Source organism: Balaenoptera acutorostrata, chromosome 3, assembly GCF_949987535.1.
Source record: "Balaenoptera acutorostrata chromosome 3, mBalAcu1.1, whole genome shotgun sequence".
Classification (NCBI taxonomy): domain Eukaryota; kingdom Metazoa; phylum Chordata; class Mammalia; order Artiodactyla; family Balaenopteridae; genus Balaenoptera; species Balaenoptera acutorostrata.
In genome coordinates this window covers 162,695,498-162,839,676 of record NC_080066.1, presented here as the reverse complement: position 1 = coordinate 162,839,676, position 144,179 = coordinate 162,695,498, and positions in this window count along the sequence as shown.

The window sequence follows — 144,179 nt, the reverse complement described above, 5'->3', positions numbered from 1 at the left end:
AAAAACCCAAATGTGGTTCAACAGGTGAATGGTTAAACTGTGGTATGTCCACACTATGGGATACTTCTTAGTAATAAAGAGGAAGAGTCTACTGATACACGCAACAATTTGGGTCCATCTTCAGGGAATTATGTTGAGTGAAAAGCACCACTGTCCAAACGTTACATACTGTATGATTCCATTTATAAAACATCCTTTAAAATAACAAAACTTAGAAATGGAGGACAGATTAGTGGTTGCCAGAGGTAAGGGACAAAGTTGGTCAAGGAGAGGTGGGTGTGTCATAAAAGGGCAACAACGGGGGATCCCTGAGGTAATGGAACTCTTCTGAATCTTGACTGTTGAGGTGGTCACATGAGTCTACACAAGTGATAAATTGTAAACAACTATACACACACACACACACACACACACACACACACCTAGAAGTAAAACTGTTGAAATTTGAATAACATTGGTAGATTATAGTGACATCAGTATCCTGCCTGTGATATTACTAGTCCTGCAAAATCTTACCATAGGGGAAAATGGTAAAATGGAAAAAGAATCTCCTTGCCTTGTCTTTTATAACTGGTGTATACCTACACATGGGAGATGAAAGATGGGAGAGATTATTGTGACCGCCTTTGGAAACAATCTACCACCAAAAGTTTATTTCTTATTCATGCTAAGTCCAAAATTGCCGTGGGCAGTCATGACTGGCAGAGACTCTCCTCCAATGGTGATTTAAGCTTCTTCCTTCTGAAGACTCCATCACTTTTAACACACGGCTTCAAAATGAGTTAACACAACTGAACTGTAAGTATCATATATATGTATGATAGGGCTTGGGACTTTTTCATGGGTCAGGCCTGGAACTGTCCAAATGTGGTTTCCATTTTTCTATTATTTTGAGAAATTGTCATGCTCAATACTTAATTACAAGAGAGAAGAAGTAATGTAATCTTACTGTGCCAAAGAAGCTGCAGATTTCAGAAGCTGTAGTGATCAGTGAAGAGTGCCCCACACAGCAGTTTTGGACACAGAGCATGGAGAAGTTTGGGCCTGGGTCATTCTGTATCTAGTTTTCCCTAGAAATAGCTCAAATTTTCAGGCACAAGGTGCACCTAGGCAACCCTGAATGCCAGGCAGGTGTCCCAAGTTATTGGTACTACATTCAAGAGCTACACATCACATAAAGAAGTCCACTGTAAAATCACCTCCATTCTATTTAAACAAGACAGAAAACCTAGAAATAAAAATTAGCAAATTTTAATGTATTATTGAATTAGAGTATTTTATTTTATTTGTTTTTAATATTTATTTATTCATTTATTTGGTTGCACCAGGTCTTAGTTGTGGCAAGCGGGCTCCTTAGTTGCAGCTCCTGGGCTCCTTAGTTGTGCATGTGAACTCTTAGTTGTGGCATGCATGTGGGATCTAGTTCCCTGACCAGGGATTGAACTGAGGCCCGCTGTATTGGGAGTGTGGAGTCTTATCCACAGCACCACCAGGGGAGTGCCGTATTAGAGTATTTTAAAAAGGCTGTTAACTTTCTAATAAGAAACACGAATTAGATTTTATCAAGAAAGGGAAGTAGTTAACTGGAATTTTACAAACTCATAAAAATTACCTCCTAACATTTGCCTGAATCTAAAACAAGAGAAATATTTTATTTATAAGACCTATAGTCAGGACTTCCCTGGTGGCACAGTGGTTAAAAATCTGCCTGCCAATGTGGGGGACACGGGTTCAAGCCCGGGTCCCGGAAGATCCCACAGGTCTTGGAGCAGCTAAGCCCTTGTGCCACAATTACTGAGCCCACATGACACAACTACTGAAGCCTGCGGACCTAGAGCCCGTGCTCCGCAACAAGAGAAGCCACCGCAGTGAGAAGCCCGCGCACCACAATGAAGAGTAGCCCCCATTCACCGCAACTAGAGAAAGCCCGTGCACAGCAACAAAGACCCAGTGCAGCCAATAAAATAAAATAAAATAAAAAAGACCTATAGTCAAGCTTGTATTCCCATTTTGGGCCATAATAACCTAATACCTGTATTTCCTGTGTTCAAATAAAATTACATGAATGAGTCCTTTAATAATCCTTTTTTATTGCTATAAACAGATATGAGGTATTTACATAATTTGAAACTAAAATACATCTTAACCAAAATGCTATTAGTTGAACTGTGGTAATTGTATGAAGTTTTAATAGTTGCTATTCATGTAGAACATCTTGGTTTCTCTACAACTTGTACTTATTATAAATCAAGGAGCCAGGAAATATTTCAAAACAGAGACTCTTAATTAAACATTTAAGCCAACAGCTCAGGAAAAAAATCGTATATATCTTTTTAAATGTTTGACAACTTGCTTTAAAAAATAAAACTCAGATATAAAGAGAAAATTCCACTTAGGGAAATAAATTGGTAACACTGAATTTTAGCTTTTATTTCAGGGACTGTTTTCTTTCTAACTTATATTGCCACAATGAGATATACACAAAGCAAAAATAGGTAGACACCTATGTGAAAACGAAACAGCCAACGCTTTGTTAATGCCCACATTTCAATATGTACTTCACAGCATTGAATTTTGGTTCTATCCAGTAAATGCATTTCTCCTTCCAAACCTATCCCATTTCACATATGTCTCCAGATATCATTATCAAGACTATCCCAAAAGATAAGGTAAGTGGTCACATATTTAATATAATTTGAGATCTTATATTGAAAGGCAGCATATCTCAAAATAAATCTTCCATCAGCCTTGCAGAGTCTGTGAAATTGCATTATTTTGAGTCTATCCTTTACTTACAGTATTCATGTTTCAAAAATCACTGTTAAAATGCAATTAATACTGGAGGCCATTTTAGATAATAATATTACTATATCTCTTTAGGTTGGTATCTACAATTTACAGAATTAGGATTGGCCAAAATCTTTGGAAAGGCTTTAAAGATTATATTTGGGCATAAAAATACATAAAGAAAAACAGAAGTATGAGGTGCATTTGAAAGAATCTGAACTTCAGTTAAGACCTTTATACAGTTTTCTTAGCCCTTAGAGATCAAATATGTGAGGATAATTAAAGAATTTGAATATGACATTAGTATATTTGATTTAATGTATGCATGCAACTTTGTACCTTACAAATAGAGCATTGCAGCACTGTATTAGTCAGCTAATATTGGGTTGATGCCTAACAACCGGTTCAAAATCTCAGTGAGCTATAAAAATAAACATGTATTTCTTATGTGTCTTCAGATCACTTGGAACTGTTGTGCTAATCTCAGCTGTGCTCATTTCATGCATGTGTGGCTTGGTTGTGAGTCAACACATTTAGGATGAGCTTGTAATCTTGAGTCAGGTCTGCTTCACATGCCACTTAGCCTCTTTGGACCCACAGGCTAGTCAACATACATTTTCATGTATGAAATAGTAGCAGTGCAAGTAGCACGTGGAAACACATAAATGCTTCTTAAGGCTTAATGTGGCCACCAGCTCACTATTTCCACCTGTATTCCATTGACCAAATAAGACAAGGCTGAGCCTAAATTCAAGAGGAAGGGTACATATACTTTACACACTTCGAGCCACAGCAAGTCCCTGGACCAAACTCAAAATCAATAGAGTATGGAAGCAAATTCTTCAATGGGAGCGTGTGTTGGAAGTAGGAGAAGAAGTAAATACTTTTTAACATTAGTGTACTATAAGAACCTTTTTAAGCATCCATGGAATGTTCACCAAAATTAATCATGAACTTTGCAACAACATGAACCTCAACAGACACCTCAGAGAAAAAACTTTCTAGGTCACCTTTTATGACCATGAAGCAATATGACTGGATATGATTCACAGAAATATGTACCAGAAAAAGTAAGTTCTACAGGACTCCATAACTGATACACTGTGGTAAAGAGAGGTAAAGGGACAATCTCAGAGGATCACTGTGTTTCCAGCAAGCTGCTGGGTGGTCAAAGCATGTGGTTTGTTCACACTGAGAAAGCCCTTCACTTAGAGTTAAACTCTATCTGTTAACTATATAGAAAAAATTTAACTCAGTTGCCTAAAAATGCGATGGGCTCCTGGGAAGATTGTGTTTTACCTGTCACAGGAGGGGCTCTGCAATGTTTGTCTAAATGGTAAGAGGCGGGGCTATGATAAAGTGTCATTCATCCACAGCAAACTAAAATAAATATAGTGGCGTTTCCATAAAGTTAAATTTGTTCAATTTCAAGAACGGCCTCTTATCATGAGATTCAATTCTTCCTGTATTTAATTGTTAAAATGCCTCCCTCCATTTTAATGAAATGTTTGTGAACCCAGTGAGCAGTATTTTTTTGAACCTTGTCAAATGTTATAAAATTTTACTTGTCCTAAAATCCAAAAGTCTGAAAGCATTCATATAGCTTTTACACTTTTTATTTTGAGCTCTCAGGAAAGAAAAGAATTGGCTGGTTTTACTCAGTATTAGATCTTTGGTATCAGCAGCCTGTACTTAGGTACCCAGTGATTATTTTGAATAAAAGAAAGGACAGAACACCATGATGGCAGAGACTGGCTAGAAGCTCACCAAATCTGTTTTCCCTTCTCCTAGGGAATAGCTGTTTCTGCCTCTTCCAGCCTGCTCACAATTAGGTATAGCCACAGATCGTGCCAGCCCCAGGATGGGAGGGAGTGATTTTTGCCACACCCAGAGCTGGCCCTTTCTGTTCCCTCATGCAAAAACCTCCATAGTGTTTTCTTCTTGCATCTGTTGGCCAGATCTGGTCAATTTATTTTTACACTTTTATTTCTTAGTTATGAATGTGGGCCGAGCCATGTGAGTGAGTCATTGAATATCCATGTTCCAGAGAGCACTAAGACTAAGGCATTGGCTGTCGTAGTAATTAAGAAACCCTCTGGTTGCAAGAAAAAGGACACAAAATTTCATGCAGGCTGAGGGAGACTTACTGAGGATATAACCAGTGTCTCTTAGAACTGGAGCCATGGCAGGAGGAAAAAGACATGACCATTATCTCTCTCTCTCTCTCTCTGGTCTCTGCTCTGAATAGAAGACTAATGTGAAATTCTTCTGAAAGAAAAGAATCTCATGTTACTTAAAAAATTATGGTGCAGTCATTTTTTTTTTGCCTAGTAATTGAGGCAAAAGATATTGATTTGTCTTCTGTTAGCGTATTATGGTGATAGTAAAAAGAATTTTTAAAGTATTTTTAATGAACTACTACAGGCATACGTCTACATAACTGAAAGTTCTAAGTAGAAATAATGGTCTCAAGATTTCTTGTTTCCAGCAGAAGGGTTTAGACTCAATAAATTGTCCATTCCACTGAGACCTTAGTGAACAGATACACAATGTTCCCTCAGTAACTTCTCTCCGAGATCACGTAATAAATCACAAGTTCAAGTATAAAGATTACTATTAAATTCCATAGTACCATGAATTTTATATTATGTTACATTTCTGTTTCTCTCTCTCTCTCTTTCCTTTTCCTCTGGACCTGGAAAATCATCCTTCCTTTTTAAAGCCTATCAAAGTCATCTCAAAGGAAGCATTCAGGAAAACTCACAACTGTTAAAATACTGAATATCATTTACCAAAGAATATTTTTCTTCCCCTGATGCTCCTTTCATAAGATGATTGGTTGGTTATAATAATACAGGAATTCATTATATTATATCCATTCTTCCCTCAATTAATTTACCAACTTGATTTCCATTATTTTCAGGTTGAATGATTTTTTTTTCATTTTCAGCAGATTCTAAATTCTCTCATCGCTGTACATCAAACAGAATTTAGTTTTGAATGCAGCATAAGCTGCTTAGAGGAAATTTCTGAAAGATTTTATATACCAATATTCTGAAATAAAGGATGCACAAATTTCTTGTCTAGCAAATGAGCACTTAATAGAGCTGAAAAGAATAGCCTGATAGACTGGGTACTTTTGGATAATGGCTTTGTGATGCCAAAAATTAAAACTATGGCATGGGCCATGATTGAAATACATGGGCTACATTCAACATTATTCTAGTTATATCAGAGACCTAAGAGTAACAATAACAATAAAAGCTATCACTTATTGAGGGTCTGCTATTTCTGAGTCATCTTTTACTATCTCTAAGTACTATCTCTTTCCACAAGGCATGTACTATAGTTCCTGATTTATCTGATTTATAGATGAAGCTATGGGAGAACAAGTAACTTCTTCAAGGTCATAGAGACAGTAAATTTTTAGGCCAGGATTCAAACTCAATTTCTGGTCTTTTTCCCATCGTACCCTGGAGAATATCTGACAAAATCATGCAATGATAAAATGGCCAAAGTGCTTAGTTGAAGCAGTGCTGGTGTTTATTTGACTGTACATAGTCTTCTTTCATAGAACCATGTGCAAAGTATATTTTTCTTTTAAAAAGCTTCAATTACCATATATTATGGGTTTAAGTCAAACTGACATATAAGGTGACCTGCATTTTTCTGTGTAAATATTTAGGTTTGAATTTCATGTATAGGTTTACTCATCCAGCTGCTTCTCTAAGCATTTGCAGCCCTGGGGCTGAGATCATTAGACCCCCAGCTCTCTCCCAGTGAGTTACTTCTTAGCGGCTAACGGGAGCCCAAGAGGTGGGTAGAGGTCTAGGTTAAAGCCTAAACCTGCTTTAACTTGGTTTCTAACTACCATAGAATGTTAGACTTGGAGAGACGTTGGAGATCACTTTACTGAATTCCCTTATTCTGGAGAAAACATTCAGGACTAAAAGGCAACGTGCTCTGTTCGAGACCACATCATAAGTTAGTAGCAAAGCTTGGGTCATTCGACTCCTAGTGAAATGCATTTTCCATTCTCCGTTAAGATATGTGCTATCTGGATACTGAGAAAAAGGCCTATTATTTTTATGGAAATTGCTTCATTTTCCACATGCGTGTCATGAGAGTCATGTGAGCCAGAAAAGACGGATACTGCAACTACGTGTATGATAAGAAGTTTGATCTGAATATGTGTGTTTTATTTATTGTTTTTATCACAATTCTTGGCATTTTTTAAATAAATGAATCATGAATGTCTTTGCTGATGGTATTTTAGTGGCCAATTCTTGGGAAATTTTAAGATAGCTTCACTCAGAAACTTATGCAAGAGTTGGATTCTTACAGGATGTTCCACTTTGTGTTGTGGCAATGAGGTAGGTGATTTTAATGCAGGGATTGGCAGATTGAACCCTGGGCATGTTAGTATAAACCTTTAGTAACACCGCATTCTGTGAGGTCTGAATGAGCTCAATTTGCTGAACTGATAAAATGAACCAAAACCTTAACTCCATATTGTTTGTTTTTTCCAGATTATTAGAATTATGTTAACATTAATATATTGCTTTTTTTCTTAATTTTTTCCCAAAGACACATACACACACATACACACACACACACATTCACATGTAGCTTATAAGGCTTGATTACAAAATATGTTAGGTCAAGCAGTTGCAAAGGTATTCTCTGGAGTGATGAAATATATTTGCATATTATGTTCTGTGCTTTTCTCCACATTCAAATCCCTCCTCTGTCAAATCTCATATTCCTAAAAAGGAAGAAAGCTTATTTCACCTTTACCTTCTATCCATTAGTAAAACAACTATCATGATGATAATTTTTTTTACACCACTATAAAGTAACATAAAACCTAAAAATCTCACAGAAAGGAAGGAGAAAGGGAGAAATTGATGCCATATTTTAAATAGACTTCGGTAGAATTCCCTGACATTGCTGATCATTTTTCTCTTCTTGTGAGAGGCGAGGGGGGAACTATTGAACGGACGCACTGCAGCCGGCAATGGCCTCTCACAAAACTGTTAGTCGGTGTCAGCAAATGAAACTGACAAACGCATCTGGATGAAAGATTGAGTAATTATTTTTCCGTGTTAATGGCCCTTTATTTGTGGTTTTTATGCCTATGTTTGTTAACAGTAATTGCCTCTCCTCTACTGTTTATTTTTAATGAGTCCCTTAAAAATGGAGCACTAACTACTGTAGAATTTATTTTCACTTTGTTTACTGTAGAAAGAACAGTGGACCAAACAGGACTCCATTTCCTTCAAGGGACAGCTAGCTAACACTGTGCATCAGGGAATGTAAGAAAATGAAAAAAAAAGAAACCTTCGGAAGTATATGCATGGAATTTTGAAAATGAAAAAGCAGTCAGCGCACTGCACTATTTGTGAGTTGGATCTGCACTAATCCATGGAGATTCAGTCTAATATAATTATTTTTTTCTCTGTGTCATAATTATAATCTTGGTTTTAGAGTGCCCATCGAAGAATATAAAATAGATTGTTTACAATACAAAAACAGATCACATTTCTCAATATAGTACCACGTTCAGGATCTTCCTCCCTTCACTACATTGTATTAAACTCGGCTTCTCAGTTATCTTTGAATCATCAGTACTTAGTACATACTTTGTAGGTAATAAATACTCTACGTTGAATAAATAACTGTAGCTACAATTAGCTTCTAGACCGAGCAAGTAAAATGATCGCAGTTCCCAAATCAGGAAAGCATATTTGAGAGAACATGTTTGAAATATAAGCAATTAAATTGATACTGGATATTTTTATAATTTTGAAAACGTTCATTTGTTTATTCGCACATTTGTGTATCAGTTTCCTAGGGCTGTCGTAACAAATTTCCACAAACCGGTTGGTTTAAAACAATAGGAATTTATTCTCTCAAAGTTCTGGAGGCCAGAAATCTGAAGGCAAAGTGTTATCAGGGTCATGTTTGCTCTGAAGTCTCCAGGGAAGAATCCCTCTTGCCTCTTCCTCGTTTTCGGTGGTTGCCAGCCATCCTTGGCATTGCTGGACTTGAAGCTACAATTTCTGTTTCTGTGTTCACATGGCCATCTTTCCTCTGTATGTGTCCTGTTTTTTATTTTTAAGGACACCGGTCTTTAGATTAGGACCCACCTTAACCCTGTATGACATCATCTTACCTATATCTGCAAAGACCCTATTTCCAAATAAGGGCACATTTTCCCACCTTTATTGAGGTACATTTGGCAAATGAAATTGTAATATATTTAAAGTGTAAACATGATGATTTAATATATGTATACATTGTGAATGATTCTCATAATTAAGTTTATTAACACATCCATCACCTCACATATTTACTATCACCTTATCTTTAAATTTTTTTTCTCTTAGCAAATTTCAGTTATACAATACAGTGTTATCAACTACAGCCATCTTCTTATACATGTGATCCTCTGACCTTATTCATCTTTTAACTGAAAATTTGTACCCTTTTACCAAACTCTCCCACTTTTCCCCATCTTTCAGCCCCTGGCAACCACCATTCTACTCTGTTTCTATAAGATATATATATATATATATATATATATATATATATATATATATATATATATATATGTTTTAGAGTTCACATATAAGTGATACTCTACAGTTGTCTTTCTCTATCTTATTTCGTTTAACATAATGCCCTCCAGTTTCATTTATGGTGTTACAGATGGAAGGGATTCCTTCTTTTTAAAGGCTGAATAATATTCTGTTGTATGTATCAATATATACCACATCTTTATTCATTCATCCTTTGATATTTTTTCATAACATGACTATTGTGAATAATGCTGCAGTGAACATGGGAATACAGAGATCTCTTTGACATAATGGTTTCATTTCCTTTGTATATATACCCAGAAGTGGGATTGCTAGATCATATGGAAGTTCTACTTTTAATTTCTCTAGAGGCCTCCATACTGTTTTCCACAGTGGCTGTACCAATTTACATTCACAACAGTGTAAAAATATTCTCTTTTCTCCACAACCTCATCAGCATTTGTTTTCTTTTCAATAATGGGCATCCTAACAAGTAAGAGGTGATATCTCACTGTGGTTTTGATTTGCATTTTCCTGATAATTAGTGACGTTGAGCATCTTTTCGTGTACCTGTATCTTTCTTGAATGTGTCTATTGAGGTCCTTTGCCCATTTTGAACTGGGTTTTTTGGTTTTCTTCCTATTGAGTTGTATGAGTTCTTTTTATATTTTGGATATTAACCCCTTATCAGATATGCAGTTTGCAAATATTTTCTCCCAGTCCATACGTTGGTTGCTTTTCCATTTTATTGATGGTTTCCTTTGCTGTGCAGAAGCTTTTTAGTCTGATGTAGTCTAATTTGATTATTCTTGCTTTTGTTGCCTTTTGCTTTTGGTATCAAATCCAAAAAAAGTTCTGAAGACCAACGTTAAGGAGCTATGTTTTCTTCTAGGAGTTTTATAGTTTTAGGTCATATGTTCAAGTCTTTAATCTACTTTGAGTTGATTTTTATGTATGGTATGAGATCTTCCAGTCTATTTACAATAGCATCAAAAAGAATAATAGACTTAGAAAGAAATTTAACCAAGGAGTTTAAAGATCTGTACACTGAAAAGTATAAAACATTGATGAAAGAAATTGATAAAGGCACAAATAAGACCACATTCTTTGGTTCCCAGAAAACATGAATTTTTGAGGTACACTATTACACTCAGTACACCCTGGTTGAATTTGCATCCTGGCCACATCAGTTACTGGTTGTGAGACCCTGGGCAAGATACTTTATAAATCTCCGTTGCGTTGTATATAAAAGTATGACTATGATATTACTACCTACCTCACGGAGCTGTAGCAAGGACTACCTGAACTTATTTATGTAAAGCCTTTAGCACAACATCTGATATATTGGATGAGCTCTAATAAACAGCATCTCTGAAATGAATACAGTAGACAGTGTAATAGGATTTTTATGATAATGTCCTTCAGTGTAGAACACTGACAAAATGCTAAAGCAAAATTCCTACACATGGTTTTATGAAACACCAAGAAATGCAGTTATGCAAATCTCTAGAAAGATCTAAGGGTACAATGGATTATGTTGAGTAGTTGTTCATAGACTTTCCCTTTGGCTAACACACTGTTCTAATAGAAACATCCCCAAAGCCTTGTTATATACATTGTAAAAAATAACCACAACAACTAAAAAAGAGAGAGTAATTGATACGGTGTTTAGGGTGGGGAGAAAATGCAGTGAGTACTGACTCACGCTATTCCAAATGGCACAGTTTGAACAGAATGAAGTCAAGAGGACGGATGACATCTCCATTGAGAAGTGCTTTATGGATACTGCTTCTTGCAATCAGATTGGTGATAAGAATTGAGAAGTAGAGAATTGAAGGCTAAGAGCAGGTACATTTACCTAGTGGACATGACAGCAAAGAATGCCTTTAAGTTCCTTAAAAACAAAGCAACAGCAATAACAGCAGCAGTGATAATACCAATCTTGTGAGGGATCTCTTTGTGCAATGTCGTAAACATGTTCCATGCATCATTTCACTTAATCCTTACAACTCTCTGAAGGACATACTATCAATTTCCCCATTTTTCCTGAAGATAAAAGTGAAGCACAGAGAAATGAAATTAATGGATGGAGTGCTACTTAGTGAACAGTAGAAAAACACATTGAAATTAAGCGTTCTGACACTATTGCTCACAGTTTGTAACCTATGTGATTCTTAATTACATTAGAAACATAGCAATATTTTTGTACTTTCTGGATTGTAGGGACACCAAGTCATTCCCTCTATTAGTGAGTGGCATAACTTTAAGGATGAGATTTCCCAGCCAGAAAAGAGTATGAGGGCCCTAGATAACTAGATAAGCTTAAATTTATTCTGTCAACATCATTTATCAAATATTTATTTTTGTGCCTTATTTGGAAATAAGGATTTTGCAGGTATAGTTATGATGTTATACTGGGTTAAGGTGGGTCATAATACAATGACCAGTGGTCCTTACAAAAAGAAAACAGAGACATGGACATATACAGAGGGAAGATAGCCATGTGGAAACAGAGGCAAAATTTGTGTGATACAGCTTCAAGCCTAGCAATGCCAAGGATGGCCACCAGAAGCTAGGAAGAAGCAAAACCAAGACATGCTGCTAATTTTGGAAGTAGGGGCCCAGAAAGCAGGGCTTTTCTGAGCCTTGTCTTTCAAAATGGTCACGTGGTTTAGGAGACCACCATGTCTCCTAGCCCCACCCATGACTGAAAACAAATGGACACCCTTCATTTAGAGGCTCTCTAAATCATTATGCAAATAACATAAATTCATTAAAATTAAAATTTTATATAGAAATTAGAATGTGAGCTGGTTATCACATTTGTTTTTTTCTGAATATGTGAATTAAAGATTTGATTGAATATCTACTCTTACAGGCTGGGTTCAAAATCAAAAAATGATTTATTTTTCCTGTAGAAATTATGTTCCTTTCTCACCTCACTCCCCTTCATAAAATAGCGATTAGAAAAATCCAAGATCAAATTAAAGGCCAGTGTTCAAAGAGTTAATAGGTTTGACTCAGAGTATATCGTGAATCAAAAATAATCTTTTAACTGGTGCAAATGACTCATCAAGAAGAAAAATGTAGTTTAATAAATGTGTCTCCCTATTTAAGTTAAAATATTTGAGCCAAAATTAGCAGCACTTCTTGTTCTTTTTCTACATCTTAGCATGGAATAAACCACAGGTGAGATAAGTTTCCTTTGTCTGATTTAATTGCTCTTGGGGAAATAGACCAGAGTAAAGCTACCCAACCCTAACGGGCAAGAGTGTAGAGATAGGAGTGAAAGAACCATAAAAGCTGGGAATTAACATTGATTCAGTAAACCACTTGCAGTCTCAAGGATACTTTGAGATATATTTTTACCCTTGCAACTTCCCTTTAGGAATAAACCAAGCAACTAAAAATGGATACCCACCCATCATACTCTTAGTACAAATAAGTTCATTAACATCATCTTTGTTGCCAGCAACTTTTTCTTAGAAAACTATTCCTAGATTATGAGGATATTATTCTCTGAAACCAAGGGAGGGAAGGGGAATTTGTGCTAGTTCGTTTGTTTTGCTTTCTTCACATCTAATAAATGGGGTTATGTGTGTGTGCATGTGCATGAGTGTGTGTGTATGCACACTTAATTGCTTTAATGATTTGAAAGGAAAAGGAGTATTAGAAGAGGTTATCTGAAAATTCAGTTAGCCCAGAAAAAAATTGTCTAACCACTTGAACAGGAGAAGAGAATGAGGAAAACCTTCAACTAGAAAATATTCACTGAGTGCTTTCCAAGGGCCAGACCCTATATGATTATGTAGATACACAAGGCTGAAGAAGACATAGTTCCTGTCTTCAAGGAACTCAGGAAAAGGAAATGTAGGCAGAAGCAAAACATTTAAGATTAGTATGCATGATCTTAAGTAGTTAGGGTAAGAAGTAACATGGATCTGGGAAGACGAGATGTGGGAAAAATAGATTGGAGACAATTTGTAGAGTGACTTGATTGTGAGACCTAGAAGTTAATGTGTTCTCTCTCTCTCAATCCCTCTTTTATCTATAGTCAAAGAAGAAACAAGTTAAAAAAGCTATATTACAAGATTTTTTTTTTTTTACTTTTCATCTGTATATTTTTCATCTGTGTTCATGTTTCCCAAAATTTGTATGTTGAAGACCTAACCCTTATTATGATGGTACTTTGAGGTGGAGCCTCTGGGAAGTGATTAGGTCATGAGAGTGGAGCCTTTAGGAATGAGATTAATGCCCTTATAAAAAAGGCTCGTGGGCTTCCCTGGTGGTGCAGTGGTTGAGAATCTGCCTGCCAATGCAGGGGACACGGGTTCGAGCCTTGGTTTGGGAAGATCCCACATGCCGGGGAGCAACTGGGCCCGTGAGCCACAACTGCTGAGCCTGCGCGTCTGGAGCCTGTGCTCCGCAACAAAAGAGGCCGCGATAGTGCGAGGCCCGCGCACTGCGATGAAGGGTGACCCCCGCTTGCCACAACTGGAGAAAGCCCTCGCACAGAAATGAAGACCCAACACAGCTAAAATAAATAAATAAATAAATTTATTAAAAAAAAAAAAAAACAGACTCGCGAGAGCTTTCTTGGTCCTTCCTCCATGTGAGGTTACAAGGAAAATACGACCTTTAGGAAGTGGGTTCTCACATGACACCAAATCTGCCAGCACCACAGTCTTGACTTCCCAGCCTCCATCACTATGAGAAATAAACACTTGTTGCTTATAAGCCACACAGTTGACAATACTCTTGTTACAGAAGCCCGAAGGGACAAAGACAATCTGAAAAATTGCATAGAGGAAAGGAACTTTATAAATATTCTGAAACAGATAATTTCATTACTCTTACACATTGATACAGACTTTTTTTAATGGAAAGGGTTCATCTTCAATTGTGGTTTTCATTTTCTGATCTTTAGAAGTGCTTCAAGGCTTGCTGTCTTCTACTCTTTTTAACTTTATTTTAGGGTTTGAGTGAGAAAATTCTGAACTGTTATAATGAGAAATTTGGCCTATGCAGACATGCTCTGTGAGGGTGCTGGGTCTCTGCGGCTTGCATATGTTTCACTGGTGGTGGGTGAGTCAACAGAGTGGGACTGAAGGCTGTGATGTGGTCCCCAAACTAGGGTATACATGGGCAGTGGCTCTTTCCTTAGCAACCAGCCAGCTCTGGGAGTTTTCTTTCCACAGTGCGATTTCAATGTGTAAAAACACCACACAAAGCCTACCCAACAGTCACAACCCTGCAAATCTAGATTTTCCCATGCCTCTTGTAATTTTCAGATTAAGTCCCACGTTGACCTACACTGGCCAGCAGGGGACACACTCCTTGGAGACAGAGACTGGGCATGGGTACCAGGCAAATTAGGAGGATTTGTGTTTGGATGTTTGGTTATTTGCATCATTTTCCTTCTATTTCTTAACATTGTAAAATAACAATACCTACTACATTTTTACTGCGGCTGTGGTCATAAATGAAGATTTGCTGGGCATTTTTATTCCTAAGCAAAAAGGCAAAGTAGGTAGGGCAGCTTAGATCAGTGTTTCTCAAAGTACTCAAGGAGAATAACTGAGTTTTTTTTTGTTTTATTGTGCTTTTTTTTCTTTTAAATTTCTAACACATCAAAGACCATAAATTTGTAAAATCCAATAAATTTACTAGAAAATGAAATAAAAGACATGCAAAATATAAGCCCCTGATTTTTATTATTAGATTTAGCAGACATATTTTTTTTCTGTCAAGCTGCTACAACAGGTTTCTAAATGTTTGCAATTTCCATGCTCTTCACATTTTGTAGAAAGGTTCTGGTCAGTGGACCACACTTGGAGTAGCACGGGCTTAGAGGATTCTGAAAGCAATCAGAAAATCTCACAGCAAATGATACAGTTAAAAACAAAAAATCTATCTATAACACTTTGCTTAGGACTGCTATTGTTTCTCTGCATTAACCCAAGTTGCTTTCTGATTTATCTCAAAGTAGAGAAATAGTCCTTTAAGCACTAAAGTGGTAGCTGTTGGTGGAATTCAGAACTGAAAAGCTATTTGTACTTGTGTGTGTGTGTGTGTGTGTGTGTGTGTGTGTGTGTGTGTATGTGCATGAGCACTCAGGAGTGTACTGAACATAGCCCATAATCTGCAGGAAAATTGGGATCTTCAAGACATTTTCAAAAGTAGCATCAAAAGGAAATATATACTCTGAAATGTTGGCAATTACATCTAGTTGTTTTCAAATTCATCTCTGTAAATGTACAAATATAAAATGGAAGTCATCTTGGGGAGTTCTACTGAGTGATATTACTTCATCTTTAGAGTTCTTTATTTTCTCTTCTGCCTTGTTCAGCAGCCAGCCTTTCCCTCCATAAATCCTTTCCTCTGCCTCTTTCAAGTTCATATTTCTTCTTATTGAATGATGACAAAGAGATTGATCGTCATTTCAATCTCCATTTTTCCCTCCTTTCAAAACAATAAACTCTTGTTGTTGTTGTTGTTGTTTTCTGAACAAATGACTACCCAGAATAACAACTCTACCCCCAAATGTCACTTGCAGTCAAGTGCAATCTTGAGACTAACTGTAGACAGTGGGATGTGAGCAGAAGTGTTGGAGCCAGGTTCTGGGAAGTATACTTAAAAGACCACTGGCAATCACACTTTGCTCTACTTTCTTCATTGTCTCTACTTGATTTCTGGTGGGAATGAGGAGCTCCATCCATCTTGGGTTATACTATGGTTCTGGAAGTAGGCATTACACTTGGTATAGTTAGATAGCACAAGGGTCTCTAACATCCCGAAATACCATCCCATCTCCATACCATTTTTGACAGATTTTCCCTGAAATTCTTGACCTTGGAAGAAAGCCAACTCCTGTCTTGTTTAATCAGCTATTACTTAGAATCAAGCCTTATCCTTACTGATAGGAGTGCTAACAATGGAAACATATTACATTTCCCTGCATTCCACTGTGGTAGCCATTCATGTAGTTATTTAAATTTTAGTTAACTTAAATGAATAAAATTTAAAATACAGTTCCTCAATCACCCTAACCACATTTTATGAGCTCAGTAGCCACACATAGCTAGCGGCTATTCTACTGGACAGAGCAGAAATGGTGGAAATTTCCCTCTTCACAGAAATTTCTTTTGGACAGTGCAGATTTAGAGGGCAAGACCTAGCTTAATCTTCTTTGCAACCAGATAGATATTTACTAAAAGTTTTTTATTTTTATATCTTTAAAATTACCTATGTATTGAGTCACTGAGATAAATAAATATGTGAGAATAATAAAAAATATGTAGTAAATTTGGAGATAATTAAGTGTTTGAAAACAATCACAAGAAACACAAGACTGTTCTGGGGAGAGATGGGGGTAAATTTCAGGGGTTCTTCCAGGGTCTGGAATAAATCATTCTGAGCTCTTCCACTCCACCCTACCACCACACAGTTTTCACCCTGAGAATTTCAGATGAAAGTGGACATCAAATGTGCCCAAAGGGAAAAGAAAGAAGGGAAATGGAGTTGAGACACAGAAGTTAAACTATATATCTTGATCAGCTTTTGGTTAGTAAAATAAGGTTGCAAACTGTATTTCAGCTGTCTTTGGGATAGTGGGAGACATAAGAACCGATTTTATTTATAGTATTCTCATTTCCTTTCTCTTTTATTTTTCTCTTTTCGTTTTATTTGAAGTCACGTGCCTTATTTTCTACATAGTGCTTGGAGCACCTGGGTATTACAGCATGCTAAGACCTCCAAAAGTTTGACTATGATGAATTTTCCCTATGCAAGAGTGTGAGAAAGACATTTTCACAAAGAGGAAATGTAGTATAATAACAGAAAGTTTAGAAACTCTTTGTTAAAAGTCATCAGCTGGCAACACTTTGTTTTTGGTTTTCCCCCATAAAAAATGTCCAGGTTACTGCTCCTTTATTCATATTGAATAGACTTTCTGTTTTTTAATTTGCAAGTATATTCCTTCCCATAAGGCCTGAGTTGAAAAAAAATGTTTTAAAAATCATTACGGTACATTTTATTATATAATGTGATTATGAAAATTGAAGACTTGTTTTTGCAGTGAACTAAAATATTTCCTACTCTTTTCTCCTAATTGCAAGGGTAATCACACAAACTTCATTCATATGGAAATGTATTGGAAACTCATTAAAGTGTTATTGGACATACAGTGGAATTCAATATAAAAATCCCTTATCAAGGCATGTATTTGTGATTTAAGAGTTCAAAATATTTATTTTGCTTCAAGTCCTTTCTCTAAGCAAGGAATAGTGCTTTAAATTAGTGTCCATGCTATTTGCTGTTATATCTCAACACTAGGTCACAATTAACCATGGTTCTCACCCTAGAAAGGTATTAATGATGCGATGTGATGAAAAGTACGCAGGATTAGACAGACTTGAGTTTAACTCCTGGCTCCTTTTAGTTGTGGAACATGGTTAAGTTTATTAACGTTCCTGTGCCTCCATAAAACGAAGCCTGGACTGTTTATCTCCTAGTGGTATTGTGAACGTGAAATGAGGAATCTTACAGACTATATTTGTCCATAAGTGTGCTTGGACTGCCATAACAAAATGCCATGGACTAGGTGGCTTAAACAACAGAAATTAGTTTTTTCACAATTCTGGAGGCTGGAAGTCTGAGTTCAGAGTGCCAGCAGAGTCAGGTTCTAGTGAGAGCTTTCTTCCTGGCTTTCAGACAACTGTTTCACACCATGTGTTCACATGGACTTTCCTTGAGCTGTGTGTGCAAAGAAAGAGTGAACAGCCTCTCTGGTATCTCTCCTTATTAGGGTGCTAATCCCATTGGACAAAGCCCCACCTTCACAACCTCATCTAATCCTTATCACCTCCCAAAACCCTATCTCCAAATACCATCACATTGGGATATTGGGGTGTTAGAGCTTGAACATATGAATTTGGGGGAAATATAAGTCTTTAGTTTATGATAACCTGGCATACAGGAGTCAACTGGTAAGTGCTCAAACACTAGGAGAAAAGTGAATCATCCTGCAGAGATGGGTAAGACCTAAAAAGGGAAAACAATCATGATTGCAAACATGTGTTTGAGGATTTCCCTTTTGGTGTGAACTAGCCCATGTAGCCCAGAATTTTCTGGAAGGCCTTTTCAGGAATAGGAGCCCCAGAAGGTGCTTGGAAAGGAAAAAAGAATGTTCCATTCTCAACAACACTCCAGAAATTTTGCCTGAAGTAAGAAAACCTTAAAATACTATTTAAACCCAAATATCCTGAATTCATTTGTCTGCGTGATGCTTTCACAACATAGTCTATCTAATAAAAGTTTTATGAAACACAATTTGGGAAACACTTCTATTTACCAGAATCTTATAAATGAGGTTTTTATCATTTATTTAACAGATTTGGCACTTAGAATTAAAGAAGAGGTAATTTGCTAATTCAATATACACTTCTACCCATAATTGACCCTAAGGCAGGACTTGGTGAGACTAAAGAACAAAAGTTTGGCAAGACTCCCTCATGTATATATATGAATATGTATTTATACATATGCACATGTACATATCTTAAAATATGTATATATATAAACACATATGTATACACACATATTTATGTACTCTTAATTTATTACACTAGCCTGCTTATTCAAAAATAATTCAAGTGAACTCAAAGTTTGTTTAAAATGATTTATCTTCTGCACAATATACCCACTGCAAACAATAGCTAACACATTCTAAGAACTTGCTAAGTGCTCTACATATATGCTTTAATGTAATCCTCAAAGCAATCATAAGAGGAAGGCACATCTGTTAGTTCCCTTTAACAGATTTGGAAATGGGTGCTTCAGAGACGGTGAATAGCTTAAGCAAGGTTGAGTATCTTGGAACTGATGGGTGCAGACACACCCTGAGGTGAGTCTTGCCTTTGTACCATCCTTGAGTGTGAGCAAAACCCATGACTTACTTCTTACCAATAGAATCATATAACGTGGCAATGATGAAGGGGGTTCACTGATTTAATTCAGGTCTTTAATAAATTAATTTTTTTAAGTTAATTCAAAAGGGAGATTACCTTGAGTGAGCCCAGCCTAATTAAGTGAAAGACTTTAAAAAAAGAACCTCCTTTCAGCAAGTGGTTTGCTTGCTGACCTTGAAGAAGCAAGTCACCATGAATTCCAAAGTCACAAAGAATTGAACTCAGCCAACAACCTGAAGAAGCTTGGAGGAGGACCCTGAGCTTCAGATGACAACACAGCCCAGTCAAACCCTTGATAGCAGCCTCATGAGACTGTGAGCAAAGGACCCAGCCCTGCAGAGCCTGTTCTCCTAGCAGAAGGAGCCAGGTAATAAATATGTGGTGTTTTCCATCATGAAGTTTGTGGTGGTAAGTGATTGCATAGCCACAGATTCTAATACGGTGATAAACATGGGTTTTGAACTCAGGCAATCATCTCACTTCTGAGCTTGCAATTCTACTTCTATGATATTCAGCCTCTTATAGGATGAAGCTTGGTGTCACATACTATAGATATGCAGCTATTTACTTTGTGGGCTAGAAGTTTATGGGGTCAAGGATGACAATAAGGTGAATTACAAACATAATATCTTATGTGCGTGTTTTTTGGTTTTATTTTGCTTTTTGTTTTTCCTTATTTAGTGGTTAGTGATACCTAGGGAAACTGATGTATAAGAACAGATATAGCTTGGAAACAACAACGTTAATTTTTTGGTACCAGTTCTGTTCTTACTTGTATGACCTAGGGAGATTTCCAGTTGCCCTCTGCCTCAGTTTTCTTTGTGACATTGAGTTATTTTCTTCAGTTTCCAACTTGAAGCTAAACCTATTGATTGTACCACACAATGATGACTACAAAAAAGACTTCTCTCAAATGACAAGCATTTACAAAATATTAGCTTACATGTCTAAAGCCCATTTCAAAACTCATTTAATGAGTGTCTACTCAGTGCCAGGTGCTATTTATCTTCACAAACTCCTTAAATATTGATTCCTCTTCTCTCTTTTAACGAGCTGGAACTAAAGCTAAGGAGCTGCACAACTTGCCTCTGTGACCATAAGACAAAAATTCAAAAGTCCTGATTTACTGGGCTGTTAGATAAAATCTGGCTTCTTCTAGATTTTTGAATCCATATTCATGGGCTACACATCTTCAATATGCTAAGGAACAAAGAAAAATGTCAGATGATTTAAATCACATGTTTTTGTATTCTATCAGATGATGCATTGTCTAACCCAATTATCAGAAAAACATGGCAGTGGGTCTTTGTGTTTATTCTTGACTCTCATTTAAGGCGCTGTGTATTTGAAAGTAACATAGTTTTAAATTTATCTCTTCAACCCCACCCCTTATAAATGTACCACAGCATCCACCAAGAATTTAGGAACATTAATTCTCTCTTGTCAGACTTTCTCTCTAAACACACATTGCAAAGAACTGTTAATTTCATTTTCTTTCTGTTTAGTTTCATTTCTTCCTTTTTGGGATTTCTGTTTAAAAGTGCTTTTAGCAGTCTTCAGTCGCATATGGTGCATATGCTTATGGAATAGGCAAGCCAGCTTGAGTAAAACAAGAATAAAAATAAACCACACAGAACTAAACTCCAAACTTTTTGGGAGGTCTTCAGTGGTGCTGCTTTTTTTGTGCATGTCAGTTATTCCTGTTTGGAACAAGGAATGGACTCTTTCAAACACCCAAATATGGTAAGAAAGAAAACATTGTTCTCCAGATCAAAGAGTCAAACTAGACCTATGAGTTCTGAAAGTTTCCTCACCTTATGAGATTTTCTATCTCTTAACAAAGATCTTCAGAGAAACATGAGAATTACCGGATGTGCTTTGCTCAAGGGTGAACCTGACAATTTCTTTTTGACATTATATTATAAAAAGACAGACACTAAACATAACAGGCCACAGAGAAAAGAGTAAAGCTCCCAAACCCAAATATTTAAATGTTAGCTACTTAAGAAGCTATGGAAATAAAATGGAATTTTCTGGTGAAATCCCTGTGGCATTGTCTTCCTGCTGAATGTTTTCAAAACACACTGAGCCATCTTTATCCTTAGGGATCACTTTTCTCTAGTTGCTTTATATGTTTACAGTTGTTCAACTACTCATTGTATTGTCTATTGTAAGAGAAAATTCATATCATCCCTATGGGTTTGGATCCAGGAGATTTACCAGACTGGTCCAAGATGAGGGTGCAAGATGTGTGAGTGTCTGGATGATATTTCAGGCTGTGTAGGGAGAAGAGAGAAAAAGCATGAAAGAAAAGGGGAGAGAATTTGTGCTCCACTGTTCTAAACTTGCCAACACAGCTTTTGAAATATGACATCTCTGCCCTTTGCTGCTTGAATAAGAATCAATCAGGAAATCAGTCAAAGAATATTGGGTATGCACAGCTGGGAGGAAACACACAGTGACTGGAGCTGGTTCTCTGGAGTTTGTAATCATAATGGTGTGATAAGACAAGAATTTACATAAGTCAGAAGTCACCTATATGAGAGAAGTCACCAAGTTTACCATTACTTTCCAATTAATTGTGAATATGATGGAGGCTTCACAGAGGAGATGGGACATCACCTGTCAGTGAAGGGATTTGTGATTTTAAGAGTGTGAGAGAGTGGGAAGGCCATGTGGGAACTGAGAACTGTGTAAATAAAAGGGGAAAATATACACATGCAGGATATGGCAGGAAGACAACTTTCAATTGAATTCTGGTTTAACTAGGACAGGGTTAGCAGGATACCTTATGGATTAAAAGTGGTAAAGTAAATGAGAGAAGCAAGCTGGGAGAATACTTTCCAAAATAGGCATTCACTTCTTAAAAAATTTTTGCTGGGCTTCCCTGGTGGTGCAGTGGTTAAGAATCTGCCTGCCAATGCAGGGGACACGGGTTCAAGCCCTGGTCCGGGAAGATCCCACATGCTGTAGAGCAACTAAGCCCGTGCGCCACAACTACAGATCCTGTGCTCTAGAGCCTGTGAGCCACAACTACTGAGCCCACGTGCCACAACTACTGAAGCCCACGTGCCTAGAGCCTGTGCTCTGCAACAAGAGAAGGCATCGCAATAAGAAGCCCGCGCACCACAACGAAGAGTAGCCTCCGCTCTCTGCAACTAGAGAAAGCCCACACACAGCAACGAAGACCCAACGCAACCAAAAAAATAAATAAATAAAATAAATATTAAAAAAAAAATTTGCTTATCAAACACACAAAAATAACAATCCCTTCCATTTTGTATTTTCTCTCCTCCCTTTCCTCTCTGTAATACAGGCACAGAATAGGAATATTTCTCCTGTAAGAAGAGCAACAGGGTAGGTGTGTGAACAAACCTCCATTGGTGCTTGACCTCCCATCAAGGGGCCATGGGAAGCATAGAGAGAGGGACCTGCTTGGGTTCCTGCTCTGTCTGTGAGGGGCAGATGCTACTCGGCTCTGGCACCTGTGCCCTGTGAGGAAAAGAAGCCATAAGGGCCAGAGCTTGGTGTTTTCCAGAGGGGCTCATATCTGAGTTTTATTGTAAAAGCTTTCAATATCTTTATTGTTTGTTCAATCCTTTTTTTAGACACTGGGCAAGCCAAGCAATGCATATCTCTAAGCAAGAATGCCCTGGTCAACAACCAGAATGCAATTTCTAACATTGAAGAAAAGGGTGCCATAGGACTGTGAAGATAAGAACTTATAGGAAATGAGTGAAATTAATCTTCAGGTTTCCGTGTGTGGTTCCAGATCCAGGCTCTTGCACAGAGCCTGGATTTGATTCATTCAGTAAATGCTAAATCCATTCTATTTGCATAGCATGTTCTCCAAAGCACTTTCAATTAGAACTGATTTTGTATTTGAGTGAAAGAAGAATGTATTCCAGCAAGCTGACGTTTCCTTCTGTGAAGAGCTGCCTTTCCAAGGGGTTGACAAACACCCATCTTGGCCCTTCAGCATTTTTCTATGTGCTGAATAGGTTCCAGGAGCATATATCACTTTTATTGCAGTGTGCAATATGTTTGATAATAAACTTTTAAGCTCTGTTTATTGGACTACACATACAAAACCATTACTTTCTTGGCTAACACCAATACCTTATCTAATGGGAAAGATAAAGAGTGGTTTCAGTAAGAAATTTTAAAGACATTTGATACTTGGAAGGAAAGTGTAATCAAATCACCTAGTATTTATTTTCTCCTGTATGCCTGGCATTATAATATTGATTGATACTGCCTTCTATCCATCTCATACATATGCATGTTGTCTCTTTGTGTGTGTGGTGAGCTCTAAATAATTGTTTCTTTAGCGTTAGAGAAACAGATTTTACTGCCTGAGCAGAAAATATCTGATAATTGCAGGAGATTTCAGAAGGACAGAAAGAGGAGAAAAAAAAATTGATGCTGCAATATTTGAAGCTGACTGATGATTACTAGATAATTTATGAGCAGTTGGCCTCATTTAAATACAGATCTGACAAATGGGGAGTATATTTTAATGTCAAATGAGAGGTAAAATGTATATAATAATTATTTTCCTATATATATATTTTCATACATCTTTATTGGAGTATGATTGTTTTACAATGTTGTGTTAGTTTCTGCTGTACAACAAAGTGAATCAGCTATATGTATACATATGTCCCCATATCCCCTCCTTCTTGAGCCTCCCTCCCAGCCTCCCCGTCCCACCCCTCTACATTGTCACAAAGTACTGAGCTGATCTCCCTGTGCTTTGCAGCAGCTTCCCACTAGCTATCTATTTTACATCTGGTGGTGTGTATATGTCAATGCTAGTCTCTCAGTACGTCCCAGCCTCCCCTTCCTCTCCTGTGTCCTCAAGCCCGTTCTCTACATCTGCGTCTTTATTCCTGCCCTGCCAGTAGGTCCATCAGTACCATTTTTATTGATTCCATATGTATGTGTTAGCATACGGTATTTGTTTTTCTCTTTTTGACTTACTTCACTCTGTATGACAGACCTCACTACACCTCACTACAAATAACTCAATTTCATTCCTTTTTATGGCTAAGTAAATACATTGTTTATATTTTTTACCTTTACTACATTATTTGAGATATAAAATAGCACTGTGAAATCTGGTAGGTAAGTGGTGTGTGTATGCTTGTGTGTGTGGGTGGGTGGGTGTGTGTATAGAAAGAGAAGTTCAGGAATTATTACCTTTGTCTTGCAAATGTAATCATTAAGCTGAATTTGAGTGATGTACCCATAGTTTCATAACTAGTTGGTAGCAGAACAGATCCTCCTGGCTGCCTAGCCACAGTGATTTATATCACAGTAATAAATATATTGCCTCTCCAGTGTTCATTATATGTATCTCCCATTGTGTATTTGCCAGTGATTTGAGTGGAATTATCCCATTCTCTTGCTGATCTAAAATAATCTGTAGAAATAGATGCCTGTGTCAAAGTGATTGGTTCAAGATGGACACAGAGAACCAAGTTAAGCCTACGGTTTTTGTTTTGAGATTGTGGGGAGAAACAAGTTCTCTTTCGTTCACAAAATATAAATGAGAAAATGAGAGAGCATCTGGCCCTGGCAGCTGCTTGCAAACATCTTGAAGCCACACGTGTAGTTAGTCTTGAGAGGAAGCTGACCCCCTACAGGCTGAGAAGAGATTGACACTAAGAACAACAGGCTAAGTATATGTTCAAGCTACTGGATCTAGCCTTGAATGACTTTTTTTTTTTTTTTTTTTAATATACTCTATAGGTTAAAAAAGTAAATTCCTTCTGTAACTTAAACCAATTTGGTGGTGGTTTCTATTATTCATAATTGAAAGAACCCAAAATGATACACAAAACTGTGTCTACAGAAACCAAACTACACACTCTTTGTCTAGAGAAAAGCTTCAGACTGAGTAAGGGTTATTTACGAGCATCTTGGGTAACATTTCTCAGGCTTTTCCCAAATATTTTTGAAACTTTGATGCAGAGAAAAATAGCATGTACATATGGAACTTCTGGGGGACTCTAGGCTAAGGAAATGGGTTTGGGTCCCTGTAGCCGATTGTGTGCTACATGGAATTGAAGAGGAAGACATTTTCCTTTCTGTTTCTCATAGCCCAGCACTGCTCTAGCTCCAGCGAGCAGGAGCTTTGTGAGCAATGAGAGGCAACACCCTTGGGGCACAGACACTGGCTTGCTATGGGGGCACCATCCACCAGTAGAAAGTTGAGGCTCTTGCAAGTGACTCTGAAAGCATTGCCATCAGCCCAGGGAGGTGGGGGGCTGGCAGCTGAACAGAAAGTATGTTAAAGCTATGGCATGACCTAATATGCATAGCAGACATATTGGTTTGTAAACATTTTGTGTGTGTGTGTGTGAGTCCTTTGTTAGGGGTTGCCCAGAACTGGGAAGGACTGAGATTTTCCTTTACTTACAAGCTAACAAGTTAGTATGTTGCACTTCTATGAATTGTTGAAGAAGACAAGAAACTCCTGCCTCAAAGACAAAGAAATGTTATCACTTAGAGCACGACAATGAACATGAGCAACAGATAACCTTGACTCCAAGTCCCATAGGGGTGATGCAGAGGGGCCCAAATGGATGCCACACACACAATGGGTTTGCATCACACTTGAGAAATCCTGAGCTTAGGAAACTCAAGTCTTTTATATAGGGCAGTAAATAAATCTGCTCTCTGCTCTGGAGGGAGATACTATCTCTACCTTGTAAGGCTGTTCACTGTCCAAACATCCTTGAACATGTAGTTCAAAGCAAAATGGAAGTCAGTGTCTCTTCTCAAAAGATATGCAGAATTTCAAGACACCCGTGGAGCTTTGTCTCCCAACAGAATTTCACAGTATTGCCTGGGATTCTCATATCAAAAAATGAATGTTGAACTATTAGAGTTTTCATATTAGAAAAACGAGTATGAACTCAAAGTATAAAATAAATATCCATGAGTGCATATGGATGTAAATAAATTATTGAATGAATTAGTATGTATGGGAGAAGGTGCTCTGCCCTCAATGAGGTGGAACAGAATTCTGTATTCCTTAAGGGTGAAATGAACACTAACTTTCTTCCAAAGTGTACCGTATGGAATGGGGATGTAGAAGAACAAATTTACAGTGAAGAAATGTGATAAACACTACCTCAGCCAGGTGATAAAGGCTAACATCAACACTCATATTGTATTGATAGCAAGTACTCTTAACATAATATGATGAAAATGACACTCTACCTCCAAGGTCTTCCCCCCAACAACTCATGACCCAACTCTTATCATGAGAAAAACAACAGAAAAATTCCAATAGAGGGGCGTCCTACAAAGCATCTAGCCAGTAGATGCTTTCAAAACTCTCAAAGTCATCAAAAACAAGGAAAGTCTAAAAAATTGCTCAAGCCAAGAGGAATATAAATAGACATGACAACTAAATGCAATGTGATATCCTTAATGGGATCTTGGAACAGGAAAAGAAAATTAAGTTAAAATTAAGGAAATCTAAATAAATTATGGACTTCAGTTGATAATAATATACTGTATCAATATGATTTCATTAATTGTAATGAATGTATCATAATAATGGAAGCTGTTAATAAGGGAAACTGGATGTGAGGTATATATGTGTCTACTAACTTCTCAATCTAAAACTGTTATAAAAAAATAAATTTTATTAAAAATATACTGTGCATTCCTATGTCTCAGCAATTCTATTCCTGGGTATAGAAATAATAGAAACACATACATATATGTACTTAATATATGTAAGACAATGTTTATAACATTACTATTCTTAATAGTTCCAAACTAGACATAACTCATCTTTTCATTTTATAATGAATACCTATTCTTGATGCAACAATAGGAAATAAAGTACAACTACACTAACAATGTACAGAGACTTCACAAACCGGGCAAAAGAAACTATTTGTAAAAAAGAATGCATACAATATGATTCTATTTATATAAAATCAAGATAAGTACAAGTAACCTATAGTGTTATAAGGCAGGAGAGTAGACGTACTTGGGAGTAAGTACTGGGAGGGGGTATGGAATCTCTTGGGCCTGGAAGGGCTGATCATATTCTTTCTTGATCTGGGTGTTGGTTCCAAGAGTGTCCAGCTTATGAAAATTCATCAGGTTATACTCTCATGATTTGTGCACTTTTTTATATGAATGTGCTCCTTCAATGAATTTTCTTCTTAAAAAAAAACTAAATGCCCATCGACAGATGAATGGATGAAGGAGATGTGGTACATATATACAATGGAATATGACTCAACCATAAAAAGGTACAAAATTGGGTCATTTGTAGAGACATGGATGGACCTAGAGTCTGTCATACAGAGTGAAGTGAGTCATAGAGAGACAACAAATGCCGTATATTAACACATATATGTGGAATCTAGAAAAATGGTACAGATGAACTGGTTTGCAAGGCAGAAATAGAGACACATATGTAGAGAACTAATGTATGTACACGAAGGGGGGAAAGCGGGGGCGGGTGGTGGTGGTGGTGGTGGGATGATTTGGGAGGTTGGGATTGACATATATACACTAATATGTATACAATAGATAACTAATAAGAACCTGCTATATAAAAAATAAAATTAAATTAAATTAAAAAAAAATGTTTGCCTCACACTCACATGTTGTTAAAAATGATTACATCACATACATACTCTGGAATGGGAAGCTTTTATGATGATTGATTAAGTTTTCCAAAGACATGTGTCAGACTAAAATTGCACAGATCAAGAAAGAAAAATGAGAAAAGTCAACCTTAGGAATATTATGGGGAATGTCTTATCTTTTAAATTGAAATCCTAAGTTTAGCTTTAATTCCCTGAAATAAGGGATAGGGTATGACAGCAAATAGAGTAAGAGAAAGGGAAGTGACAAATGATTATACTTACTGGTACAGGGTTGAAAAGGCTTAGGGAGAATGACTGAAGGTATTGCCTTGCTCTCCCAAGGGGATAATGGGATCACAGGAGCACCTCCTCTCATAAATGTCAGAAAGTCCTCTTGTAGCAACAACCAAATGTTGTGTCAGCATCAATCAATCAATCTATGTGTCCTCTTTAGCATACTGGTAATAAATTAACAAGTATCACGATAATATAAAATTTATTGTTAATGGTGCTTATTTGGAGAGTTGATATTAAAAAAATCAACTCTCAAGCCAGATCGCCTGAGTTCAAATCCTGGTTCCACCACTTATTAGCTGTGTGGCCTTGGGCATATCTCAAGAGTCTTTAGTGTAACATCTCTGTGCCTCATTTTTCCCTCTGAAGGATTAGAATGCTATTAATAATATCTTTATAATAGAGTAGTTATGAGGATTAAATGTAAGCTCTCTTTATGTATTAGCTATGATCATATATGAAACCCTGCAAAGTAATTCACTAACTCATAGAACAAACACACCAGGAAGTCATGTTTTACCACCATTTTATAACAGAGGAAACTGAGGCTTGGAGTCTTTAAATGCCTTGTCACACAGCTTGCAACTGGGTGAAATGGCATTTCATCTTCAAATGTGTGCTCTCCCTCCTCCCCAGCAACTTCCCAGGTCCCCACCGCTCCTCAAAAAATGCTTTAAACAATTAAGACAGTTTCTTTCATTAAAAATAAGATTCAGTCTTTTATAGTTTACATCTCTCTGTAACCACTTAGGTCACTCTTTTGAAAACACATTTCCCATTATTTTAAGGAGGTTCTATATGTTAGCTCATCTACTCCCTCATTCAGGTGAATTAAATCTACGTTTCTCATCCTCTCCCTTTTGTGTTGATAAAAACTAATGCTCATTATCTACAATAGAAAAGGTTTCTTGTTATGTGTAAAGCAGTTATTAATCTTATAGGAGATAACAACTAAATCTAAAAATTTACCATATTCAATAACTAATTGAGGGGCCTTGGGCCTTGCAGTCTTATTCTCCATGAATGATCTCTGACTTCTCTATATCTCGTTTTAAAATTCTTCAAAATAATTAGTCACCTTATTATATTTACCTATGGCAAATCTTGAAAGTTCATCATTTATCTATTTATAAAACACTTTCTGACCTTTGGGTGAATTAGTTTTGACAATACGGTGAGTCTTTTCCAATTCGAACATACCTTTGAAACTTTAAGAAGTAGGCTGAAATTTAGATTTTGTTTTCACTTGTTAGTTTTGACAAAAATACCTGTGCCTTTCATTCAAGGAAGAAATAGAAGTTGAAGCTGCAAAATGCTATGATCAAGACCAATTCCTAGATTTCCAGAAGTTCAGATTTTTGACTCAAGAGTTTTACAGAAAATGTATCTGTGTACATGAGTTTGCACTGTTATACTTTTATAATAATCACTGAAAGTTTGGTCATTTTTTATTATTTTGCACTTATGTAAGTAAAGCCTATAAATTGATATTAATATCAGAATCTTTGTTTGGTTAATGTACTTCAAAGGTGTACTTACTGCTATCATTACCTTCATGGTACAATATGGAACTAATCTTACCTGGGGACTCCTTGTTTCCAAGTGTTTAAACTACTATTGTTATGTACATAAAAAACCTGGAATATTTGTAATAAATCCTGAATGTCTCCAGTCAGAAAGGGTGCTTGGTAATGTTACATAAGAAATAGTTCAGGACCCAGACTATCAAAATCACAGGCTCTCAGCTGAAACCCATGAAGTGCTCTCCTTAATAGCACTGGAGAATCAGAAGTAGATCCAATCTTCCGAAAACTGCAAAACAGCTTAGAGTCAGCTCTGACCTTGACTAGGTTAAGGTTATCTGCCCCCATTCCTCCTGATGTACAAGGAATAAAATGTACTCTGTCTGGAGAAAGATGGTACCATCTGAAATTCTACAATTTTTCCACATGTGATGTCTGGCATGCAATCGAAGATTATGAGGTATACCATGAAATAAGATCAAGAGAAAAAGAAAATAAACAGATAATCCAGTTACTGGAGTTATCAGACATGGACTTTAAAATAACTGTTATTAATATATTTAAGACAATGATGACATAATGGATTTTTATTTTGGGAAAACTGAAATCAGTGAAAAATAATCTAATGGAATTTTTAAACCTAAAAGGCACAGTAATTAAAGTTCAAAATTTAACAGTTGGGTTGAACCATAATCTGCAGAGGTGTTTAGACAGTTGGAAGATGAGCTGGCTGAAAATGTATTACAAGGCATGAAAAGCAAAAATGGTAAGAAATATATAAAAGGGTATAAGAGATATGTAGGATTGGTGAAAAAGTGTAATGGATTTGTATTTGCCATTCCAGAAGTGGAGGGGACAAAAAAAGGGGCAAAAACAATAATTGAAAAGAAACAGACAAGACTTTCCCAAACTAAAGAAAAATATTAACTTATAAATCCAAAGAGCATTTCAAAGCTCAAGCAGGTTAAGTATGAAAGTGATTATGTCTAAACTCCCTAAAGAATATTGCTGATTTCCAGTGTCAAAGAGAATATTACAAGCAGTTGAGGGCAGGGAGTGGGAGAGAGGGAGCAGAGATGCATTGCTTCAAATCAGCAGCAATATGACATCTGACATTTAAATAGAAACAATGAAATCCAGAAGACAGTTGAATTATTATTATCATCATTATTATTAATCTTTAAGATAATAAAATAACTTTAAAGTGGTGACAAAATAAAGACATGTTTAGACATACAAAAAGTGAATGAATTTGTCACCTGTAGACCCACACTAAAGCAGATACTAAAATATTTATTTTTTCAGGAAGAAGGAAAATAATCTCAGAAAAAAAGAAATGTAGGAAAGAATAAAAAATAAAGATAAGGGTAAATATGGGGTCATATATAAACGAATAGACTATATAATATAACAACAGCAGCAGCAATAATAACACTGATCATAATTACAACAATAATTATTAGGTGGTGAAGGAGGATGTCTTATGAGCTATAATAATTTTAAAAAGGCAAGATAATTGATAAATGTCCTAAGTCATAAAAGAAGGAAAGAAAACTTTCACTGTTTACAAATTGCATCATTGTTTATGAGGAAAATTCAAAATAATCTAGAAATTAGGTATTAGACTAAGTCAAGTGTAGTAAGTTTTTTTGTATATATACATATAGAAAAATAAATTGTATTCTGTATAACAGGAGCTAAAAATTAGAATTAGATTATATTTAAAAATATATTATTTATAACAGCAGAAAAATAGGATACCTGTGAATAAGTTGAATAAGAAAATGTACAAAACTTTTACACATGAAGCAAACACTTACTGAGAAAAAATTAAGGAAAACCTAAATAAATGAAGTGTTTACCATTTTCAAAGTTTGGGTGACTCAGTATTGTAAAGATATTAATTCTTTAGCAATTGATCTATGGATTCAATGCAATAACAATAAAAATGTTAGCAGGTCTTGAATTTGTGCATATATGCATCTATGTATGTGTGTGGAAATTGCCAAGCTGGTATAAAAATATAAAAATATATATATGGAAATATAAAAGGCCAAAATAATTATCTTTAAGATAATCTTAAAGAATAACAAAGTTGGGCACAAATATGGAATCTAAAAAATCCTAAACTGATGAACTTAGTGTCAGGGCAGGAATAAAGACTCAGATGTAGAGAATGGACTTGAGGACATGGGAGGGGGAGAAGGGGAAGCTGGGATGAAGTGAGAGAGTAGCATTGACATATATACACTACCAAATGTCACATGGATGGCTAGTGGGAAGCTGCTGCATAGCACAGGGAGATCAGCTCAATGCTCTGTGATGACCTAGAGGGGTGGGGAAGGGAGGGTGGGAGGGAGGCTCAAGAGGGAGGGGATATGGGGATATATGTATACATACAGCTGATTCACTTTGTTGTACAGCAGAAACTAACACAACATTGTAAAGCAATTTTACTCCAATAACATAAAAAAATAAATAAAATTACACGCACAAAAAAGTACTTTAGAGGGACTTCCCTGGCTGTCCAGTGGTTAAGACTCTGCATTCCCACTGCGGGGGAACTAAGATCTCGCCTGCCAAAATAAAAGAGCTTTTGAACCTCTTAAAAAAAAAAAAATAACAAAGTTGGAAGATGTAATATCAGATATCAAGACTTACTATAAAGCCACAGAAATTAAGAACATGTGATACTGGAGCAAGGATATATAGATCAGTGGAAAAAGAAATTCAGACACAGATTCATATGTATATAATCACCTGATTTATAACAAACAGAAGTGCTGTTTTATAACCTGTGATTTATAACCTGATTTATAACTACACAGAAGTGTTGAATGGAAGAGATTTTTTTTTTTTAAGTAGATAGAGAGCTAAGTCAATTGGAAAACTGGAAGTCCATATGGGAAAAAAAAATGAATCTTGGCCCCTAATTTTTATTAAAAGAAGAAAATCTTTAACTGCTACTTTAGTCTCAAGAATAAGACACAAGAGAACATCTCCGTGACTTTGGGTAGTCAAGCATTTCTTAAACAGGACATCAAAAAAGGCCAACTATAATGAAATAAATGATAAAAATGGACTACACTGAAACGAAGAACTCCTGTTTATCAAAGACATTATTAGAATTAAAAAAATCAGGCTATAGAGTGGGTGGAGATGTCTATTATGCATGTATCCTACAAGAGCTTATACCTAAAATATATAAAAATTTCTCTCCATTAATAACAAAAAATAGCTTCCAAAAGAAAAAAACAAAACAAAACAAAACAAAAAACAAGCAAAAGACCTGAAAAAACACTTTACAAAGGGGATATTTAAATTCCAATAGGCATATGAAAATAATTCAATATTATTATTGTCAAAGGAAAGCAAATTAAAACCACAGTGAAATAGCACCACAAAACCCACAGAATGGCTTAAATGAGAAGAGACTGACCAAACTAAGTGCTCACAGAATGTGGGCAACAGGAACTCTCATACACTCTTGTTGGGCATGTCATTTCGTAAAATCATTTTGGAAAATTATTTGGCAAAACCTACCAAAGCTAAAAAGGCACATATTCTCTTATCTACTAATTCTTCTCCTAGTTATATACTCAGCAAAACTGGGGGCATATGATTAACTAAAGTCATACATAAGAAGGTTCCTAGTGACATTATTTGTAATTGCCTCAAACTGAAAGCCACTCAAAATGACAACCACAGTCACATGGATAAATACATTCTGATATATTCTTACAATGGGCTACTATGTAACAGTGAGAGTGAACAAACTACTGCTACGCAAAAGAACATGGATGGATCTCACATATATTGAGCAAAGGAAATCATACACAAAAGATGATATAACTAACTGTATTATTCTATTTGTATAAAGCTCAAAATAGGCAAAACTAACCTATGGAATTAGAAGTGAGGATAGTGGTTACCCCTGGGGTGTAGTGAATGGGAGGAGACTCCAAGGGAGCTTCTAGCATGCAGGTAATGTTTTCTTTTTCGACCTGGGTGGTGGTTACATGGTATGTTAATTTGGTGATACTATGATTTGAGAGATTTTCTGTTTGTATGTTAAATTTAAACCAAAAAATGTTTTAAAATTTATCTAATTATCTACAATTAATCCTTTGCAATATACTTTATATTCCTGCCAAGGCATTCGGTAATCAGGGAGGAAAAAGTGTGTTTCTTGAGACCAAATAATAACAGACAAGTATAGGAATGAGGTCTTGGTGAATGAATCCATTTGAGGCCGTGGACAGTGCTAATTGCTCCTTGGAGCCTTGGAGAGCATAAAGGTTATGGAAAAGGCTGCAATTAACGTGGCAGGAGTTCCACCCTTGTAAGCATAGACCCCAGCTAGGAGGGCTTAGAGATAGCCCTTTAACTCTCTTCCAGATACCAGTTTCCCTTGACATTTACAGGAAGTAGAGGAGGGAGGGAAAGGGGCACATTTTCTTTGCTAAGGAGAACATCCCTGTGGGAATCTCAGCACAGGGGCTTTCATGTCCTTGATTGCTGACAATAAATGTGCTTGTCCTTACATGCATGCTTTGCTACCCTCAAGTGAGCCCCGAGCACTTTTATGAGTAACAGACTAAGACAGATAGAAGGCTGGGGGTCACTTACTTCATTTGCCATAGATGAGCTGATCTTGATTGGGAACATGGCAGTAATTTAATGGATGTGAGGAAACAAAAATGCTATTACCACTGTTGAAACATGTCCTGACACATGGTTAACACTCCCATTCTTGTGCCCAGTGACAGAGGAGAATATTTCTTGTTCCAGATCTGAGAGGAAACTGGCCCACATTTTTCTAAAATATGGTAGGTAGGCTCAAATTTGGATGAATTATTCTCTATATTTATTACATTACCTTGTTTTCTCATCCTCACATATAAATCTAGTCTTTTTCTTCTTTGAGGAAAAGAGGCGTGGTGAATTAGGATAAGCAAATAGATTAAAAAGAAAACAAAACAAACAACAAGAATGCCACCCCTTACTAACTCTAATCTGGACCTTAGTTTCATCTACAAAATGGCAATAATAATTATATAGCAATGAACTCATAACATTGGTGAGCACAAATGAGATAGTAAACAGGAAAACATCTTTAAACTGTAAACAACTATTAAAACATTGGTAATTAATAGCATATAAAACCAGACTTCTTAATTTATACCCTTTTAAGTTCTCAGAGTTCATTTTGCCTGTATCCTAGATATCTGTACAATGGTCCTATTCTCCAAGGAAAAAGATCCCAATAAATTTCCGGTATTACTTGAGGGCACTCTTTCTTGAATTTCTCACAGCATTTTTCATGGTGTGTAGTACATAAGCAATGCTCAGTAGATACTTAGGTGTCAATATTTTTTGAGTGGAACTCTAAATCAAATTTTAACACATCCTCTCCATTAGACAGCAGTTAGTTGGGCTGTGTTGTTGAAACATTTAGGAATTGAAATTAAATATCTACTTTGGAAGAAAGTGCTATGAGAAATTAGCTTCATGAAAACATTTTACCTCTCTGTAGGGTTTAATTCATTAGTTGAGCTAAGGATATTCACTATAGTTCTCTTAAGTTCCTGTGTTCCACATGATAGAACCAAAATTTTCTTTTTTGAAGAAGGTTATTGCGTGATTATAGGTAATAATTTTTATACTCAACTATTACAGGAAATTCGATGGATTTAAAAATTGCAGTAGTATTGTTTGATTGTGCAATTAGATGATTGTGGCAAATGTATCTACATTCTCACTACTTTCCTGTGTTGCTCTACATAAACATTGAAGATACCCTTCCCCATCCTTATCACATTGAAAGACAAACCCTTGCTAGCTAGCTACAGAGAAAAATCTGAAGCCCAGGGACAGAGAAGTTCTATGAAGTTGGAAAAAGTTTTAAAAAATAATCATTTCCAGACTTTCTAGCCCAGTAAACTCCTCATCAATCCAGACTTGAGAATTCTGTTCTGAGAAGTTAAATGACACCTGACATTTGGTTACAGTTAAAAGCTATCCAAGTTATAAGAGCATCACTCAACTTTTTTTTTTTTTTTAACTAATGATATATGATGTCTACTGATTATACTGGATAGTCTCCATTTGCCCCTAAGATTCACTCTCTGCCCTTCTCCATCCTGTGTTCCTGGAAGCTGACCTTAATGGACTTCCTCAACTGGATTCCCTTTTAGCTTGCAGTTGGGAATAGTCAATGGAAAGCATTGGCAGGAAATTGGAAAGTGCAAAGAGAGTAAGTAGTAAAGTTAGAAATATTTTCCCAAACTCATTACCTATTGGGTCACAGTTTGGCATTAACTGTGTTTCTCAACAATGCCCAGAGCATCTACTAAGCACCTACCTAGAGAAGCATCCCTTTCCTTCTAGGTTCTGATGATCATTCCCTCCCCTTGCCCTTCAAATCCAGGAGTGGAAATTGTTCCCATTTCTTGTTAGCCCTGGAATACTATGCAAGCATTGGTAATGAATCTTTTCATTATATTTTCTCAATTATAGCAGATGAATGTACCATCTCATTACCATTGGGACTCATCAGTGTGATACACCAGGCATGATGGGAGGTCAAGAATACATAAGAAGAATGAGACTCAAGAGACAGACCTAGGTCACTTGTTACTCAAATATAAAATATCAATGAATAGTGCTATATTATTATATATATTATAATTACCCAAGACTGAAATTCCTTATCTTTTTCTTGGTGCTTAATATTAAACGTATTAAGAAAGAGCCTGCATAATCCAATATGGGAAGTATATGGCTAGAAATTTCACAATCTGCTTTATTGAAAACTTGTATTAAACAGTAATTGCTGTATTTGTTCCCAGTGTGGTTAGATTTGGGGAGATCAAGAAAATGTTCCTAATATTTCTGTTTACACATTTTTTTGCTCTTTTTATCATCACACATAGACAAACCCATATACCCTTGCATACATATATAGTTTGAAGAGTATGGTATTAAGCCCATTAAAAACATAATTTAAAATATTTTTAAGAATTTTAACTATCCAGATAACTTTAAAAAATTGCTAAATAAAGCATAGATACATTCACTTATATTATAGTAGAACCATAAATTAGTAATATGGTAAGAAATGCATATAATTTGTTATATTACTGGGAGATTGATGGAGGGAAGATAAGAAAGGTGGATGGTACAGTATCAGAATTGAAAAGCAGATTTTGTTTAGGACATGAAAGCCTTTATATACTTTGCTAAAGAGTTTGAACTCTAACACTAGAATCTGATAGCTGAGTGCCTCTCTTTGTCCTACTATTGAATAACCAAGTGACCTTGGGCACTCCCCATAACCTCTCAGATTGTCAATTTCCTTATAAGTAAAATGGGTCTAATAACAACACTTCGAACTTTGAGTTAAATCAATAGAATTTCTTAGCTCAGAGTCCATCACATAGTTAAGTATGTGATAAATGTTAGCTGTACATGTATTGAGGCATATTAATTACAGACAGCTAAATCTGTTGACAGAGAGAGAAAGTGGGGACTGATTAAGAGACAGAAACAGAAGCAAAATGAGCACACTGAAGTGTTTCCAATCAATATCTTCTCCAGTGTGTAATGGACCACAAGTTTAGACAGATGCTCCAAGAAGTACTGTTTCAGGATCAAATACATCTAGGAGTCATTGCGTTTTTTATCGCCTTTCTGGATATACCTATTTGCATTTGAGAAGTTTTGCAAAATCTTTCCAAATATCTCCCTGTCTTTCCCAATCTTGCTAAATGTGAATCTCATGCAATGTCAATTATGTGCTATAGAACTTTTGTAAAGCATACTGGGAAATGCTAGTCCTTTACTTACCATCACTTGACTGGGATAAGGTGCTAGTAGCAGGAAAAGAAAGATAAGTTATAGTCTTTTCATACGGATTGGACACACAGAAATTTTACAAGCAGAAGGATCATCCCAAGGCAGTTAGCATTACGTCAGTGTTAACTTTTCTTTGACTTGAACAGAAATGGCAGTTTAAAAAAAAAGTAAGAACTAAAGAAGATTTTATAAACAATGGCATGTGTCCGATATGGTGGGAAATAATAGTGTCAGCACATTCCAAGTGGGTAATTGGTTGTCATTGTGCATATTCCCAGCAAATTGGGCCCTTTGCTCCTAATTTAAACACTCATTTTTGCCTAATTATGTTGTGTATTTACATTTCACATTATCTTTGTTAACACGTGGAAATTCAGCTGGTGACCTAGCAGGAAGTCCCTTGAAGTCATAACTCTTAATTACCCTCCCTGGAGCCAGAGCAGTTTGAATTGAGAGGTAGTCAGAATGGGTTATAGGAAGGATGCTAGGAAAAACACACAGATGTACAAGCCCTGGTGTTTTGATCTGTAAACCTGTGCCCAGTGTTTTGAAGTGGTCAGTAGCACAGGCTTTAGACTCAGAGCTGGATTCAAATATGAGCTTTACTATTAACTAACTTGTAAAATGTGGACAAGTTACTGGTTCTTTTTGTGCCTTAGTTTGCTCAGTATTAAAATGGAAAAATAATAATACCTAAATCCATAAGACATGAGGGAAGAGAAAATGGGGAAATATGTGTAAAGCACTTCACATAGCCTCTGAAATATAGGATGCACTCACTAAAGAGTGACTTTATTTCATAATTTTATTATTGTTATTATCTTTTCTCTTGTGCATAGTAAGAAGTGATTAAGTATTTGTTGCCACCAAATTATGAGTGTATATAACAAACAGTAGTATTTGTTAATAAAAAGCAAATCATTTTAAATTTCTCTCCTTCTCTGAATGATTTGTTAATTTGAGGTTTTCTATCAGTTAAAAACATCAATGCATCAGCTTTTTGTTTCACATTTAATGTTAAAATATGACATTTCTTTTTGGTGTGCTAATTGCATTTTAAAAAACATTTGTGCAATGTTTCAAAGTGGTCAATAAATAATATTAAATAAACCACTGAAATGAAAACCAGCATTTCATCAGAAATACAATCAAGCATTTCATAATTATTGAAAATGGAAAAAAAAAAACTTCAGCAATGATGTAAAAGCACACAAAGATACTTAGTGAATCAAAAGAGCTAAGGATGAGAAATGTGTATGTTTTATGATGGAATTCAAATGGTGTAAATGTGGACAATTACTAAATTTTTATATTCTATCTCATGTAATAGAAAGACTGGTCACGGCACAAAAAATTATTCCCTATGCTTCCTTTAATACAAATGTCATAATAATAGTCACTATTTATTGATTCTGTTCCATTGGCCAGGAATTGTGCTAATGATTATATACATTATGCCATAGAAACTCTATAGAGTAAGTACCATTATTTCTAATTTGCAGCTGAGGAAGATGGAAAACAAAAGTGGAAATTGCCTCAACCCAGCATTCCTTTCCTTACTTTTCTCCTAGTGAAAGAAGAGGTGTTACTAGACACAGGAGCATTTTGGGATTTAGGTGGAGCTAGTTATAACCCTCCGTGTCTCTCGAATTTTTTTACGAAAGGGTATTTGAACCAGTTAGATCAGAGTCATTCCCATAGATTTCTCTGGCTTGAGTTAATGAGGAATTGAGGAATAGTTTTTTCCCTGCATTTCTGGTTGGGAATTTTATGTTTGTATGTCTGAAGTGATTCATGGAATATTCTACATGGAAAATACCTGTCTGTATTAAAAGAGAGTGAGTTTGGTGCAAAGAAAGTAAAAGAGGGAAATGGACAGTGTGAAGCCCTTGGATCAAGTCATTTCTCCATTCTGGTTCACTTCTGCCTTTTTGTATACTTGTCAGGTCTCCCAACATTTTTATGCTTTTTTTTAAAGCTAATTAAACTTGGGTTTCTGCAACTTTCAATTAGAAGAATTCCTCCTAGTTAAGTCAGAGGTTAAACATATTATCCAAAATTACATGGCTGGTTAGTTGTAGAGGCAGGAGTCAAACCAAGGCCAGTCAAACGTCCACCCCTTGACCACTAGAAACTCTATCACAGTTTGACAAATAACCTTCAGCAATCCCCATGAGCAAGATGAATATCGTGTAAGGATCACTGGACATTCTCCTAATGTTCTAACTTACACACTAACGAGTGGACAAAAAAAATTAAGCTAAACTAAATAACAGTATCCACTTTCATATTAAGGCCTTTTAAAACAAATAGATTTTTATAGCAAATTATTGAATAAAGAGCCTGGTCAAGCACCTTTTCCTAAGCACGTCACCAGTTGTGATGATAAAACAGAGATATCGTGCTCACACAGCTCTAAATTCAGTTTTTAGAAATGTTAGTCCTAGACTGGTGGCATGTATGAACATTTGAATGAACAGGAGCTGAACAGAGGACAGAGGGCAAAGGAAAACAGAAAAACAGCTGCAGTTTGAGCCATTGAAAGTAATGCACCAACCATTCAACTAAGAAGGTAATTATGCTGATGCACTAATGAAAGACTATAGCCCATAATATTTTGACTTTGTGAGGAACCTCTTTTCTAGATCAGAACTGATAAACTGTGTTGATGTGTGGATGTAGAACTTTTCCTGATATTTTAGCTTTGGGTGTTATGTCTATTACTAAGTCTAGTTCACATCAACAATGGGTCCCAGTCCTGACCTGCAAGAACCTCAAATGGATGTCCTTTGGTGAGTAAAACCATCATGTTTGCTTAGGTTGACAAAAGCACAAGCAGTCTGTGGTGGTTGGAGTTGACTTTATCCCCATGGGGCAGACGTTATGATTCCCCACACTATCCTAGAAAGTCCACGGCTGCCAAAATATTTCATGGGGCGCTCTTAAACATCACCCAACATGAGCTAATATTTCATTTTAACTGCAGGTCTGGGAAACACAAATGGAGATGTTGGGTTGGAGATATATGAGGTGCACTGGACAGGGAGTGTTTTGATTTTGAATGCAGAGGACCTCAAGAAAATATGTACTCCTCTGAAACTGTTTCCGTATGTTTCCTGATCCACAGCTCTCACTACATGAGACACAGTGTTATCTTGATTAATGCCTTTGTCGTAAATACATGATGAATGGGACTTTAGGTCAATTCTGGCCCTTTCTCACTGTAACAAGATCAAAGTAAATATATTTCATTCTGCTATGAATGTATTTTTTTCGTGTTGTGTAATACAAAAAGATGATCCACTCGTATAGCAGCTCTATTTTATACATGCCTAGAAAGAAAGAAAAAAATTTTTCTAAAATTAAAGTATCTTCTGTAAGAGATAAAACTAATATTTTTTTCGCTGTATATGAAAAGGTTATCAAGGTTACTCTTCCTTTCTATCATTCACTGATGCCAAATTTTGGGAAACAAAAAAGAAAGGTGACATTTACCAGTCATGTCAAACAGAATTTATTTAAATCTCACATTCTTGGGTTAATTGATAAATTTTCATTCTGTATTTAATTATGATAAGAATGTCCCATATTTTTCTATTGAAAATAGTCTTTCGGTGAGCTTCTTATGTACCTATTTACCTATGGAGTAAATTCTAAACAATGGAGACTATAAGTCAAAGGGAATGTATATTTTAATGTTTTAAATATACTTACTTTGAACTAACTCATGAAAAATTTTCCCAATTTGTATGTTTACCTGCATACTTTCAAAAACTTGGCTTTTTAAAAAGTATACATTTTGAAAATGTTATATGTTTTTATATTGTGAGAAAAGGTTGAGCATGTTTATATTCATTTTGGAAAATTTCTATTTCTTTTTCCATATATTTTTCTAACTCTATGTCTTCTTGCATATTTTTTCTTGGATTTTTCATTTTTACTGATTTGAAAGATATTTTTATATTTTAAAAAGTACATGTACTTTTATTCCTCAATTGCAACCTCATCAGTTGACTAGTTAATAACTAATTTTGTCAATTGCCCTTTGGTGTTTTGAAAGGAATTTTTTTATTAACACAAAAAACCCATACATATTTATACAATTTAATCACTTACATTCTTTTAGGCATTTAGGCATTTGTTCTTGCTTAGAAAGGCTTACCCTAATCAATTACTATTAAAGAAAAAATGATCTATTCTTTCCTATTTATAGCTTCATTTTTACATGCAAATTTTTGATTCATGGAAAATTACTGCCTAAGACAGGCAGAATAGGAAGCAATTTTAAGTTCTTTTTTTTTCCCAAATGGATAGCCTATTTTCCCAACACCATTATTTTGTTCTTCAGAGAATCAAGGTGTAAAAATGAGAAAATTTTCTTAGATAAACTAAGCTTCAGTTATCTTATAAATAGAATTATTGTGATGCATCTTCACTGGGTAACACTAACTATCTAAGAAAATATTCAATGTGAAAACAGTCAATAACCACAAAATTTTTAAGCTTTGTTAAATTTGAATCTACATTTTCATCCTGTCAAGACTTTTGTGTTAAGTGTAACAAATTAAGTTCCTCAGATGGAAATTTGTTTCAGTAAAAGCTATACTTGACGTAAGGCAAAAAACATTCGTACACAATTTTTTACTGGTATCTAGGCCAAGATGATTTCCTATGCGACAATTTTTGACATACTGATAACAGTTGTGATGAAAATAATGTGATGCTCCTATTGGCCCATCATGTGTCAGGCATGGCCTTTAGCTTCATTCTCATATAATGGGAGAGAAGTTTCTTTGAGTCATTCTCCCTTGTGACCCACACCTTGCAATTGAAAGCCAGAAAACGGTAGCTGTTCAAGGTATTTTAGTTGACTGAACTTACATGGCTGGATTTGGCAATTCAGTTCCTCAACATAAAAAAGAAAATTGCTAAATATTCTCAACTGTGATTTAGTCCAATATCCTTGGATACCAGGTCTTGATTTCATTCTAATTACACTCTAATTAACAATAATTAGCCAGCAATAGACCTTTGTGAATTCTGTTCATCTAGGTATATATGTTAGCATATTTAGGTTTTAAAATGTGAAAATGCAGCACATTTAGTGACATTCACAATCTATACATGCACCAGGTGCTGACTGCCAGAAAGAACATATTTTTTTCAATGTCCTAGAGGAGTCAGGGAGAGAAATTCTTCAGAACTGAACAGGCAGGCAGCCTGTAGGGACACAAGTTACCTGTAATGGGTGTTGCGCCAGTGCACAGCATTGAAGAGCATAAATGAAATGTGATGGAAATAGGAACGAGAGAGACTCCATTTCCATAGGGACATATAAAATATAGTGAAATAGTCTAACAACGGTTATATAACTTTTTGTCAAAACCCATTTTTAAAGTGAAAGATTAGAGTTGAATTTTGTTTAAAGAAATGGTTATATTCCTTATCATTTTTTGACATGCATGACAGATTAAAAGCTAAACACCTCTAATAGTAAATATGAAACCATAACTTTAGGGTAATAAACTAAGCATGCTATCAAACATAAGAAACCTTACTCTGGTCTGGCAGCATGACACTGGAATAAGGGTGTTATGAGCTGAATTACATCTCCCCAAAATACATATGTTGAAGTCTTAAACCTCAGATTGTGACTGATTTTGGAGGCAGGGCCTTTAAAGAGGTAATAAAAGTAAAATGAGGTCATTTGGGTGAGCCCTAATCTAATACGCACTGTCTTTATAAGAAGAGGTAATTGGGACACAGACACGAACAGGGGAAAGACCCAGTGAAGACATGGAAAGAGAACCATCTACAAAACAAGGAGAGAGCCCTCACTCAGAAGAAAACAAGGTTGCTGGCACCTTAGTCTCAGTCTTGGCATCTTGTCATGGCAGCCCTAGCAAACTAATACAATGGGATCCTTATGTAATTCTTTTCAAAACCTTTATTTTTGCAATCAGGTTAATATGTTCTAATAGCTTTGTATGTGGTCTTATTGCTTCTTATGAGAATTCTATGATTTATATATTGTTAGTTTGAATTTAGGATGGAAATGAGAAAAATGAGGTTGAGTTTAAATAATTTGCCATGTTCACAGCTCATATGTCACTAAGCCAAAGATTGAAACTAGATGTGTTTCTCACTCCAAAACATTCCTTTAATTGCTATGCTATAGTCACACGGACCTATCTTTGTCAAAAGATTGCCTATGATCTGTTCAAATGGTTAAATAACTGTCAAAGTTTTGACTAAAAACAAGATAAGATTGTTTCTGTTAATTGAAATATGCCTACTGTGATATTTAGAATCCGATAGATTGACGATAAACTAGGAAAGAAGAACACAAGTGTAGGACTGGAGACTTCTTAAGGAAAACAGCTCTGGTTAGTAAATTAATAACATAATTCACTTAATTTTCTTTACTGAGAGCCTGTTCCAGGCACTGGATTAAGAGCTGAATATAGGCATAGTACTGAATTCATAGAGTTTAGAGCTCGATAGTAGAAAAGAGACAAATTAAAATATCAACTACAAAATTACCAAAGCTATGAGTGCACAGAATGTGGGAACTTAAATATGGCTTACAACTCAGATGCTGAGAATGGATGTCTACGCAAAAGAAAGAGAACCTCAGTAAAATGAAAGGAAGCACGATAAGAAAGATGGATTTGTTGAGATAAATAAGAGGAAAACTGAGTAGAATTTCAGGTTGTACTCCATTTTTCAGCAGGCTTTGAATCTTCACAAAAGAAATGATGTAATATGTTCTCAGTTATAGGGATCTTTGCTACTAATGTCAGGTATAATACTTTTTTTTTTTTAATTTAAAATAATGTGTAAGTATTCCTGGGCCTTAACCAAGTACTATGCCTATGTTTTAGGCTTCTTTTATAAACCTAGTTTTCTGTAGCTATGATCCTTGACCATATGTTTTATTAGTTTTTCTAGGACTGCAGTAACAAATTACCATGAATGGGGTGGCTTAAAACAACAGAAATTTTTTCTCTCACTGTTCTAGAGGCTAGAAGTCTGAGATCAAGGTTTTGGTAGGATTTGTTCCTACTGGAGGCTGAGGGAGAATTATGTTCCAGTCTTCTCTCCTAGCTTCTGGTGGCTGTGGGCCATCCTTCGCGTCCCTTGACTTATAGATGCATCATGCCAATCTCTGCCTCAGTCTTCGTATAGTGTCCTCCCCTGTGCCTCTCTCTGCTTCCTATTAGGACACCAGTCATATTGGATTAAGGGCCATGGTAATGACCTCGTCTTAACTTGATTATATCTGCAAAGACCCTACATCTAATGAAGGTCACATTCACATGTATTGGGATTAGAATATCGAGGTATTTTCTAGGGGAACACAATTCAACCCACAATATATGCCCTTACAGAAAAATATCTTATTTGGCACCCATGATACTTACATGAGTAACTGATAGCCAAAATCATGCCATGTAACAAACAGCTACAAAACCTCATTAACATATAATAAAAATATTTCTTTTCACTCACAAATCTAGAGGTTGGTTGCTGTTTCTGTTGATCTGAGTCAGACTCTGGGGTCTCATTGTCACTCCTACTCCTGCAGTCAACTGATGTGGGCTAGAAGACTTTGCTGACCTTGGCTGTGTCCTCTCACATGTCTGGATCTTGACTGGAACATTCGTGTGGGCTTGGTTCTGCTCTACACATCTCTTCATAGATCAAGCTCTGCTGAGGAGCAAGAAAGGAAGTGGAAACACACAAGTGCTTGTTCAGGTCTCTGCTTGTGTCCAATCTGTTGTTGTCCCATTGGCCAAAACAAGTCACATGGCCCATCCCAGGGTCAGAGTGGGAGGATATCACTAAAAGTCAGGGAGAGACAGGAAACTACTGGGGCCGTTCATTGAACTTTCTATAGACATTATTTTCCCTCTCCTCTGACTACTTTTTTGTAAATTTCATTTTGAAAATTTCTCTTTCAGTTTTTACTTTTCACATATAAGTGCCACCTAAGACCATCTTTCAATTCTCAAGAGTTGTTTTTAGATATGGTAAATGCTCTTTCTTTAAAATATTTTAGATTTTTGTCTTTTCTTCTACGCTTAAACATGAAATAAGCTCATACTTTAACACCTGAATTCTTTTTCTCCTAATCTATCATATACACTTTCATTGGAATACCTTAGCTCAAATATTATTTTCACTTTGAAACATCCTTTCAAAAGTAACAGCAACAGCAAAATGACTCCCCATTACTCACCTTAATACTTAAATTCTCTGGCTCTGTACTAGCTTGGTCTCACTCATGTATCAGTGTTTGTTCTTAGAATTAAAGCTTCATAAGGGAAGAAGTTTATCTCTATTACACCGCAGGTGAGTAGTACAGTTTCTTGCCAAGCAAGGTTTAAGGTTCAGTGAATATTTGGAACAAAACCAGGATCACACACTCCATTGTTTTCTAGTTAAAATACCTTCCCCCTCATTGAGTCTTTGACTTTTGCTTATGTTGTTACACCAGTTTAGAATGCCATCTCTTTCCACTTGTAAAATACCCATCAAGGGAATACAAAGCAGAAGAAGAAAGCCCCTTTTCTCAGCGTGCTCATAGTTTGTGGGGAGGAAGCCATCAAAATAAGTGATTATAATAAAATATAGTCATTGTCATGCCAGAAAAATTCATGGGGATATAGAAATATGCATGAGAATAGAGAAAGGGATACCTAATCCAGCATGAAAGAGATGAGCAAGTGTTCCTGAAGAATGAAGAAGAGTAACATTCCTCAGGCAGAGAAGAAGGGAGCAAAGGTGGAGGCATGGAACAGTATGGCCATGAAGGAAACAACAAACAGAATGTTACTAAGGTGTCAAGTTCAATTCACTGGGTGGTGATACACAGATTGGTGGGGAAAGTAGTAGGCATGAACTGTAATTTGGAGGGTCTTTATGACATGTTAAAGAACTTGAACTCAATAAGTCTCAAGATACTTTAAAGCACTTTTAAGCAGGAGAATAAAAGGTCCAAGTTCATCTTTCCAACCTGGAACAAAACGTTAAGTCCCAGAATCCAGTAATTTCATGACGTGGTAATGACAACTTGCAAGGTCCAAGTCTCATTCTCTGAATCTTTCTTTTAAACACAGTAGCTGATCTGAGAAACTGCTGTGATAATGTATTAGTGGCTTAAAGGCTGATTCAGTTGGCTTTGTTCTCTTTCTTTATGTGTTTTCAAATGCTGGTCTTCTACAGACGAAATATTAGAGACAAGGATGAAATGATAACAAGCCTTTCTAGGAATATGGCAAAAATGTGGAAGATAATTCTTTTGACTAATGCTAACTTTGGTATCATTCACATCCTAATGATGCAGACATGGCAGACTAAATGAATAGAAATTGGGGTACTTAGACTAGAAAGGAAGTGTCTCTACGTTATTTTCAAGACCACTGGTTTTAGAAAATAATACTTTAAATAAACGATTAGGCTTTTGCCTAAGAATAGCCCAATAGATAATTTTATTTTCTCTTGGAAGAAATACAGTAATTTTTACTCCTATTTGTGGTATGTAAAAATATGGGGAAAAGGAATTTGAACTCAACCTAAAGTACAGGTCTGGGAATTAGAAAGCGGAAACAGAATTTATGGAATAAGTATAGATTTATTTGAAAGGCTAGATTAATTTTCACATGCTTAGGCATGAAATGTTATTGCCTAACTATTCTATTATGTGTTAATAATAAAATAACTCATATGTGCAAAATGGATGTGTCACACCAAGAGAAAATGTTTAAAATGCCAAGTAAATACCACAACAAATGTAGGAAAAATGCTTTACTGATGGTTTCACTTTGCAAATTCTTTTGAAGATTTTTTTTTTTTTTTTTTTTCATTCTTCTGGAGCACAGAAAGCAAGGGTTCTGTTCTTTATAGAGGAATCTTGTTTTGGTACAATTTTACATCCATTCAGTTTATATTTAACCAGAAACTAAGATATTATGCCCTGTAATTTTTTTAAATTAGTATTTAAAAACATGTAGGACTATAAGGCTGCTTCTCAGAGCAGTGTGGCTTTTAGAAAATCTGGTGGATGGTGCCAAGTCCTTTATTTTTTATACCTTAAGCTTTGTGTTTTTCAGATTTTATTGTTTAGAATAAAGTTTTAGAGATTGAATATCACTTTCCTTCTTTGATACAGTACTTTTGGGGGCAAATATTCACTTATAAATTTCTCCCCTTTAGTGTCTCAGAAAGAATTCAATAGTATATCTGATAGCAATGCCCATTATCTCTGGATCCAGTCTTTCCTCTTGAAACTCCTCGTTTGCTTACATAAAGCCAATGGGGTCCCTTAGCATTCTAAGGACTTTCATTACTTTCTGGCTTATTTGGTTCTCTCAAAGTACCAGCGGTTCAGTTTTTCTTACTATTTTATTAAATATTTCTCCACTCCCACTTTGCCAACTTTTTGAAGATGACAAGGATTTGAGTTTATTTTGTCATGATGACCATTAGCTTTATACCAGTCTCATTTTCACTCTGCTGTCCTGAGCACCTTTCTGTCTTAATGCCCAACTGGAAGGGTGCTGACCAAGTTGTGGAATCACTGTCTCTGTGGAATCCTCAGCAATAGCAGTTTGTTCCTTACTATCCATAGATACACTACAGCCACAGAACATTAGCTTTTGCAAAGATAATCACTGACGTTTTCTCTACTCATGCCATACTGAGGGTACAGCTTGCTTTGTAGAAGAGTTGTTTTTGATGTGGTGTTTTAAGGAAAGCTATGGGGTCCACATTTTCCTGGCATCTTCACCTTCCTCCTTAGGCAGTGTGGTGTGAAGGTCAAGAACATAGACTTTGGGCTCAGACAGATCTTAGTCTAACACTTTGCTCTGCCGCTTACTAGCTGGATGATTTAATTACCTAATTTTTCTAAGATGGAAAAGACAGCTGCAGATAGTTCTATTTTCACCAATTGTGAACCATGTTAATTCAAACAAAACTTCTGAATTAATTCTAATGAGAATGATTCAAATATTTAAATATAGAACATCAAGTACTTGAAGACATCAAAGAAAATCAAGGTAGTGGTGACTCATGAGGGCAAGATCCATGAGAAGAAGGTTGGGCAGTGAGATAAGCCTGGGATTTGGTAGCATTTTACCTGGTGGCATGTTCTGAGCCTGGAAAAGTTGCCTTAAAGATGGAAAAGCTGAGCAGTTCTATCGGAAGCCTCACAGAAGGAGGCAGGCAAAAATTAACATTCAGGGCCCACCAAGACTGGAAAGAGTCAGATAAATCCCTCCACTTTGGGATGGGATTATGGAATAAGGGTTAAATGAAAGAAGAGGTAGAACAACACTTTCAAGGATTGAAGTTAAAGTTGTAAATGACCATCAACAGATGAATGGATAAAGAAGATGTGGTACATACATACAATGGGATATTACTCAGTCATTAAAAAGAATGAAATAATGCCATTTGCATTATTTCTCTAGGTACATGGATGGACCTCGAGATTATCATACTGAGTGAAGCTAGACAGAGAAAGACAAATATCATATGATATTGCTTATATGTGGAATCTAAAAAAAAATGATACAAATGAACTTATTTACAAAACAAAAACAGACTCACAGACTTAGAGAACGAACTTATGGTTAGGGTGGGCAGGGGGAGGGTGGGGGAGGGATAGATTGGGAGTTTGGGATTGACATGCACACACTGCTATATTTAAAATAGATAACCAGCAAGGACCTACTGTATAGGGAACTCTGCTCAATATTCTGTAATATCCTAAATAGGAAAAGAACTTGAAAACTAATAGATACATGTATATGTATAACTGAATCACTTTGCTGTACACCTGAAACTAACACAACATTGTTAATCAACTATACTCCAATATAAAATATTTTTTTTTAATAAATAAATAAAGTGATCCCAGAATCCTAGTCCCTTAGCCTGACCATTTATCAGAAGCAAAGCTGAATCATCTCTGGGGGATGACAGCAACATACAGAGCCTTGAATTATTTCTGTAACTTTTCAAACACCTTGTCCAATATTTAATGACAATAATATTAATTTTTAAAAACCAGGGTCTCTGCTGCTTGGTGGTGCTGCCTTCGAGGGAGAGGGTGGTGTTCCTGCCCTGAGGGACTGGCTTGGGGGGATGAAGACAAAGTGATGTGCAGTGGTGACAGATCACAATGGACAGGAGAGGTTTAAAAGGGGCTCCGTCAGGGTTTCAGGCTTGGTGGAAAACGCCTCTGGAAAGCATCCCCACCTTTTCACGTGCCAAGTGGGTGTGGTCTGGGTCCAGGTGCCCAGATGGTCCGAGGCACTGGAGACTGAGTGGCTGGTAACCACCAGCATCTATATCCAGTCCTCAGTCGTGATGTGAACATGAAATGACCTGCAAGGTGTGCTGTCCCGATAACCATGGGTGGCCGATCTCTTTTACCGTATGACAGAACCCAAAGCATGCAGTGGACATATTTAATACCTGCGTGGGGAAATTGCAGCAACTGCACGAGGGGTATTATACTATATTCAAGTGCACGCTGATGTTTGAGAACAACTTCATCCCGATTAGCACAAAAGAATGATCGACGTGTGCATCCACGTACAAATGGTGACTGTGAGCCTCACGTCCACCAGCCCCGGCCTCATACTATCTGACATCATGTCGCTGGCCCTATGAGCTGCAAACTGTGAAGAGTATCTCAGATGTGGCCAGACCAGCTGGGGAAGAGGTCAAAAACCTACAAAGATCTATCTCTCAGCTAACCAGATGCTTGCCCTGAAGTCTGTGAAAATCTCCATCCATGACTGAAAAATAGTTCTGTCTAAAGCTTGCCACCGGCTGCTCTTTTGACCTTCAGCTGTGTCCCCTTTCTGATGCAAGAGATCTTTTCATTTATTGGGAATAAATTGTTTACTTCGTGAGACCACCAGTGGAGAGATACAGCACTGCAGGCCATCCCAGCTGGGGACACAATGGATAGTCTTATGTTTGAGGCAGAGCACAAGAGGCCATGCAGCTCCATGGAGAAAAGCGACCAAGGTCAGGAGGCTTCACACAGTTCTCTTTTGGGGCCTCCTCCCCTGGTGATGCCGGTGGGGAAGGAATCTAATGTGCCTGCCACACATCCTGTGTTCATGGAAGCACACTGTCCTTCACATGACACTTACAGTGTTTGACAAAGGAGCAGCAGTAGGGATGGCACCGCAGCAGGCACTGTGGACGTGCCCGCAACGGAGTCTGCAGACTCAGGACAAGGTAAGCACAGCACTGACAGGATGACGATTGCTCTGGATGTCAGCAGAAGCTCCAGTCTCTCTCCAGAGGGTCGCATGCTTCTGGTGACTGCAGAGCACAGACTACCAACATGCCTGTTGCAGAAACAACTAAATATACAGTCATGAGATTCCTTGTCTCAACCCTGCAGAGTGAAATGTATATGAATGAACAGGATGGAAGTCAGTCTCCCAACCCCATGCTGAAGCCTAGAGGGGGGAGGAGGTAAAGGACAGAACTATCACTGGAAGACATTCTAATCACCTCAGGCAGGGAGGACAAGTCTGCTCTGACATGACCCTTCTGCTGGTCCTGAGCCCACCATGGAACCACGAGAGGTGAGAAAAAGGAAACTCCAGAGTAAACCAGTGGGCAGAGGGCACAGCTCTTCCTTCCACAAAAGCACCAACCTCATCCCACTGCAAAGAAGTCTAGGTTATCTCAAACTTTAGCGGGGAGCCAATCTACAACTAATTCAGGTTCTTCAAGTTAAGAACCCCAACACAATTAGCTCTTTCTTTAATAACTTCAAAACCTTTTGTACCGTACAAACAAGAGTCCCAGGTTCTACAATTAAAAGATCCAGAAGGACTGGCTAACTGTTGAAAATAAAAATCTGTCCTACCATGTAAACAGTGTCCCCGGGCTCTACAATGAAAAGATCCAGAAAGACTGGATCTTAATGAACTTCAAAATCAGCTCTACTAACAAACAGTAGTCCCAGGTCCTGCATGATAAATATCCAGCAGGATTGGCTCTTTATTAACAAACCTCAAAGCCCACCACACTGCACCTTGTACAGACATGGACATCACTTCTAGAACAGTGGAGGAGAGCAGTGTGGAGGCCATCAGGCAGCCAGCAGTCTCTGGTGAGGTACTTGAGATCACTGGTACCATGATGTATGAGACCAAGTGACAGTAAACTTTGAAGCCTATCAAAACACAACAACAACGACAACACACCGGAGCAGAGGATGAGGACCGGGTTGTTTCCAGTTTAGTTTCATTATTTTTATTTTTATTTTTTTTAAAGGAATTCCTTTATTTTTGTTATTTTTATTATTTATTTATTTTTAGCTGCGTTGGGTCTTCGTTTCTGTGCGAGGGCTTTCTCTAGCTGCGGCGAGCGGGGGTCCACTCTTCATCGCGGTGCGCGGGCCTCTCACTATCGCGGCCTCTCTTGTTGCGGAGCACAGGCTCCAGACGCGCATGCTCAGTAATTGTGGCTCACGGGCCCAGTTGCTCCGCGGCATGTGGGATCTTCCCAGACCAGGGCTCGAACCCGTGTCCCCTGCATTGGCAGGCAGATTCTCAACCACTGCGCCACCAGGGAAGCCCCAGTTTCATTATTTTTAATAAATAAAACCACCTATTCTTAAAATGAATCTCAATCTTCCTTTTGAATTTACAGGTTTCACAGGATCACAGTGACTTCACAGTGGATTCTGTGACATCAACTATGCTGCATTCTGAGGCTCTGCTCTCCAGTCAGCAGAACCCAACTTCACATCCATGTTCAACAGAGCCAATAGGAGTGTGCCACCTTGCCTGAACCTCTCTGCCTTTGGTTTCCCAAGCCTGCAGCTGAAAGAAGTACCACCACTTCCCTGCCCTCTTCCTCTATTTCCCCCTGAAAGTCCTTGAACACAGATAAGTCCATTCCTTAGATTAAACAGGAACTGAACTCATGTGTTTTCAGGATAATCAAAGAGCAGATGAGGAGTAGAGCAGCATTTGCTCGTAATCGGAATAGGAAAGGCTTTCCTGTAGGCTTAACAATTCCATTCCTAGGAATGTACCCTGGAAACTCTCACACATGTGCCCCTGGGAGACAACTATGAGAATGTTCGTAGCAAAATAATTTATAAGAGCAAAACACTGTAAATAACCTCAAATGTCCATTAATGGGAGAACAGATAAATTATAGTATAGAATATACAAACACACACATGCATGCACACGCACATACAAAGGGATACTATACAAATGTTGCAGCTAACGATATTGACATGGACCGATCTCAAAAAGAATCAAGTAAAAAAATTGAAGTCACAGAAAAACATGCATGCTATAATTTCTAGAGAAGTTCTAAAACAATACCAAACAAGTTATTTAGGGTAATATGTTTGGCGAAATTAGAGATAAACAAGATCTCTATGATGTAAAGGAGGGAAATGTCATCAGCTATGTACACACACAAGTTTCAGTGGTGTTGGTAATTGTTTTATATCATAAACAAGATGATTATTACACAGCTATTTATTTGAGGATGTTTTCACATGTTAACATTGTTTAAATCAGAACAGTCTTAATTGATGTAGTTGTCATTGAACTATCTTAACCATTTTGTTTTAGTACAATTTTACTATTTATGGATTCACAAGAGTGATATGTCAAAAACCAAAGTTTGAAAAATCTGTTTTTAATGAGTATATAAGTTTTTTTGAACTGGAAAGGGAAAAAAGGCATTCAAGAAAACTTGACTTGAATGAAAACCAAGAGAAAGAATAAACAATATAAATAGATACATAGGGAGTTCAAATAAAATAACCAAAATATGGTTGCATTAGTCTGCTAGGGCTGCCATAACAAAGTAACACAAAGTGGCTTAAACAGCAGAAATGTATTTTCTCACAGTCCTGGAAGCTAGACGTCTAAGATCAAGGTATGAGCAGGGCTGATTTTTTCTGAGGTCTCTCTCCTTAACTTGCAAATGGCCATCTTCTATTTGTCTTCATATGGGTCTTCCTCATTGTGTGTGTGTGTCCTAGTCTGCTCTTTATATAAGGACACTAGTCATGTTGGACTAGGACTCACCCATATCAACTCATTTTACCTTAATTACCTCTTTAAAAGCCCCGCCTCCAAATACAGTCATATTCTGAGGTCCTAGGAGTAAGGACTTCAACATATGAATTTTCTCTCACTATATTTGAGACATAGTTGTATCAAAAAGTATGCATTGTTGGGCTTCCCTGGTGGCACAGTGGTTGAGAATCTGCCTGCCAATGCAGGGGACACGGGTTCGAGCCCTGGTCTGGGAAGATCCCACATGCCGCGGAGCATCTAGGCCCGTGAGCCACAATTACTGAGCCTGCGCGTCTGGAACCTGTGCTCCGCAACAAGAGAGGCCACGATAATGAGAGGCCCATGCACCACGATGAAGAGTGGCCCCCACTTGCCACAACTAGAGAAAGCCCTCGCACAGAAACGAAGACCCAACACAGCCATAAAATAAATAAATAAATAAATAAAAATTTTAAAAAAAGTATGCGTTGCTTATCTAAAATGTATATTTAACTATTTAAATTTAATATATTTATATTTATATAACTATTTTTATCTAATAAATCTGATATGTTAGGATATGTTTAGAAGCAGATTTAACACAAAGAAAAGATAAAGTAGACTATGAAGAAAATTTTGCAGAATGAAGCATACGAATTTTAAAGTATAGGAAATAGAGAAGAATGCATAAGAGAGGATACATGAGAAGATTCCACACATGCATAACTGGTGTCCAGAATTTTAAAAAGAGAGAAAATAGAGCAGAAGCAATATTTGAGGTGATAATCACAGAACTTTCCAAAATCTAAGAAGGTATTAACTTTCAGATTCAGGAAGGCTTTTGAAACCCAAGAGGCATAAATGAAAAGAAAACTCCACTTGGCACTTGTAATAAAACTGCTAAACCCAAAGCCAAAGAGAAAATTATTAAAAGTTTCCAGAGAAAATGGATAATACGTTTGAAGAGCAGTTAGGCTTTAAGTTGATGTCAAAACAATAGTAGTTCAAACTAGAACAAAATGTCTTGAAGGTGCTAAAAAGAAATAACTTAGGAATCTATACGCATACTGAATATGATTTGAGAAAATATAAAATAAAATAAAGACATTTCACACAAACAAAAACGAAGAGAATTAGTCACCGGCAGATCCACACTAAAGGAATTATTAAGGAGGTTCCTTAGGCAGAATGAATATGATCCCAGACAGAAGGTCAGAGAAGCCAGAAGCAGTGAGCAGTTATAGAAAAGGGCAAACGTGATCCAAATTCAGTGGACATTGATATATGACAATAACAATAGCATCTTGTAAGGTTTACAAAATGTAAAGAATTAAGATCCAAAACAAAATAGAGCATGAAGTTTGGGTTTTACGATACTTTCATTTTTGGTAGGACAATTTGTGCATTGTAACCTCTAGACTATCCTTTAAATTAATAGCACAGGAGTATAAAACTACCAACCTAATAAAGTAGGACATTGAATCATCATCATCATCACCATTGTCCACACAATTCATTCAAAAGCATATAAGAAAGAAAAGAAGAAAGCTCATATACCAAGTGAGGAAAATAAAAAGCAAACAGATACTAATCATTTACATTCCCCTTACGAATACTACATACTTACATACTAATATACTTCAATACTAAATACTTATATACTAATCATTTATATGTACCTTAAAATGTTTCAAATGTCAAAGAAAATAGTAAATAAAAATCCATTAATATACTATTTATAAGGACATATTTAAATTATAAGAATACAGAAAGATTTAAAGGAAAAAGATGGAAAAATAGTTACTGTGCAAATGCTAAAAAGCTTGGTGTAACTAAATTAATATCAAAGTTGAGTTTATGGTGTTATCTCTAGTAAAAAGCACTACTAGAGCTAATGAAGAATACTTTATAATCATAAAAATTTAATCTACCCAGAACACTTAGCAATTTTGAATTTGAGCCTCAAAATAAATACAGCAAAAATTACAGAATTAAAAAAAAAAAAATGGAAAAAAAAAACCCAAATCCACATCTATTGTGAAATATCTTTCAATTATTGATAGAGTAAAAGGGCAAAAATCATTAAGGAAAAGGAAGAGTTCCATGGCATAATTAACATATTTCACCTGAGTGACATATATATGATTGTCATACATCGATACCAACAAAAGCAATATTTACATTCTTTTCAAATACAAATGTAATGTTTACAAAAATTGCCTACGTACTGGGACCTAAGCCATGTTTTACTACATTTTACAAGGTTGAAATCATACAAATTGTGTTCTCTGATCATGGTGAATCTAAAAAAAAAAAAGATGACTGAAAAATCTCCATACGTTTGGCAATTAAGAAATACATTTCTAAATTGTACACAGATCAACAAGAAATCACAATGGAAATTAGAAAATATTTGAAATTAAATGGTAATGAAATACCAAAACATATGTAAAGCAGCCAGTACTGTGCTGAGAGATAATTTATAAACTTAATTTCATAAGATAAAAAAGAAAAGAAAGACATCAGAAAAGAAAGAGAAATCAATAAATAAAAGAAAGAAGAATGGAAAGAAGAAGAAATAAATTGAAGAGCAAATTATCCATCTCATAAACACCAAATTAAGCCCAGAAAACAGTTAATGCCATAATCAATTGCTGAGCATCCTTATTTAAATATATCCCTAAAGGATCATTAAGCAATATTTATCAATTGAGTTTTAAAGCTCTGAATCTGGCAAAGCTTTATTGGTACCTGTGATTGGCTGAATTCTAGAATGGCCTCCAAGAGCCCACTTCCCTGTTTCTCATATCCTATTCAATCCCCTCCCCTCAAGTGTGCACAAGACTTATGTTTATAAAGCAATGTTCTTCCCATGATTTGCTTCTGTTATTGGACAAAGGTAGATTGGTCTTGTATGTCCAATTAAGGTCACTAATTAGTTGATTTTGAGTTAATCAAAAAGAAGTTTATCCTGAGTAGGCTTAGCCTAATCAAGTGAATCCTTAAAAGAGGGTGGTAGCCTTTGCTGAAGAGAGATTGGAAATAAAAGTAATGATTTTCTCGTTGGGACAGAGCTTGGGAAAGGTTCTATGAGAGGGGCATCTGCAGGAAGATTGTGAGAAACCTGTAGGAACTAACAGTGCCTCCAGCTGACAGCCAGGAACAGGGTGGAGACCTCAGTTCTACAGCCACAAGGAAACTGAATTCCAGCCAGAAAACACGTGAACTGGGAAAAGGATCTCAAGCAATTGAAGGGAACCACCGCCTGGGTGACACCTTGATTTCAGCATTGTAAGTCCCTAAGCAGAGAACCCTGCTCTAATTTCTAGATGTTAACTGCTGATAGAAAATTGCTTGAAATGTATTTGTAATATACAATTTTGGTTAATTAAGTTCTGATTAATTGATTTTTCACTACATCAGAAAAGGAAGGATTTGGCTCTCTTTTCAACATGATGAATATAAATATGACTTATAGGCACCTACTTTGGACAAAGCATCGTGATAGGCACCGAGAAGGGGAGATGGGCCATGAACACCAAACTGCATTTAACCAGAGAAAGCTATTTCCTAAAGGACTTAGAGGATAATGAAGTTAATCTGTCTATTGATTCCAAGAGAATTGAGGAAGTGCTCTCTGCCATTAATTGGTCCTGGAGGCCTCACCTTGGGGTATGACATTTCCCTGTGTGCAAACCAAATCATATTAGATTTTCTTATCCCTGAAAAGAAAGTAATTGAACAGAATTTAACAGTTTGGAAAGAATACAAACCCCTTAAGAGAGTAGAGGCATTGACTCCAATATTGCATCATCCTGAAAGATTTGTTTGCGTCTATTAAATATGCATAACTAACTTCTTTCTTTGATATTACCACTGTGGAAATGTTCTCTCCAGAGAAGGGATCCTTTCTTGCATTTCCATCTGTTTTTCTTCCCTTGAAAGTCTCAGTCTGTTTTCCTCAGGTTACTCTGTAATACTGGCTAGAAATATGCCTGCCATGTGTATAGTTAGCACATCATTTTGGAAGGGGATGAAACGAACATATATTGATTAACTAGCTAAGAGTAGAACACCGCTTTAGGCACTTTACTTACATCGTAGTCATCATATTTGCTTATTAATACTTTATTAGTATTGTCATAGCAAAAAAGTTATTTGAGCCTTTACTGTGTGTTTCATATACATTGTCTTATATCATAACAGGCAGACAATATTTTTAAATTTCTACAGATGGAGATACTCAGAAAGATTAAGATCTTACACGAGGCACACAGCCAATAAGAGGAATACCTGGGTTCAAGCACAGTTGGTGAAACTAAGACCATAGACTATGTACCATGGTACCCATTTTATCTCTTAATTTCTATCCTGCTGTGTATGATTGCGTGTAGCTTTTTCCTTACCCACCCCCTCCCAGTGCAGCCTTCCTGAAACCTTCATGGCAGTGGCTGGGTGCTAATGGTCTATACTCCCAACATTCAGTGAAAACCAAGATAGATGTGAGCAGGGCTGATGCTATTGCCAGTGTATGGGGTACAAATTTAGAGCTGGGGAGCCCCACACTGCATCTAGAAACTGTCTATGAAAGTACAAGAGCCTCATTTTTCTCATGTGAGCCAAACTGACACACGTCCCTTAGTTGAAATTCAGTGACTTTGGAGGAATAACAGTTCAGGCAGCAGCCACAAAGGCAAATGCCTGCAGGTATCAAACATCAGGCAGGTGACAAGAATGTGTCAAGTTAGTTGGGCATCAGAGGGTTCCTGTTCCATGGAAGCTTCTGAACAATTCTGCTAAGCTCAGTGGAGCAGGGACTCTAGGTTCTTTCCCAGAAATTGGGCAAAATCTCACATTTATTTAAGAAGCATGTATGCATTTGGTTTTTCCAGAAACTATTCTGAGTACTTGATACATATTAATTGACTTAATCTTCATAGCAACACTATGCCATAGTTACTACTATTGTCCCCATGTTACAGATGAGAGGTTTAATACCTAATCCAAGGTCACTCATACAAGAAATGATTGACCCAGTGTTCTGTGATGAGCTATACAGGTGTCACTATAACTACAGTGTCTATAGCAACACTGAATTGCCCAGGCCTGAGCTGAGCATTTCAAACACCAAAAAACACAGCCTGCCTTGGAGTACGATTCCTTAAACTCAACAGAAAACAGTATTATTTTTTTCATATCAGCAGATAGAGAAACTGAGATTCCTAGAGAGTAAGTATCCTGCCTAAGTTCTTAAAATATCTTAATAAACTAACACAACAATGTAAAGCAATTACACTCCAATAAAGATGCTAAAAAAAAAGACTAAAAACGCATAGAACAAAAGGTATAAAAAAAAAAAAGCCTCACTAGCCCTTCCCTGAATTTAAGATCCTCCACTGCTTTTTAAACTTTATTATGTTTTAAGCATCATGAGAAAATGAAAAGTTCTCACTATGGAAATGAGTCAATTGTTTTGTTATGTTCTGTTTAAAAAAAAATCCAATACTAGGACCAAGTGCCTTTGGTTTCAGTGTGAAATTGTTTAATGTTCCTATTGTTCTCTGAAAGCAGCTTGCTCCCTACAAATTCCCCCAGGCTCTTACTCAGTGGCCACTTATTATTAAAGGATAGCTCCGGGGGCAGTTATATATTTTTCCAGGTATGCTATATCCTGGGGTAAAATATTTTCTAGCGGTCCTAGGGACAAAAGACCAAGTGGAAATACAATGAACGGTATCGGTCTTTAAACGCAGTGTCTGTAATGCCGTATTTGTGTGATGAGACTCCGGAATCTCCTCCTTAGGGCATGCATCTTGTGTTCCTGGGAGATGAAGCTGACTCACTGTGACAGACAGACCATTTAGAGCCATGGGAGGCTCTGCAATCTTTCACACGCCTCCTGTTGGCGTCCCCAAAGAAGCTTTGCCTATTAGCAAGTCTGGCAGGGTTCAGACTCGAGCACTCAGCTAGACTGTAAAAGACACTCATCCAGGGCGGCAAGCATTGGAATGGCTGGGTATCCTAGCTCGCTAAGATGACTCAGGTTGCAAGTGGAGTAAAGTGGCTCTAGGGAGAGATAAAAGTTGTTTCTTTGAACCAAGGCTAGATATTCTTAAGGAATTTATGATTTTTTATTGCAGTGTATCTCAAATTTATATAGACAATCATACTTTTACGTATCATCCCTTCCAGAATGTTTTCACCTGGCGTCATAAAAAGATTCAGGCAGGCAAGGTGATATCTTGGCCCTATTACATACTAGCTGTGTGGTCTTGGACATATTATTAGAAGTACACAGGTCTTACTTTTCTCCAATAAAATGAGGCAAAGTATGAGTGTAGACAGAGATACTGAAGGGATGAGGTAGCTTTCAGTGGCTAATAGCTTGATGTTTAGATTTAGATAAACATACATTTGAATTCTGACTCTGAGTGTGATCTTGGGCAATCAACATTTTTTAGCTACCGTTTTCCGCATTTTAAAAGCAGAGGTACCAACTATCTGGAAGTTATTGTGAAATTTTAAAGAGATAATGCATACAAATTACTTAGCAAATTGCCAGGCATATAGTGAGTCACAAAACAAATGTTTGTTTTTGTTTATTAGATGACCACCACCAATACCCTACTATTCTTACTGCTAATACTACAGTTGACTCCAAAAAACCCCTTCTGGGGATGAACTTATGTTATGAAGCAGTCCCTGGGACTATGGGCTTTGCTGTCAAATTGAATAATTTAAATTGCTGTGACTAGTACAAGAAAAGGAAGGAGAAGTCATACGGAAAAAAAGAGAGGTAAAGATGGCAGTGAACCACAATGGTTACATGTGAAATGTTCGGGGGGTAGAGAGTGGAAAAGGAAGAATGAAGGTCCTCAAAGTGACACAAAATCAAGAACACGGATCAGTATGCCCTAGATGTTGAGATTCAACTCTAGCTTGGGTCAGGAGCTTTGTTTTGTTTTGTTTTGTTCTGTTTTGTTTTGGGGAAAAAGGTCTCTCTGACTTTCTCTTGAGTTGCAAAGGCTGAATTCACTGTAGATGGTGCATTGATCCGTGTTAGGAACACAAACAAAGCTGCGAAAATGGATCAGAGTCAGGGCAATAGGTAGAAGCCTGGGACGTGGAGACTCCAGTTTGAAAGGAATCAGATGACGTCACAGGAAAATGAGCTCAGGAATGTAGAAGGAAGGGGTAACAGGAACCCAAGAAGTTAAGCTCACTAGTAGAACAGCAGCATATGATTGGAGAGAGCCATCAGCATAAGTCAGTGAATTTAAAAAGCTCAGGTTTCTTTATTATGGACTCCTCTTCCTTTGACCTCTCCTTTCAGAACTGTGGCCTGGAAATGTTATGCTAACATAAAGAGGTGGAATTGATGGGCTGTAACGAGAACTGTGGGCTGGCCATGCAATCGTAATTTGCTGTCACTTTTTTCTCTAAATTAAGTGATTTTGACCTTGGACAAATTGCTAAGCCCCTTTGAATATGTGTCTTTACCCGTAAAACAGGGGATATTATACTTTCCAGGCAAGGCTATTTTGAGATTTAAATGACAAGACATATGTAGCACCCTTCAGTCAGGGCCTTTATACATGCTATAAGCTTAATAAATCAATATTTATTCCTAAGAAAATACAGCTTGAAGCTGCTAAGTTAGGATAGATACAAGAGGCTTGTTTTTCTATGTATATAATCTGTCTGTACATTGCCACGACTGCATCAGCTCTTTCTCCATTCACATGAGTTTCTGAGTGGTCCTGAATGGCAATATCAACTATAATAACTGCCAAATTGAGAACTAGTCAAACAAATATCACACGTTTATTGAATATGAACTATGAGTTGGCACAAGTTAAGAGCTGTGCCCATAAAGGCAAACTAGGCTAAATTCTTGCTCTCAAATGCTGAAAATGCAGTGACAACAAGCAACTGAAATGACACACATAAACACACACACACGCACACACACACACACTATGAGCATCATTCATTATAGCAACTCTTAGCATGTAGAAGGCCGAGACATTACTTGAAAGTCTTTTCCCAAAGTATAAATATATGTTGTGAGTGTGTGTGTGTGTGTGTGTGTGTGTGTGTGTGTGTGTGTGTTGTTATTATTAAAGCTTAGCGCCTTTCTACACTGGGAAAGAGTGCCAGTTACAGGAGGAAACTTCCTTAACTGCTTGAATTTTATGAGTATTTTATATCCCGTCAGTTTTAGTTTCCAATTGTCATAAAGTAACATTTATCAAACCTTAAATGTCTTTTCTTGTCATTTTAAAAGAAGAAAATTTTGTCTAATGCACATTATTTAACTATAATGAAAGTCTTAAAATATCAGCAAATGACTGAAAATATTTTTATGATGTAACGGCTACTACATGTGGTAAATGGATATACCTACTGGCAGAGTTTCAAGTTTTCAATAGATGTGTTTGTAAATTGTATAGTTATAGTTAATTAGCTACTGTATATTTAAAATGCTACCCCAGAACTCTTGTTAAATCCTGCATTTGTAGTATTAATTATGATTCAATGGGACTTTCATCAAAATGAAATTCTGAATGAATCAAAGGAGAATTGTTCCCTAGAACATTACTGTTAGGCCTACCAATGATCACCAGTTGTAGTATTATTGTTATTATTTCTTGTAGATTAACCTTCTTTTTTTTCCCAAATGTAATTTAGCAAGGAACCGTTTCTTGGTAAATACACTGCAGCATTTCTTACAGACATCTGTCTTCGCTGATGTGTCCAAAGGTCATACAATACTAGGCATCATCAGGAAGGAAGGCCCAGATCCAACAGAAATACTATTTCTCAACTGTGTGAAATCACAGTGTCCAAATGGAAAGGGCCCTGGCCTCGTGCTCTTCTCCTTCATTGCTATATATTTCTGGGAATGTCATTTTGTTTCTAAGGCTCTGTTTCTTCTTTTATAAAATGGAGATAGTTATACCAGTTTTATTTACTCCACAGGATGTTCTCTGTGAATCAGCATTAGATAAATCTCTAAGGGTAGTGTCAGGAGTAGATCTTGGATCCATCTCAATGGCTACTTGTAAATCTATCTTCACTGTGGTTGATTTGCTCTTAGAATCAGTCTATTCCTCCTTACTTTCAACAGCATTGGTTAGTCTTTTGGACTGTCAGCTACATTCATAGTGGACAGAGCAGTAAAGGCGGGGAGGTGGCCATGTCTAAAATCTTCACATCACATTGGTGATTTTTAGTGATACTCTGGAACTTATTTTTATGAAGCTTCTGGAAAAATTAAAAATGAACCAGAAAGCTTGGTCTTTAGCCCCCTTCATTTTACATTTTCTCCCTTAGCCCTGTATCTTTTCACTCACCTTTCTCTTTAGACATGAAGGGTAAAAACTCTCCTTACAAAATGATTAAATTCAGCTTCTCAATCCCCGATGTAAGGTTTTCTCTCTAAGATTGATTTTAGGTCCCCTGCTCTTACTAATTACATCGGCTGTGCATTGCCTTGTCTTACCGGCAGAACCACGAAAGGATTAGTAAGGATTGGGTTCTGTCCCTAATATAGATGTTCTTCTGCTTTCCTTGGTGAGCAAAAGTTCAAAAATGTCATAATCTAAAACTAACTCTCTTCCCAATGAACATAATCTACTTTTGGACTTAACCATTCCTTGGATATTTGCATTTGAATGTGAGTTTCTTATTCTAATCATCCCCTAATTGGTAACAAATACTAGGATTCAGATGTGAGGTACAAAATCAACCAATTGAAGGGGATTTTTCTACCCATGTGACATAGTGACACAGGTCTGTGTACTAAACCCCAGTGCAGTACAAATAAAGAATTACCCTTAAACCTCAAAAGTGATAAAGGGGAAAATAAGAGATAACTAAAATGTATATAGACTTTAGAGTTAGAAAGAATTATACATCAAGACTTACCAGTTTTGTGTCCATAAGCACATTCCTAACCTCAGAGAGCCTCGGTTTCCAACTGAGAGATATTACATACTTTGCAGCATTATTGTTACTGAGTGTAAGCTCACACCACTTGCCACACAACAGGCCAATAAATCGAGAGATGAAGTGTTGGGGCAAGGCATATTGATTTTATTTGGAAAGCCAACAGACCGAGAAGATGGTGAACTAGTGCCCCAAAGAACCATCTTACTAGAGTTAGAATTCAGGCTTCTTTTATACTAAAAGTGGAGTAGGTGTGGCTGGTTGTAATCTTCTTGGTGCAGGAATCCGTTGTTCTTGCAGTTGTCCGTGTAGGTCTGGTCACAATATTCCTATAAACCTCCAACAAGGCAATTGCTATTTTCTGTTATGCAAATTTTATCTTTATATGAATGGAAAAGTGTATACCTTTAAAGCATAGAGCCTTGAGAATGGGCTATCCTGTGTATTTCAGGCTACAGGCAACATGCTTCTACAAAGGTGCAGAGCCAGCATGACCTGGCACAGGCAACGGAGCAAAAGGTTAGAGCTAAAGGGATAGATCCAATATGGAGTCAGGTTTTTTCTTCTCTGTAACATTATTGTTCACATATAAAATATATTCAGTTAATGGTCATTTTTCTTTCCTTTTGTTACTATTTTATCTAGAAGGCGGGAAGCTTATATAACTATCATACCAAGAATAGCAAAGACTAAAATTAAAAATAAACTTTCATAAAAAATGATAGCTCTTAAAAAATGGTCAGTCCCTATTTCTTTTACTTTTGTTTCTAAATTTTGCAAATGTTCTTTTTCCATACACAGATTAACAAGCGACTCAAATGCAGTTTATTTTTCCCCACCTCTCTTTGTCTTTCTGGTCACCTAATCTCCATCACATCAAGTATGACTTTCTCTCCAGACAGGCTAACATTGCCAACATCCCAATATTACCCTGATTCTCTCTTGTGAATCCTTGCAAGGGTGTGCCTGGGCCAATAGATGGCAGTCACCCCTGAAAGGCACAGGTGAGAAATGAGGTTCAATGTTACAGGTCAGAGGCTGTGCTGTCAGGAGGAACAGGCCTTTGCTGGCATCATAGGCACACTGCAATCAGTTCTAGAAATGCCATGGGTGCCATTTTCTTCTGTTAAGGACTACTAACTTTTATTTCAAATTCTAGCCTTAATAAAATGCAGTTAAAAGTGAAGAGTAACCCTGAAAGAAGTGTTTTGGGTGGTATTTTTGGTCTTATAATGGACTCTGGATCACATGCGGTCAATCACTGTTTAAACCTAGCTGCCTGCCAATCTCAAAGGAATGACTTCATTGTTCAAGTTCTTTTTCTACTTCTACTGACGTGGGCTGTTCTAGGAAGGTGCAGGTAAAGATGCAAGTAGGTGTCTCTTCTGAGCACCGTACTAAGCACTGTGAATAAATCCAGCCACCCTCGGGGGCTGCCTGAAAAAGGAGTGACAGAGAGTATAAATAAAGAGCTATAATGTGTTTGGTGTTATATTTGAGATGTGGGGTGACAGGAAAAGCCTCACTCACCATACAGATTTTGAGAACCACCTTAAAGAGTGATTAGAGGTTTTCCATCTTAAGAAAGCAGCTGGCGGGCTTCCCTGGTGGCGCAGTGGTTGAGAGTCTGCCTGCCAAGGCAGGGGACACGGGTTCAAGCCCTGGTTTGGGAAGATCCCACATGCCGCGGAGCAACTGGGCCCGTGAGCCACAACTACTGAGCCTGCGTGTCTGGAGCCTGTGCTCCGCAACAAGAGAGGCCGCGATAGTGAGAGGCCCGCGCACCGCGATGAAGAGTGGCCCCCGCTTGCCGCAACTAGAGAAAGCCCTCGCACAGAAACGAAGACCCAACACAGCCAAAAATAAATAAATAAATAAGCCTACACCTTTAAAAAAAAAAAAAGAAAGCAGGTGGCATATAGCTGAAGAAAAAAATATGTGTATGAATTAAACAGAAATAAATGGAAGATTTGGAGAGGTGGAATGAGTCAGCTGTCACTGCAGTAGAGAATGAAAATATGTCAAGTGGAGTAGGGAGTGAGAGACAGAATATGATGGTGGAAAGGATTCTTAATGAAGAACAGTTTACAACCTGCTGTGGAATGTGTGTATTTCCAGTAGAAAAAAATAAAGTATGGGAGTAATGAGAACGCGCTTTGTAACATAAAGGATAACTTTCACAGCAATGTGGAAGATTGATGATATTAGAAGCAGGGAGACCAGGCATGAGCGTTTGTAGTAGTCTAAGAGTGAGGTGATAAAGGTTTAGACGAGGGATTCTCAACTGGGAGAGATTCTCTATCCTCCCCCCCGCACCCCGCCCAGTTCACACACACACACACACACACACACAGGACATCTGGCAATGTCTGGAGATATTTTGCTTGTCACAACTTGAAGGTTGATACCAGCATCTGGAGACCAGGGGCCAGGGGTGCTGCTAAACATTCTGCAATGCACAAGAAAGCTCCTCGTGACAAAATTATCTAGTCCAAAATGTCAATAGTGCCAAGGTTGAGAAACTCTGGTCCAGACAAAGGCTATGACGTTAAAGACTGACTTTGAGGAACAATTCTCAAGAAATGTCAGGATTGATACAGAATGTAAGAAAAAGGAATGAATCATGGACCTCTAAGAATTTGTCAATATATATATACTTAGATACACTTAACAAATACGATTACTTTGAATATAATAAAATAGGATGATATTATACTCTCTGGTTGGGGTTTACAATAATCTGTTACCCAGAAGAGACTGAGGTTAGAAATAGATTTTTGAGTCACTGGCTTTTAAGTTATAACTGAAATCATGGAATAAATGAGATTATTGCGGAAGAGTGTGTAGGGTTTGTAATCAGAGATGTGCATCAGAATCATCTGGCCTCCCTCTGGGATATTCTAACTTGGTAGAATTATTATTATTCTAATTTGGTAGACTGAAATTAGGTCCTAAGAATATGTTCTCTAAAAGAATAAGCAATACACTTTTTACTGCTCTCTGGGTGGAGGGAAGAAATAGTCCAGAGGGTGCAAGGATTTAAAATAGTCTTCTGTCAGGATATCTAGTTTTGTGGAATTCAGTTTGGATCCATGAAAAAATTTTACATAATTACAAAAAAAATTAAATAAAATAACATTTCCTAGAAATCTAAAGCTAATTAAATAATAAGTCCATATATATTTTGAGTTGGTGGCATAACAGAGAATCTATACCAAGTGACTTTAAAATATAGTAATGTAACCAATATGCTATGAACTGAATTGTGCTCCTCCTTCCCCCCCTCAGCAGCCGGAGGAGATTCCTATGTTAAACCTCTAATTCCCAATGTGATGGTATTTGGAGATGCGGCCTTTGGGAGATCATTAGGTTTAGATAAGGTCACAAGCATGAGCATAGGCTCCTCATGGTAGGATTAGTGCCTTTAAAAGAAGGGGAAGAGACAACAGAACTGTCTCTCTCTCTCTGCCATGTAAAGACCCACTGAGAAGGTGATTGTCTACAAGTCAGGAAGAGGGCTCTCACCAGGAATCGAATTGGCCTGCACTTTAGCCTTGGACTTCTTAGTTTCCAGAATTGTGAGAAGATAAACTTCTGTCATTTAAGCCTCCTAGCCTTTGTTATTTTGTTATAACCACTTGAGCTGAGTAAGACACATATGTGCCTAATAGGATTGCTGTTTTTAGTGCTGTTATCAGTGCAGGTAGGGCCGCTAGTGCTATTCTGAGACTGTTGTATGTGCCTTTTGAGCTAATGTAAATGCATGATTACTCTTATGTCTTTCAGAATGGGGATTTGGAATGTAAAAAAATGAGATACAAATACGTGATTTATGTGGCTAAGTAAACTGTATCAGTCATAATGTATTTATCTTTTAAAAAATTGCATACCTTCTAACTCCGACTATTGAAAATACATTAAATCCCAGCAGCAATTAGCAATACCAGCCCCAGATTATAGGTTCTTAATACCATTTTCCAGGAAAAGGAACAAAGACCCCCCCTGCAGAAATGGCTGAGTTCAAGCTTGTTTCTTGGTTCCTTTTTTAAAAAGATAAATACAAAACGAAATACAACACCTCAGTTGTCTGCATGGAAGGATGCTAGGGCAATAATTCATTATTTTGGAAAGGTGAGAAAGGAACATGACCCTTAAGCATCTAGCCTTACCCTTTCCATGTATGTTTTTTACCCAAGAGAAGGAAATTAGTTAGATGAAGGAGATTCTTTTAAGATAAATAGTCCAGCTAATAAATGAAGAAGGAATGTTAGAATATCAACATTTCGCAACTCCTATTGGCATAATGAATTGAGGTAATAATCATTAGTCACTGCTAACATCACAGAACAGAGACCACCGAACATGGCATGTCTTCTGCCTTTCAAGAAGTTTAAACCTAAAACCAGTGGAGCATCTAGATTTATTTCCAGAAAATACAGGCAACAGAGTAGAATAAGTGTAAAATTGCACCTCAGGGAGACAATCGGAGATGTCCAGATGGTGAGAAACAGGAGAAACAACCCAGTTCTTCAAGGAATAAACAGTATGGAAGAAAGAGAGACAGAGGCAGAGACAGAGGGAGAGAAAGAAAAAGAGATATAAGGAAAGGGTGTGGGGAGGGATATTTTAAAAGACACTTAAGAGATATATATCAACCACCAGCTGGGATCCATAACCCTATTCTAATTCTGGTACAGTCAAACAAGCTTTAAAATAATAGTTTAGGAAATAATATGGTTGATTTTAAGATTGACAGAATATTAAATGATATCAAGGAATTAATGTTAAGTTTAAGTGTGATAATGGTATGTAATTATATATCCAAATATTTCTTTTCTAAAATATTTACTGATATATTTTTGGATGAAATGATGAAGTATCTGAGATTTACTTCAAATGAATTTGGGAGATTATAAACTGAAACAAGTTTGGCTATGAATTGAAAATTACTGAAACAGAGTGATGGGGAGGATGAGGGGGCTGATTCTACTGTTCTCTACATTTTTTATATTTTTGAAACTTTTCACAATCATAAAGTTTTTTAAAGCTTCTCAAGTGATTACGTTTAAGGCAGATGATTACTGTGTAGAGTAAGAATAAAAAGAAACAAGGTAAGAATCCTAAAACCAGGAACATGGATTTGGAGAATTTGCTTTAGGGGAGTTAACATCAATAGCTGATTCTCAGGGAGAAAAAGCAGCGTGATCTTTGATGCAATTCTAGGGGACTCTGGGGGGAGCCCTGAAACGAAAGCGCTCCAGTCTCTGCACTCACCCAGAGTTAGAAATGGGCTCATCCATCGGCTTTTGTTACATACTCATCTGATCATTAAAGAAATTACTCTGTGTGTGTATATACGTGGAGGCATGAGAACACGCATATATATATGCACATACATGCACATTGGTAACGAATTATATTGTTTTATTTGATTCTCTTATGGTTCTTATAGGTCTCCCAAGGCTTTGTTAATATATTTTTTTAAACCCTCTTATATATCTCTTCACTGCCCTTCCTGAATCCCACTAATTTATACAGTACTACATACTTAATAACTGCTCCAAATAAACTTGATGGATTAAGTTAAATTGGATTGGATTGGAGATAAACAAGGATCCATATGAAAGGAAAGAACATGGACCCTGCATCTGGGATTAGAGAAAAATGGAAAGATCCATCTGTCATCCAGAAACTTTTAAAATGTTGCAAAGCCTCAATCCAGCCTCCTCTTTCCATCACTCTATTCAAGTCTCCAAAATAATTTTATAGAGGCTAAACATTGTTGAACATTATCACAAAGGGTAACCTTAATGAGAAAAGACTTCACAACAGAACAATCAGCCAGGCTTGTGTGGAAGGGAAGGGGTGTGTGTAGAATGTGTTGCCGGCGTTTTAATCCCTAAAGGCACATAGATCTGCCTCCATCACTATTTAGGACCAACTAATAATACTTTTAGTTCCGACCCCCCAAACTCACCTTACCTCACTCCCACCCATGATATATCTGGTGTTTCCTTATGATCACAAGACCTACTAATGCCCTGGCCATGAGAAATATTTTTCCATATCTTAGGTGCAGCTGTTCCCAGACACATGAAGAGTTTATTGTGATTTGCTATCATTACCCAAATGATAGCAATGGGAAAACCATTGTGGGTAATATGTGGTTGTTTAGAAAAGAGACCATGACTAAGATTATATCTGGACATTTAAAAGAGCCACTGTCTACATACACACATATATATGCTATAAGACCCTTTCATGAGTTAGGCTTCCCTAATGGTCTCTGTGAATCACTGCCCAGTGTGTCTGACACCTCCAGTTTCTAAGGACAGCACACAGATCAAGTCTGGGTAAAAAGGGCCAAAGGGCAGAAGCAGCAAGGTGATTTGTCACCTGGTGAGGGAATCTTCTCACCAGTCCAGTTTACAACTTACTTTTTTTTGTTAACCTCTAGGACAGGGGTCCCAAACCCCCGTTACCTGTCCATGGCCTGTTAGGAACCTGGCCGCACCGCACGGCAGGAGGCGAGCGAAGCTTCATCTGTATTTACAGCCGCTCCCCATCACTCGCATTACCGCCTGAGCTCCACCTCCTATCAGATCAGTGGCAGCATTAGATTCTCATAGGAGCACAAACCCTACTGTGAACTGCACATGCGAGGGATCTAGGTTGCGCGCTCCTTATGAGAATCTAATGCCTGATGATCTGAAGTGGAGCTGAGGCGGTGATGCTAGCACTGGGGAGTGGCTGCAAATACAGATTATCATTAGCAGAGAGGTTTGACTGCACAGAGACCATAATAAATCAATGCACTTGAATCATCCCGAAACCATTCCCCCCTCCCCTGGTCCGTGGAAAAATTGTCTTCCGCTAAACTGGTCCCTGGTGCCAAAAAGATTGGGGACCATTGCTCTAGGGAACATCATCAATGTAGGGATAATTATGCAATAAGTCAGTTTCACGTCTGAGCCTCAGTTTCCAAACTGGTCAAATACAGTGTAATTGCTGATCAACTCCAGATGACCGTGAAACATTTTAAGAATTGCCTGAGGTAACTCTACATTGAACAATATGGCAGAGCTAGCCAGAAAAGAAAAACATAAAATGCTGCCAGTTGATTCTGCTTGCCTATTTTTCAATTCCTCACGCAGGCCTCTCTGAAACCCATTGTGTAATAAATATTTATAGCATCAGGCTTTTCATTGTGCACATTATCATACGTGTGTGCCCACAATTGAACAATTCTAAGTCAGGAAGTAAAGCCCTATTCCCTCCGAAACAGATGACAACTTGTCCATTGCATACATTTATGCTTTTCAGGACCCAAGAGTCTATTTAAACACATGTTGAATACTGGATGCCTCAATAGAGATGTCTTGAATTACCTCAGAATAATTGAGCCATTCAAGAACTCTAGATTGTTCCACATGGCATTGAAGTCTGTGGTAATACAGTCCCCTCATGTGATGGGGACATCACGTGACTTGGGACAAATGGTTTATAAAGCCCAGAATGGTTAAGAGTTGTCAGAGTCTGAATGTGCCTATTGTATTTCAATAATTGCCACTTAGTATTTGATTTAAAGAAAGCTTAGAAGTAAAGAATGTTTCTATAGACATGGCTGTTATGCTAATTTTTACTATACCCTTCTCTGTCTTCCCAAACTGCATTTAGAAACCTCTGTTTTCTATTATAGAACCACTTTCACTCTCCCTGCTTTCCCAAATCTCTCAGTGGCCTCATTAAAGACAACTACTATAAATTATAGGGTCTCTGGTTAACCAAGTTGGCCTGTCCCAGTCTAAGGATGCAAATTCCATTGTACATACTGGACAAAATTTATGCCTGTCTTCCAAACTTGTTAGGCTATCCAATCTTTACAGAAGACAGTTTCTTGGTGAAATTTGTTAACTACTTCCAATTATGTGTCTCTTGGAGGGAGTATATGTATGCACATTTGAAACTCCTTGCTATATTCTCTAAGGTTTGAGCTAGGAAAAGGTGCTTCATTGCTTTTGTAAAAAAAAACCCATTGATAATAATAAAGTCAGAGAGTCTGAAAGGAGCTAGTTTCATCACATTTAGCTCTCCAAGTTATACAACCCTCTGCAGGTAATGGTAGTGGAAAATAATCATTAGAGACATCCTGTGGGAACTGAAATTCCAAAGCAGGGGCTAATTAGCCATCATTAGAGTATTACCTATTTTTCTGTTGCTAACTCTATCTTGGATAGATTCCAAAACTTAAAGATCCAGGATCAAAATTTATTCTCTTATTAATATTTACAGTGATTTTTAATCCATACAACAGTTAGAAGTTAACTGCCTTCTTCCCTGATTATAAAGCCATATTGCTCTGTGTGTGTGTGTGTGTAATTGAAAGAAGGAAAAGGAGAAATTTTTAAAAAAATCTGTCTCTGTAATCCCATACCAAGCACTTTTTGAGCTTCTTAACTCCAAGTTAAATCTTCTATTCTTTGTTTTCTCGTTGTAACTGGGACCAGCAGCCAAAGGCGATAAAAATCTATAAGATAAATTATTCTGGTTTCCAGTGAGATTGTGGATACTACAAAAATTACAAGAGAGATAGGTTCTATAGACCCCATGTTCTGAAGAATACCAAAGCATTAGGGCTTTCTCAGATTTTCAAGTCCCTAGATCATTATATGAACTCCTATAAAATCATTTTAAATTCTTGGAAAAGCAATATTGAAGGTGGTTAATAATTAAGAATGTAGTCAATAGCTTTAACTGGAGTGATTGAAGCATTTAATAAACCAACATACAGCCTAAGCTAGCTCATTAGCAGAAAGAAAAACTAAAAACTGAAGAAAAAAGTGAGATCAACACTTGCGTTTTTTTCATTTGTTTGCTGTAGCATTCAGAAGTGGCTTCAAGAATAGCTAACATAGACAGCTGTCTTTGAATATAATTTGAGGAGAACTTGGAAGGCAACATGGCCTCAAAATAGCTGTACTATGGACTTACCACTTATGCCTAAAATTATGGGGTTGGAGAGAAGAAAGTACCATACAGCAAATGCCCCTGGAAGTGGTAGTCTGTGACATTTCTTCCAGGTGAATTAGTTTACTAAATCCTATTCAAGGCAATTTTAATTTTGGAATGAGTGAAAATATTTTGAACACATAAACATTAGTTGAAAAAAGAGAGATCCAGAAGCTGTGGTGATTGGTAGCTGACAAAAGTTAAAGGATAAATTTGATTAGGATATTTAGAAACCATGAATACTGAAAAGATTAATGCACCTCTGTCATATATAATTCAGAATGAAAAATATAACTATTAAATAAATTTAGTAAATTCCAAAGGCCAAAAATATTCTGTTTTCTCTTTTGAGTGAATTCATCGATCCTACTACATTGTGTCTTCTGTGCTTGCTTTGCCTGCCTATTGGATATTTCACAACATGTTGAAAGAGTGTTTTGATGGATGAATGGGTGAACTGTACTAAAAAGGGTTATGGATAAGTTCTACATATCTTCTACTTTAAGATTTACCAACTTTCTGATTTCAGATAAAACAAAAGAGTACCCTTATATAGGCTCTATTGCCTAGTGAAAAAGAGATGAAAATCCTATTAAAAATACTGTACAAAAAAAAGAGAAAAGGCAGTTTTTCCTCTGTTCCTGATGTAAGAGGAATTGAACTAAATCCTCAGCCTCAGTTTCCCCATCATTGTTTATTATGTATATGACCTTCCTTGGGTCCTGCCTGGTGGGGATATTAGGTAACCGTGGGTGTGTACCAATGAGGGCAGGAAGAGCTTGACTTGTGAGCAACCCTGGTAAACCACTGGTGCAGCCTTATACCGCTTCTGAACCAAGAATGACAAAACTTGCCTAAGCATCCGAATCTCCCAAAGGCCTTGACTGTAGATCTATTGAATCAGAATCACCTGGACAGGAGTTCTGGTCTTATTGTCTTTAATAAATTCCTCAGAGGAATCTCTGGCTTTTAGCTTGGCATTTTTCTGTGGCCTAACAGCTGGGAACCACTGTTTTTTATTATGTTGTTTGTTATGGGCATTTTATGTTTCTTGCCATAAATCATATTCCCAAGAGCACGTTCAGCAACTTTTGGACTCTATGCTTTCATTTCTTTTAAATTCTCATTTTCTTCGATGGCCTTTGCCTGTCGTAGGGATCTAATTCCCAACCCACATACATTTTCCAGTGTTCTCAAGCATATTTTATAACAGATACTCGATATGTGTTAGTTCAGAGGAGTTGAATCTCCCCTTCCCTCCATAGCCCCGTGAACGTCTCCCTGGTTAAACAACACAGCCCGCAAGGTTTCTGGTCCCAAGTTTTAAACAGAAGATCAAATATTATGTCAGAAAAAGGTAAGCTAGTCACACCTATTTAGGAGATTCATAGCTAAACCATAAAATTAAAGCTTTGAGTGAGGACATCTAGTCTCCCGTTCAGGCTTTTATATTGATTTGTTGAACAACTCAAATAATTTAATCCTCCCAAATCTGTTTCTTCATTTGCCACTTGAGAGTTTGATTAGCTGCCTTATCTACATCTAAGGGTGCCTGAGGGTCAAATTAGTAGAAAATGCTACAAGATTGTAAGATATTATTATTACTAGTCCAAGAAACAACTTCTATGACTTACTCTTTTTAACCTCAAGTTCAAAAATTTTATAGGTCTGCCACCTTCCAAATTTCAGTGATTCTTCTCATGGGTGGAGATTGAGAAAAACCTGGTGTCTTTGAGAATGTTTTCACCTTGAAATCTAGTTCATGGAAAGGAAAGAAAGCACAATTTCTACTTTTTTTCCTTCATTGTATGTTTCCTAAAGCCGTTATAACAAATGACCACAAACTGGGTGGCTTAAAACGACAGAAATTTATTCTCTCCCTTTTCTGGAGGCCAGAATCTGAAATCCATGTGTCGACCAGGCCGGGCTCCCACCAACATCTCTAGGGTAGAATCTTTCCCTTCCTCTTCTAGCCTGTGGTGGTCACGGCAATCCTTGATGTTCCTCAGTTTGTGGAAACCTAACTCTAGTCTCTGTCTTCAGCTTCGCACGGCCATCTTTCCTCTGTGTGATCTGTGTCAGAATTTCCCTCCTTTTTTTTTTTTTTATCAGAAATTGAATGTCAATTTTATTTTATTTTATTTTATTTTTTTAAATTAGAGTATAGTTGCTTTACAACAGCGGTCCCCAACCTTTTTGGCACCAGGGACCAGTTTCGTGGAAGACAATTTTTCCACGGATGGTAGGGGGAGGGGGGAATGGTTCAGGCAGTAATGCAAGTGATGGGGGGGATGGTTCAGATGGTAATGTGAAAGATGGGGAGTGGCAGACGAAGCTTTGCTCGCTCGCCCACCCGCTGCTCACCTCCTGCTGTGTGACCCTATTCCTAACAGGCCACAGACAGTTACCAGTTGCCGTCCGGGGGTTGGGGACCCCTGCTTTACAACGTTGTGTTAGTTTCTGCTGTACAACGAAATGAATCAGCTATATGTATACATATATCTCCTCCCTCTTGGACTTCCCTCCCAACCCCCCACCCCCATCCCACCCATCTAGGTCATCACAGAACATCGAGCTGAACTCTCTGCGCTACTCAGCAGGTTCCCATTAGCTATCTATTTTACACATGGTAGTGTATGTATGTCAATCTTAATCTCCCATAAAGATGACAGCCATTGCATTAGGGCCCACTTTAATCCAGTATAAACTCATCTTCACTTGATTATATCAGCAAAAACTTATTTCCAAATTAAGGTCACATTCACAGATTGTTGAGTGGACATGATTTGGGGAAGTTACTGTTTAACTTAATACACTCTTATAGATTGTTGTTTTCTCCTTTTTTCTTAAGACTACTTTCTGTTTGACTATTTCAAGACAAACTTTCAATTTCATTTTAGAAATATAAAAATTAGAAAGTATCCCACCTCTTTTAACATCTTATTGTAGAATATAAATTGAATCTTCAGAGGATATTGGAATTCGGGGGTTTAAATCTTCTTTGGAGAAACAGATCAGTTTAACTGTTAGTTAGAAGATGAAAAGAAAAGTTGTGAGAATACAGAGAGAAGCAAGTCAAAATGTAGCTCAGGATCCTTAGGCCCATGAAGGCTAGGGGACATTTTCTAGCTATGTTAAAATATTTGAATAAAGATAATGAGTCAAACAATTTCAGAGTTATCTGGTGAATGTCATACATATGGACGGTGAAGCTAAGTCCACTCATCTGGAAATAAATCTACTTCTCAATACCATAGTTTTTATAACACAAATAGAGCTAAATAATTACCTCGAGTTCAATATTTTGTTTATAAGTGGAACCAAAGTCCTGACTTCTGGGAGAAAACCAATGAAATGTACAGGCTATGGATGTAGAACTTAATGCTTAAACATCACAGCGTCTTATAATGCATTGTTAACCTGGTGGATCATAAGCAGTTAAACTTGGTCACTAAAATGAGTCTGAATCTATCATGTTTTTCTTTCTTGTCTTACTCATCAGGAAGTTCGGAACTAAATTTAACTGTGCTAAGACTGATCTATTTAAATGACAATATAATAACAGAGTCTACTGGTGTGTTGGAGTTCTAATCCATAATTTTTCAATCCTAGAGTTTTTGTAATCCTAGAGTTTTAAGAAATGCATAGCGTATGTTTTATCTATTTTATTGTCAAATATACCATAACAGGTAAATTAAGTTGGTGGTAGAAAGTACTAAGTTGATGAACTTTGTGAAACTGATTGTGTTTAACAGTTTTTGTGTACAGCAAAGATAATTTCATATGTTTCAAACCAATATAAGTAAATAAATAAACAACAAGAAAAGAATAGCCATTGGCAGACATTTATTGCAAACAAGTTTGCCACAGTTTTGCCTTTCCTGATGGGGTTACTAGAGTGTCATGTGTGGGAAATGCATTCAACATTAATTCATTCATTAAACACATGTTTATTGAACATGTTTAGTTTGCTGAATGTCATGAGATTGGCAATACAACAGACATTATTCTCTCCTGTAACTTGCAATCCAATTGGAGTGAAAATCATGGAGCCAAAGAAACGTTTTTAATGTTCAAACCATATTTATTAAACTCTCAGAATGTTTCAAGTTCTATGATAGGCACTGAGAGGCAATAGTAAGCAAAACATGAAAGATGATCTCTGTCCTGGCATTCTGGTCACTTATACTGAGCTTAATTATATAAACTCAAAGTTTAACTACAGTGATCAACACTTTGCAAATGCAGAGAACTAAGGGAACTTCGAATAGAGAACATCTAATCTCATTTTATGGACTTTAGCAAGCTGAAGTTTGAGTCAGAATGAACTAGATTAAGATATACGAGTAGGTTATTGTGGATGAGAGATTTCTGTCCAGGGAATGTACTTGTATAAGTTATCATCCTGGGCCTCAGTTTCCTCATTTGAAATATAGGAACATAATGCATTCTCTACTCCATAGAAGGAGTATTTTGATCCTACAAAAGAATGTAAAAGAAATTTGACAAAGAAGAGAACACTGTAAAAAGGTAAGTTATTATTAAATTTTTGATTAATTTTTGATAGCCTATCTTCCCAAAATGTGGGAGAAAATAAGACTGAATATTGTCCCCATGTTCAGAGAAAAAGACGTTATTGTCTTCCTTCCCATTATGTAACTTCAAAGGTTTTAAATCTGAGCATCTTGAATAGAACTCTACACCCTGTGGGTGCTAAATAATTACTTGTCAACTGACCTGTTATTAAATGTTACTTTTAATCACCTTGCAGAGAGAATTTAAAGGTGGCTACAGAAGGACAGGCTTGATAACCTAATGGATCTTAAAATGTCTCAGAGTGTCCTGTACTGCATTTGAATTCATAAGCTATAGAAGCTTAATTTCTTTAGAGAGAAACTAGTGCTCAATGAGTTTTTTCTACAATAAAGAATTTTGAAAAAAAGATCTTCCAAGGGAAACATTATTCCTTTCACAGGATGACCTTTCCTTCAAACACCTCTGGTTGGTAGAACTTCATAAGTTTTAAGGGGAAAATGAATTCTTGTAGCACAGTATCTGTGTTACCTTTCTCAAACAGAAAAATTTGAAAAAGTACTCCAAGAAAAAGGGTCTCTGTCTATACGCAGAACATTTGTTCTGACCAACCCATAGGAGACCTCCTTTCCATTTTACAATGGCCGTCTGACCACCAGACCCTCCAAGAAACTGGGATGGCAGCTCACAGGACTATTTTGAAGAGCTGAGGTGAGGCAGGTGGTGTAGTATTTGTTCTGAATATACTTAAATTTCTTCCTTAAAGGCAGAGCAATGGTCTTTAGCCTTCGGCTGATAGGGTCTCTTGGGTTTGGCTTTTAAAAACTCAGTGATCAAGTAAAATTTGGAACAATTCATCAACTGTTTCAGACGCTTGCTTTTCTTGGTATCAAACTCTGGATGACTTGCAAACTTCTAGGAGTCTGTGATTTTTTAGATTCTGGTAGTTTTCAAGCATCAGACACAGATATCTACAGATTTCAAATATCTTGTCATTGAGATCATGCCCTTTGGAATTGGACAGAGATAGATATAATACATGAAAAACCACCTATCAGCAATGAGACTTGACTTAAATTCTCTTAAGGCTCAGTTTCCTCATCTGAGATGTGATAAAGTACTTTATACATATTAGCTGTCATTCTCAGCTTCTTCTGAGTTATAATAAGAACAAGTATGTAGTGTGGCTTACTCAGAGCTGACACAGCATTCCAAAAAATATTAGTCCCCTTTCCTAAAGATTTTTTTTGAGGTAAGTAATAACAATTACAGATATTTTTCTATTATCCAGTTTAGTTACAAAATTGCATATTTAAGTTTATTAAATGATTCCATATACTTAAACAAAGATTATCCATTATTATTTACATAAATACAAGTTCTGCTGAATGTAACTTTTATGTTATCACAACAATTCAAAAGAAATGCAGTACCTAAAATTCCTCAGGATCAACATTGTGAATATTATGTATATTCCTATACTGATATACAGAATGGGCATTAAGAGAGTCTTGACTAATAGAATACTACCTGACAAAACAGCCATTATAATAAAGCAGCCAGGGTAAGATTATAGAGCTGAAAAAATACAGACATTGTAAATCTAATGTCTCATTTTAGTGATGGAGCAATGACTACATATTCACTCATCTGTGTGGGTGTGTGTATGAGTGTGTATGTGTGTACACACACACTCACATACACTATATATATATTTACTTATTTGTAATTTATATATATATATATATATATATATTTGCAATTTAACTTCTCTATCTGCTTGCACATTATAGGACATAATATTTCATATCATATAAGATATAATATATTGTATATATGGCAATTTGGAAAGTATAAGATAATATTGTCAATCTCATTTGCTCATCTGTGTTCTGGGGATTGACATTAATAGTAGCCTGTTTCCTGGCTATACTCTGCTTAACTGTAAGCTCCAAGAGGGCATGGTTGTAATTATATGTTCTATTAGTTTTCTATTGCTGCAGAACAAATAACCACAAACTTAGTGGTTTTAAACAACATTCATTAATTATCTCATAGTTTCTGTAGGTCCTAAGCCCAGGCAGGGCTTAACTGAGTTCTTGCCTTCTCTGTGTCTGCAAATGGGCTTTTCTCTTGGCATGTGCTTCCCTGGTGTCTCTCACAGTGTCCAAATTTCCTCTTCTTATGACACCAGTCATCCTGGACTAAGGCTCACCCTAACAGCCTCATTTTAACTTTATTACCCCTTTAAAGGCCATATCCCCAAATACAGCCACGTTCCGAAGTGCTGGGAGTTAAGGCTTTAACATATGAATTTCGGTAGAGACACAATTCAGCCCATAACAAGATCTTGCATGACTGAAATCAAAGTGTCAACTGGCGCCATTCACTCATCTGAGGTCTGAGGGTCTTCCTCAGGTTCATTGGCAGAAGGAACTGGAATTGAGATGTGTGCTGCCTGTTATGTCTGAATAACAGCAAGAAGGCCCATGTAGCTGGAGGGGGCTGATTGCTCAAGAGACAGTATTGCTCAGTCCATGAGACAATAGATCCTGGGGACAGACTGCCAGTGCCTCTGTCAACCAGTCATTTGTAGTATGACCTCAAGAAACTTTCTTTATTGCTCTGTGCCTCAATTTCTTCATCTATAAAATGGGTTAATAATTGTACCCACCCGATTAGGTTGTTATGAAACTTAATGAGTTAGTGTTTGTAACTGCTTGGCACTTGTATTATTAGGGTTCTCCAGAGAAACAGGACCAATAGGATAAATATAGATGTATATAAGAGGAAATGTATTATAGGAATTGATTCATGTGGTTATGGAGCCTAAGAAGTCCCACAGTCTGCTGTGTACAAGCTGAAGAACCAGAAAAGCTGGTGGTATAGTTCAGTCTGAGTCTGAAGACCTGAAAACCAGAGGATCACTAGTGTAAGCCCCAGAGTTCAATGGTCTGGGAATACCAATGTCCAAGGGCAGGAAAAGGTGGACTTTCCAGCTCAAGAAGAGAAAATTCACCTTTTTTTCCCTCTTTTGTTGTACTGGGGGTCTCAACAGACTAGAAGATGCCCACCTACACTGGTGAGGGCAGATCTTCTTTATTCAGTCTACTGAATCAAATCAAGAAACACCTCCACCAAGGTTCCTAGAAATACGTTTTACCAGCTGTCTGGGTATCCCTTATCCTAGTTAAGTTGACACATGAATGTAACCATCACAGCACTCATAAAAATAGAGAATAACAGAATGGGAAGTCAGAAGGGTAAAGAGCAGCCAATTTGTAGAACACTGACTGACTCTGATTCACTTGGGAAACCATTACAGGTTTTGAGTGGAGGACAATCTGACATACGTTTTAAGTGGGAGAAACATTTGTATTTTGTTTCACTCTCAACTAACGAACTATTTGGAAGGAATGCTTTGAAGTTCAGATCCAACTTGTCATCATTTATTTTATTTTATTGTTGTGGCTCTCAACACCCAATTGCAAAAATCTCTTGTGTTTAAAATAGCCTCAGGGTTAATTTTCCAAGGGCTAATTTATTCTCCACCATCTGTTATCCTACTAATCAGTAGTAGAGTACAACTCATATTTTCCCCGTTACTGCAACCAAATACAACTTATTATTTCCAAAGTTCCTGACCCCTAGTTCCCTCATCCATATTATAGGATACACATGTTTGTCCAGCTTATCTCACTGTGTTATTTGAGTCAGCTGAGAAAAAAATATATATATATGAACTCACTGGACTTAGTAAAACTATAGAAACAAATGTTTGATAATCCATGGCTTTGTGCCAGCTTTTTAAGTATTAAAGCACTGGAGCTACTTACTTCTGTATTACATTTTAAAGTTGGTAAGACTCATTTGAACAGAAAAGTTCTGCTTATTATTTCACAGACACCTAGCTGAGTTATCACTTAAAGTATCATTATTAGAGACAGTCTACACTCCCTGGAATATTAAGGAGTCAGATTGGTCTAATCACAAGGGGCCCAAGGTATCCCTGTTACGCTTCATCTCCTGGACCATCTCCACCTCTGCCCACCTGGCTGTCTGTTCTTCCAGAACTAGCTTGCCGAAGTATCCACTCCTGTCTTTTCTGACTTTTATCCTTTTCCTGTATCAGAGAAGAATGAGGACAGTTTCCTATTTGTTCATTTATAAATCCATGCATTCTCTACATGTACTTTTGGAATTCCTAATTTGTGCCAAGTTTGTTTTTTTTCCCCTTCATTTCATGAGTTATTAGTTAATCTGAAGGTCAACATTCTGGATCTTGAGTACTTAAACCCGTACCTCAAGCACTGAGCGATAATATATCTCAATGATTGTAGAGCTGAATTTCATCTAAAGCAAAGGCAGACATCGCATTGGGGAATGTACATAGCGAGCCCTACAGCTGTAGACTGCCCCCAGTAAAACCACTGACCAAGGACTGATGCTCACTGACACGAGTTCACGTGTGTGTTTAGGGGTGAGGATGGCAGTAGGAATAGTGACGGATTCAATGTTTGGGTGATGGTTAGATAATACAGAGGCACATCAGGGCCTCTTAATCTTAAGATTAAGGATGAGGAATGAGAATACACTAAAATCACATTAATGTGCAGCACAGGAGAACAAATATCCTATTATATACTTTTAACTAAGCATTCTAGGACCTTTTTCCTTGACGACTCATTAAGAATTGGGCTATATTCTCTCACCAAAATGAATATACCTTCTTTTCAGTTACTAGTTTCCTACATGTCAGTCTTTTTTTCTCTTTGTCTCTCATCAAAGAACAATGCAACTTTGGTTATAAACAGCAAGTGCTAGAAATTGCCAGCTGGATGCTCTACTTCCAGGCAATGACAATAAGAAGAGGCTGATGAACAACAGCTCATGTTGCTGATGAGATGCAATTAAAGGGGCAAATAAGGATAAGTGTTCCACTTGAGACACACACACACACACACACACACCACCAGGCTGGTCAGATTTCACAAAGCTGCTCTATTTTCTTCCTTTCAATTGCCTAAAGATGCCAGGATTCCTGACATGCCCAACTGAATTTTCCCTAGATTAATTCCATCATTCTGAAAATAACCAAGTCTAAAATAATGATGATGTCAAACAGAGAAGTGGTTCTTAGCCTTGGGGATAAGGAGGCCAGCACCTCCCCAGAGCGGCATGGAGGTTTGTTGGAATGATGTCTTGCCTGTAGCATTGCAGTGGGACCTGGAGACAGTATCCATGGGAATTAGTGCGGCTTCAACCCTTCCATCACATGGCATTTCTATATGGACTCATGAAATGACACAGATAATACATCTGTGCTCACATACAGTCACTCTGTTGCTGTGTTATTGAAATTGTACTTCCAAAGTCTAATGTCTCCAAATTACTCAGTATCCTACTCTCAGTGAATTTAGGATTCTCTGTAGAATCACTCATGACCAGGTATCTTCAATTTTTCCTAAGTAATCAGTGATCCTTTTTTTGTTGTTGTTTTAACTTACCTTAGGTGGAAAATAATGATGCTTTCACTTACTGAGTCTGGAGAAGGCAAGGGGTTTACAGCGCCAGTACCAGCGATGGGAAGGCAGTAAACAGAAGGCTTAGGACCACAAGCCTGGAGTCAGTGAAGTCTGGATTCAAATCCCAGCTCTGTCCTATAATGACAGTAACTGAGCCAAGCTACTTGAACTTGCTAAGCTTCAGTTTCCTCAACTATAAGAAAAGACACGGAGTGGGGGTGGGGGGAGGGTGGTGGTGGGATGAACTGGGAGATTGGGATTGACATGTATACACTAACATGTATAAAATAGGTAAATAACAAGAACCTGCTGTGTAAAAAATAAATAAAATAAAATTCAAAAAAAAAAAAAGAAAAGACAAATAGAATTTCTAAATAAGAGGGTTCTTATTAGGAATTAATGAGGGAGAAAAAGCATGAAAAGCCATTGATTGGTATATAGTAAACACTCAGAAAAGTTATATAGTTTATAAATTCTTAAACTAAAGAATTCCTAACCTACACAATTAACTGCTATTGTGAACTTGAATACGATTTTTATTTAATTCCTTATTAACAAATTAAAAACATAAAAAGTCAAAGCTAAGCTGAGCTTTTCTTCCTTTGTAGGATGTCATATTTTACTTTATAATTAATGCATTACTCAAGACTAATCATACCCTTGATTTTAACTCCAGTTTTGATGATGATGAAAGTTAGAGAATTTCAGCCCCCAGGCTGGAGAGGGTAAAATGGCTTATTACTTGGTAGAAGGAAGAAATAATAAGAACGTTATTTATAGGCATCAACCAATGATTGCATGATTTTGACTGGGAAATGGTTGATCAGGGAGTGATTTTTGAGATCTAATAGAATAGAAGCATATGAATTGCTATAAGCATCCCGAGTTTGTCCCAGCTGTGAGCACCAACTCATTTTTAAAGTGTCTCTGCCTCAGCCTTCTGTTTTATAAAATAATTCTACTTTCCATTATTTACAAGGCATAGTTTATACCTGAAGCCTACTTTAAAACCATCATCACTCTGAGGGTTTTGCAGAGTAAGATAGTTTACAACGGTAGGGAAGCTGAGTAATTTCAAAGCCACAGTTCCCACTACAATGTAGATGTCAACATTACACCAAATACACCCATTAACTGAAAACTCTGCTTTGAAATCAGCCTGTTCGTGCTTGTGACTTCGTCTGCTTATGTGAATGCATTTGTATTCACTGCCAAATTATGCTTTGAGTTGGGGAACGCAGATGCCATATCGTAGGCTGGAAATACTATGTTTTGAAAAAAAGTTACATCCTGAATGTCTGCCTGCACCCTCTGTGTGTTTTATCCTCAATTGAAATGTTCATATAAAAGGAAAGATAATGATGTGATTCATTTACTGGCTGCAAGGAAAGAATGTGTGAGTTCGCAGAGCAGCTGCCCACCTTTGTTGGGCTTTGAATTCCTTCTAGTGGACTTGCACATTTCAGACAGGACATACTTATAAGGCTCTTTGTTTTCTTAATTGCTGCCAGAAGAATATATAGGAAAACAGAACTGCTCGTTTTTGATTTGCTTGCCCCACCCGTGTCCCTGCCTATGGATCCCGAGAGGACCACTGAAAATGAGTGACCCTTTGGAAATCAGTGAACTGACCTCTCCTCTCCCCCAACACCCTCTTCTCAAAACATGAGAACAAAAGAATGCTTTTTCAAAGACTGAGTAAATTAAAACAAATATCCTTTATAACAAGAATTCCTTGGACCAGCTCTGTCAGATTCTTACATTTAATGCAGAGGACGTGAAGATCATCCACATCGTGGTCATCCAACAGGAGGAAACATAATACTTAATCACCAACACATTCATAGAAATAAAAATAAGCCACTTGTAACCAATTTCCCACCAGCCCCAATAAAATGCTTTGAGGAGTGTTTTGGTTTTCTACTGCTGTGTAACAAACTACTCCTGTACTGAGTGGCCTAAAACAACAATTATTTTATTTGCTCATGATGCTGGGGGTCAGGAAGGTGGGCAGGATCCAGCTCTGCAGATCACCGGCTTCACATGGTATTGGCTGGCTGCAAGGACTGCTGGGAGGTCCAAAATGGCCTCCTCATGCACGTGCAGACAGTGCTGACGACTGGCTGGGAGTTCAGGCTGAGCCTGTGTGGTCCTCACGTGACCCTCTTTATGTGGATGCTTAGGCATCTTCACAGCCTGGTGGCGGGCTTTCAAGAAGGAGCATTTCAGGAGGGATGAGAGTGGACACTTCAGATCACTTAAGACTTGGCCTCGAGAGTAACATGGCTTCACTTCTGTACAGTGAAAACTCCATTCTGTTAGTTTTCCCTCATTCTGTTAGTCAAAGCCCGTCATCGTATCCCACCAAACTCGAGGGGAAGAGGAATAGGCCTCACCCTTCAAAAGAATAAGTAACAAAGATTTTAGGGCTGTCTTTAATCCACTACAGCCTCATGACACCAAAACCAGATTAAAGATTAGCCTTAGAAAATAATTACTTGCTTTCCCAAGTTTGATTTTTGACCTCCATTTAAACACAATGCTCTGAAGAGCCCAAGAGCACACAGTACCATCATATAAAGATAATCAAGTTCTAGGACTCAAAGCAATATATATTAATTGAATCTGAAAAAGAATATGTATATATATATATATATATATATATATATATATATATATATATATATATAAATCACATTGCTATACACCTGAAACAAACACATGCTAAATCAACTATACTTCAATTTTTTAAAGAAAGATAAACTGAGATATTTTTTTAAAAAGTTTGTTTCAGATGGAAGGAACACACTATTCAAAAATATCCTTTAAATGTTCATATGCATGCCTTTTCCCCCTGAGATAGACTTAGAGGATGAGCTCATATACATTAGGCTTAGAATGTTGCCATCTTTCTGTAATACTGAAACAGTAAACAGAGAGCTAAAAAAAGTGGGGTGGGGTGAGAAATCGTCTGGCCAAGTATATGGCACTATGCCTCAAAAAGAGAAAAAAAATCTCTTTGATCTTGTCTGGCAATTTGGTACCTGTGCACCTGAATCTAGGTGCAATCAGATAAGCCTGAGTGCTTTGCTTAGTACAGGTTTGACAAGCCAAGATACTGGTAAAGATTCTTAGTGTTGATTCTGCTACTAAATCCAAATAGCATGACTAAACCTAGCAGAATCTGAGATACATTTTTAAGATTCCCAGCTCCCCTCCCTTTTCCCCCCCAAAAAATATGTGCATTCCATCTGTCTTATTTTTGTTAAGACCAAAGGCATCCCTGGAAGGTTATGAAGTCTCTTTTATTATTCTTTTTTAACTGGTAGGGAAATAGTTTGGTGTTAAGTGATTTGCTCAGATTTGACAGTTAGAGACAGAACTTACTTGAAGCTCTCATCTCCTGCCTCTCTATGAAGTGATTTTTTTTTTCACCCCACTGGCAGATGCACACAAGTGTTATTATATGCAATTTACTAAATTCCCAAGAGAACAAAACCATACCTTTAATTAATTGATGATGCCAAGTTCAAGAGACGTTAATGATGCTAATAACCAGCATCCGTTATGCTAGATCATTATATCATCCATATATAATATTTCTTGTCCGGGCTAAGGGACTTTTGGTTGATGATAATTATAACAAGGATTACTGAGGCTAGAAATACTGCATTTAAAAACGATCTCTAGTCATCTTTTCATGCCCACTCTTTCTAAAACCTTCAGCCTCAGTATGAGGAGGGAAATATAAGAAAATACTTGCAGAGGCTGGTAAACTGGAGCTTTCATACCATTTAAAGAACACTTATCTTCAGTGAATTGTGGTTATGTGGCCATATAAACCCAGTGTTGCCGGACCTTTCAATATTTCAAATAAAACCAGAAATCCAGATTTTTACATGCACTATCCATATTTTTAAATGTTAGCAATAATTCAAAATTAAAGCAGTGTGTGTGCCAGTTTCCTGGCGGTGGGGGGAAGGGCAAGAAAAGGGTAAAAACAAATACGCATACATTTTCATTGGACATACCAAGTACCAAGTTTGAGACATTAGTTTGAGCTTCCTTGATGCCTTTGTTCTTTTATATAAGTCAAGCAAGACTTTAGAAACATTTTTCTTGTTTCCTTTCATTGCCTCCTAAGCCCCCAAAGCAAAACACATGTAGAAATACATATATGCAAACATAAATGTACAACATCCATATATACATACAAACAATAAGTGTGGTTTCTGTGATATTGTAGATGTTATGGTCTGATAGATTTCAAAAAATGACCATAACATCTTCCATTCCTGTATGTTCATCTATTTGCCACTTCTCCCATCAACAGGTTGAGTCTATTTCTCTACCTTTGTATCTGGGCTTGACCATATAATTTATTTAATTATTAAGATATTAGCAAATGTGACACAAGCAGAGCCTTGAAAAGCCCTTGTGTCCTGGGGCTTGCCTCTTACTGCTCTGTGGAACTCTTTTTTACCATCAGGTGAATAAGCTCAGGCTGACCTGAAACTACATGGAGGGTGGGTCCAGCTAGCCCAGCTAACCCAGTCTGCCCATCTATGCCAGCCGAACCCCAGCCATGGACCAGTTGAGCGAACCCAGACCAGAAGAGCCACCTGGTTGAGCCACAGGATCGTAAGAAGTAATCAATGTATGTATTTGAAGCTACTCTCTGACTCATATGTTATTAAGGAAAGACAGTAGTCTTTAGGAACAAAGAGATGGTTATTTTATAGCTGTGTGACCCTGGGCAAGTTACTTGAGTCTCCCTAAATCCCAGTCCTCAACTAAATACAACCTATCATATGGGAATAAAATGACATATATCTTATATCAATAGCGATTTCAAGCTATTATCTATCTATCTATCTATCTATCTATCTATCTACCTACCTATCTAATTGTCCTTCCATCCTTCTGTTTGTCTATCTATCACTTAACCTAGTTCTTGGTATTGAATGCCATAGAAGGCATTCAAATATCAATGACCTTTTTCTTCTTTGTTATTTGTAAAGTGTCCCATATAATTATATAACTATGGTTTCTGCTTCCAAGGCATATTCTCAGATATATATATATATATTTTAATTAACTCTTTGCAAAAACCTTGCTTGGCATATAAGGTAACCTTTCAGCTAATTAAGAAATAACCAAACTGAAACTCAGAGAGTTACAGCAATTGGTTTAGGGAATAAAGCTAATGACGCTGGAGGCATTTGAAACCAAGTACGTTGTCTTGCACTCCTTGAAGAGTAATATTTTTCCTCTAGCTTCTAAATGAAACAAAGGCATCATTTCTGGTGAATAGTTATCCAGTGTGTAGGCCTTCAAGGAAAATATTATAATTTTTGAAATCATTTTTAAATGGCAATTTTTGAGTCTGCCAAAGGGTATATTTTCACAGATGTTTTTATATCTATACAAGGAAAAAAAAAAACTGTGAAAGGCAAAGTGAAGATCTAAGGATCTGATGCTAATCAAAATCACAGTATCTGTGGGAATGCTTTTTACATTTTCTCTCCATCCTTGAGTTATACTGCTAATCAAATTAAGTGAAGATACACTGAATATTTTTAAGAGAGGGAATAAAAATACTGTTAGGGTTTTAGAAAACAGATATCCTTTTGTCTCCCTTTGAAAACCATCCATGGTTATCCATCAAAGTTGTTGCAGTTCTCACCCTTGATCCCTTATGGGGTTTGACCTCCACCACAACCTTCCAAACTCTGCTTCCATTTTATTTTCCACCTGTCTTGTCTCCCCTTTGCAACTCTATTGCTTTAAATATGTGCTTTTATTTTTTTTTTCCTCTTTCTTTTCCCAGCTTCTTTCATGCCACTCCCTAAACATGGAAAGAGCTCTACTTATCTTTACAGTTCCTTTTCCCTCTTTCTTAGTAAAAAGAAAAATTAATAAAAAATTAAAAATTAAAGAAAAAAACAAATAAAATTTAAGTGTATCATATTTTATGCAGAAGTCCAAAGCCAAGTTCACTGACCATCCTGCTCACCTGATTCAACTGGGTAACCATCAAGAAGATGGTCAGCATCTTATCATTTTAATCTGTTACTCTGACTATGGGTTTTTGGGAATCAAGAGCTTGGTGGATCCTAATGTTTTTTAATGACTGTTGTGTGATATTTTACAGTTACAGTTTATAATTTACAAAAAATTAAAAAATAAACATGCTTTCATTGGTGAAGTATCTCCTTTCTCTTTCTTCCTTCTTCCTCTCAAGTACATGTGGGAGTTTCTATTATCACCAACATCTGGTCTTTGAGGCCAAAAATTAAAACTACAAACTTGCTTTAAAAAAAAAGTACATGTGCACAAAAACACAGCTGTCTGTAGGTTTCTTTTGATCCTACTGTAAAAGAAGCTACATGTCATTTTCTTGATTTGAGGCTTTTCAAAGAGAGGGAACTACCAGACCTGAGTCTTCTCACTCTCGTCCTTTTCATCTTCCTCCTTAGGGCACAGCATGTGTGGGAATCATGGGCAAAAAGACACTCTTTCATGCATCTATGATTCTGTCACATTTTGGTGGAAAAATAATTTGGACAAACTGAGGCCTCCACTCACTTTTGGGGGCATCTTTTGAAAGACACCACACATTGAGCCTGTTTCAAATTTGCTTTTCCAACGGGATTGTTTTGATAAGGGAGGGAAGCGTTATGTGAACTTATTATGTGATCATACTAATTCCAGAGTCATTTTAGGTGGCGGATGAAGGGACTGTGTTTTCAAACTCATCAAATGGTACCAAGGATAAACCTCTTCATATAATTTTTTCAAGTTTTTAAAATTCTTTCAAGTTTTTCATAAAATCAGTGTCCATGCCATATGACATTTTCCCCTTGTTTATGCAGAATAAAACAAAAAATATATTTAGAACCACCAAACCTCATTTAGAGGAGATTATACAAAAATGGGCATGACAAAACTCATGATCCCAATACAGTGATAGGAAGACAAAAATGCCAGTAGTGTCCACCCTTTGTTTAAATGATAATATCAATTTTTTCACGTGCAGTTTTCCTAGAGATGAAAAATAGCAGCAAAACAGGGATTCATTTTCAAAATGGGCCAGAATTTTTCTTCAGCTTTATTGAGGTATAATTGACAAATAAAATGGTGATATTGTTTATTGTACACAGTGTGATGATTCAACATACGTATACATTGTAGAAGGATTCCCACTATCCAGTTAACTAGTGAATCATCATTTCTCATATTTACCTGTTCTGAGGGTAAGAACACTTAAGTTCTGCTTTCCTAGCAAATTTTAGTTAACTAACACATTATTATCAACTATAGTCACCATGCTGCATATTTGATCCTCAGACCTTATTCATCTTATCACTGAAAGTTTGTACCTTTTTACTAACCTCTCCCTATTTCCCACATGTCCCAGTCCCTGGCAAACATCATTCTACTCTCTGTTTCTATGAGTTTGACTTTTTTAAAAGGTTCTACATTTAAGTGATACCTTGCAGTGTTTGTGTTTCTCTCCCTGTCTTGTTTCACTTAGCATACTGCCCTCTAGTTTCATCCATTTTGTAGTATATGGCATGGATATATACTATATGGTTTCAGGTCTTATGTTCAAGTCTTTAATCCAGTTTAAGTTGATTTGTATGAGTAGTGCAAGATGGGGGTCCAGTTTCATTCTTTTACATGTGACTATCCAGTTTTCCCATCACCATTTACAAAAGAGCTTATTCTTTCCCCTGTATATTTTTGGTCCATTTGTTGAAAATTAATTGACCATATATGCATGGGTTTATTTCTGGACTCTCTATTTTGTTCTATTAATCTATGTGTCTGTTTTTATGCCAATACCATACTCTTTTGATTTCTATAGCTTTGTAATATAATTTGAATCCAGGAGGTGTGATGCCTCCAGCTTTGTTCTTCTTTCTCAAAATTTTTTGTCTATTTGGGATTTTTGTAATTCTAGACAAATTTTATAATTATTTTTCTATTTCTGTAGAAAATGTCATTGAAATTTTGATAGGGATTGCTGTGAATCTGTAGATCACTTTGGATATTAAGGACATTTTCACAATATTAATTCTTTCAAATCATGAACTTGTAATATCTTTCCATTTATTTGCATCTTCTTCAATTTCTTTCATCAGTGTTTTATAGTTTTCAGTATACATATCTTTTACTTCCTTAGTTAAGTTTATTCCTACATATTTCATTATGTTTGATCCAAGTGTAAATGGGATTTTTTTCTTAATTTTCTCTTTTGGATAGTTTGTTTTTAGTGTATGGAAACATCACAGATTTTTGTATGTTGATTCTGTCTCCTGTAACTTCACTGAATTTGTTTATTAGCAGTTTTGGTCTAGAATCTTTAGGCTTTTCAATATAGTGCCATTTGCAAAAAGAGACAATTTTACTTTTTCCTTTCTGATTTGGATGCCTTTAATTTCTTTTTTCTTATCTAATTACTCTGGCTAGTACTTCCAGTTTGATGATTAAAAGTGGTGAGAATGGGCATTCTTGACTTGTTCCTGATCTTAGAGATGCTTGTTGCTTTTCATCTTTGAGTATGATGTTAGCTGTGGGCTTGTCATATATAGCCTTTAATATGTTGAGGTATATTCCTTCCATACCCAGTTTATTGAGACTTTTTATTATGAAACAGGGTTGAATTTTGTCAAATGTGTTTTTTGCATCTTTTGAAATAATTATATGATTTTTATTTTTCATTTTATTTATATGGTAATTTTTCTTTGTTGGTATGTTTATGATAACTGATTTAATCTCTCTACTAGCAATTAATCTGTTCAGGTTTTCTATTTCTTCATGATTCAGTTTTGGTAAGTTATATGTTTCTAGGAATTTATATATTTCTTCTAGGTTATTTAATTTGTTACCATACAATTGTTTATAGTAGTTTCTTATGATCCTTAGTATTTCTGTGTCATCAGTCATAATGTTTTTCTCTTTCACTTCTGATTTTACTTCTTTGTGTCTTCTCTCTTTTATTTTCTTATCTAGCTAAAGTTTTGTCAATTTTGTTTATTTTTTCAAAATCTAGCTCTTATTTTCATTGATTTTTTTTTTCCTGTTGTCTTTTTTGGTCTCTATTTCAATTATTTTTACTCTGATTTTTACTTCCTTCCTACTACTAACTTTACACTTAGTTTTTCTTTATCCAGTTCCTTGAGATGTAAAGTTAGGTTGTTTTTTTGAGATCTTTCTTGTTTCCTAATGTAGGTGTTTATTGCTATAAACTTTCCTCTTAGAACTGCTTTTGTTACATTCTGTAGATCTCAGTATGTTGTTTTCCCATTTTCATTTGTATCAAGATATTTTTTTAATTTCGTTTTTGATTTCTTCTTTGACCTATTGGTTATTCAGGAACTTATTGTTTAATTTCAACATATTTGTTAATTTTCCAATTTTTCTCTCTTAATTGATTTCTACTTTCATATCATTGTTGTCAGAAAAGATGCTTGATATGATTTCAGTCTTCTTAAGTTTATTAAGACTTGTTTTGTGGCATAACATATGACCTGCTTGGAGAATATTCCATGTGTGTTTGAGAAGAATTTTTTCTTCTGCTGCTATTGAATGGAATGTTTTGTATATGTGTGTTAGGTTTACCTGGTCTAACCTATAATTTGAGTACAATGTTTCCTCACTGATTTTCTGTTTGGATGATCTATCCAATGTTGACACTAGGGTGTTGAATTCCCCTGCTATTTTTGTATTGCTGTCTATTTCTCTCTTCTGATCTGTTAGCATTAAACTTAGATATTTAGGTGCTCAAATGTTGGGTACATAAATATTTACAATTGTTATATCCTCTTAATTAATTGACCCATAATGACATTTTTATCTCTTGTTACTGTTTTTGACATAGTCTCTTTTGCCTGAAATAAATATATCTATATCTACCCTGCTTTCTTTTGGTTTCCATTTGTATGGAATATCTTTCTCCATCCCTTCACTTTCAGTCTAGGATTGTCCCTAAAACTGAAATGAGTCTCTTGTATGCAACATATAGTAACGTTCTTGGTTTTTCTTTTCTTTCTGCCTTTCTTTCTTCTTTCTTTCTTTCTTTCTTTCTTTCTTTCTTTCTTTCTCTTTCTTTCTTTCTATCTTTCTTTCTCTCTTTCTTTCTTTTTCCTTCCTTCCTTCCTTCCTTCCTTCCTTCCTTCCTTTCTTTCTTTCTCCTTCCCTCCCTTTCTTTCTTTCTTTCTTCTTTCTTTCATCCATTAAGCCACTCTATGTATTTGATTAGAGAATTTAGTTTATTTAAAGTAATTATTTATTTATTTATTTATTATTTAAGGTAATTATTGATAGATATATACTTACTATTGCCATTTGTTAATTATTTTCTGGTTGTTTTGTTGTTTCTTATTTTCCTTTTGCCCTTTCTTGCTCTCTTCTTTTAGATTTGATTATTTTCTGCAGTGGTATGCTTTGATCACTTTCTCTTTATCTTTCATGTATCTACTATACATTTTTTGCTTTTTGGTTACCATGACACTTACATCAAACATCTAATTCATATAACAATCTATTTTAAGCTAACAACTTAACTTTAAAACACACATTTTTACACTCCCTTCCACACATTTTATGGTTTTGATGATGCAGTTTACATCTTTGTATATTGTGTTTATATTAACAAATTATTATAGTCATAGTTACTTATGTCTTTTAACCTTAATGTTAGAGTTGTAAGTGATTTACACATCATCATTACAATATTAGAGTATTCTGAATTTGATTATATAATTATATTTACCAGTGACTTTTAAACGTGCATAAGTTTTCCTGTTACTGATTACTGTCATTTAATTTCACCCTGAAGAATTCCCTTTAATATTTCTTATAAAGCTGGTCTTGTTGTAATGAACTCCTCAGCTCTTGTTTTTCTGAAAATCTCTTTAACTTTCATTCAATACTGAAGGTCAGCTTTGCCAGATAGAGTACTCTTGGTTGATAGTTTTTTGTTTTTTTGTTTTCTTACAGCACTTTGAATATATCAACCCCACTCCCTTCTGGTCTACAAGGTTTCTGCTGAAAAATTCACTGATAATGTTATGGAAGTCCTCTGTGTGTAAAAAATTGCTTTTCTATTGCTACTTTTAAGAATCTCTCTTTGTCTTTAACGTTTGACAATTTAATATGTCTTGGCATAGATCTCTTTGGACTCATCTTATTTGGTACTTTTTGGGCTTTGAAGATGGAGGTCTGTTTCTTTCACCAGGTTAAGAAAGTTTTTGGCTGTTATTTCTTCAGATAATCTTCCTGCCCCTTTCTCTGTGTCTTCTCCTTCTGGAACTCCTATAATATGTATAGTCAGTGCTTGAGGATGTACTATAAGTCCCTTAAGCTATCTTTACTCTTTTTCATTCTTTTTTTTTTCCTTTTTGTTCCTCTGATTTGGTTAATTCCACTGCCCTATGTGAGTTTGCTGATCCTTTCTTCTGCTTGATCTAGACTGATGTTAACTTCTCTATTGAATTTTTTAGTTTAGTTATTATATTTTTCAGCTCTATGATTTCTGTTTTGTACTTTTTTATAGTGTCCATATTTTTGTTGAAAATCTCAATTTGTTCAGGCATTGCTCTTCTGACCTTGGTGAACATCTTTAATAATCATTATTTTCAGCTCTCTCTCATGTAAATTATTTATCCCCATTTCCTCAGGATTTGTCTCTGGAGATTTATCTTGTTCTTTTGTTTTGAATATTTTCCCCTATTTCTTTTTTTTCCTTAATGCTCTGTGTCACTTTCTGCACATTAAATAGTCACCTCTTCCAGTATTGACAGACTGGCTTCATGGAGATGAACCTCATCAGTCTAGTCAGAGCTCCTGGTTGCTTTTTAACCTTTGTGATTGCACAAGCTGCCTTCTTTTTCTTAATGGTTCCCAGTAATTGAGGTTGTGCTAAGACTTGTCAGTGTCCCAAAGGGGAAGATTGCAGTCAACACCTAGATTCAGACTGATTAGAAGCTGGACCCTTAGGCAGGAGCTGAGAAAGTATTCAGTCAAAGCCCTTCTAGGGAAAGCCTGGATGATGGGCATTTTTGCCTGTTCCCTCTGTGCAGAGCCAAGGGGAGTGATAATATGCCCATTAACAACTGCTCCTTTATTCATTACAGTATAATCCTGTGGGACTCTTGAATGCAAGTCCCATTGGCTTTCAGAATTAGGTGATTTGGGGTCCATCCCTTGGGTGGCAGGCTTAAAACTTGAGACACTAGATGTGGTCTAAACCATTTGCTCTTCAGGGGAAATCTGGGAGTTGGAGATTCCCTCTTGATTATATGGCACTGTGCCAGGGGTGGAGCTTATAGTATTAGTCTGTCTCAGCCTTTCATACCCATTTCAATGTGTGTATTTTCTCATTTGCCTGAGGTGTAGGAGTCATTCAACTATATTCCAGATTTCTTTCAGAGGGAATTGCTCTGTGTATAGCTGTATACTTGGTGTGTCTGTGGGCGGATGGAAATTCAAGAGCATTCTATGTCGTCATCTTGATACTGAGCCCTGGGAAAAATTTTAAAGTCCCTTAGATTATTGCTTAAAGGCAAATATGCCAATAAATTATTTAAATAATATGCTTTAAAGGAAAATTAAAGCATGACAGGCCACACATTTTTCAGTAAAGTAGCTGAATAAATTATAAAACAGATTTTATAAATTAATAGAGCCTCTAGATTTTTGCTTTCAATAAGTGGAATAAATCTGTTCTATGGCAATGCATTTGTTATATTTTAGATGGTGGTTTGGAAAATTTTGGTTACCTAAGGCTGAGACAGCCTTCTAAATCTTTAATGGCAGGGAAATAAAATGTCTACTTTAAACATTATGAATAAAAGGTAGGTTTTTCTTTTTTCAAAAATTAATGCAAATAAACAAAAAGTATAAAAATATGGTTCTACTAAATATTTTCTTTTTTTCAGTTACTTGTTCCAAATCCCACATTTTATTTATAGACTACAACTAAGAGATCTTGCTTTGAAAACAGTAAATCAAAAGATTCAATAAATGGCAATAAATCATGAATTCATAATTCCAGATGGGACTACTGGAATTCTTAAAAGTTTTCAATAGTAGCTTGATTTCCAAGATTGTTATCTCTGCTTCATTTTTCTCTATCTACCAGAAGTTTAGCATTACATTTATGGGAAGTTTTTGGTAGTAGTAAGCTACCAACATTCCTTGAGTAACAATTTAGTTTACTCTTATGAAAAAAAGTTCTGATTTTTAATGACTTTTTTCTATTGTACCTCATAGTCCATATTCTTAATATATACATGTATGTGTATGTGTGTAAAAACATCTGTATTATATATGTTATGTATATTAATATATATATATAATTTTCTTACTTTTGTGTCTAGACTAGTTCTGTATATAAACTAAATGTTCATCAAATATTTGGTAAGTATATTTAAATATATTTTCATATAAACATAGATACACACATAGATATGCACATACATTTTAAGTCTGTTATCTATCACTAGAAGGATAGGAATGCTGACATTGATTTTGACATAGGCTATGGCCACATGAGAGCTGGTTTCCATGTTTGGGTAGTAGAATGCAAAGCAGATCTCCCCCAAACAACCAGAAAACCCAAATTTTTTAAAGTTTTATAATTTCGCCATCTTATGTTTATGTAAAACATAATAGAGGTACCAATAATATAATCGTATTATTAAAATAAAAATACAGAACACTTTGTCTATAATTGGGAGTTTACTACCACTACTGCAGGTCTTGGCTGGTAAGATCATCTATTTGTGCCCTAGCTGTTTTCTCATTGCATTGTGCCGCCTTCCATAGAAACAGTTTTTAATCTAAAAAGCCCTTAATTTACAGTGTTTTATTCATTTTTCCATCTCCAACCACTAATTCTGCCAGTGTGTAGAACAGAATATGCACTCAATACATATTGGATAGATGGAGAAATAAGCAAGTCAACATGTTAAATTAGGAAATCCACATTCTCCCACCTCATCAGCTTTAGTGGAGACTGGTTAGGCAAGGAGTTTAAAGGAAGAGAGCACCTTTATGTAACAGAAGGGCAGAATCAATCATAAAATCATTTGGTTTTCTGTGAAATCAATTCCGTATAAATCATCTGACTACCAATCTGCATTTCCTCTGAATTGCTAAGTACCACCCACTCTACTGATTTAGAACAGTTTTCCTATACATGAGATCGGCATATGCAAATTAAAATATCAGTGACTAAAGCAACATATGGCTTAATCTTTGCTTTAAACAAAATCTTATCAGGCATGAAAATCTTTAGCTGGAGATAGAATGTATCCTGACAGCCTGAACTTTAGTTGTTTTTTTTTTTTTCTTCTTCTAACAGCAGTTATTGGTTTATCATTAGTTTAATCAGAGACAGACTAAAATGTGTTTGTTTTGCACCCTGATCACAGCCGACTTGTTAAAACTAGAAGAGCACATTGGAAACATAATACGCAGTGACATTCTGAGACTGGTGCTTAATTCTGTCCACCTGTTACCAGGTAAGTGCATCCAGGTGGCTTCTTGAGCTATGTGAAAAGCTCTCTCAGGTACAGAGAAGATAAAAGGAGCTTTTAAAATATACATATGCTAGAAATCCATTCCTTTCCTCTCTGGAAAAGTCTATCTTTTGACCTTTTTCTATTGCTTCTTTTACGATGGTAACCCCTCTTTTCTAACTCCCTTTTATCCATATTCTCAAAATCTTATTTCAAGAGGTGAATAAAAGAAAGTCATTTTCTGTTTTTCTTGTTTACATTCTTTTTCTTATATCTACTCTCTATGCCAACTTTTCCTTCTTCAAGTATTTTCATTAACACCATTGTTACTATCATTTCTGCAGTTAAAGTTTTCAGGGACTATTAAATATGGAAAAGGCACATGGCTTAACTTATGTAATTTATTATTCTCTAATGATTGAGTAATACAAGCAAAAGGAGTAAACATAAGTTTTTAAGTCATTATAGAGCCCTTTACCTGGATGTACTGTTTGCCTCTGACCTTCTGACATGTCATTCCGAGAGTCTTGAGTAGTTCACAGCTTTTAATTAGGCATAAAATGCATTGATGGGGAGAATCATAATTAGTGCTATGCCAGTGTTAGTTGTAGACAATTGCACTTATTTAACCATAATACTAGTATATCTTTTGCTACATGAGAAGAAAATTGTCCTGTGCCTCACCAAATATACTTGGTTGAATTAGTCATGGAGTTTGATTTATTCTTTTTATAATCAGCATTTTTGTCCTAGAAACAACAAAACTCACTCGAAGCTTAAGTTATTCAATACCTGAGTTAAGAGAGGAGTGGGGAGAATGCTCTCACCCATGAAAAAGAACACATCTGAAGATATATAATGAACCAAAGAATTTGCAGTTTATATATTTAGCTTATGATTTATAAATTTAACTTAGATCATTTATAATAATAAATTTAGAATCAAAGAAAATATAATCTTATTTATAACATCTTGTGGTTACTCTTTATGGTATGATAGCTCTTGAGGTGACTAATTTGATACAATTTTATCTGCCGCTTTACATATAATTCTTTTAAATATCATACTTGAATCTTTGACATTTGGTTCAGCTAGTGGGCCATTTTGAAACAAAAAGATAGGAAATAAAACATTTGTAAAGGTATGCCTTTATTTTATAAACATAAAAGTGCAATATGCTCATTTATTTGTTTTCCAAAGTAAAATGTCACAAATGGAAAATTTAAAAATTCCCACACTCTCAAGAGTTAGAGATAGTCACTATCAGAAATTGTTTGATTCCGTCTGAGTATTTTATAAAGACGGTCAAATTTTTTGAGACATTTTTTTAATTGAAATATAGTTGACATACAATGTTATGTTAACTTCAGGTGTACTACATAGGGATTTGACATTTGCATACATTATGAAATGATCACCATGATAAGTCTAGTAACCATCTGTCCCCATACAAAATTATTACAATATTATTAACCACATTCCTTATCTTGTATATTATATCCCTGACGCTAATTTGTTTTATAACTGGAGGTTTGTACCTCTTAATCACCTTCACCTATTTCGCCCCACCTCCACCCCTTTCTCCTCTGACTACTACCCTTTTGTTCTCTGTATCTATGAGTCTGTTTTCATTTTATCTTGTTCATTTGTTCATTTTGTTTCTTAGGTTCCATGTATAAGTGAGATCATATGGTATTTGTCTTTCTCTGTCTGGCTTACTTCACTTACCATAAACCCTCTAGATCCATCCACATTGTCAAGACAATATTTTTAAAGCAATTTCTATTCTACATTTTTCAGTGATGACTTTCTTACCAATATTTTCCTTTTCATGAAAGATTTTCTAACTCCTTGTTATTTGCTGCATTGTATTTCATTATGTGGGTGTACTCTAATTTATCTTAATTTTTAAAAATTGAATATTTAGATTATACTTTTATCATTATAATAATGTTGAATCAAATATGCTATATATACAATTTGTGTATATATCTATATTTTGGATAATTTTCTTAAGAAAATTTCCTACAAGGAAAATAATTTGGTGAAAAGTTTGTAATTTTAATTTATGTGGGTATATGCTGATAAACTCTTTTCCAGAAGTGTTTTACCAACTTATACCTATTTCAATCACTCATAAAAGTAATTGTTTTTATGACCCCAGATAAGAGTGAGTACTATTATTAGTTTGTTGGCAAAACATAATATTCCTTTTAGGTTAATTTACATATATTTGATTACAGATAACTTTGAACATATTTGCTGTACTTTTAGTCCATTTTATTTTCTTGGTACTTGTCAGTCAGTGCATGTTCTTTGCTATGGGCATGTATTTGACATCCTCAACACATGGAATTAAAGACTACATGATTTAAAAGATTTTTAACACTATAAAACAATACAATACAAAAATACATTATATCTGCTGAAATTTTATTTTGAAAAATCCTGTCAAATGATTGTGTTTTTAAATTTATCTTATTTTAAAAATATGCTTGAAACTTGAATGATAACTTTTGAGTTAGTGTTCCTCAGTTTCTTAATACTTTCCACTGTCAGTACCTCTATGAATGATTGAAAAAATTGACCCAAGGGGTTTGGAATCATCTAACTGTCAGCCCTCTTTAACGAAACTGGGGGCTAATGCAATTTTGGATCACAGACCAGTGGGCACGGAAAATTACTAGAATTTTTTCCCCTTAACCTAAGTCAGATTCATCCCCAAATTCATGAAGGTGAAAGGCTAATGTTCGCTCAATTACTATGTCATAGGCTCTCCTGATTTACAGTCTATTAAGATTTGAACATTTCCAGTTAAACTGACACATCTGACATTAAATTATGAGAGCTCTTTACTTTCTTTCCTTTGCTGAAAGTAGCACTGTTTATCCTTCAAAGAGGTCAAGACCTCAAAATAAGAGATGGAATTTCTTTTATGATTTGAATTTCTCCTTTGCTCACCAGTGATCAAATGAACTATAGAGGAATTCTTAATCTAGGAAAGGTAAGATTAGTTTGCTCAGTTTGTAAAAGGATGGATATGTAATGGACAAACTCTTAGACCAATAAATTCTAATGTAAATATTTCACACAAATTCTACACATGATTTCTTTTAAGAAGAATTTCATCAAATCATGTGGCTACTTAGGCCTTTAACTCATTACAAAATAAGCTACACAACTTAATGAATAGTAGCTACATGTCCAACCAACAGAAAGATTAATTCCACTCTGAGTTCTAAGAGTCACTGTATTTCTTACCATCCTCAGAATCATCATAATTAAAAATTGGGTTTTGATATTTAGTACCTACTTAATAGAGTTTCTGAGAACATTAAATAAGATACTGGGTTTAAGGCAATGACTGGTACATAGTGAGTGTATAATAACTAGATATTAGCTGTAATATTGTTGATAATATTTATGCTTAAGCAAAGAGATGTCTCTGAAATTTCATATATAGCAAACGCTCCTTAGAGCTAATGCATTTGCCTTATTGCTTAATTGTTTCTCTACAAATACAATGGCAAGAATACAGAAAATAATTGCCTGTTTAGGAGTCCTAGGACTTTCTTCCCTTTTTAATGATGTTTCACTTTGAGCAGTATTTCAAACAGCAAAGGATGGAGTTTAAGGTCTAAAATGCATAAGTCTGCGCAATTCATCTACCAAGAGGTAAGATTCCCAGCTCTTTTTTCTTTACAGTTTTTAAGAGAACAACCAATAGCTAAATAACCAAAATCTCTGACCACCCTTTGCATGAGGCTTAGTCTGCTTGATGCCAGACATGCTACATTACTTAATGTCAAATTGGTACCACCTCCACTCCTTGAAAAGATGGAAACTGTTTCGCAGAGTCACATTTCCCGTGCAGTTCTGGCTTCACTATTGCCAATGAGAGGAGCTCATGTTAAACTTAGAAAGTAGAAATGAACCAGAGCCATTATTTTCTGGAAGTAATCACAGCCAGACTTGCAGGTAGACCAAAAATCACAGAGGCTTCCAGCAAGCTCTTGAGATCTAACACTTGCGTGCTTCCAGTTGAGTTTTTTTTTTTTCCCATCTTGTAAAGACTTTATTTCTTCTTCATCATCATCTCATACAGACTCCGAGGCACCACCCTCTCTTTCTATTTGGTATCCTCAGGTCTTTTTGTAGTGTTTTTCCTTAAACAGGTAAATTTGAGTAAACACTGTATTGCCCGTTAATCTTTTAACAATAATTTTAAAATGCCATTGCTGTTGTATCATCAATGTGAGAAGACATCAATAACAGTACAGTACGAGGGGGTTCACACCGTATCACAGTGGGACAGAAGACTCACTAGTAGGTGGGGTGAGACCACAGCAGCGGTATGTCCATGCAACCCAGGGCTCCGAACCCAAAGACATGCAGGTCGAAAAGAATATGCGGATTACACAGCGGATCTGGGCAGCCCGGCTGAGTCCTCTGTACCTTTCCAGAATGCTGCCATCTATTCCCCTCGAGGATATAGGAGATCTGCCTTGTCTGATGGCTTCACGGTTTTTTCATTACAAAAAGTTTACTGAATCAGACATTTTTAATGTCAGTTTGTGTGACCACTGATGGCGGTTTTCCCATGACTTTCAATGGTAGCTTCCCAGACGGCTACTCTCTCAGCTCTTCCAGTGATCATGTAAGCACTAATAAATGTCAAAATCTTTATATCTGGGATACAATGAGTGGCTTCTGTTCTCCTTATCAAACTCTTGAGCAGATAAAACAGACAAATTCTAAGCACTACCTTAAAATACTTTTGACTGAGATCCATTTGTATTTACAAATCAATACAAGTAATTTTACATATTTGACAGTACAATAAATAAATAAAGCCATGGTAATTCTGTTGGATTATCATTTGATTAATTACCTGATCTCCTAATACAGTAAACATAGGACGTCTGGAGTGAATAAACTGATTCAAAGTGATTTTATTTTTCTTTTGAATAATGCTTTTTCATCTACATGTAGGCAAAAAAGCACCAGACCCATGAGATTTTTATGGGCTGTGTACTGGGTTGAAGAGAGTCCTCTCTAAAACTGGTGTCCACCTGGAACCTCAGAATATGACCTTATTTGGAAATAGAGCCTTTGCAGATGTAATTAATTAAGATAAGGTGATACTGGTTTAGGGTGGGCTCTAAATTCAGTGATGGTGTTCTTATAAGAAGAGGAGAGGATACAAAGAGATACATACAGGGAATTAGGCCAAGTACAGATAAAGGCAGAGATTGGAGTGAGTCAACTGTTAGCCAAGGAAAGTCAAAAATTCCCGGGAGCCACCAAAAAGCCGGGAAGAAGGGAAGGATTCTTCCTTAGAGTCTTCAGAGGGAGCATAGCTCTGCCGACATCTTGACTTCAGACTTCAAGCCCCTAGAACGGAGAAAATAAATTACTGTTGTTTTAAGCCACTCATTTGTGTGTGTGATTTGTTCCAGCAGTTTTAGGAAATGAATATAGGCTACTGCTAATAAACTTTCAAGAGATATATGCCACAATATTTTAAATGTTTTGGAAAAAGTGGAAAACCTCTCAATCAATTCACCTTAAAAATAAATCTGACAATGTCAAATAATAAAGCAAACCAAAAACAACCTCACAGATATATAAATGCAGAGAAGTTGAATACAATAATAACAACACAAATATCTAAATCAAGACTCTGGTGTTAATAAATGTTACCAAGTAAGATTTAATTCCAAGAATTCTAGAGTGGTCAATATTAACAAAATCTATTGATAACATCTGTTATATTACAAGATCCACGGGGGGAACCACACCATCATCTCAGCGCATACTAAAAAGATATTCAATTAAATTTAAAAACCATTTCTCATTTAATAAAAACATTTAATTTATCAGTCTATGGATAAAAGGAAATGTCTTCTAAATGGTAAAGATTATCCATCTGAATCAAAGAGCCACCACCGCAGCTAAATCGTAGAACCCCTGACATTTTATCTTTAGCGACATGAATAAGCTATGGATATCTGCTGCCACCAACTTCTTTGGCATTATATTAGGACTCCTAACCAATATAATAAGACAATGAAATAAACAGGAGTTGGACAGAAGGAAATAAATTTATTTTATCTTTATTTGCAAGTTTTATAGTCTACCTTGAAAAAACTGAACAAATCAACTGAAAAATACAATAATTAGTACATTAAATGTGGTAGCTGGTTGTAAAAATTTGGAACAAAATAACTCCTTTTGCTATGTACTAGCCATGAAAAGGTAAAAATAGATTTTTAAAAAGTTGTTTGCAATAGCAACCCAAAGTATAAATACTTAGAAATAATAAAAATTTAAAAGTTAAAAATGGTTTTTATATAAAACTACAATATATTACTATGTTTTAAAATGAAAGAGTTGAATAAGAATAATCAGCCATGCTTTCAGATTGGAAGAATGATAATAAAAATATATCATTTTTGTCCAAATTAATGAATAAGGTGAGTAATTTCTAATTTTTTCTATGTAAAAAAATAATAGCAAAATAATTTGCAGAAGAAAAAGGTAACATTGGCAAATATGCCCCTTTATATATTAAACTACAAGGATAGCTGAATGAGGAAAAAAGTTAGAAACAATGAAAAATTATTAGTAAAGTTGTGATTATGATAACGTGATCACCTCATATTAGTGGGGAAGGGATAAATTATTTGAAAAGCCAGATTTGGGGACAAATAGATTATTATTTGTAAATAAAAAGTTAGAATTCTCTTTATATCATATACGCAATAAACCCCTAATGGAATAAAGATTTAAATGTAAAAAGTTGAACTGAGAAAGAGAAAATGTAGCTAACGTTTATTTATTTCAAGATTGAGAAAATCTTTTTGTGCCTGACATCAAAATCATTGAAAGATGTGTCTGTGTAATACATTATTATAAATTTTATGTGACCAAAAAAACAAACCAACCAACCAAAAAGAAAGAGTCCCCATTAACAAGGCTACACCATTAAGAAGTCATAAAAGTAATTACAAATTGGGGAGAAATAATGACATATATGATGGAAAAATGATAAATATTCTTATTATATGAAGAGATATTTCAAATTTGTAAGTTTGAGCAATATTAGCTATTTCAGAGGAAAAGATAACTAATGGATATTACAGCTTTAGCATTGTACACAGAGTAACTGCTCAGTACATATAAGCAATTATTATTTTGTTAGAGAGGAGAGATAAATAAAAGATAAACAATGTGCTAGAAAAAAATGAGCAATTAGCATCCATAGGAAGACACTGAAAAAGTTCAGTGGACCAATAAATATGAAGACATTTAAATCGTATAAACAATCTTACAAATATAATTTATAAAGCATGACATTTCACTTAGAATATTAGTAAGGTTTTAAAAAGAATAATAATAAATGCTAGATAGGATGTAGGAGAAGTACGCCCACATATGCTGGTGGCAAAATTCTTAATATGAAAAAAATTCTAGAGGGCAATTTTGACCATGTATATTTAAAATAAAAAACAAACAAAAAACTTTAAAAATGAGTATGTTGATGCAATTTGACCTTTGAGAATTTATTCTAAAAAATAATTGGTGCAGAATGCAAAGATGTTTCTTTCGAAACTAGAACCACTCTGAATACCTATAAGCAAAGGTTTGAATAAGAATAGTACCTTCATAAAATGGGGTATTTTGCCTCAGAATGATTTAGAAATTACAAAGCAAACTTAAGAATCATGAGTACAGTAAGTTCTTTTTTTATACTTAAAGGTTAAGTTAGGTAGAAGTATATATAGAAAAATGTCTAGAAAGATGCAAATACATATGCATATATATATTTGTGTAATGATATTATGATTGCTTTGTTTTTTATGCTTACCTGTTTTTCCTATTTTCCCATAATGAACATGCATTTATTGGGTAATTAAAATGTTAGTTGCTATGGCAAAAAAAGTTTATACAGATTAATGTTTATTGACATGAAATTGTGCATGTCATAATATATTTTAAATGTTAGTTACGCATAATTCTAAGATGTAAAAGCAAAAACGAAAACAAACTGTAATGCATAAACCAGAATGCTGTCTGTAGCAAATGGATTTATAAATAGCTTATCCTGCTTTCCTTTTTATTTGCATTTTAATATTTTAATAAAGAATATGAAATATAAAATCAAGTTATTTTTTAAATATGATCAAATACCTATGAGACCAAACAGCTATTAAATAATTGGAATAGCCTATCCCTGTTCAAATGGATGTCAAGTTATATTTCCTTTTTTAACATATCCAATAAGAATTTCAGCTTTTCTGTGAGTTTTGCCATTTTTTAATAATCTACTTTTCTTCAATTTATAAGTCATATACTGCTTCTGCAGGCACATAGCATGGGCTACACCCAGAGGCTTGTCAGAAATGCAGAATCTCTGCCCCCCCCCCCCCCGCCGACCTACTGAATCAGAATCTGCATTTTAGCCAGAGCTTTAAGAAACTTGTATCAATATTAGTTTGTGTTAAACTGAATTATATCAGTCGAGCCTACAAAAGCATCACCTCTTTCTGGACACCCATTCTGACTGTCCTAGATAAAATAGCAAAACTCTTTCCTCTCTATCTCTTCTCCTGATTCATTTTTAATCATAGCACTGACCATTATATGTTTCTTTTTGAAAATTCTCTGCTTTCTCTGCATTCAGAGGAATTCAGTCAATGGTCTTATCTAGTCGTGAAAAATGTTGAGTTCATAATTGGAAAGCAAGATTGGCTCAGAGTCACAGTGGAAATCAGATCAACTATTTATGCAAAAAATGCTTCTTGTACTTTTACCGCATGCTATACACACACAGTGCCTAAATCAGTCCCAAGTTCCTGTCCTTATGAAACGTTCACTCTGGTCAAAGGAGATAGTTGAATGCAAAAGAAATAAGTTTGGTACGCTAGATGGTGAGGGGTGCTGAGGAAAAAATAGTGGGTGACGGAAATGGGGAGGTTTGGGGTTTAGAATTTTCACAGCATTATTAGGAAAGCTTCACTGAGAAGCTGACAGAGCTTCACAGAAGCTGACATCTGTACACACTTATTTAAAGCCTTCTAAGCACAAGGTACTGTACTAGGGGTAACAGGAAGAGAGTAACAAGGAGAGATATTGTAAAATAGGAAGGAAAAATGCTGTGGTAGCTCATATTAGATGGCCTTGGTTTTATCAACATTTAGAAAGCATTTATAACTAGCCAGAGGAAGGGTTGAGGACTAGCCCGTGTGGGTCAATTAGAGGTGGGGATTCTACCCTGGCTCCTCCCACCACTCTCCCATAAATGAATTGTGCACCCCTCCTCTGTGCTTCCTATTGCATTGTGCATATTCCGATCTCATATTTAGATAAGTAAATGAACACATTTGAGATTCCACTAAACTGGAAGCTGTCCAAGGGTACAGTTTGTGACAGATTCACCACTAAATCCCCAAGCCACAATTCAGAGCCTGACAATGTAAAAGACGATCAACACATGGTTGATGAAAGGTCACAGAATGGAAGGGCAGACAGAGGAGGACAAGAAACAGAAAATAGATAGTGGTGTTTCTTTGGGATTAGAGACTGGAAAAGAAGTTACAGCAGTGACCTCAGGAGAAGGAGAGGATATGGGATGTTGGAGAGAACATTGCTGCAATGACTGTGCTTGGGGTGCTGCTGGTTTGAAGGCCTGGTCCCAAAAAGGGGCTGATGAACTTGGAAAATGGGAAGGACCATGGGCATCAAAGTCATGTAGAGGCAGAAGAGCTAACTCCTTTAGGTTAAGGGAAGGGGATAGGTTGAAATGAAGCTGTGGGCAAGAAGGGCAGTGCTTGAGTCTATTTCTCCATTATGTGTTTATGATAATGGCCTAAGTGTGAGTCAGCTGTTGATCTTCCACAGCTTAAACAAGCATGGTGTCTTGGGCAGGGAAAGCCCTATGTAAATTTTTCTAAATTCAGATTCTCATTAAGGACACTTCTAAGGAAACATAACTTTTAATGAGGGGCTTAACTAGTTATGTTCTCTTGGAACAGCATGAGAAGGGGAATGATGTGGGCTCTCTGCCCTTGACATCAGGAACCCACTGAAGCTTGGTCGTTACAGACTTAGCGGCTACAATGTCAGTGTGATGCTAGCCATCCCTGCTGATGCTTTGGGATCCAATTTAACTGCGGGCACAGCTTTTGATGAGGTCACATGACTGACAGTGGAGTCACAAAGTTTATTGCTTACACACACACACACACACACACACACACACACACACAAGCTTCCTAACTGGATGGATATACCCAATAGTGTTCCCAAATGGCTTTACATCTTCTTTACAGGCTGGTTCTGCTTGTGCATGGGAATCACAAGGAAATGTTTCCTCTTCCTGGTATTATAAGTCATGGATGTAAATTTATCAGGAAAATCGACATTGAATGCATTGACTGCTACACTTTGTAATTTGCCCAGGTGGCACCCTTGGGCACTAGCTCTCTTCTGTCAAACCTCTTCTTTGGTCATATTTCACTACTTAACATTTAACTCAGCCTTTTTTTTTTTTTCTTTTTTTAAAAATATAACAGTTCCCTTGACGAGATGGGCTTATGGATTTTCAAGCTTATAGACTTTCAAGTTCTTTTTCCTCCTGGTGATAAACTTGGATGAAAATGATGACTAAATAGCAAAAAAAGCCTTTGTGTGAGTAGCCATTCAAGGATCCTTATGAAATGGGGATTTTAGTAGTTTGAGCAGAAGTAACATGTTCCCCTGATTAGTACTTGCTGACTGCCTGGGAGCCCGGGGCCAAGGCTGTTGAGTTATGGTCCCTGGTCTGTCACAAGCAAACTGTGTAACCTTGTCCAAGGTATGTTACCTCTTAGCATTTCATTGGTAAAGTGGGTGCAATCAGGCTTTCCTGACAGGAATGTTGTAAGGGTTAATTAATTGCTCTTTGTTAAATGTGCTGAGGTTGTCAGATTAAAGCATTAGGGAAGTGTCAAGTTTGCGTTATTATGGTATTATTTTTCTTTGTTTGGGAGGAAATGCCATTTCTGTGTAATTTACTTTAACAGTAAAATAAGCCATTTTAATCGATGCACAATCAAGCCCTTATTCATTGAGGACAAGGGTGTATACAGCTAGCAAGAGGACCAGTGTCAGCTGAGGCAGGGCAGGAATCTGAAAATTCAGCATTGGATACAAAGAAAGCCTAGAAAATGAGACTTGAGGCAATCAGATTCTGAGTGCCTAGGAGATTCAAGTTACACACCCAATATAGTCCGTTATTAGCAGAGAAAAAAGACTGTAAACTTAGCAACCAATACCCAACCAAAAAAAAAAAAATTATCCATGTACCAAGAAATCTGCAAAGCAATTGTACATATGGCCTAGAAACTAAATATCACAAATGTTTCATTAGAATGGGGGATTTTAAACACATGGACTTATTAAAGACTTTCTTAATAATTTAGAAGTATACATGTTCAGATGTGATTTTACCATTGTGTAGGCTTTGACCATTACGATAATACCTGGTAAATCTTGACTTTTCCAAAGAAAATACTGATGGGTATATCTGAAAATGTTATTTAGCAACATATATAAGTTCTAGTAATTTTGAGACACTATTTTTTCTAATATGTGTGTTACTAAATATAACAAATGAATATAATAAGTAAACAGGCTAGTAAGAATGTGTACTAAAAATAAATACTCAGCACAAATATTTAAAACGAGGGAAGTTAATTGAGTGTGTGACACAATTGACTATAGATAAGTATTTTCTAAATAATGTCTTACAAATAATGACTGTAATGATTTGTGACAATAGTTTTAATATTATTCAATGTCTCTGTGATATTCTAGAATCATATCTTGCTATTCAAAATTCCACAAGTTTTACAACTTTTCTTGGCCACATGGATTCAACTTTATCATCATTCTGCTCCAGTATAGATTGATCTATGATCTCCATTTTGAAAAACAGCAGAAATAAATTTGTAATGGATTCCTAATTATCTCTTTGCTTACCCCCTTGCACAACAGAAGCCAGATAAATCCTGTTCAAAATCCGCTAGTACCTTCTCACTGGAGTCAAAACAAAATCCATCAAGGCCCTATGTGGGGACGTCTGCAGCTACTCGTCTGCCCTCATCTCCTTCCACATTTCTCCTTGCTTACGCTAGTCTTGTCTCATTGCTTTCCTTGATGTACATCCAAAACACTTGTGCTTGTTCTCTTCTGTGACTTTTGTACTTCCTGTTCCTTTTGCCTGAATTCTTCATTCACTTTACTCAGTTACGTGCTCAAGTATGCCATGAGTGTTCCTCTAGGAATCCTAAGAATAACAATACACTGATACCATTTTGTTAGTACCTTACTCTACATTTAACTTTCTCTATAACACTTTTTATCATCTGCCATATTATATATTCATCTCTTTAAAGAGGGAGGACTTTGTTTTTCTCACTTTTTCAATGCATAGAAGAGTGTCTGGCACATAGTAGTAGCTTAATAATTATTTATGGAATACTTGAATACATACTGAAATACTGTTACTTTCCAAAAAATTCCATAAAATCTTAGTCATTACTAATGATGTTATTATTTATTGAATGTTCCCAAGTTAAAGTGTCTAGTTTTGATGTGGCTTAGCAGTTCTTGAAGACAAGTCAACATTTTATTGAAGGGCATGTGTTTGGAAATTCTCCAGGGCTGAAACTTACATTTCATGTGACAGCAAGTCTGTAGGTGAGGGTTTATATCCTCCCTAAAGCATTTACCAAGCAGAGCAGACACACACAATCAGCTCAGGAGCTCAAAATGGCTTAATGGGGAAAGCAATCCAGTGGCCTTGTTGTAGAGTGTGCTGTTGTTCACCCTCAGACTTACATTTTTATTTTTATTTAGTTATTTATTTTTTACTTTATATATTTTTTAAAATTTTTCCCATGATTTTTATTTTTTTTTAATTTTCTTTTATATTGGAGTATAGTTGACTTACAATGTTGTATTAGTTTCAGGTGTACAGCAAAGTGATTCAGTTATACATATATGTGTATCTATTCTTTTTCAGATTCTTTTCCCATTTAGGTTACTACAGAATATTGAGTAGAGTTCCCTGTGCTATATACAGTAGGTCCTTGTTGTTTATGTATTTTATATATAGTAGTGTGTACATGTCAATCCCAAACTCCCAATTTGTCCCTCCCCCCCACCTTTGATAACTATAAGTTCATTCTCTAAGTCTGTGAGTCTATTTCTGTTTTGTAAATAAGTTCATTTGTATCACTTTTTTTTTTAGATTCTGCATATAAGCAATGTCATGTGATATTTGTCTTTCTCTGACTTACTTCACTTAGTATGATAATCTCTGGTCCATTTTTAAATACAAAAGAAAAGTTGGGAGGAAAATATGATGTGGGGCACGTAAGTTTCTTAGAGGCTAATTTTGCTACACTTTTTTTCATTTGATTAACCTGATACTATTTTATTTGATTAATCAGGTACCTGATACCTGGTTCCTGAGAACATAAAGGAAAGCCTATTACTACTTCTCTGAATGTTTAAAATCCCAGTTATTCTTCAAAATTCATCTCAAATGCCACTTTGTCTTTTGATTCCCTTTCCAGCCATAGCTGCTTCCCCCACTATTCACCTTTCATGCACTTTATGAGAGCACATGGTACCCGATAACACTGAGTTAATTCAGGGCGGTTCTATGACCTATTTATCCTTTATCTCCAGCATCTAGTTCAACATTTACCCTGGAGTAGCCGCTTAATAAGTATTTGTAGAAGGTTTACATGTACAGACCTTCTAGTCAGTTGGTTTCTTACTCATCTATTGTCAACATGTGTATGTTAAGATTATTTCATAAATCAGTTAGAAATTAAAAGTATCTTTAGAGCCTTAGGGATTGTGTTGTGTTATGAAATCATCACTGTTGTCATCAATTAAATATGTACATATATATTAATTAAACACCTACTCTAAGTCTGGGAGGTCTATGCATTGCTGAAAACTCGCATGTACTACTGATTTGTATCATCAAATAGCAATTTAGGTCTGCTATTAGAGCTCTGAAGTACAAATGCTATTTAGAGGACTCTTTGGTTCATTTCTTTTTCACAGGATGAATCATGTCAAATTACAAAGAAAAGTGAAATATTTTAGTTACAAGAGCAGGGAACTGGAGTCTTAGGGTTATAGTTTTAATTTTTCAGTATTTGTTTGACTTTAAGCTAATACAGCCCCTTTTATGTCTCTTGTCATTTGTAAAAGAAGAACTTGAGATGGATGAAAACTGTGGTAGGCAGAGTAATATTTCCCAAAGACACCTACACCCTAACACCTGGAACCTGCGTATACATTACCTTAGTGGAAAAAGGGATTTTGCAGATGTGATTAAGGTTAAGGACTCTGAGTTGGGGAGATTATCCTGGTTTATCCTGATGAGCCCAAACCAATCACATGATTCTTTAAAAGCAGAGAACCTTCCCTGGCTATTGTCCGAGAGGGGATGTGACTATAGCAGAATGGTCAGAGAGATTCAACGATGCTGCCGGCTTTGAAGATGGAAGGAGGCCACAGCCAAGGAACGGGGGTTACCTCTAGAAGCTGGAAGACCCAAGGAAATGAATTATTTGCTAGAGATTCTAAAAAGGAGAGCAGCCCTGCTGACATTTGATATTAGTCCTGGAAGACTCATGTCAGACTCCTATAGAAATGTAAGATAATAAATTTGTGTGGTTTTAAGCCAATAAGTTTGTGTCAATTTGTTATAGCAGAAGTAAAAATCTAATACAATGCCTTATTGCCTTTTGTCTTGAAAATCCCCCAATTCCACGTTTAATATATTCTATATTTGAATCCTGATTATCATATATTGGCATTGTTTAAAAGTGAGGTGCATTCATACCAGAGATTGTCTTCCAAATGTGTGTATTCGATATACTTCAGAAAAACCTCTCAATTCACTGCTTGAACAAAGGACTTTGTAACTAACTCCTATGCTCCTTTAACACAATAGAAATCAGAGCATGTGAGAGCTCATGCCATTTACTTTAGTCAAAATCTGAATGACGCATTGCATAAGTAACAGCATAATAGAGCCTTCATATTGTAATCTGGGTAGATGTATGCTGTGCTTTGAAAATCAAATATTGTTCCCTTTGACATTTTGACAAGTAATTTTGACAACAATATACATTTGGCTAACTCATGAATGTAGTACTTCTCGTCCTTTTGATTGTGCAGGGTTTGCACTATGCTAAGAATGACAACAATTATAGAACTGACTTGCATCTGCCAAGTGAACAGATGGTCTTGTAGTTTAGGGGAACAATGGTGAAGGAAGAAAAGGCGAAGCGGAGGGGGTGGAGGGAGCTGGTGGGCTGGGATAAAGATCTTACAATTCGAAATAGTGCTAATAAAACTAAAGATGAAGACAAAGGCACGTTACCATGTATTATTGAGATGTATTTTTAAAAAGAGGAGAAAGGTCTTGCTTATTGCACTCTTCTTACATCCTGGTATTGAATCTAATTCCAGTGTACTTGAGACCAATAAGCAATAAAATTATAATGTTGACACTCTCATTTTTAGAACACAATTATTTTAAAGTGTTGTCAATGTGAGTTTGACATGGGATGACTCTTTGCCTTTAGGGATCTATATATTTCCGTTTTAATTTTTAGTTTGTGAAACAGAGCACAAATAAGAACTAGGACTTCACTTTCATAAACTTCAAATATTTTATATGGAATCCCTTCATAGGAACAGTGAGATAATTGTTTTACCATTTTTAAGTGGTTTTACCTTCACTGTATAAAGTGGAATAAAGGTGTCTTCTTGGAAGAATCTTCACTAAATAGGTTGTGTGTGTGTGTGTGTGTGTGTGAACATGAGTGTGCATTTGTGTGTTACGTAATGCATAAAGATGGTCCTACTTGCTTGCTTTGAGGTGTCTAGATCACATTTGCTATTCTATTTTTGAATTTAAAACTATTTAAAGGATCCCCTTGTTTGCAGTTTTCTGGTAGAGAAAATCGAATTGCCATTTGAGTTATATTGAGGTGAGAGTCTATATGTACATACATATGTATATAGTCTTAAAAACTATTCAGGACTTCCCTGGTGACGCAGTGGTTAAGAATCCGTCTACCAATGCAGGGGACATGGGTTTGAGCCCTGGTCCGGGAAGATCCCACATTCTGTGGAGCAACTAAGCCCATGTGCCACAACTAGTGAAGCCTGTGTGCCTAGAGCCTGTGCTCTGCAGCAAGAGAAGCCACTGCAATGAGACAGCCGCGCACCGCAACGAAGAGTAGCCCCCGCTAGCCGCAACTAGAGAAAAGCCCGCGCACAGCAACAAAGACCCATCACAGCCAAAAATAAATAAATAAAAGTAAATTTAAAAAAAGAACAAAGCTATTCAGATATTTATTTTCTTTATTTTGAATAATATTTATGGTACTTAATTACCAAACTAAATTATAATAACTCACATTTATTAAATATTTTGTTAGACAGTGTGCTAAATATTTTATCAAATATTATTTAAAACTCATATTGCCACTCTGAGGTGGGTATGGGGTATTATTTTTTCTCTTTTGAAAGATGAGGCAATGGAGGCTTTCAAAGTTTGAGAGACTTACCTAAAGCCACACATTTAATAAATAGGGAGTGGAGACAGAAAGCTAGATTTATCTAACTCCAAACTCTCTACCTAACTGTTTGAATTAGTGAGGGTAAGCTAGGCAATGAGAACACTCAGACACTAAATGTCAGTGGTTTAACACAGTAGATATTGTTCGTTCATGTAAGGGTGATGCGCTGGGGTTCGTATCTGCAGGATCACTATCTCCAAATGATCACACACAGACCCAGGCTCCTTGGGTCTTGAAGCTCAACCATCACCTAGGTGGGATGTTACTATGGTCTCTATTTCCAGAGGGAGGAAGAAGGAGTGGGGAGCATATTTCGGGGGGGACTTCACGAGCCAGGTGTGAATTTGACAAAAGCACTTCTGCTTGTGTTCCTTTAGAGAAAACTTAGTCACATAGAGACTTCCAACCTCAAGGTAGGCTACAAAATAACCTAGATGTTCGACCAGAGGGAAGGAGGAATTTTAGTGCACACACAGCCATCTTTTTAGCACCATTGTTTGGTGTGTTTTATTAGTGGGTTTATGCATGATAAGAAACTTTCAGATTAGACATTCAGTGATTTGTGGGTGGGCTTAGACTATTTGTCTCAGCCATACCTAGCCCACAGTATAAATTTATAACAGCATTTTGTCCTGTCTTGCTTTGCCTCCAAGAATTGCTTGATTGATTCAAATAGTTCAAAGGGCTCCTTGAGACCTGTATTCTTTATGTTGAATGGAAGAAAACATTTAGAGGTTGGGGAAATGGTGAAATGCAAGTTCTGTTGCCCTTAGCATTGTCATTTATGTTTCCTCTTACTATTTTAAAGGTCTTTGGTATTAGAAGTTATACTGAAATAATTTTTTATCCACATTGAATTTGTTTAAATTAAATTTAATAAAGATTTTCAAGATTTAGGTATTTCAAAATAATAATCTGCAGTGCCTACTTGTTTTTCAATTATCCCTAACATAGTATTCATTATTAAAACAGGCCATAATAGAGACCAGAAGCAGCTCAGCTATTTTTGACTACTTGGAATGTGAGAAAGGCAATTTACAATCTTGCCATGATCATAATAGTATTGATAAATGCAACAGTACCTTATTTTTCCATCATTGTCTTCAAATGAAATGTTTCATATAGGTGAGTTTTCTACATAATCAATACAAAACTTAACAGTAAAAAGCAGATGTCTTTCTAAAATATTTTGCATTCATTCTTTATAATGTAAACTTTCTGTGAAGTCTTAAGTTTGTAACTGTGAATATCCATTATTGTTTTAGTTTCTAAAATAATATGGTACTGCCCTTCTGCAGCTAGATATGTCCCTGTTTTTACTTGTCCCAGACTTCTTGTGTGTCTTGAATTTTTGTTTTTATTTTTTACAGCTTTTTCCTTTGATTTAATTTGTCACATTTTTCTTTTTATATATTTCAGATTTTTGTGTTCAATATGTGCCGTACTGCATTTAATTATACATAGTATTATACATTGAATAAATATTATGCGAATTACATTTATATATTTCCACCAACTTTGCTAATCTAAAGGGAGCAGATCAGTCTGAATCATGTTAATGACGAGGATCTAAAATGAAAGCAATTTGCTCTCTGAAAAGCTTTCCTATGTGTGATGAACACAAACTTAAGACATGAACTAAGTCCTTGTACAACTATTTTGGTCTTTTTATACAAAGGTGAGGGAGACATGTTTTGTTTTGTATCTTCATTTGTTTAAAGAGAATGGTGGAGCGATAAATAAATGGCAGGTTATTTTACGGCTGTAGGATCCACATAACTGAAGTCAGTCCAGTCGACTGCAAAAGGACTTTGAATTTACCTTTTGAATAATTTCAATATTATTGATCCACTTTTATTTTCTTCTCTCTGCCTTCTTGGAATATCTGTATATTTTAAAGTAAAACCTGAACATAGATTTCTCATTCTTTGGGTGAGGGACTATTTGCCCTTTCCTCAGTATTCCAATAGATTAATGGCCTTTTACAAAATTACACGCCTGTTTGACACTTTCAGTAGCATTCCTCCCCTCCCCCACTCACACAGAGTTACTCTTAGGTCTTTTTCTTCCTATTTTTCATCTCGTCTTACAGGTTTTGTTGTTGTTTTTAAATATTTTTAATTCTTATTTTTTTAATTGAAGTATAGTTGACTTACAATGTTGTGTTAATTTCTGCTATACAGCAAAGTGACTCAGTTATACATATATATACATTCTTTTTTGTATTCTTTTCCATTTGGGTTTATCCCAGGACATTGAATATAGTTCCCTGTGCTATACAGTAAGACCTTGTTGTTTATTATTCTATATGTAATAGTTTGCATCTACGAACCCCAAACTCCTAGTCTATCCCTCTCCTCCCCCCACTTGGCAACCACAATTCTGTTCTCTATAGCTGTAAGTCTGTTTCTGCTTCTTAGATAGGTTCCTTTGTGTCATATTTTAGAATCCACATATAAGTGACATCACTTCACTTGTTACTTTTCTAAATAGTGGCTATTTCCTTTTCAACTGTGGGTGAATGTCTCATAATTCTTCCCTCAATGTTGTTTTCCTCCAGAAAATACAAAATACTTTAAAACTGTGTCTTGCGTATTTTCCATCAGTACCCAACCTTCTTACTGTAAGGAGGCATATTACTATATTCTGAAAAATAAATGGCACAGCCATTATTATGGATTTGGGTAGAGGCTCAAACATACTTCTGCGGGGGAAAGATTGCATGTGACAGTCCCAGTTCTATTTCCTTGACTCTTTTCTTCTGTAGCATCCCACCCTATTCTGTTATTACAAATAACCTCATTCTATCTATTATTACAAATTTCCCACCAGAGAAATTCTGGTATCAGTTATAAAATATTGGGAATTTAAAATAATTTATTAAACTTAAACTAAGTATAAAACACTCCTGTGAGCACTGCACATGTAGTAACTTACTCTTATCATTATAACACACATAGAAAAATATTCCTGTTTTACATATGAAAAATCCAAGGCACAGAGAGATGTACATATTAGTCAAATCAGTACATCACTGCATTGGGTCTCAGGCAGCCCAGATCTGCAGTAATATTCCATAAGGGGTAGAGATTAACTTCAATGTGAACCCCTTACTCCACATTGCACTATGAATTAGTGACACATATTTTTAAATTTAACTTCTTTCCTAACTATATAATGAAAACCTTTGTTTTATTTTAAAGAATTACAAGCATCAAAGAGCTCACAGGGACATATCTATGGACAAGAGCCCTTTTGATTGCCTGAGATTTTATCCCATATGTGGCTACTTCTGCAGTGCCAGGCTTACATAACTTTCCTAATTATTTCCTACAGCAGTCTGACCTTGAGATACAAAATCAAGGGGCTGTGTTTGATTCACCCATCACTCCTTCATCCACTGATGCATTTACCCATTTTATCATTATTCCTTTATTTAGCAAACACATACTAATGAATGCTACTTGGTCCTTAAGCACTGTAGTTGTTTCCAGTTTGATTGTTTGCTAAGAGGAATGTGATACAATTCTTGACCTAAGGGAGCTCACAGTATTTAGGAAAGGTAGACACATAAAGAGCTACAGTGCAACTGATAAGTGTCACAACAGATATATGAACAGATTGCTATGGGAACTTAAGGGAGAGAGGAACTTGTTCTATTGGTTGTCTTGGGGGGTCGAATGAAGGTTTTATAGAAAGGCAAGAGAACCAAATCTTGCTGAATATGTAAAATTTCATCACATGAGAAGGAGAAATATATCTTATCAAGCATGCTCAGGAGCATGAAAGGGTCAAGTGTGTTCAGGAATTGTTGAACATTTCAGAGTGGTTTACTACAGGATAACTAGAGTAAAAGTTAGGGTAACTGATGTAAGATAAGGTGAGTGAGAAAAGCCAGGGACCATCTGTGAAGGGCCTTTTGCCCACCTACAAGGTAGAGAATATTCCTTGTATTATGGACGTGACATGATTGCCTCAGCTCCAAGCTGGGTGAAGAAATGGAATAGTGTGAGAAATGGGAAGAAGATGAAGAAATCACATGGGAGGGGATGAGTTCCAGGAGTCATGTGGAGGTGGTGGAAATGAAAGCAGAGAACAAATCTGAGAACTATTTAGGGCTAGAATTAACAGAGGTGAATAGGTGTGAAGGGTGAGGGAGCAGCAGAATTGTGCAAGGTGACAATTCTATCAAAAGTCATAAGGAACACAGGAAAAAGGAAGCTCTGAAAGAAGTTGATAATGCGTTCAATATCCAGCATGCTTAACTAGAGGTGTTTGTAAGCATTCTAGGTAGAAGAGTCCAACACACATGAGTGTAGAGTGCAAGAGAAAAAATGGGGGATGGAAATATTCATGGAAGAGCTTTAATCTAATTAATGATAATTGAAGCCAATAGACGTGAATAAAACTGTACAGGAAAGAGTACAGAGAGGGAACTGAGAAGAGAACTGAGGACTCTTTGCTAGAATTGAAGTGGCAGATTGAATTGTTTCACAAGTGACAAGTTAAGGAACATTTAATGGAATGCTTGATGGATATAAAGAATAGAGTTTCCTCAATTCATATGTCTTGAAATGTATTTTTTTTTTTTTTGCCAAGCTATTGGTGCTAAAATTTTAAATCAGCTATGTGATAGCATGAGTATTTATTTGCTTTTCTATAAGTATCTGCTCCCCTGAATATTGTTCTTTGAAGCAGGGGCTCTATGAGTGTAATTTCTATATGATTTAAAAACTCTCAGTTCTCAGGATGTGTCTGTGAGGGAGTTTATTCGTCAATCAGTTTTAGGCTTAGAAGGAGGCACTTTCCTTTAAAGCAACAGCAGATACTTTAAATGGCTTTTAATATTGGAGAGGATCTTGAACTAGGAATTAAAAGACTTTGGAGTTTTATTCTGCTTGTGTCCATAACTTACTCTGTGAAGCAATCAAGCTAGAGCACCTCTTTGCTCTAAAATGGGCTGTAAAATGATGCAAGTGACCACAATGATCTTTCAGATGACTTTTGACCCTATACTTCTATGAGACTCTTCCCTCACTGTTTTGAAATTTTGGTCTCTAGTCTCAATTTTCCCTTTCCTCTAAACATGGCCTTTATGAAGTTATCACAACATTGAGACTCAAAACAGAGTAACTTCGCTTTGCCTCCTGCCATCTAGTTTTCAAACCTTGGCTGGTTGGTCTAGATTTTCTAATTAAAAGTCAAGTCAAGGTATGAATCAAGCTTGTACTGGCATTCAGGGCACAAAACAATATACACTTCAATATTTTCCATTGAGAAGTTTTACATTAAGGAGGATAATTTCTGTATATACTCTCATGAATGGCTTTACAATAAATAAAGATCGAAGCTCTTCTCTGATTATGATAGAATTATGTAAAGAAGTAGTTCTTTTGTATCCATACTGCAAAGCCACTCTCTTTTCCTTCATCATAATATATATGTATATAACATAGATATGTTAAATATATATTTATTTTAATATATAAATATCATATATAACATGTATGTATAGCATACAATATATTAATGTATATTTACTTGATTTTAATCAATTTTTACTTGCCTATAAAATAAATGTAAGTTAACTTGTAGAAATTTTGTCATTTCAAAACTGAGTTTTAAAAACTGTTGTATTGGTAATTAATACGGAAAGAATCTTATAAGCATTTATACCACCACTTATTTTGCTTTAAATCTTAATATTTTTATCTATATTGACATTTCACAGGACTAAACTGAGCCTGAACCTTAGAAAGCCTTTTGGCTTTTAGATGACAGTGATGATATTCAGGTGTGATAGAGAATGATAAAGCACTATAACATTGTGTATGATCTATAAAACTTTGCAAAAATATACAATGTGAGCCAATTTACAACAGTTTTTGATCTTTGCTTCCAAAAGCACCTTAAAGTAAATATTCCAGGATTAACCAAACTTAAATTGATTCTAGGCTCTTTGAAATCAGCTGTTGGGTCTTATTTTCTTTGTATCTCTAAAATCTAGCCCAGTAGGCAAGATATTCATAGACATTTAATAAAATTTGCTAAATAATGTCAAATCAGAATTGCAAATACTTGATTTTTCACAGGTATAATTGTTCCCTCACCACACATTTATGTGTGCCTACTATGTGCTAGGCACCATCATATACACATGGGGGAGACAAAGCATGGCATTCAGGGTGCTTTTAGGCATCAAAAGTTATAAAAAGCATTTAAGAGGTCATTTGCAAGCAAGTGTGATGTCAGAGTAGAGAGAAAGCACATGTTGTTTTGGGGAGGTCATAGCAAGGGAGGCTTACTTTATACAGGTTGTTATTCAGTTGTTGTCTTGTCCAGAAACCTGGGACTACATTGCATCACTAGATATGTTCACAGAGTCAGGAAGCCATAGGGTATGGGTGCCCCACTGTCTTAGCCCATTCTGGTTGCTCTAACAGAATACCACAGACTGGGCAGGTTATAAACAACAGAAATTTATCTTTTATAGTTTTGGAGTCTGAAAGCCTGAGATAAAGGTACCAGCATGGTGAGGTGAAGGCCCTCTTCCATATTGAAGACTTCTTATTATGTCTTCACATGCTGGAAGGGGATGGGGAGCGCTCTGGGGTCTCTTTTATAAGGACATCTCACTCACGAGGCCTTCCCCCTTACAATCTAAGAACCGCCCAAAGGCCCACCTCCTAATACCATCACATTGGGCATTAGGATTCCAACATAAGAGTTTTGCGGGGACACAAACGTTCAGACCATAGCACCCACTCTCTACATTATAATGGAATCTTCACTTCAACATTAAAATACAATGTCCCAGTGTACCATTATAATTGTTCAGAGACGTTACAGATTATGAATGAGCTCTATATCCTATTAAACACAAGTCTTCGTTCTAGTTTTTCTACTACAGTGTGAAAAAAATAAAGATTATGAAAAATTAACAAAAAACACAGTTTGTGTACCGCCATTAGCACAGACATTCCAGTAAGTACTATGTCAGACCGTTCCTCCCTGGCATAGCACCCATACTTGGTAATGATGTTGACCTGCAAATCCCAGAAGTTATGCAAAAAGAGTTTATTTAACTGCAAAATAAACGTTTATTTGGGAAGAACTTCAGACAAGATAATGCTGCTTTATGGAGACTTGGTGAACTGTTTGTAAAGCAATGAACATGGTTTTACTTTTTGGTAAAGCAGAGCGGTGACTGCTCAAGTTTATTTGCGTGTGTGTGTGTGTGTGTGTGTGTGTGTCTTTGCTTCCTGTGGGAGCTGGAGATTTCTTGGTAGACCCTAAAAATTAAACTAATTTTCCAGCATCAGTGGTTGTGATCATCAAAGTCATGTTAAGTTTATGGGCTTCTCTCCTTTGATTTATTGGCTCAAGTTACAATGTTTTTAAGGCTTTCATTTGTGTTCATAAGGGGAAGTCAGAGTGATTTAATATAAAACATTGTTTATGTTTTATAAAGTGAAATCTGAAAAATATGATAACACTTCACTTCAAATATCATTTCATGTCTACAGAATTAGGATGAACATTTTAGATAATAGAAAAATGCAAAATAGTCATTAAGACCTCAAAATTTCCATAAGTTCAATACTAGAAATTTTATTCTCTCAAAATAGAGTAGAGGGGACTCCTTTAATTAGTTGGTTTTCTGTGGTACATATGCAGGATGAAATGCAATATGGGATGGGTGTCTGGGGAAAAGTATCCCTTCTACAAACCTCTGGCATTTGGCTTCATCATCTAGTGATCCCAAATTAGTAATTTATGCCTTGAAAAGAAATTATTAATTTAACAATATAGAAATTCTCTAGTCCTCAGCAATAACAGGTTGCCATCCAGTGTCTAAAATATGTAGGTATTTTGCTAAGAGATAAAGAGCACAGACAGTAGGAGTAGGTGTGGTTCAACCAGGTCATTGAGCTTGGCCACAGGTTCAAAACAAACCTCAAATCAGTTTGTTTAGTCTGGTTTGCTTTGTTTTTTACACTTCAATTCTTCTATTGTACTTAAAATCAACTGTAACTGTGAGTGAAAGCAAAATCTCTCCTCAATAATCCACGCATTTTTACAAAAAAATGAGGCTTAAACACGCTTTGGGTATAATCTGTTTTATATTTATATGTATTGACTTATATAATTTTTCTTAATAATTCAGTGGAGAAAAAAAAAGTAGTCATGTTGACAAAGGGTGCTAGAGCAATTGGGTATCCATACACAAATAAAAAATGAAATTAAATCCATAGCTCACAGTGTATTAAAAAGTAACTTAAATTGGATCAAAGAAGGAAATATGAAATATAAAATTATAAAACTTCTAGAAAAAAACCGGAGGAAACCTTTGGGATCTTGGGTTAAGCAAAGATTTCTTAGGTATAACAACAAATCAAGGTCTATAAAAGAAAAAAATGGACTTCATCAAAATTAAAAACTTCTGTTCTTCAGGAAACACTGTTAAGGGAATGAAAAGACAAACCACAGAGTGGGATAAAATATTTGCAAGTCACATATCTGATGTAGGACTTGTATATGGAAAACATAGTGAAATTCCAAAACTTAACAAGAAAACAAACAACCCATTTTTTTTAAATGGATAAAGGTTCAAACAGTCATTCCACCAAAGAAGAGATATGAATGGTAAGCGAACCCATGACAAGAAATACAACATCATTTGTTACTATAGAAATGCAAATTAAAACCACATGAGATATCACTGTGCATGTGGTACTAAAACGGCTGAAATTAAAAAGATTGATCATACCAAATGGAGAGAATGTGGAGGTACTAGGAACTCTCATACACTGCTGATGGGAATGTAAGGTGATACACTTTTGAAAATCATTTGGAAGTTTCTTAAAAAGTTACAAGCGCACCTACCATATGAAACATCCACTCTACCCAAGAGGAAAGGAAGTGTATGACCAAACAATGACTTGTACACAAATTCTTATAGTGGCTTTGTTATAGTAAAGCTGGAAACAACCCAAGTGTGTCAACTGATGAATGGATAAAGAAATTTTAGTATAATCATACAATATAATACTACTTGCATTAAAAGGAATGAACTATTGATTCATACTCCAACATAAATGTATCTCAAAATAATTATGTTGAATGAAAGAAGACAAAGGAAAGAGAGTACTTACTGCATGATTGCATTTATATAAAATTTAAGAAAATAAAACAAATATTGACAGAAAATAAATCAGTGGTTTCCTAAAAGAAGAGCTAGAGAGAGGGATTATAAAAAGGTATAAGGAAACATTTCAGAATGATGGATAAGTTCATTATTTTGACCGTGGTGATAGTTTCAAATTCATAAAATTGCACAATCAAAATACATGCAGTTTATGCCTATCAATTGTACTGCAGTAGTGTTGTTAAAATTTTTCTTGCTAAGAGTCTCACAATCTGGGAGTCACCTAGGCCTCTGAAGTTCTTGAATTCAAGAAGTGGTTTTATTATAAAAGATGCTTTCTCAAGTCTATGCTATATATTTTTCATATAAATATTTCTCACATCCATGATTTATATGTATGTATGTGTTTATTTATATATGTCATTTACAGAGTGTATCTATGTAAACAAGACAGATGGTTTTGACTAGCTACTGATTGTTGACTTCTTTTTATTTCAGACTTGATGTTTATAAAAACGTAAAAAAGAACATAGTAACTGAGGCTACTAGACACATGTGGGCTATAACACTCTTTTTCCTCTTTCCCAAGGAGAAAAGAGCAACCCAAATGCCATAAGCATGAACTCTGAAAAGGTCTCCATCCTATCTACTATACATGACATTGTTGGAGAAGTTTGACACCAGTAACAAGACACTGGTATTAGAATGGGTACAGTGCAGTAGTGAACTGGAATTCGGAATTTTGCAACCCTCCCATGTAGAAAAACTAGTAACACTCTCTTCCTTTTTCTGGTTCTACAATGCTATGATTTCTTTTTTCTTTTTATGGTTAATCAAAATTAAAATTTGTAATAAAATTTGAAAATTAAAGATTTTGTCAATATATACAACATAAAATACTATGAAGGAAACAGTGAAATTGTAACTGAGTTTCACCTTTTAAAAGATTATTGACAAGGATTGAGTCCACTCATTTTCACAGGTGGCTCTTAATCAGGGGTACACATCAGATTTAAAGGTTGGGCTTTTTAAAACTATGCATGCCTGGACCTCATTTCATACCCACTGATTTACGTAAAGGAAGATAAAACCTGGAAAAGTCTCAAAAGTGATTTGATATGAACTGCTGGTAAATAAACACTGATTTAGAAGAAAGAAATTAAAGGGAAACGTGTCTCCATAACTAAATAATGGAAGGACCAAAATTATCTCATCAGCTCCCATTCTGATGTTTGAATAAATACCATAACCTTAAGCATGGGGTAGATTATGCTCCAGTGGATCCAAAAACTATTTTGTGTATTGACAAAGTTGCATCTCAGCCAGGTGGGAGGGAGGACGTAAACTATAAAAATGCCTTTGATATGAGCCAATTTAACCACAATTGTGCTCTGACTTAAGTCCCAGAAGCCTGATATTATGAATTTAAGTATTTGAGTATTTCATATTGATTTCAAGGAAGTTTCAGTTCTTATATACACGGGGAATCATGGGGTTCAGTTGATTTGAATCTATTGAGCTCTGATATAAACATACTACTTGCAAACCTCAGTAGCCTTGGAGCTGTGGGTAGGCACAATGCATTGAGTTGCCTGATGCAGAGAAGTTAAAGACAATTTTAGAGCTTGAGGGTATTTCATATTATTATCTGTAATAATGCTTGTTCTTCATAGGGCTTATAACTTGATTAATAATCTGAACCCAAAGCTCTGTGGCAAACGTTTTAAGTATATTTTCCCTTTTGATGTTCACAACAGCCCTGTGAGGTAGGTATTATTATTGCATTTTATACTTGAGGACACTGAGGGGTTGAGAAGACCAGGTTCTTGCCAAAGGAAATGCATTTTCAAAGGTGCAGGGCCAGGATTTTGATCCCTATCTGTTCAATGGCAAATCTCTACCAGCTTTGCTTGAATTTTGAGAACTATTTTGCAGCAAGCCTGTGTTTACAGCCCAGGCCTCTTGTTCTAAAACTTTGGAATCTGAAAGAGGTGCAAGTCTTTCTGCCTCTCAGGTTGGCCTTGATCTGTTGTGTGCAGGAGAAGCTGGAGAGTTCCAAGGCTCTTTGGAACCTCTGTTGTTACTCAGCAAAATGATGAGCAGGGGTCCCAAAACTCCTAAATCTAAAACTCTGAATCTTTCTTCCAGGAATTCCTGGAGTATAACAGAGCTAGAAAGGGTTCTCAGGGTGAAACTCAGGTGATGTTAAAGAGGAGAAAAGAATGGCTCTATTTTAACATTTGAAGGAACTTTGGGGAAGAGCAAACATTACAGGGTGACCCTTGTTTCCATTGCTTCTATGCAATGTACTCTAATAATTATCAATGTCATCATCATAGATTTTGAACACCTTGCTGTGCAATGGTTTCTTTATTCATATTTGTAATGGTTGACTTTATGTGTCAGCTTTACTGGCCATGGGATTCCCAGATTAAACACTATTTCACTGGGTGTGTCTGGGAGGGCATTGCTCGATGAGATTAGCTTTTGCATTAGTGGACTCAGTAAAGTAGATTTCCCTCCCCAGTGTGGGCATCTTTCAATTTATTGAGGGCCTGAACAGAAAAAAAGACAGAGGAAGGAAGAATTCACTGTTTTTTTCCTGTCCCACTGATTGAGTTGGGGACATCTCATTTCAACCTCTATGGTCCATAGACTGGAACTTACACCATCAGTGGCCCTGGTTTTCAGGTCTTTGGACTCACACTAAATTACACCACAAGCTTTCCTGGGTCTCCAGCTTACAGATGGTGGACCATGGAACTTAGCCTACATAATCATGTGAACCAATTCCTCATAAAAAAAACCCTCCTATATCTATATCTATATATCTATATCTATATCTATATCTATATCTATATCTATATCTATATCTATATAGTTCTTTCTTTATGATTGCAAAAGCATTGACTGATTTCTTTGAGGAAAATTTATCTAACTCTAAAGGTCAAGTGCTAAATGACTGATTGTGTAGATTCATGGCTAACATTCACCTCATTTCTGTTATGAGAACTCTAGGAACAAACTTGGTCTTTAGGCTGCAATAAAATGTGATCTAAAGATGCTATTTATTTCTCACTACTCTGATTAATTGCTCATCTGGATAGCCGATTACCACATTGTCAGAAATATTAATCAGGAGCCAGTTAAACAATACCTCTGATTTGGTTTAGGAGCACTTGGCCAAGAGTGAGAAAAATGTGTCAAATACCCACTGGTAACCAACCTCCATGATCACTGTTGAAATCTCATCAGAGTTTGTTTTGACATTGTCCCAAAAATCAGATTTCTGGAACTTAAGGAAATGGGGTTATTTAATTTAGCAAGTTCTGTATTATGTGCCAATACAGAGTTGGCACTCTGTATTCTGTGACAAGGAGAAGTCTCCTGCAGGACTAGGTCATAACTGTGGACAGATTTTGTAGAAAATTCAGAAAATATGGATGAGGTTAATATAATACATTAACTATATATATATCTATATATATCTATATATCTATATATATTAATTTCTTTAGCTGCTTTAATAACAACAAAATTCCCCGAGGCAGACGATGTCTTGCCTTCTATTCCAGTTGTAAATTGCTATGTATAAAAACAATGCAAAATGTAGTGGCATAAAACTACACATTATTTCTGACAAAACTTTGGGTTGGCTGGGCAGCTCTTCTGCTGTTCTCCCCTTAGGTTACTTATGTGCCCGCCTTCAGCTAGTGGGTCTGTTGGGACTGGGCTCAGCTAGAGTATCAGGATGGCTGGACGTCGCTCTCATTGTGGACTCAATGTCTTTCTTCCCACATGGTCACTAATCTTTCAGTAGCCTAAACCAGGCATCTAACATAGTGGCTAGGTCCCAAAAGGGAGTGTTCTAAGATAACTAGACCTCTAGATGTTCTGCTAGCACCACATATTATAATGTCCCATTGACCAAGGAAAGTCACATGGCCAAGGCAACCATCAGGGTGTGAACTGCAGGAAGCATGGTTCACTGTTGACCACTATAACATAGCTTCTGAGTGGTGGCTATGGATGCTGAGGCACTTACTAAACCTTTCTGACATCAGTTTCCACTTCGGTAATTTGGCTTTAAATGTAGTACCTCTTTCATGGCAACTGGTTAAAGAAGTGTTTGGAATAGAGCCTGGCACATAATAAGGGCTATACAAATCTTTATCCTTACTATCATCATCGTCATTATCAGCATCATCATTGTTATTGTTGTTACTGAGTTTTTGTGCGGTATTTTTACCTTGCTATAGTATTAGATAATATATTAACTCATCTATAGTGTCCCCAACTCCTGAGACATGACTCTAGCTTGAAGGAAGTGACAGTCTAGAGAAGATGGCACACAATAATGCAGAATTCCAGTACAAGGTGCTTTAAGAGGGATTGGGAAGAGGCATTTTAGGGAGGAGCAAAGGTATGTTTTCTAGACTTCCTCTATTTAAGACACATTGCACCTGTCACAAACTAATGCACATTTATGTTATGTAAGCTTTTAACATACAAGCAGAGAAACCAACTCTAAATGTGTCTAAACAAGCATACAGGTTTTAAGTTCATTATCAATAACTTCACTCTTTTGTTAAGTATGTGAAATTTTTAATGGTTCATAATTCAGCATTTCATATGTACTGGAATGAAGTCTGTCTCTCATTCTGAGTAAAGGTCTAGAACTAAGAAAATAGAGATGACAATGCCACCCAATTTCTAAGCAATTCAACTGAATCAGTACTGTTATAAAATCTTCCTATACATTCCAGAGAGTGGTTTCTTATCATGTGAAACAGGATCTGGTCTACATAAAAGGAAATAATAAAAATAAGAGTGAACATTTATTCAAAGCTTGCCATGTGCAGGCTTTATACTCTGAGTTTTGCATGTGATTCTTTTTGAGAGTTCTCTATCCAGGTTGTGGGTGTTTTTTGCAACTGATTGTGGTAGATTATATTGGTGTTCACAGATCTTCATTCTCCCACCCCTGTCATGGGACATGTATTCTCACCCTGTTCACTCACATTGGGCTCAGCCCCGTGATGTGCTTTAGCCAATAGAATGTGAGTGACACAGCACAAACCACATCCCAGCAGAAGGTTTACTGTCACCATGTGGTTGTCCTGTCTCTCTTGTTCTTTCCCTCTGCCATGAAAATGGGAGGACACCATTTTCCTCCCATTCAGGGGTGGTCCTTCAGCCAGAATCTCAGAAAGAAGAGACCCCATAGCCTGGCAGCTTAGAGCAGTATCAACTGTTCTTCACCCTCATGTAACATGAGCAAGAAATAAATAGCTGTAGTTGAAATCCCTAGGACTGAGGAATTGTTCATTAGCACTGTTGCCTAAATTTAGGTTGAAATGTTTACCTCCCCTGAGTAGATTATTCAGAATCAAACTATGTCTCTGGGAGGCACCTCTTTGAACAATGGCACTGAATTGCAGCAGTTTTTATTCTTCTCCCCAGTAACCAGAAAGGAAGTGATCTATCCATAGTCCAGTACAGCCCCTCTCCCATGACAGCATATCCAGGGTAAAAAATAATTTACAACTCAGTACGAAGAGCACAACTCAGTTTTAAGAATGGGCAAAAAAAACTCTACAGGCATGTCACAAAAGGAGATGTACAAATGACTAATAACCACAGGAAAAATGTTCAACACCATTAGTAATCAGAAAAATGTTAATTAAAAGTACAATGAGATACAACCAGAAACCTATTCAAATGACTGAAAAAAACCTTACAATTCCCCAAAATGGCAAAGATGCAAAATAACTTGAACTTTCATATGTTGCTGGTGGGATTGCAAAATGGAAATCTCTTTGACAGTTTCTTATAAAGTTAAACATAAAGTTACTATATCACCCAGAAATTTTACTCCTATGCATTCACTTAAAGTAATTGAAAATACATATCTACAAAAACATACAGAAATATTCATATAAGCTTTATTCATAATACTGACAAGCTGCAGAAAACCCAAATGTCCATCAGCAGGTGAACTGATAAATGAATTGTGTTACATTCATACTGTGAAATACAACTCAGCAATAGAGAAAAACAAAGTACTGATAGATGCAACAACACAGCTGTATCTCAAAAACACAGTGCTGAATAAAAAGTCAGACAAAAACGACTACTTACTGTATGACCCCATTAATATAATATTCTAGAATAAGCAGAACTAATGTTGAGTAACAGAAAGCAGATGACTCATTTTCTGGGCCTGGAGCTGGGTCTCCTGACAGCAAGGGGGCACAAGAAATCTCTTTGGGATGATGGACATAGTCTTTGTTGTAGTGGCAGTTACACAGATGCATAGATTTGTCCATAGGTGCATTTAACTGTGTGTAAATTATGCTACAAAAAATTAATTTAAATATAAAATCGAATAACATGGTTTACCAGAATATTGGAATACCGCCAGTTGAAATAGCAGTAACTAACTACTAAATGTTTGTTGTGTATCATTAACTGGGATGAATCTCTCCCATGATGAAACTGGCTGTGCCCTACAATGTCTTTAGAACATATCTGATTCTACATCTTCCTTCACCTTGTGGTTTCACCTTGTCCTTTTGATATTAACTAGGCCTTCCATAGATAGCTCCTATAATAAAATTGTATTATAGTAATTGGTGAAGGTTAAGGAAGTCTCATGAAGATCCCTATTGGCCAAGCCAACTCTGGCAATCAATGTAGTAACCAGTATGGCAGCCTCCTAGTGTCTAGTACTTCTTAATACTGGCATGATGTTAAATCTCTGCTTTTCATTCAATTATCAGTCCCTTTCTATCCATCCTAACAGAGCTTGAGAGGTGCAAATCAAGTGTGACATCAAATAAATGTTTTACTTTAAAAAAAAAATTCAGACTTCCACTCTGACTCATATCCAATTCAAAAATTATTAATAAATCATTTTTAAAATGCTTCTATATTTTTTACTTTGATGGAAGTGTTTTGTGCCAAGTGACAAATCAATGAGTTCTCATACACTACTTGTTTTCTAGTTGGCATTTTAAAATTATAATTACTATACTAGAAAATACAAGCAATAAATTTTAAAATAGAATTCTAAGTGGATCTCAGATTTAGGTTTAAAAAGCAACCACTAAATAAAATAAAACCTGAATTCTCACTGAAACATATAGAAATAGTACTTTTCATAAGGACTGCAATGTAAAATCCCAGATGATTTTATTTATACAGTTATACTTGATATTTATGAAGAGAACCAAGTGAACTGAGGCATTATTTTCATGAGCAACAACATTATTCTTGTCTTTTGGCACAAAAACACCTACTAGTGATAAAAACATTTTCAACCACAAGAAAATATTTTCCCTATTTCATCCATCTCTGTACTGAAAACTATTGGTTTCTCAGTATGGATTGGAGGAGAATCTATTGTTTTGGAGGAAAGGAAGTTATCAATATTGGTTAGTGGAAAAATAACGAGGAAGTCATTGAAAACAAAATAATTAGTACAGGTTACAAAGACCCTGGGGAAAGACAAATTCATAAATGACTATGTGACTATGTGAAGACACTCTTTGATTACAAATGTGAAAGGAAGCAAAAATCCAGTTGGCGTTGGAAAAATAGAACAGAAGGGTCAACACAGACTTAACTATTTATATTGCCCTCTCAGTAGCCATGGCAATAGGGAACCCTTTCCAGGGTAAAACGAATTCAAATAATGTAAGCTTTCATTAGAGCTGAAGCCAGAAGGTACTTGTGGTTTGGGTAGCTCCATCTCGGGGAAGGAAGGATGTTTGGAGAGTGTGGAAGGGGTTTACGCTATATCCCAAAAGGGTGAAGCAGTGAAGGGAAATAATATCAGTTAGCAAATTGAATTAATTTAGTATGTGTACTAAAGAGAGTTTATAATTACTGTTGACCTGTTTTTCTTCCTGCTGAATTAGTCAAGTCCGTGAAAATAATAAACCAAGTAGCTGGATATTCACTGTAGTACTTTGAATAGTGGCCACCCAAAAGATATGTCCATCCAGAACCACAGAATGTGAACTTACTTGAGATCACTGTCTTTACAAATGGAAGTAAGGTAAAGCTCTTGAGACAAATTCATTCTGGATTAGGGTTTGTCCTAAATCCAATGACAAGTATACTTATAAGAGACAGAGAAGAAGATACACAGAGACACACAGAGAGACACAAAGCGAAAGGCCATGTGATGACGGTGGCAGAGATTGGACTGACGCAACTACAAGCCAAGAAACACCAGGGATTGGTAGCAGCCACTAGAAGTTTGGAGGGAGGCATGGAACAGATGCTCCCTTGGAGCCTCCAGAAGGAACCAAGCCTGCTGACACCTTTGATTTCACACCTCTGGACTTCAGAAATATGACAGCATAGATTTCTGTTGTTTTAAGCCACTGAATTTGTGATAATTTGTTAATAAGATACTAATACATTCATTTTTTCGTTCTTTTCCTACTGCATCAGCCCCTTGAGGGTTGTAAGAACTACATAAGATTCGTGTAAACACATGAAGAGCATTTGGTCAGAGCCTAAAGATAAGAACCTCTTGATAAATCTTAGTCACTCTAGTACACTGAACAGTGGCGATCCAAAAATATGTCCATCCATACCACAGAATATGACCTTATTTGAAATAATTGTTTTTGCAGTTGGAACTAAGGTAATGATCTTGAGATGAGGTCATTCAGGATTAGGATTTGTCCTAAATCCAATGACAAGTATACTTATAAGAGATAGAAAAGTAGAAGACACATAGAGATAAACAGAAAGACACAGAAGGAAAGGCCCTGTGATGGTCTTCCTTGGTAGTAGAGAAGGGGTGGTGATATTGCTATTATTTCCATTGCTAATAATTAATGTGGTCAATGTATTTTAAATAGCAACATCAATTTGCATGAGAAGTCTTAATGATATCACAGAGCTTAAGGAACTCAATTGAGCCCTTAAGTGTAATTGCAATGCTTATTTCAGACCTTTCCAATTAATAGGTGATGAAGTTGTGATTCCAGGAGCTGAGTTGAACTTGTCAGTCAAAGCCTGTAGCAGCATGGAACTATCTGGTGAAACCAATTGGATCGATAATGGCAACTATGACTTCCACTTCTCTGAAAATGTCCAGTGTTTCTACAAGATCTCTCAGCGACTCTTTTAATCCTACTTCTACAATGATTTTTAGTTGCGATGAAACACAGAATGAAAACTCTAACTTATCTTAGATGCAAATTAATAAAAACAAGGAGGATAAAAAGCATGTTTTCTCCCCCTACTGCCTCTAAGGCTATGGTATGAATAAAGTTAATGCAAAATATTTTGAACAGATATGTCTACATAGAAGAAATGAATTGGAATAGCAAGGAAGAGTATATGATTGATGAAACAATGAACTTATAAACAGAGCAAAATTATCACCTCAATAAATGCAGAAAAATTTACAGATAATTGATAATCTATTTTATAAAGCTTTCTCCTGCAAACACAATGCAGCTAATATGATGTCAACTCTCTAGTCTGATATACAGCATATTATAATTTTGAAAGCAATGTTATTATAAAAAAATTCATTTGCTGTAATAGTCAAATAAATTTTCAAAGGAAAAACAAATAAGCATTGAAAATATTTCCACAGGTCCTTGCTCTTCTAATGGAAATGTTAAATACAAAAACAAGAAAAGTTTGCTAATTAAAAGCTTTTAAGCTTTCAATTTCACTGTTTCCTCTGTTTAATTCAGTAGGAAGGGGGAAACAGACAAACAACATTTTTAAAAGGAGGAGCTTTAAAAAGATACCACGGTTAATAGATACTACTGCTGATTTATTTGATGTTCAATTATTTTCTATTTTTGTTTTCATAGGGAAATTGGATTGCATAAGCATAAATGTTTATAATTTAAAACTAAATTTTAAGGTACTATTTTATTTGCTTGTTGTGTTTAATTGAAGCAGATATAGCTTACATTACAAAATGGTGATTAAACATTCTGCAGAGTCAGTAAGGGGTTGAAAAATGACCTTAGGCTTCATAGACACCTTTTAAAAGATCTTTAAATTTCAGTGACTCATAGTACTTCATCTTTTTCGTTTTAGCTGAGAATTCAGGATCTTCTCAATGAAGAGCATTCTGAAACTACTGAATATGATACGAAGAACACAGTTGATCAGTTGGGCTAAGTTCTTGTATTGATTTTGTCACTAGCTTGCTTTAAGTCATTCCTTACAAAAATCACAGAGAAATCAGGGCTTAGATAAATTATTTATGTATTGGAGATAATGCCTACTCTATCCACTTCATAGACTTATTTTAAGATAAATTGGGGGACAAATATATATGACAGTACTTTGCAAGCTGATATGTGACATAGAGACATGAAGTAATAATAATACTAGTCTTTCAAAAATGAATAAATGCATTTATGAGTCAGGGTTCAAACAGGAAAATGGAAAGCATCCTAAGTATTTTGAGAGAATGATTTAAAACAGAGTAATAAAGGGTTAAGTCTTACTGAAGGCTAGTGGGGCAAAGGTCAGGAAAGCTGCCAGCAGCCTTCAGGAGACCAGGGGGTACTGCAGTCAAAGGAAGCTACTAGCTCAGATCTCAGACACCTGCAGAGGCAGAGCATGTTTTATGGGAGGCTATCTGGACTCTCCTGGCCAACCCTCTCTTCTGCGCTGAGCTCACCAGGTGGCCAGCTTCTGCCTTGGGAACACTGAGGGCTTCTGCGTCTCATTTGCCAGATCACCAGGAAGAGATTCTCATTGGCTGAATCTAACCCAGAACCCTCTGCCAAGGATTCTGGGAAATGTAGTTCCCCTGCACTTAAGAGGGAATAATGGGTACAGGAAAATGGTGTTATATTAACAATGCATGTGACATGAAAATAGAAAACTGAATGATAAGTTAATGATAGGTTTTTTTTTTAGGACATATTAGCAGACAAAGAAGGATCCATGGGGGGCTTTGGTCCTTCAAAGTACACTCTACAGAGGAGAGACTATGCTAACTTTGCTTAAGAATGAATATCTTCTGACAGTCTATGTGTCTAATGTATTACGTTGTCATCCCTTATATTCATGTTCAACTGCATCAATAAATATTACTGGAAACAATGTCTTTTAGCAGAACATTGTACCAAAATGGAGAACAAAGAGCTTGCTAAGAGTTTTAAGCATCTTTCCAAAATTCTAGTAAATCAGGCATGTTCTTGGGTATAAATTCATGGTCATCAGTAAGTCACAGTTTGAAATCTGGGCCCATAGTTTCTGATTGCTGCCAGTCATAAAGCCATCCGTGAGCTTATCAGGAGTTTTAGCCCAATAGATGGTTTAATATGGACAGTAAACTGAGGTTAATAATGGACTGTAAACTTAGAATGCCTCAGGAAGTACAGTATAGTATAAGAGAACAGACTTGAGAGCTAGGCCACCTTACTTTAAAGCCCAATTTCAGAAACATACTAATAGTGTGGTCTCAGCCAAATTTCGTAACGTTTTTGTGCCTCAATTTTTCTATCCATTAAATGGAATGAAAACATTATGCAATTCATAAGATTTTTGTGGGAATTAAACAGTTTAATAAGTGCTAAGCACTTAGAATACAGTTTTAGGTATTTGTAGAGTACGCTGTCTTTTTGTACTTATTATGTTTTAGAGAACATTCTAGGGGCTGTAGTTACTGTTTATGAGACTTGTTATCATCATAACATGTCATGACAAAATTCAATCCAGGTCGCATTTGTCTTGTACCTACCCTATTGGTTACCATGCTAAGTCTTTGCACACTATCTCATTTATTTTTATGCCCTTTTATGCCGCCTCCACCCATTTGTTTCTTGACTGCTTTCACAAGAGTATGGTGGTTAAGAAACACGTGTTCTGGAGCCAGACTCACATGTTTAAACCCCAGTCCTACTACTTACTAGCTGTGTGACCCTGTACAAGTTACTTAACCTCTCTGTGTTTCAGTTCCTTCATTTGTATAATGGGAATAGCATTAGTATCACTCTCTTTGCATTGAAGGTTAAATATAAAACACTTAAAAGAAGACTTGCACATGGTTAGCACTCAGAGAGTGTTAGCTGCGATTATTATTGCCTCCAAAGTAATCTATATCTCATAGATCTAACAACACATTTATAATTCCCAGCAATTAAAAGCAGTTGGCTCAGATTTCATGCACTTCCTTATTGACCAATATGTGCTTGTATCCAAGAACATGCCTGCTTTCCTGGAATTTCGCAAAGACTCATTCTAAAAAGTTGTAAAACACAAACAAAAATTTAACACACACAATTACACACACACATATATACATATTCATGTTTTCTAATAGTCTGCATATTTTAGCAAAGATTGCAACGCTCATTTCTAGTGTTTATAGTCTTGATACCACTTCTGCCAAATAAAAGCGAGAATACGAAGTCTTTTTTTTTTTTTTTTTTTTTTTGCTTCCATCAAACCTCTGTCTACCTGAATGTACTTCCCACACCTTTAAAGGTACACACACAAAAACATAAAAAATGCAGTATACCTAGGAATGATTTAGATGTTTCCCTGTATTGTAGGAAATGCTATTTCTAGTCTCTGAGCAACATTTATATGAGCCCTGAGAGTTCTATGAATAATTTCCTGGATTTCTTTCTTTACGGATGACTATAACCAAGCACCTTGCTGGGATGCTAAACTCTATTTTTCTCAGCTTTAGTTGTTTAATTAAGCATTAAGTTGTTTATAGCCAGGAAGCCCCAACACAAGAGAGGTTTCTTTCTCAATCTGTCTCTTGAAAAGAACTACTGGATCCAATCCAATAGTAATAATAAAAAACCCACTCGTTAAACTAATTAGTTATTTTGTAATGAGGATTCTAAGTCTTGGAGTGATGCCTTGAACTTGAATGAAGTAAGATTTTTTTTAAACCACATGTATTGTGTACTGCAAAGTCATAATTTGACGTATAGACATTTTGGTTGAAGAAAGAAATGGAAGGAAAGTATAACGTACCATATCTTCATTTTCTGGTCCTTGACAAGCATTTTTCTGTTTTGCGGATAACTGACTAATGTCTCTTGAGTATTGAAATGATGTATAAAATGCTTCTGAGTTACTGGAGTCACTATATTCACTGTAGTTATATTTACCAATTCATATGGTGGGCAACAGAAATTTCCAGAATTTGTATAATTTCACTAATGGGTATACAAATATATTTTATTGAAAAAATTCACCCTGAATATAAGATAATATTAAATATACAGTATATCAATTAAGTCAATCAATTGTTACCCCAGAATATCATGAAACTTTCACACATCGATGGTCAATCAATGTCCCTGATCAACTCCCTCAATTCTTAAATGAGTAAAATCAATCACTTTTGCTATAATGTAAATTTGCTAGCAGACTCTTGATAGAGGATTCTTGGGAAACCCAGGTCATGAGAAATAGACTCAAATAGTAGGCATTTTTAGAAGTAGAACTTACTGTATTCCATTCATACAGGTCTGCTCTCTTTCTTCGTGAAGACATTGGGATTTCTACATCCTGCTCACTCCTTGTGAAATGCTCTCATCTTTCTCTACTCCTGCTTTGCCTGGTCAGATTTATATAGACCCACTAATATGCGGATGCACACACAGACCCTACACTTTTTAATCTCAACATTTATTTCAATCATGCATTTATTTGTTTATTGTTTGTCTCCATGACTGAACTATTAAGAATATGATGACCTGAACAGAAGAACTGTGTGTATCATCAACCCCTGGAACCAGCTTAATTCCTGTCATTCATAAGGTCAGGAAACACTTACAGAAGACAGTTCCTGACCAGGCAGGGATATAACAAGTGAATAAAACAGACACAGAACCAATCCTCATGAAGCTTAGTCTTAGAGTCTAGTGTTGGAAATAGATATTAAGAAATCAAACTTACTTATGCAATATAGATATAAATATATATTTTAGGCAGTTCAGGCTGCCATAACAAAATACCATAGGCTGGTGGCTTAAACAACAGGAATTTATTTCTCACAGTTGTGGAGTCTAGGGAGTCTACGACCAAGGTATCAACTGATTTGATTCTCCAGTGAGGGCTCTTTTCCTGGCTTACAGATGGCTGCCTTCCTGCTGGATCATCACCTTGCAGGCAGAGAGAGAGAAAAAGAGAGAGAGAGAAATCTCTCTGATGTCTCTTCTTATATGGGGACTAACCCCATCAGGGAGGGCTCTACCCTCATGACCTCATCTAAACTTAATTACCCTGCAAAGGTCCTATCTCCAAGTATCATAACATTGGGAAATAGGGCTTCAACACAGAAATTTTGAGGGGGACACAATTCAAACCATAGCATATATAGACGGACATTTAGATTAGATGGCAAAAAAAGTTTCTTTGTGGATTATTGTAGATTGTTAGCAACTTAAAACAATGAAGTAACATGGTATAACTTGAATGCAATTTATATTTTTGAAAGATTACCTTGGTGAGGAATTAATCAAGGGCATAAATCTGGAAATAAGGAGCCAGTTAAGAAGTACTAGCAGTGGTTCAAGTGGCCAAGACTGGGAGCTGGAACTCAGGTTATGATTGTGGGGACAGAAAACAATAGATAGATTTAGCTGTCTGTCAAAGATCAAAATAATGAGCCCTGGTGATGGACTAGATGTGCAGATGATTGTACAAGAGGAATCAAAGTTAAGCCCCAACTTTCTGGATCTAGTACCTTGATAGAAGTGGCACTATTGAGATGAGGAGATAAAGACAAGTCTTAGGGGACATATTCACAAGTTCATTTGAACATGTAGAATTCACTGTGCCACTAACAAATACAGAGGAATCAAGGAGGAAGTTGGTGCTATAAGAATTGACTTTAGAGGACAGGTCAGCACTGGAGATGCAAATTTGGGGATCTTTAAATACAAATATTATTTAAGGACATGGAAGTGAATACGTCATTCTAGGGAGACACATAGGAAAAGGAAGGCAGTACAGACTTGAGATATGAGAAACTCCAAAATCTAAACATAAGGAAGAAGAAGAACGGGGCAGAGACAATGAGAGTGCTTAGGTCTCAGCAGGAAGTAATGGAGTAAGATGTCACAGAGGTCAAGTGAAGAGGCTGTTTAAAAGGAAGGGAATGGCCAATTTGGATGTACCTGAAAGACTAAGAGTGATTTACGCAATACTGCAGCGGTGCAAGAGTGTAACTTTGGGGCAGGGTCCTGGTTCTGCCTCAAGGGATACACACAACAATATCTTTAAGCTCCTTTACAGAATTAAAATCCCCAACAAATTGAAGATGTTAGCATTCTTCATTCCAGAGAAGGTCACAGTTTGATAACCTCGAGGAGATCATCAGGAGACTACTTGAGGCCAGAAGAAAGGAACCAGAGATGCTCATCAGGAGACCACCTGAGACCAGATTAAAGGAGTGAAGGCCCTGCACACACCCTAATTCTTACCAGCAACCCTGCCTTTGAACCTTTGCTATAAAACTCCTCACCAAATCCCTCTGGGTTGGGACACAGAGTTTTGAGAGGCACGAGCCCACTGTGTCCCCCATTGCTTGGCAAAGCAATAAAGCTATTCTTTTCTACTTCACCCAAAACTCTGTCTCCAAGATTCGATTCAGCACCAGTGCACAGAGGCCAAGTTTTCAGCATCAGTAGTACATGTGTATTTTGCTATGGCAGCCCAAGCAGAGTAACATGCTTACCATTCCTTTCATAGGTTGATCCCTAATAAACATCTTGTACCCCAAACACTCAGCATCTGCTTTTGGAGAACCAGAGCCTTCTCCCCTTTTATCCCAGCCCAAATAGCATCATCCAGCTAGGTAGAGGGCGTTATACTATTTCCTTTAGCACCTTTTCATAGTTCTGTCACAGTTGGCTTGTCCTCGACTAGACTGCTAACTCCTTGATGGCAGGAAGTGTGGTTTAATTTTATCTTCAGGACCTAACACACTGATAGGCACAGAGTGACAACAGCCAATATTTACTGAATGGTGAAATGGCCTTGTCTTCATCATGCCATTTGCTTGCAATAGATTTTTCCAGTTCGCACCCACCTACAAACTACTGAACTTTGAAACCTGGGTTTTGCTGGCCACTGACTGTTTGACCCTCTGTCTTATTCCATGCCATGTTTATCTATTTACACCTTGACTCAAGGTTACTCTAGCTTTTTAGGCTACATATTTTGGTATAGTCCTGATCCAACATTTTTGCAAGCTGTCCTAATCTTGCTTTGGTTTTCCAATCCCAAATATTCTGCCTTGTCTTCATAGCCCATTGCTGCACCCACAGTCTAGCACCTAAAGGAATTTACTTCCAATGTGGGACAAAACACCCTTCCATATGGTTGGTGAGGAAATTTTGAATTGGGGTGCCACAAGTTGCTCCTTTGGTCCCCCCTACATAGGACAGACATAATATGGTCCCTAGGTTTAGAACTGAGTTAAATCGAATAAATGAAGAGCTATGAACTATGGAGCTATGTCTAAATTTGTCAAGAAAGTCATCATCAGATAAAAGAAGAGTTTGATAGTAAGGGTCTGATCAGCAAATAATATCCATGAGGAAAACTAAACAGATCTACCTTTCTAACCTATTCTTTTTTTTTTTAATAAAAGAGTGAAGAACTCATGTCTTCTGTCTGGTTTCCATGCAGGCTTAGGGATCTGGATAAGTATACTGTGCTAACTGATGTTTAAAGGAAATGCTTAGAGCATGTTTACAAAGCTTTAATCCCTTCACTGACCACAGGTCCACAAAACAGGATTAACTTTTTCCCTGATTAACTTTTTCCTCCACAATTGAGCATGTAGGTCTTTCTCCATCTCCTGCAGGGGTAAGCTTTACAACAATTCTGACAACAAACAGCTATTTTCTTTCTATTACATGGTTGTATAAGTGTGTTTCCACCTTGAGGGGTAGAAAAAAAGAATCAACAGGCTGCTGACATTTGTCTCCTGTTATTTTCTTGCCCTGCACATTAATATAAAACAACCCTTGCTTAACATGCTTGCTTAACACACCCTTGCTGACATGCTTGCTGCACAGGGCATGAATTACTGTACCACAGGGTCTCCCTGTAACCCTGGAGGACCTGACCTGTTGCCCTTTGCATTCATTAAGCAATTGTCTTCCTTAGTAAGGGGGGAGGGGTGACACAACACTTATGTCAAGATAGTGCCAATTAATCAGAATCCCACTGGAACACAGCTTCAGAGTCATTTCGAAGTTCCATTAGGACATTTGATTACTTTTATGTATTCTAAGAGGTGTTGTGATTTACTGTTAGTACTTTCTTTCTTTTCAAAAGAAATTATGGCCCCATGATAATCTTCTTAGTAGGGGAAAGTGCTGGGTGATAACCAGTAAAATGTTCTTACTTAAAGTCTTCTCTCTGATTTTTGTTGCACAAATGGTACTTTCATTGCCCCAAAATGCTGCTGTATAAAAAAGGATGCTGAAATAAGAGTTAGAAAGGGCAAGAGAGGTAGGAGTGGAGGGAAGAAAAAAAGGAGGGAAAACAGACAAAAAAACAACCTCAAATTCCTCTTTTTAACAACTGACAGCAACCCCATTACTAAAAAATCTGCAGATTTTGGTTTCCAGTGACCTTCTGTGACCTATTGGAGAGTTTAATGTCCAACAGTCTGTTCCTTTACCTGATAAAGTATTTACATTTTATAACAAAGTAGAATATTATTAATGCACATCCAGTAATATTATTAGAGTAATATTAGAGTAGACTAGTATTTGAATAATAGTTTGTAGAGGCTTATAGCCCATAAAGCTACTAACTTTGCTTGCTTTGCCTAAACTTCCTTTAGTGTCAGATGCACTAAGACGTTAAATGGATTTGCCTAATGAATGAATGAATTGAAGTTGCATGAGCTTCTGCATTTAGTGGCTCTACTTCTGTTGAATATCAGACTTTATTCAAAGTCAAACTTTTGCAAACAAAATCAGCAGTGTAATGAAGGCATGCCTTTTCATAATGCGAAGCATTATTAGTAACATCACTGTTTGGATTTTATTAATATACTAGATAATATATTACAGAATTGGTTTTGGGGTGGGAGTTATCATTGTTCTGGAGGCAAGTGGCTGGCTAAATTGAAGGAGACAAAGCTCATCAACCACGATGTGTTCAGTCTTTTACAATGAAAAAAATCAAGCCTCCTTGGAACTAAATAATTTCAATTTTGTTTTTGTCCCCAAAAGGCAACTACTGTTGGTGGAGGATCCTGCCAGTAGGAAACAACTATTCTTCCTAAGTGGATCTGCTATAGAAGAATAATGGTTTGTTTAGAATATTACCCTCTTTTTTGACTTCTGACTCTCTGTTAATATATTATAATAAACAACAACAACAACAAAAACCCAGCCATAGCTTGTTGATGCTGTGTTAGTTACTCAGCCAGGACCTACCCACAACATTTGGAATGGTGTTAGAACTATTTTTTTTTCTTTTTGCAACAAGAACAAGTTCTCAAACATGTTTTGAAATTACCTCTAAAACCATGTCTTTATGACTTTGACTCCATGTCTTTGACTCTTAAATATACCGCCTTTGTGCATACTCGCGTTTTGTATATACACCTACTTTCCTGGGACACTAGAGGAGTAATAGTGCGTGCTGATGCAGAGTCCCTCTAGTGCAGGGCTTGTATTATATTGTACCGTGAGAATGTAATATTTATATGATAGAAGGCCAATGAGAGCCCTTCTTCAAGAGGATCAAATCATATTATATAAGATTACCATTCATAATATCTATGATTAATGTATTGATAGTAATAATGTTGAAATAGAAGTTAATCTTACTAAATTATTGATGTGGTGATATATCTCCAAATTTTCCCCTTTTACCATTTACATTTAGTTGATAAACAAGACTGCTTTCTGCATATTTCTATCTTTTTATCTATTTAATTAATTTTTTTTTCAATTTTTAAATTCGGGAATTGGTCTTAGAATGTAGACCCCATCATTGTAACTGGGTCATGATCAGTGAAAGCTTCCAAAGGGAAGTAAAATATAAGCTAATATGTGAAATATGAAAAATCATCCAACTTTGTGACGTCTAACTGGGATTGGAATCCCATTGGGTGGTCAGACCCTATGGCATATGTGGTGGTCCATTTTATGTGTCAATTTGACCAGGACATTGTACACTGATATATGGTTAAATACAAGTCTAGATATTTCTATGAAAATATTTTTCAGATGAGATTAACATTTAGATTAGTAGAATTTAAGTAAAGCATATTACCCTCCATAATGTGGATGCATCTCATTCAATCTGTTTAAGGCCTTAAGAGAAAAAGACTGAGGTCCCCAAAGAATGAGGAGTTCTGCCTCTAGACTGCGTTTGACTTCTTTTTTTTTCAATTGAAGTATAGTTGATTTACAATGTTGTGTTAGTTTCAGGTGTAAAGCAAAGTGATTCAATTATATATATATATACATATTCATATTCATAATATATATATATATATTCTTTTTCAGATTCTTTTCCATTATAGGTTATTACAAGACACTGAATATAGTTCCCTGTGTTATACAGTAGGTCCCTGTTGCTTATCTTTTACATATAGTAGTCTATATCTATTAATCCCAAACTCCTAATTTATCCCTTCCCTCCCTTTCCCCTTTGGTAACTACAAGTTTGTTTTCTATGTCTGTGAGGCCCTTTCTGTATTGTAAATAAGTTCATTTGTATCGTTTTTAAGATTCCACATATAAGTGATATCATATGATATTTATCTTTCTCTGACTTACTTCACTTAGTATGATACCTTATTTCATTCTTTTTAATGGATGAATAAAATTCCATTAAAATATTAATGGGATGTGTATATATATATATATATATATATATATATATATATATATATACCCGTCTTCTTTATCGATTCATCTGTCAATGGACACTTAGTTTGCTGGTATTAGACTGCCTTTGGACTCAAGATTCAACACCAACTCTTTCCTAGGTTTCTAGCCAGCTGACCTGCTCTACATATGGTGGACTTGTGAGATCCCATGATTGCATTGCATGTGCCAATTCTCTTTCTCCATATACACACAAACTTACACACATTTTATTTGTTCTGTTTTTCTGTAGATCCTTGACTAATGCAGCATGATCTCTGCATTCAAAGAACCCACAATCAGAAGTACAAACATAACTGTGCATATACACACAAACAAACTCACTCTCTCTCTCTCTCTCCTACAATATCAGAGATATAAGTGGCATGGATGGTCATGTATCATAAAAAATAAAGTCACAGAGACCCTGACCCTAAGAGAGAATATCTTTTCTGATGTAGAGTAGGGCACACGTGGGTGACTGTAGTACATATGCTCTCCCAGTCTTCTCACTCCCAACTCCTCAGGCGAAATTTACTTGTGAGAAAGACTATCAGAAAATGTATTATGCAAAGAGTGTATTTGTATGATAGATCAGCTTGATGAGTCCCAATTTCTTGCAGAAAATATCAGTTATAGGAATAGCAGGTAAAGTACAGTTTGAAAAAGACCTGTATATACACTAAACATTCCTTTTTAAAAAATGAACTCCAACTATGTACAAAACATTGCAAATAGTGTGAACAAGGTTCTGACATTCAAGAATATTAGAATGTTAGGATCTAGTTGTAGAGTCAGGCGTGTACAGAACCAACTGCAACAGTGGATATTATTGTTATGAAGAGTAAGAGTGATTCTGAAGAACAACTGGATTCACAACCACATTCTACCAATTCAGTGAAGTTCAATTTGACAAAACTCATATTCTATTTCATAGAATTTGGAAAACTCTATGCTCCTGCAACAAAAGATGACTGGGAATAGATTTGGGTACCTTCCAGCTAGTGGATTCTATTTCCCGCTTTTATTTTTCTAAGGATGTATAAAAGATTCCTAACAAAAAAGAAACAGCCTTCCTCTAACCTCTGCCCCAAAAGTTTGGAATATTGAGAAAAAGCAGTTGTTATACTGAATGATCTGACAGAAAAAGAGGAAATTTGGTAACATGACAGGTTGGCATTGCATCAGTAGGGGATGAGATTATTTTCTAAATTGGCAATATAACAGATTGTCAGGTTTC